Source organism: Hemicordylus capensis, chromosome 3 (genome assembly GCF_027244095.1).
Source record: "Hemicordylus capensis ecotype Gifberg chromosome 3, rHemCap1.1.pri, whole genome shotgun sequence".
Taxonomy (NCBI): Eukaryota; Metazoa; Chordata; class Lepidosauria; order Squamata; family Cordylidae; genus Hemicordylus; species Hemicordylus capensis.
The window spans coordinates 182,337,365-182,481,543 of NC_069659.1; the positions used below are offsets into that span (position 1 = coordinate 182,337,365).

Here is a 144,179-nt window from a genome sequence, read left to right on the forward strand (position 1 = left end):
CCTTCTCATTGTCTCATTCTTCAGTTCACAAGTCCCATTGGTTCCAGAAAATACTGAAACTGAGCTTTAGTTAAAAGTTTTCATGCGTATGAGGCTCTCCACACGAGCAGTGTGGAGAGTCTTACTGGGCTCTGTGCCCACTCTCTCTGCAGATGAACAGTTGTTCATTACTGGGCAGCCAGATTGGCTGCCCACATGACAACAGAGCTGGTAGGGGCTACAGGGATCAGGGGCCACCCAGCCCTCGGAAGTCCCAGGATGCCCCATGTGAGTGTGCGGGACATCCCCAGGAGATCTCTGAGACCGGGATGCTTGTTTTAGAGTTGCCACCATGGTGACTCATGAATGGGGAAACAGGATTAGTGGAGCACCCTCCCCACTAACCCCATTTAAGGGGAAGGCTACTTGGGCAGGCTAGCCACCAGAGAACCACCGGGTCATCTGTGAGCTTGGTAGTTCTCACAATGGGGAAAAATTGGGCTGGGTTCTTTTAGCCCAGTTTCCCACCATTGTGAGAATAGCCTTTGTGTCTGCTACCATCTCCTCTGATCCCCAATATGTCATGTGGATAATTGTGTTCTCTTACAAGTTCCTTACAAAGTGGTACTTAGTGTCAATATGTTTGTTTCTTTGTTAGTCTTGTTACTTTTCGAGAGAAGGATGTAGCTCTGGCTATCCTCATATATCATTAGTTGGCCTTGTTTCATCTATTTCTATGTCCAGAAGGAGTTTCTGTAAGCATACTACTTCTTGGCAAGCCTGTACTGCAAATATATTTTCTACCCCCATTGAAGAGAGGGCAAGAATAGACTGTTTCTTACTCATCCATGAAATCACGTCTCCCCCATCCAGCAATACATGTTGGAGTTCCAGTGCATCAGCCTTTTGCACCAACTATCCTAATGACCACTAGGGGCATTGGGAGTAGAGATAGTGAGTAAGAGTCTCCCTAGCTGTTCGACCTGTCTCTACTCCTGACATGACTCTTCAGGTATTTCTTGTTGAGAGTCAAAATTCCTTCCTTTAGGTCTTTCCGATCCAAAGGTGTACTTCACCAATAAATACTTAGTATTTTATTCTCCAAGAATCTCCATGTGTCTTCTCTAAATAGCTGCAACAATGAAACTCTGCATTCTGCTCTGTAACTGGAATGGGTAGCTTCTTTAAGTGCTCTGCTAATTAACAGGGGGGGAATTACAACCCCCAAAGATACATCCCCACTGGTTGGTTTTCTATCTTCCTCTTCTTCAACCCAGCAAGTATCCATGTAACCTATCAACCTAGATTCTTTACTAGCTAGTCGTAGTATTTTAATTTGATGTGCCTTTTAGATATTTTCCAATCTTTTTAAGTGCAGTCCAGTCTTTGATGGTGAGTTCACTCTTATGCACAATATCCCAACTGCTGCTGCAATGTCCCATAGTGAAACAGTTGATATATACAACAGTTTCCCAATTCCCCCTCTGTATTTGTCATTATATTCTAGTGGTTCACTGCATTATTTCTCCTTTTAAAAAATCACTTCTATTGGGGTGTTTACTTTATTTGCTTCTGTCAAGCCAAAACACTCTACTAAGTCCACAATTGTTTGTTTTAGATTCAAGGTAAAACTTCCATCTTTTTGTCTTTTTATTTGCATTCCAAGATAATAGGAAATCTCTCCCAGATCTTTAATTTCCAATTATTTTTTTAAACTCTTCACTAATTCATCATGATCTCTCTTATCTTGATGGCACACTATTAGGTCATTCACAAACATGAGGGTGTATGTCCACCTTCCATCTCTGAACCTTATATACAAGCAGGGACCAGCTTTTTCTTGCTTGAATCCTTCTCTTAGAAGTAGTTGATTTAATTTTGAATCCCATGCTCTGGCAGCTTGTTTTCACACATATATACTTTCTGGATGTTTACAGAACAGTGCTTCTTTTTCTGGTTCTTCAAAGCCTGGTGATTGTTTTTTATATATGTCCTCTTTAATGTCACCATATAGAAATGCCATCTTAACATCCAGATGATGTACTTCCATTCTTCTTGATGCAGCAATTGTAATTAGCAGTCTAATATTTGACCACAGGTGCAAATGTTTCCTCATATCCTCTCCATATTTTCGTGCATATCCTTTGGCAACCAGTCTTACTTTATATCGCTCGATATCTCCTTCTGTATTACGTTTGGTTGTACAAATGTAACAAACCACTTGCATCCCTTTGCTTTCCAGCCTTCAGGTAGCTCTACAAGAGTCCATGTTTTGTTCTTAGGGAGTGATCCACTCTCCTCCTTTGCTGCTTGCAGCCATTTGTCTGTTTCTGAATCAGGCATTCTTTCAATGTTATACCAGTTTGTAGGTACCAGTATTTCTTCTTTTCTGGCTGCCAAAGATAATCTTTTAGGTGGGGCCTGTTTATTATGTCAACTTGAGCGTCTCACTTCTGGTTCCATCTCAGTCTCCCCATCTCGATTATATCTCTCAACAGCATCATAGCGTATTATTTCTTCCTCATTTTGTTGTTGTGGTTGCTGGTTAACCTCCTCACATTTTGGAAAGATATAGCCACAGTTAGATATTTCATTGGTATTTGGCCTTGGTCTCATCAAAATATGTAACACTTATCAGTTTAACAGTTTCTGAGATAGGGTCAAGTATTCTGTAGCTTTTGCTACCCAGTTCATAACCTATGAATATTCCTTCACTTCTGCAATTTAATTTTCCTCTTTGTTCTTTAGGAACATATGCATATGCCTCACATCTGAACACTCTAATATGTTTTAAGTTAGGTTTTGCGCCATTCCACAGCTCAAAATGTATTACTCCTTTAGTTTTAGTGGGTAGTCTTTCCTGTAAATAAGTTGTAGTTATCACAGTTTCTCCCCAGTATTTATTTTCCAGACCTGAATGAAGGAGCATATTTCTAGACATTTCAATCTGGGTTCTGTTCTTTTTCTCCACCACCCCATTTGCTGTGGAGTATAGAATTGTTTTCTCATGCTTATTAATTAAAAATATATTTATACCCTGCCCCACCAGTACACTACTACTCAGGGTGGCTTATAACACCAACAAAAGAAATACAATGTAAAGTATAAGATTAATAAAGTTAAAGAAGTTAAAAGACCAGACTAAACCCACATTTAAAATTACTAATTTTACAAGTTTTAAAATAAAAGTTATTAATAGAAATCTAAATTCCTTGTTCCTTTAGGTATTGCTCAATTCTTTCCCAGGATATTCCCCACCATTATTGGTGCACAAAGTATTAGGTACTTGTTGCCTATTCTACTCTACTCTACTCTACTCTACTCTACTCATTACATTTTTATACTGCCCTATCCAAAGGCTCTGGACAGTGCACAACAACAAAGCAAAAAACTAACAAACACTTTTTTAAAACAATCAACTTAAAACAAATTTTAAAACAGTTTAAAACCATTTAAAAACAGTTAAAAACATTCAATAACAATTTAAAAACCTTGGAAGGCCAGACAAAACCAATACATTTTAAGGGTTCTCTTAAAGGCCAACAAAGATCCCAAACCACAGATTTCTGCCAGGAGTGCATTCCACAGTTCAGGAGCAGCTGCAGAGAAGGCCCGGTTCTGAGTTGCCACCAGACATGCCGGTGGTAACTGGAGATGGACCTCTCCAGATGACCATAACATGCGGTGGGGATCACACAGAAGAAGGTGCTCTCAAGTAAGCCAAACCTAAGCCATTAAGGGCTTTATAGGTAATAACCAGCGCTTTGTATTTTGCCCAGAAACATATTGGCAGCCAGTGCAACTGTTTAAGTACAGGCATAATATGATCTCTCCAGGTTACCCCAGAGACCCATCTGGCTGCTGCATTTTGGACTAACAGAAGTTTCTGAACTACATACAAGGCAGCCCCACATAGAGAGCATTGCAATAGTCAAGCCTGTAGGTTACCAGCTGATGTGCCACTGTTTTGAGATTGTTCTCTTCAAGGAATAGACACAGCTGTCAAATCAACCTAAGCTGATGGAAGGAGCTCCTGCGATACCAGGGTGAGGCCTGGATCCAAGAGCACTCCAAAGCTGTGTACCTGTTCTTTCTGGGGGAATGTAAACCCATCCAGCACAGGAAGATCTAACTCATCCTTTCAAATGCTGATCCTCCACAATGAGCACCTATGTCTTGCTTGGATTCAGCTTCAATTTGTTATCCCTCATCCAACCCATTACTGCCTGTAGGCAAGCATTTAAAGGATGAATTTCATTTGCTGATGATGATGATGACAACGACATAATCAACAACAAGAATAAATATATTTGGGTGTCATCAGCATACTGATAACACCCTGCACCAAATATCCTGATGATCTCACCCAACAGTTTCATTTATATATTAAAAAGCACTGGTGAAAGAATGGAGCCATGAAGGACTCCATATAATAGCTCCTGTTTTGAAGAGCAACAGTCACCAAGCTCCACTAATCTGGAATCTACCTGAGAGATAGGAGCAGAACCACTGCAAAGTAGTGCCTCCTATCGCGAACTCCTCCAGGCTATCCATAAGGATACCATGGTCGATAGTATTGAATGTTGCCAAGATCCAGCAGAGTCACACTCCCTCTGTCGATTTTCCTGGTACAGGTCATCTATCAGGCTGTCTCAACCCCATAGGCAGCTCTAAAACAAGTTTGAAATTGGTCTAGATAATCAGTTTCCTCCAAAACTGCCTGGAGTGGGTTAGCCACCACTCTCTTGATCACTTTGCCCAACCATGGGAGACTGGAGACTGGCCTATAACTATCCATTGCTAAGGCTTTTTAAGAAGCAGTCTAACCCAAGAACTCCAACTCTCAGTATTCTCCAAAATACTCTCCCTCTTTGAATCTTTTATTGCACAACTGCAGCATAAGAGAAACTTGGGTGTTCATTGTTCTTTGTTGAAAGATCTCCTTTAAGTTTCCTCTCGTTTATTTTGCTGTAATTTTATCTTCTATATTATAAATTAACTTATCATTTACAGTCAGTGATATATGTTTCATGGCTTGTTTGTGCACAGAATCCCATTCTTGTTGTTTCCTTTCATTCTCCATTGGTCTCTTTTCCTCCAGAACATAAGATACTCCTATTGTATTTAGCAACATCTTGACTCTGAAAATGGTTGTCATTTTCTGTCATTTGTATTGTTTGTATCATTCAGCAGTTCAATAGTAGGATGCTTCCTTACAGATTCAAAAGTAGACATCTTGTTCACCTCCCTTGCCTATAAAACTCCTCGCCTCTGAGATTGTTACACACACACACACACGCACGCACACACACACACACCTGGGTCCATAACCCAGTATTGCAGAGTGCTTCCTGGATTTATAAGGATTTACAAGGAATTAAACAAGAGGCTTAAGTTTAGTTGCAGAAACAACACCTTAATAATTTATTATTTCTTAACACTAACTAACAAGATGGCAGTCATTTCTGCAAGAGGGAGAGAGCAGAACCAACTGAACTGATGAAACAACCAATCAACAGAACTAAAGACTGACTCCACCACAAGGAGCCAACATTAGGGGTGTGCAATTCGGATTTTTGGTGTTTTGATTCAGATACAAACTGAAACACCCCCAATTCATTTTGGATCTGAATCAGGCCCTTCCGAATCACCCCCGATTCGATTCGGATCTGAATTAATCCAAATCCAAATCCAAATTTATTCAGATTTAAAAATGGGTCCTGGGGCCAAAAGAGTGGGGTGGGGTGGTAGTGCCTAATGGGTTGAAGCTACCACCCAAATTGCAGAGGGATTGGCAAGAGGGCTGATTTTTGGTGAATTTTTGAAATTTTAGTGTCTTTGGTGCAGATTGGGGGCATAACGTGGGATATGGGCCAAAAGAGTGGGATGGAGTGGTAGTGCCTAATGGGAGGAGGCTACCACCCCAATTTGAGAGTGATTGGGCAAAGGGCTGATTTTTGGTGAATTGTTGAAGTTTACGCATCTTTAAGGTTTTTCCCCATTAGGTATAATGGAGGGTGTATCGCTTCACGTCAGGGGGAAAGGGGTGGCCTAAAGCAGTGTGGGGTTGGTGGTAGTGCAAGGTGGGGCAAGGAAGCTACCTGAATTTTTTCAAAGGATTTGGGCAGAGGGCTGATTTTTGGTGAATTGTTGAAGTTTACGCGTCTCTAAGGTTTTCCCTCATACGGTATAATGGAGCTTTCAGCAGCCCCATAAGTGCACTTGGGGGGTGCTGGGGTGGCCCAGAGCCAGTGGTGGTGTAATGCACATAGGGTGCCAACCACCCCCATGGGTTTCTAACCCATGGGGTACAGGGTTCTGTTGTTTCTGAGGTGTTCTGAGTGTAGATTCTATGATAGCAAATGAGAGTGGATTCATGGTGTCTCATTAAAAATCTCATTTGCTTTCATAGAATCCACACTCAGAACACCTCAGAAACAACAGAACCCTGTACGCCATGGGTTAGAAACCTAAGGGGGTGGTTGGCACCCTATGTGCAATACACCACCACTCACTCTGGGCCACCCCAGCACCCCCCAAGTGCAGTTATGGGGCTGCTGAAACCTCCATTACACCTTATGAGGAAAAATCTTAAAGACATGTAAATTTCAACAATTCACCAAAAATCAGCCCAATCCCTCTGAAATTGGGGTAGTAGACTCCACCCATTAGGAGCTACCACCCCACCCCCCTCTTCTGCCCCCAATCCCACGTTATGCCTCAAATCTGCCACAAAGACCCCAAAACTTCAACAATTCACCAAAAACCAGCCCTTTGCCCAATCCCTCTGCAATTGGGAAGATAAACTCCAACCATTAGGTGCTACCACCCCACCCCACTCTTTTGGCCCAGATCCCACGTTATGCCCCCAATCTGCCCAAAAGACACTAAATCTTCAAAAATTCACAGCCCTCTGCCCAATCCCTCTGCAATTGGGGTGGTTGCCTCCACCCATTAGGTGCTACCACCCCACCCCACTATTTTGCCCCTGGGACCCGAAATTCAAGTAGACATCACATCAGACCTTTTTGCATTGAAGTCAATGGGAGGCAAAAAGGCGGGGAATTCAAATAGACGTCATTGCTCAAAATGGAGGGGGAAGAAGAAGGCATTTATTGGCCACAAAATGGAGGGCCGAAACAACAGATATTTCAGAGCCAAAACTGGGGTGATTCGTTTCAGCTCCGAAAAATTTCGGAGGGCTAGAAGGGTGATTCGGTTTGGATCAGAATCACCTGAAATTGGCTGTTTCGGGTACAGATTGTTCTTTACCCGAAACATTTCGCACATCCCTAGCCAACATAGATAGATACATACAGAGATAAGCATGCCTTTGGCAAGAAGAGGGACAATGCTTAGTTACACATTAAAATCCCAACACAAAGCCAACTATGCAAGTGTTGAATTGCATCAATCCTGTTTTGTGGAGGATGAAGCCTACCACCGCACATTGATTGTATGAACCAGAACTCTGTAATGGGCATGCTTGTTTGTCCCACCTCTGATTCATTTGATCCAGTTTTGTCAATACTTCATTAAATGTTTCTGAGTCATGATTGTTTTATTAAGGTATTGCTTCAGTCAGATATAACCAGTAATTGGCTGCAGAAGTAGATTTATTACAAAAATTAATATTTGGAAGTCTGGTACATTTCAGCCTCTTAAATGGGAGCAATAATTTAAATGAGTATTGACAAGAAGGGATCAACCCAACAATCAGAACAAATGCCAACATCCAGATTAACAATGAGCTGGAAGAAGAGTGTCTGCTCTTAGGCAAAAGCAGAGGGGTGATTATCAGAGGTTCTTCTCTCCCCTGAAGCAAACTGTGCCTCTTGAAAATATGTTCCTCCCCTCTTGGACATATTTTCAGCAGGTATGTGGGGAGGCCCAGCCACCTAATAGTGGAGTGGGGAAATGAATTGATTAGCAAGCCAGAGGTGGCAATGGTTGGTAACCCACTCCTGCATTCTACCAAAGAAAACCACAGGGCTCTGTAGTTGCCAGGAGTCGACACGGACTTGACGGCACAACTTTACTTCACTAGTTCAATATAGTAAAATATTTTGGGGACATAATCACTGAGCAACCATTCCTCCATTGATCACATCTCTCCCTGCCCCCAGTGAATTGGAGCTTTCCCCCTCATGGCTTCTAAACATAAGATAAGTAACATTGGATCATATTCTGCCAAAGACAACCACAGGGCTTTGTGGTCACCAGGAGTTGACACCGACTTGATGGCACACTTTACTTTATGTGGGGAGGCTTCAGAGAGTCAATGAAAATCACCTCTCCTCTCTTGTAAGACAGCAAATCCTTTTCAACTGGTGTGTCAATAATCTGGATGTTGGCCAATCCTTTTAACTCAATCCCAAGACAGACAGTTCTGCGAAGAACATCATAGTAGAACATCATAGAACATCAATGCTCTCCCAGCTGGCATCTGCTGCTCAGTGTCCATCACAGTTTTTAGAAAAGAAGTTACAATGTGGCTCTTCACCCAGGCTTTTATATGTGAGAAATTTTTATATGAGAGAACTGTTGCTGCTTGATGGGTTCTCTGTGTTACTGTTTTATATAGGGTTTTTTAAACTTTTAAAATAGAGAAATCTTATAATTGTACTTAATATTTGTACTTTTAATTTGTATCTTAACTGTGCATTGTTTTAATTATACTGTAAACTGCTTTGGGGTTAACTATATATTTATTTCTCCTAGGCATACCCGTCGCTAATCCCATGCATGGCAGTTCTCGTGAGAGTTTGCGAGCAGCTACAGGTTAGGATTAGCAATGGGGATGGGGGGGGGATAGGGATGCCGGCCGGTGGTGGAGGAGATGGCACCACTGGAGGAGGTGGCAGCTGCGGCAGCGGCGGGTGGCTCAGCCACTGGGAGGAGAAGGTGGTGGTGGGCTCACCCGTCCCAGGCAGCGGGAGCAGGAGGTGATGGCAGGCTGGGCTGGCCTTTGGGAGGAGAAGGTGGTGGCTGTCTGAACCAGCCTGGCCAGCAGGAGTTGACAGCTGCTACCAGAAGTGAACGGGTGGGCAGGCAAAGGTTGCGGTCTGGCTTTCAGGCTGGCCCACCAGCCAGAAAGTGCAGGGTGGGGGTGAGAAGTGGGCGGGGTGAGAGGAAGCAGGCCGCCTAGCCGGCCTGACAGAAAGCATTGGGGGGTGAGAAGCATGCTGAGGGGGAAGAAAAAGCAGTGGTGGGTGGCCCAGCTAATTTTAATAAAAAGCAGTATAGAAAATAAATAGTTATTTCAAGTGACTTGTGGATCCCTCCAAGACACCCACTTGTTACCCTATATAAAGATCTATTTATTGCTCAAAGCACACTGGATTCCCAGATATTGGCTGAAATTTAGTCAAATGCTGCACTTGCACGCTAACATCTGCTAGCTCAAGGATGTCACATTAGGCAGGTGCAGGTGCAGCCAACCAATAGCCTCATGCTGTGTGTGTGTGTGTGTATGTAAAGGCCTCGTGCATGCCTTTACAGTCACGGGGCACAGCCTGATTGACTGGGCCTCCACAAGGTGTGGGGCAAAGCAGCCGTTGCCAACTGCCCACGCTCCAGAGACATTAGTCTTACTTGGTTTGGTTCAAATTAGATAGGTGGTTCACAAGTTAGCACACTTGCTCCTCAAATATTCACACATCCTCCTTCTGGAACTGGGATGGATGACTTCATCACAATACGTCACAGAGGTGTCCTATGGGTTCCTGCAACTGTACCAAATTTGGTTCAAATCAGTCCAGGCATTGCAAAGTTGACAGAGGGACACACACACACACACACACACACACACACACACACACACGTATGGGTGATCTCATAAGCTTACTTTTCTTAATTCAGTGTTCAGTGATCCAGTGTTACTTATCTTATGTTTAGAAGCCATGAGGGGGGAAGCTCCAATTCATTGGGGGCAGGGAGGGATGTGATCAATGGAGGAAAGGTTACTCAGTGATTACATCCCAAAAATATTTTACTATATTGAACTAGTAAAGTAAAGTTGTGCCATCAAGTCAGTGTCGACTCCTGGTTTTCTTTGGTAGAATACAGGAGGAGTTTACCATTGCCATCTCCCACACAGTACGAGATCATGCTTTTCAGCATCTTCCTATATCAATACAGGTGTTTCCCATGGTCTGGGAAACATACTAGCGGGGATTCAAACTAGCAACCTCTTGCTCCCTAGGCAATTTACTTCTCCGCTGCACCATTAGGTGGCTATATCGAACTACTAGTACTGTAGTGAAAATTATACAGAAAGGTACATGAGTACCTTTACAAATCAAGAAAGCTTATTGCTATGTGCATTTAGAAAACACGTTTCATGATTTCTCAGATATTTTTATTAGCTAGCTAGATGGGATCTAGGAATGCCGGAAAGACATTGAAATTTTTCCTTATCCAAACATGTCTAAAATGAGATTCAGTTCCAGGCAATCCTCAAACTCAACTTTTCAGCCTGATGAAAACAAAAATTTTCATGAATCTCCTATGAATTCTGCATGGCATTTTAACCTGACAGCAGCCTGGTGGAGTAGGCCAAAAGAAGAAATAATGAGTGACTTGTTCATGAGGCTCATGAGTCACAACCGAGTGCAGTTTTGAACCGTGTGTGTGTGTTCAGGACTATCCTCTGTGCTTCATTCGTCATTGTAAACCCTAAGATTAATTTTTAAAATTAAAATTAAACACTGCCCTATTCCTGCACTTGCACTCTTCCCGAGGATCTTTTCTATACAAATCTCTCCTGTGAACAAACTCTTCTCTTCTCTACTTCGCACTACCCTGCCATTCCCATGTCCCCAAACTCTCAACTTCCATTATAATTACTCAATTGCTTTCAGAATCCCACTAAAGCCAAAGTCATTCCTCCTCTGCAGCCAGGACAGCAAGAAGACAATTCAAAAGGTGCTGACAAAACAAGCAGCAATTCAGATATCTCTGTAACCATGCAGCCCTTCTTTAGGTGCATTAATATAATCATTTCTTGTGCCTGAAATGGAAATAAATAAGAGACAACTGAAAGATGGCTGTCCGTTCTACTCTTGGAAAACCTTTCAATGTAAAGCCCAAAGCATTTTCTGCTATCACTCTCTTCATAATATTCGGAGGCTAGTGTTGTAGAACAGGAAGGAAATGAATGCTTTTTTTCCAATCTCTAGTTGCCTGGAGACTGGATCCCAAAAGTACAAGATGTCTCTCCTGTTCAAATTGAAACTCTAGGTGCATTGCTCATCTGTCATTTCTAGTTCATACATTTGTTGTGTGAATACCATTTCTCTTGTGCAGCTCCTCTTCTTTCCCAGCTTATAAACTGAATGTAGTGCTGCTGCGTGAACTATCAAAGGGTGGTTAAGTAACCCAGTTTATCATGCCAAAGTCAATGTTGCATATAAGTCACAAATAGGCTTTTTTTTATTCAATACCCAGTAGAAAAATGAAAAACAAAATAAATGACTGCTGATGTCAAATTGAAAGACAAATACAGTGCAGTTGCTAAAGTAGAAAACAATATATAACGTGCCAGATGGTTGGTTTTTACTCCTACTACATTCTTTAAATAAAAGAAAAAAGCCACATTCAGAATTCCCTGTGTTCTAACTTCACTGATTCGCTACATGGTTCACAACTCCATGACGACAGCATGCTTGGATTTCAGCTGGTTCAGTCATACCACATGACTAACTAAAACATTCTGTTGTTCAATGTGTAAAAAAAGTGTAAGGTGTAAGAATGATGTGGACATCACCCTTTCCCTGTTGAAACAGAGGAGCCTGATGCCTCTTCTTAAAAGACCACAGGCTCATTCAGACACTGACTGGCAGGCTTAGTTGGGGAACAACCTATCCAATAGACCTATTTAATCAAAACTATTGGATCCATCAGAGAGAAGGCTGTACCCGTCAATGCAAAAACCTCTTCATTTTTATTGTATTTAATAAACGTATATCCCCTATATCTTCAGGATCAAATGCAACGTGGCTAACCATAATAGAATAGCAAATGACAGAAAAACATTTCCTAAAAAATACAAAATGTTTCAGCAAAGCAATATCTCCCCTATCCAATAAACAGCACAACAAATATATTATTATTATTATTATTATTATTATTATTATTATTATTATTATTATTAATTCAATTTCTCTACCGCCCTTCCAAAAATGGCTCAGGGCAGTTTACACAGAGAAATAATAAATAAATAAGATGGATCCCTGTCCCCAAAGGGCTCACAATCTAAAAGAAACATAAGATAGACACCAGCAACAGTCACTGGAGGTACTGTGCTGGGGGTGGATAGGGCCAGCACAGAAATCAAAGCCTTAACAAACACAGCAAAACAGTGTTTTGTTTTGTTTTACGACAGAATAAATCCTCAGCAGCTGCAGGAGATGAGGATATGCAGGACTCCCTAAAAAGGGCATTTAATGTGGTTGGTGCCACCATTGAAAAGTCCATGTTCCTTATGGCTGCTTTTTAGTTGGCAATGGAACACAGAACAGAACCTCAAATGTTGTGTGCACATATGAGAGGAGGAAGCTTTAAAAGTAACTACATGCACCAACTGAGCCCAGAAATGAACAGGTAACCCATGCACATTGAGCAACACTGGAGTAATGTGCTCCAACCCATCAGACCTGGATAACAATCTCACAGAGGAATTTTGTATCAGTGGAAATTTCTAGACACTTTTAAAGGATGTAGACCACCTAGCTTTCTTGAAAACAATGTCTATTTTGTAGAGTGTGGGTCACATCTTTGTACTGTTTATTTGCATGCTGTACAGTCTCAGTTTTTCCACATGTAACAAACACATGCACATTTTTACATGTGCCCAGCAACATTTTAAAAACAAGCCCAGTACCACACAATTAATATTCTTTCCTGGATTTCTTTGTGACAATGCTCAGTGTAGAGGGAGGAATAATATTTCCATATTATGTAGAATTTGTTCTTTAGAGGAGGATTTTGATAACGGAGAGAATCTGCTTTCATTAGTTTCTCTCAAAGCATGTCCCATTAAATTAATTAACTTTGTATCTGAAATTGCAAGCATCAGGCTATTCTGTGGCCATTATCCCACAGCTGGGATCCTTGTAAAGCTACTTTTACTGTTGGCATTCCTGGATTGTCAAGGTGTGATGAGCAAAGAGAACCACAAGAAGTGAATCACAGTGTCACAAATGAATAAATTTCCTTTCCTGGTTGTTAACTTTGACAAATGGCATTCAACAAGGAGAAATAAATTAAGCCAACTTATTTACTGATAATGGCACTGGGGACTGTATAAGCCAGAGAAGATGAGATGTGGTAGGAGCCTTGGCATTACGAATTAGAAGTTTCTTCTGGATTAAGAAACTGAAATATTTGTGTATCTGGAGTTTGGAAGGAGAATCAGGAATCCTGTTTCTTTCAAGAAGAAGGTATTGATGTCCGGATGTACTTCATGTTATCTCCCACCCTACCCCCGAAACTGAGATGTGGCTACAAGGAGCAACTGCTGTCTCTACTCACTGGCCTTTGCTCACTTTTGGGTGGGGCAAAGGTGATTTCCCTCACTGGGCAATGCTACAGGAGAGAGGAGAGCTGGTCTTGTGGTAGCAAGCATGACTTGTCCCCTTAGCTAAGCAGGGTCTGCCCTGGTTGCATATGAATAGGAGACTAGAAGTGTGAGTGCTGTAAGATATCCCCCTCAGAGGATGGAGCCGCTCTGGGAGGAGCAGAAAGTTCCAAGTTCCCTCCCTGGCTTCTCCAAGATAGGACTGAGAAAGATTCCTGTCTGCAACCTTGGAGAAGCTGCTGCCAGTCTGTGAAGACAATACTGAGCTAGATAGACCAATGATCTGACTCAGTATATGGCAGCTCCCTATGTTCCTACCACAAGACAGAGGGGGAAAGCAAGCAGAGGCGGTCACAGTGGAGAGTCCTATCCCATCTCAGCCTCCCCTCACTAATTGGTTCCATTGTCTATTAATGAAGTGTAAAATCTCATTGGCTCTTTTTCCAGCTGCATCACATTGCTGGTTCATGGCTTCACACTGCATGATACTGCTGCCATCCTGAGCTCCTCTTCACATGTGCTACTGCCAAGCCAGGAACTCCCCATCCTACACCTATACATCTGAAGGTTTGTCTGTCTGTCTGTCTGTCTATCTCTCCAGTATTCCCATACAGCCTTTCATTAAAAATCTCAAGGCAGTTCACACAAAAGTTAAAACAGGACTTTAAAAAATACATAATTAATAGAATATAAAAATACAGATCTGATTAAAAGATTAAAAAAACAAGCAAAATATAACCATAGAAGAAACAAAGCAGCAGCCATAGAAAAAATCATATAAAAGCCTGGGTAAGGAGCCAAGATTTCACAGGCTTTCTAAAAACTGTGATGGAGACTGAGGAGTGGGTGACCACTGGGAGAGCATTCCAGAGCCTGGGGGCAACAACTGAGTAGGCCCTGACCCACGTGCACAACAGCCAAGCCTCTCTTATTGTCTGCACCCAGACCAGAGCCCTCCCAGACAACCTTGTCAAGCGGGCAGCAACCCTCGGGAACAGGTGGTCCCTCAGGTATCCAGGGCTCAAACTTTTAAGGGCTTTAAAGGTAAAAACCAGCACCTTAAATTGGACCCGGAAACAAATTGGCAGACACTGCAGCTCTTTCAAGATGGGTGTGATGTGATCCCAGCAGGCAGCTCCAGATAAAATCCTAGATGCCACATTTTGCACTAGCTGCAGTTTCTGAATATTCTTCAAGGGCAACTCCATATAGAGTATGTTACAGTGGCCCATGACGTGACTAAGGCGTGGGTAATTGTGGCCAGATCTACCTTCTCCACCCCCAAAGCATTCTCCTCATTCTTTCCTCTTCGTCTGCAGTCCCATCTTGGTCTGCATTGTACTTCTTGGTCATGCCAGTGTCACAGAATGTTGGAAACTGGCCTTTTCTATATAGATAATATAGGACTCACATAAAATGTTCATACTTCTTAGCAGCAGTTGTTCAGATAGCCTTGTACAATAATTAACCTTCCCTATGTCTCTTAATGTGGCCCTCAGCTTATGAGACAGGACTCCACAAAAGCTCCAGTTCCCCACAAAATTTGATTGACTGTTTTGTTACAAGCTAAAATAATTGGGCTACAATCCAACACAAAGGCTGCTAAAAATCTTATTGAAATTAACAGGAGCTAAACAGCCTCACCATAGCAGAATTGTGTTCTTTGAAACTAGAGTGTGCATGGAATAAGACATGCTCTTTCAAATAAGGTCCCAGCTTTTATTATATTGTCTGAGCAGTGGTCCATCATGGTGCCCTGTCCAAGCATCCACATAATCATGTGGAAATGGAATATCTGAACAAGCCTCTAGTTCAGGGCTGCTCAGATTCGATCCTCCTGCAGATGTTGGCCTACAACTCCCACAATCCCTGGCTACTGGTCATTGTGGTGGAGGATTATGGGAGTTCTAGTCCGGGGAAATGCTTGACTAACAAGCAGAAGGTTGCCAGTTCGAATCCCCACTGGGGCTATATTGGGCAGCAGCGATATAGGAAGATGCTGAATGGCATCATCTCATACTGTGCGGGAGGAGGCAATGGTAAACCCCTCCTGTATTCTACCAAAAGAAAACCACAGGGCTCTGCAGGCTCCAGGAGTCAAAATCGACTTGATGGCACACTTTATGTTAGTCCAAAAACAGCGGGGGGGGGGCTAAGTTGAGCAGGCCTGCTCTAACTGAATGGATTAAATGCTAACCACATGATTAGTGGCCCATTTGGACTTTCTAACCACACATGATCATGGGGGCAGGGACAGTGTGCTGAGTAGGTGGGGCTAGAGCAGCATGTCCCCTTCCTCATGTGATGGGGAAGATCTGATGGTGTGATCTGAACCAAACTTTTTACTTTTAATATATTTTGCATATGCTTGTAAATTGATGTGCAAGCAGAATCTTGTCACAGAACCTCTTTTGTTACTCAATGGGCAGCATCCAGTCTTACATTACCTTTGCATAAGTATGTTTCACTTGCATAACATTTTTTTCTGACCCCCCCCCCTTGCTTTCAACAGTTTATGACACCAAGGGCTGGGGGATCTTCAGGGACATACACCATTGATAACAGAGGGAAGGAGAATCAGAAGAAATTGTTTTGTGAGTGAAACATTCTTACTTAAGGCTATTAGCTTGTATGTTGCTCAGTGCATTTAGTGATTATAAAAAGTATGAAATTGACCAGTTTCTAATAAAAAGATATAGAGAGTGCTGGAACCATGCAGGAGCATGAATTACAGCTTCTCATATCTCCCTTTTAGGCAGAATTGCAATGGAAGGCGGGGGAAAGGGTCCTTCATTCTCAGAGTAATTAGTTCCATAAATTTCTGTATGTATTCTATAAAGAAATGGAGGTAATTACACTGTGAAATTTCATTTTCCTAAAGGAACCCTTTTAATTTATAGGCACATATTATATTTATTTCAGCTGGTTTCCATGTTCTCTGCCTGTATATCACTATTTGGGAAAAATCTATGTAAACAAAGTTCTACATATAGCACCAAGCATATATTTACTTAGATGGGTTAAAATCTATTTGGTCATAGTATATGTTTTCCTTTTTATATGGCCTAGACATTCTAGAGTCATTAGAAATTACTATTGGATTCCCTAAGAGAGAGGCACAATGTTTTACTTTCATAACTCCAGGAGATTTTTGTTATATACCCAAGCCATTAAACTTTCTGTAAAGCATTACAAATAAGATGGCAGCCAGGATATCATATAAAACACTGTGTGACAATTGCTAACAGCACTTCATCAAACCTTTCATCACTGAGCTTTATAGAAGCTAGATAATAAAATTTGTTTCACAATTTATTTTTATATACAGACACATAAGCCCAAAATATACATAATGCTAAACCATAGTTTAGTGATATGTGGACTAGCCTAAGGCAGCCATGGTCTCACACAATCTTCCTCTCATGAGAGTAGAAGTGTGAAAGCTTTCACTTTCACCTTAAAACAAACCACAGTTCTGTGTTGGCTAGGAACTCAGGGAACTGTGGTTTATTATCTGTGGTTTATTATCAGTGGCTGTTTTAACTCTAGTTAGTTAACAAACCACAGCTCTCCAAGGTTTTTGCACAATGGGGAACTATGTTTTGTCTCAAGAAAGTGGAAGCTTTCATGCTCTTCCCTTCTGATGTAAAAGAAGAGGAGGAGAGCATGTGAGTTCATTACTCCTTTAGGCTTGTTCATGTAAAGATAAACCAGCATTACACTTAAGCCATTCACATGCAAAGGCAAAATTGGGCTAAGAAAGCCCAGCCTGCTTTTGCCTGCCTGTGTGTACAGCCAGGCTCAGGCCAGATCCGGTGGCACCTTGGCAGAAAAGCCTCTGGAGCCACCCTCTAAAAGGAGGCTAGGAGAGTGGGCACTCTCCTAACCCTCTTTCTGTGATTGTCTGCCAGCCATGGCTGCTTACAGGGATCCTGGCCAGCTCCAAGGGAGGGGAGGGGGAATCACTATAATGCACCTCATACTCGCACAGTCCATTATGGGAGTTCCGGTGGGAAGGGCAATGTGGGATGAAACGTAACAGCACCCCGACCCTCCAACCTACTGGCAGCAACCAGTAATCGTCTGGGTGGGCACTCCGCCCTCTGAAGAGGGAGCTCTCAGTTGTCTGCGGGGAGGTAAGCTTTTAAAGCAGGGATTCTCAAACTCGGGCCCTCAGGTGTTATTGGACTGCAGCTCCCATAATTCCCAGCCTCAGTGGCCTTTGGTTGGGGATTATGGGAGTTGAAGTCCAATAACACCTGAGGACCCAAGTTTGAGAATCACTGTTTTAAAGGCTTCCTCCCCACTAACCCTCTTGCCCTTTCTCACTGCTCATGAGAAAGGGCTCACTGAATCAGGCCACAGTAAACAAAAATCTACCAGCTGCTGCTCTAAGAAAACCTATAATAAATGTCTGGGTTCAAAATCCTTAATCCGGGAAGATTTATATATAAAACAAAAACTCAGATTCAGGACGGTTAGATTGCAGAGGCTCTGTTCTGACATTACAGCAAAACACAGTTAGACTGGCTTGGTATGGTGGTATGGTGTTGCTGTCCTGTTGAAATTGAACTTGTTAGTCCTGAATCTCAGCTTCTATTGTATATATTGATCTACTAGCAATAAGAATTTTAAGGCCATGTCTTATAGGCTTTCTCAGAGCTTCATGGGTAGGGCTGTGCATTGCATTGGGCCAATAACTGGAACCAATGTGATGAAAGCTGTATTGGACATTTTTTCACTAGATATGGTCCAATGAAAATATTGTATGATACAATGATACAATACAATATAGTATCATATTTTATTAAGTGGTATCAGTGGGGTGGAGCTTACCTTAATCAGACTAGCAGGCTCTCCCAGCTTCAAGCCAGAAAGCTGCTGCCTCCCTGGCAGTGGCAGCAGTGGTTCAAAATGCCACCCCACAATGCACCAGGGAAGTCACAATATTGTGTCCTTTCCTCAGGATGTTACTGGGGAGAGGGAATGACTGCACCCTGTAATTATGCTATGTTGCAGACACATTCGCACATAACATGAAACCAGATTTGAAGGGACCTCTAGTTGAAATTCTGATTGTCCGAATGTGTGCAACCACAGTTCAGACTGAAAATATATCCACAGTTTCCCTCCACAGACTCTGATTTGTACCTTCGGTTTGTAGTAAGCTTAGCTGTCTTTAACTCCAGTTTTGCCGTGCCATCTGGATGCAGCACTGCAATCTCACTCGTTCCAGTGTTGAGGAAGGAAGCTCCTCCCTCTCACTGGCTGTCACTGGCAGTGTGGACTGCCTTCATGAAAGAAGGAAGCCCATAAAATCAGTCCCCTCCTCCTTCTGTAGTCTCACTGACTGCAGGCTCCCTGCTTTCAGTTTCATCCAAAATGGGAAAAGATAGCAGGAGGGGAGGAAGTAGGGATGTGTGAACTGTTTGACGGGCGTTCAGTTCTGCGTCAAACCGGTTCGGTTCAATGATTCCAGGGTCGACCAAAAACACACACCCTCCCGTTTGGGTTTTTTTTTAACCTTTAGTCCCTTCGGGGGGCTTCCTCTAGGCCACAAGGGGTGGGGTCAGCAAAGGTTCCCCCTCCCCCCCCACTGGCCTCACTCATCACCACCGTGGCCTGTTCGGGCATGGTGGCCATTTTGTCCACCACTGCACATGCGCAAATGGCACATGCTCAAATGGTGGACAAAATGGCCACCATGCCAAAACAGGCCAGAAAAAGCGGTCAAACAGGCTGTGGCAGTGATGAGTGAGGCCAGCGCGGGAAGGGAATCTTCGCGGACACACACACACACACAGCCTAGAGGAAGCCCCCCAAAGGGGCTAACGGTTAACAAAAAATTAGAAAAAAAATGCATATCCCCCCGGACCGGACCAAACCGGGGGGGTGGGTTCTAAGGGGTGCTAGACCGAACTGGTTCAGTCAGGTTTGAGTCCAGTCTGAGTCCAATCTGGACTCAAACCGAACTGGGCCAGCTGGTTCCATGCACATCCCTAGGGGGGAGTAGAACCCCACGTTACATGTGAATGCTGTCTCTACTTCTTTCACTTTCTTTTGAACGTTTCAGCTGAGGAAAAACCCACGCACTCACTTCAAATTTTTATTTATGTGGAATTCAGTAATAACCTCAGGCAGTTGAGAATACCTTGAGAATTTCATTCCATCCCATTTAATTTAACATGTATATGCCACTCTTCCTCCAAGGAGTCCAGAGTGGTATTCATGTTTATGTTTATCTCACAACCACCCTGTGATGTAGGCTAGGCTGAGAGATAAGTAACTGGCCCAGAGTCATCCAGTGAATTTCATGACTGACTGAGGATTTGAACTTGGTTCTCCTAAAAACTTTGTTGGCTTCCCTCAAAATTTCACAGATATTGTGACTGGGAAGGAGCTTCCCAACTAGCTTCCTTCCCACAAATAATAAAACATGAAGAAAGATCTATATTTTCAATAGAATTTAATAATCCTTGTCAAGCCCTTTTCTTTCCCATGATCAAAACAAAAACATGCAAGGTGCATTATGAAGCTTTAAAACTAAAAGCCCCACACAGTGAGCCTATGAGCAAATAAAGCATGCGTGAAGAGAAGATATACAGGGCCTTTATATTGAAAATCTGCAACATTGAAGGCATGGCAGCAAACAGAACCAGCTGAAATTCAAATAGGCAGATGGGTTATCTTTTTCATAGAAATGCTCAGCTTGGTGCTGGAAAAACAGAAGTGAAAATGAGATTCTGCCTGTGGCTTTTACTCATACTTAGCTGCAGTCCTTTCTGAGAAATCAGAAGCCCAGTTCAATGACCACTGCAGAGCTGTGCTGGCATCAGCTACTCTGTATGCCAGCTGCACATCTTTAGGATTAGGGTGGAAATTCTCCTTCACAAAACTGAATCAGAGGATGAAACTAACATTTTTAAAGGTTACTAAACAATACAGACTCCTGTTGATGTCCTATCCATGGTGGGGAGAGGCAGCAAAAGTAAGAACATGCCTTGCATCCCTAACCACATGGTAACATATTGTTCAAATGCAGCTTATATGTAGAAAATCCAGTATGCATCAGTCCATTTTGTCCAGATAAAATATGGAAATCAGCTCACAATCAGAGCCTTCGCAAATTGGATTTTACTGTGTAGCAACAACATTGAAATGTCCATGTGGATGGACAGGTAGGCTTGGTATGAGGAAGTAAGGTGCCCTCTTCCTTCTGCTCCCCAACCATGCATATCATAAAATCTAGGTCAGTGTATTTTAAAAGTAAAGGTAGAAACAGTTTAGAAACAGTGCTCAATAAATAAGTACGCTGACCTTTTGTACCCACGTTGTACTGTATTCAAGAAATGAAGACCACCTTCCATCAGAATATATTGCCTATATTTCTTTCTGTACACCAAATGCTCCCATAATTGCTTTTTTCTCCCATAATTGCTTTTTTCTCAGACTGCGCCCCTGGTGGAGCAGTGGTAAAACTGCCGCCCTGTAACCAGAAGGTTACATGTTCGATCCTGACCAGGGGCTCAAGGTTGACTCAGCCTTCCATCCTTCCGAGGTCGGTAAAATGAGTACCCAGAATGTTGGGGGCAATATGCTAAATCATTGTAAACCGCTTACAGAGCTCCGGCTATAGAGCGGTATATAAATGTAAGTGCTATTGCTATTGCTATATATGTACGTGCCTTCATATTTCTGCATTTGATTATGGTAAACTGGATGACTAACCAGGGATGTTGCTAGGTACTTAAAAGATCTGGCCCCTGGCCCCAAGGGCAGCTCCAGAGGGGGAGGCAAGAGGGCAAATAACCCCTCAGACAAGTAGTTTACTCCCCTACCTGCCCTCCATTTTCTTTTAACATTTTATATCCCACTCTTCCTCCAAGGAGCCTAGAGAGGTGTACTACATACCTACGTTTCTCCTCACAACAACCCTGTGGAGTAGTTTAGGCTGAGAGAGAAGTGACTGGTCCAGAGTCACCCAGCAAGTCTCATGGCTGAATGGGGATTTGAACTTGGGTCTCCCCGGTCTTAGTCCAGCACTCTAACCACTACACCACACTGCTTCAGAGATGTAACGCGTAGGACAGAGGTCGCCTACCCATACCTTCTGTGCCTGACCCCCATCAAAAGAATTTCTGGCACCACCACTACTAGGTCACAGTCCCCTTTTGATAATTAAACCTGAACATGTCCCTCTCCCCCAAGAATAGTTAGGTGTGTTTTTTAAAGTCTCTAATACTATAAAATAGCATCTATGAAGGTGGAAGCACCAGAGAGCTAGATGAGGCTAGCAGCTCTTGGGAGAATAATATTAATAACGAGGCAAATTGGGGAGTTTTGCTCATCATTACTATCAAAGAAGACTGCACGAATTAATGGAGGATATTATCAACAGCTACTGTATTTGCCAGGGAACCTTCCAGTCCAGAGGTGTTATACTTCTGAATAGCAGATCCTGGGGCAAGTAATTGGCTGGTCTTTTCCGGCCCTGATTTCAAACTATGAAATCTGTCCGAGCATGGTTGGAAACTCGGGACCTGTGAGCTGCCTCAATCTGAATCACAGTTTGAATTGAACCGGCCTGGTTCGGGCCACCTGAGTTCAAGCCAGACTGGCCCTGGTTCTAAGAACTGGTTGACAGGCTAGTTTGCAGGAGCCTGGCAGGGGGCTTGGAGGAGCCCCTGTCACGACTGCCTCATCCCATGTCTCTCCACCACCTCTGCTGCCTCTGCCACCTCCACACTGGCCTTCTAAAAGTACAGAGTACCCTTTCCCTCATTTCTTGCCCTCCTGGAATTTAGGATAGGGAATCTCCCCCTTACTTGTATACCCCCATACCGGCCTGGCCCAGCTCAATGGCTGAACCAGACTAGACCCGGTTCAGCTGAAATCGCAATTGGACTGGACCTGGTCAGTTTGAATCCGATCTGGATTCGAGCTGAACCGGCCATACCGGTTTTGTGCACACCGGATGCTAGAAAAGGATGGGAAAAGGATGCTAGATTAGATAGATCTTTGACCTGTTCTAGGAAGGTGTTTTGTTGTTTTTTGCTCTTATGTTCAGTCAGGCAGTCTTGTGGATATATTGCTGCAGAGGCTGCTGTTACAGCATGGCTGAACCCTCAGGAAAAAGAGCCAGAAGCCTCAGGGAACAAGTTGAAGAAAGTGGTCTTTTCATTGCCCAGCCTGGGAAAAGCCCCAGGAGCCTTCATTTACTGGTGTTAAAGGGGCTGCTAGGAGCAAAGTAAAGGGCAGGCAGTGAAAGAGCTGATACTGAGAAAAATGGTCACACTGCTTTGCCCGTGAGAATAGAAGAACTCTGGAAATGGAAAATATTAATTGAATGGCAGAGAGAAGTAAGCTTGTTATCAGTGTGCCATTGTTTGTTAACAAATCTTGTGAAATGCTAGCTCTTGAAAAACCTATAGCCTTAGGGCAGAGAAGCCTCCCTGGATGTTCTAACATCCCCATAGTTTTAAAAAGCCTTTGTGTGTGTGTTTGGCCAAGGACAAACCTGTGAGAGTATTGACTGAAGAGTTTCCAAATAGCTCCATTGCTTTGAGGATTCAGTTCAAATGTATTTGCTTCAGCCGTAAGCCATAACAAGTTTGTGTAAGTTTTCCTGATAATTAACATTTGAAGGTAACCAGATAAAAAGTATATAATGAATATGAGCAAACCAATGAATTCACATCCCATTTAAAAAAAACATTTATCCAAATAGCAATCCAGCACATGGTGAGTGTTCATAACATTTTGTCTTGGTTTGGCTAGGGCTGATGCTAAAGTAACCTCTTTCTTCTGGCTGACCTTCTTAATATTTGCAACTAAATAATCTGCATATGCAACTGAAGCATATGCTCTCCCTGGGCCAATTGCAATTGGGCAAACAAATGAACAAATATTTATTTAAGAGAATGTCTTCCTCATTATGACCCCCACCGCCCATTGAGGTTGTCTGGAGAGGTCCATCTCCAGTTGCCGCTAGCTTGGCTGCTGCCCCAAGACTGTGGAATGTGTTCCCTACTGAAATGTGATCCTCTCCATCTCTGACCATTTTTTAAAAGCACTTGAAAACCCACCTCTTCCACCAAGCTTTTTCAGCTTTTTGAATTTTTGTTTTAATCTGTTTTTAATTTTTAGATTGCCTAAATTGTTTAAAGGTTTTTGTGTATGTCTTAACTTGTTTTATAGCAATAGCAATAGCACTTACATTTATATACCGCTCTATAGCCAGAGCTCTCTAATAGCAATAGCAATAGCACTTACATTTATATACCGCTCTATAGCCGGAGCTCTCTAAGCGGTTTACAATGATTTTTAGCATATTGCCCCCAACATTCTGGGTACTCATTTTACCGACCTCGGAAGGATGGAAGGCTGAGTCAACCTTGATCCCCTGGTCAGGATCGAACTTGTAACCTTCTGGTTACAGGGCGACAGTTTTACCACGGCGCCACCAGGGGCTTAAATAGTCTCATCAGCTCAATTCAGAAGTGTGTCATGAATTCCAAGCATTTTGGGGGAAATGAGAAGTAGAGAGAAGCAGAATTTCCCTAATACAGACCTATGAGGATGGCACTTCTGAGCATGATTGGTAGAAACAATCACAAGCATTCCCAGTACAGAGTCAGTCAGTCTTGGCTGGAAGTAACTGGGACTGGTTTGACTCACCACAGCAACATTAGCAATTGCTGCATGGCAGTTGGGCAGTGGGGCCTCCTCAGAGGAGAGGACAGGAAAGATCACATGAATGCAGTGAGACTATTTCGTGTATGTCACTCTTGACTTTTGTCATTTGACATTGTGGGCACATTGACTGACATCCTGACTACAGCTGCATGCCATGTATGATGTGCCTGTGCAGTGGGAGACTTCTACTGACTTAGCTATGGTGAATGTTTAAGAGGAGTGAATTTCACAGCTCTCCCCTTCCTCAGAAGTGTCCTGTACTATCTGAAAATATATTACAGAGGGTCATGCAGCATTAAGGGTCATATCTTTGGGTGGTACAGGGCACTTCTGGGGGAAGGAGAGATTGGTGAAATTGCCCCCACCCACCCATACACACCAGTGATATAGTAGCTGGGAAGCCTTCCACAGTACACATGCTTCTTCCATAGTATACATGCAACATTAGTCAAGATGTCAGCCATTATCTTTACTATAGGAATATGCATTTGTGTTGTGTTTAGGATATGAGCCAGCCAAAGTTAGACACTTAAAGTACCATTGATCTCCATGGGAGAGGTTTGAGCATTTGTTTAATTTTTCCATTCCAAACAATGGGACTTAAAAGTGTTTAAAAGTGCTTTTGGCTAACCCAGGGATTCCCAACCTGTGGTACTCCAGATGTTGCTGAACTACAACTCCCATCACCTCCACCCACAATAAATTGTAGCTGTGGATGATGGGAGTTATAGTTCAGGAACATCCGTAGTATCACAGGTTGGGAAATCCTGGGCTAGAATATCATTTTAGATTGCTATTTTTAAATTATCAACAAAAACAACAACAAAACAAACAACTTTATTTGTTAGCTGCCCCATAACAAATTGTTCTCTGGGTGGCTCATAACATAGGATTAAGCATACAATCAAAAGACAGGATTAAAACATACAAATCACAACGAACCAGAAAAAGAATGCAAAATACAGTACAAAATAATTTAATAACTTCTTTTAAAAGTCAGTTTAAAAAAATCAATACTAGAAGGCCTGAGTGAACAGAAAGGTCTTTACCCAGCTTATAAAGAACAAAGTGATAATGCCAGGTGAACCACATGGTGGAGGCTGTTCCATAAACAGGGTGCAATCACTAAAAAGGCCCTCTCCATAGTCGGGATGTGCACGGAACTGGTGGGTCTGCAGAAGGGCCTTAAAAGCAGCCAGGAGTGGGGGCTGAATGAATCTGGTGGGGGGGAGTGTTCCAAAGAAGAGGGGTTGCCACAGAGAGTGTGTGTGTGTGTGTGTGTGTGTGTGTGTGTGTGTGTGTGTGTATATATATATATATATGCAAAAACAACCAACCCCAGACTGAACCAAACTGGGGTGGTGGTGGTTCGGGAGGTGGCAAAACCAAACATGCCCAGTCCAATTCGAGTCCAGTCTGTACTTGAACCAAACCAGGCAACCTGGTCTTGTACACACCCCTAAAAAAGGTGCTCCAAACTTTCTTTGTCCAGGAGTGTCTGGAGCAGGTCAGCCACTACATGCTCAAGCACCTTGCCCAGGAAGAGAATATTGGCCACAGACCTATAATTGTATATATCCTCTGGGTCTAGACTGGATTTCTTTAGGAGTGGTCAAATAATAGCTTCCTTCAATGGAACTGGGACCCCTCTTGCTCTCAATGAAGCATTTAGTACCCGCTGGACCCAGAAAAAAATTCCCTCCCTGCTAGATTCAATAAGCCATGAGAGGCAAGGGTCAAGCATTCATGGTCAGCAGAACTCAGCTAAACACCTTGTCCACATCCTCAGGCACCAATTATTGAAACACCTCCAGCAAAACTAGACCAGGTGTTACTCTGGACACCTCTCCCAATGACACTGCATCAACTGTAGAATCCAATTCATGACAAATGTGAGTGCCTTTACCCTAAAAGTGCTGTGCAAATGTGTCACAGTGTGCTACTAGGGGTTCCTATGCATCTTGCCTGGGGACAGATTGCAAGCGGCCTCACACCAACTGAAAAAGCCCTGCTGGATGTCATTGAGAGAATGCAATGGTGAATGGGGGGGGGGGGATTATCTGTTCCATCACTACCACAGAATCGGCTCAATAGTGAGGTCTAACCTGTGTTTGCTCAGACTCATCCCAAGTTTTCCTCTACTTATGTCCCTGTTGTCTCTCAGCTTGCTTCATCACCTTTAGTTTAGATGTTTACCTAGGCACTGCACTGACTCTGCTTTGTGGAGAGGGCACCTGGGAGCGATCATGTCAATCGCCCGGGTCATCTCTCCATTCCAGAGAGCAACTCGACAGGAGCGCCTGCCATACCAGTTGGAAAATGCCCCAGAGCCCTCAGGAATCCATCAGAGTCCATCAGTTTCCAGGCGCTGTGAGCACTGTAATAGGTTCCCCACCCTCACAGAGAGGTGTAGCTGCTGAGATTCTAAACCTCAGAAAGAAGTGATCTGACCATGACAAGGACATAGATGACATAACCCCCACTTTCAAATCACCATCCTTCTGACCAGCTGAAAAAAATCCAGATTCAGAATGAGCCCCAATTCATGTGTTGGGCCAACTACATGTTGGGACAGCCTCATGGTCGTCATGGCAACCATGAAGTCCTAAGCAGCCCCAGACAAGGCAGCTTCAGCATGGATGTTGAAGTCACCCAGAACAATCATACTGGGAGTCCTCAACACCAAATTCGAGACCAGCTCTGTGAACTCAGACGGGGAGACAGCTGGGCATCGGGGTGGGTGGCACACCAACAGAATCCCCACTCTGTCCCGAGAGCCTAACACCAGGTATATAAACACTCTGAACTGGCATTCACTTAGACAGGGGGCCTAGAGAGGAAACTAGAGCTTTTATAAATTAAAGCAAACCCTCCCCTCCCCAGCCCTCCAGCCTATGCCGATGCTGCCCTAAATACCCAGGTGGACCCAGTTGGGAAAGACTAATCTCTCCCAGCTCGCCCACCCAGGATTCTAATACAAACCAGGTCAGCCCCTTCCTCCACAATTAGATTCTGGATGATAGAGATTTTATTCTGGACTGACCCGGCCTTTTAAATTAATGTGTTGATGGTTGTGTGATTCACTTTAAGGACCCCCTTTTTAACTTGTGATGGCCCAAAAGTGGGATAGAACTGTAATTAATGAAGACATTAATAACAAAATGTGTGGAACTTTCATTTATTTCTGCAGTTGTTCAGCCTTTCCACACCTTGGCATCACACATTTGAGATACTTAACGTGCGATTTTTGCAGGGCAGATCCTGAGCATCGCTGCACATTGCATGTGTATTATTGGCTGCAGCTGGCTTAACGGTGCATCATATTCCTCCATGTTACAGCACAGAGAGGAGCACAGTGTAGATTGGCACTGCATGCACAACTGGCTTAATGGTGCCATATCTTGCGTGCTCAGTCACTGCTTCTTGAAATATCCAACAATAATATTTTCCAACATGCTGCCTCTTTGAGACTCTTTCTGAAATAGTGACTATGTGGTTTTGGCATCAGAAGCACAGTTATGTGTGGCATCCAACTGTGACTTTCTGATAAAAGAAAAAATCATAGCCACATACGGTGATGAAAATATGGAGTTTTAATTCTTTCTCTCCACCTGTATTTTGCTTATTCATTCTGGTTTTGGCTATGTATATGGTGTTGTGAAAGCACTTTTCTAAAGCCCTTTGCAAAATAATTGCCGTTTGAATTAATCTCGAACTGCTACTATCAGGATTTATAAAAACATGCACATAAAAAAGCTTGCAGATTAATTAAACTATTTACCTACTGCAGGAACACAGCTTTCCAGTCTTATGCATGCACACACACACTCATCAGTTGAAAGTTAAGATCGGCAAAGTCTCTCAGGCAACAGCTGCAATTTACATTGTGAGACCCCATTGTGAATGTTGATAACCATCAACTGTTCTAGCAAAATGCCCAAGTAATGGAGAGAGCGGTTAACATTTCAAGATTTCCCATGAAAATACGATTCATCAGGGACCCAATCGACTGGCGGTTGTTTTTTAATTACAAGCTTAAGCAACAGTACATCCTATTTTACAGTCCATCAAATGGCCACGTTTAGAAGCAGCAAGAACCTACACTTGGCACCTGTTCAGATTCACATGTATTTGAACTGCTTGTATGCCCTCATTGTTCCTGACCTGTCAGTTACTCACAGTCTGGTAACCGCACAGTTGAAGGCTGATTTAATGTTCTGAGACTGAGCATGAAGGCTAGGATATGCACTCTCTCCCTGCAAAAGATGCCATATTGACAGTTGTACCCAAATGGATGTTGTCTGTCAACAGAAGCAGCCAAATGGCAAAGTCAAGTTCTGTGTACCATAGCGATGCCAACGTGCCACCATCCTCATTTCTGGAGATTTATTTATACAGTGGTCCCTCTACTTACGAAATTAATCCGTTCCGAATGCACATTTGTAAGTCGAAAAATTCGTAAGTCGAAAAGCGGTTTCCCATAGGAATGCATTGGGAACGGATTAATGCGTTCCGGAGCCTAGAAAAAAGACCCAGACCCCCAGTAAGGCTTGCAAACTGCACAGGAACATTTCTTTTCAAGAATAAACAGGCAGTAAACAGGCAGGCAAGTCAAGGAAACCACATGTAAAATTCGTAAGTCGAGGAAACCCCATCTAAAAATTTGTAAGTCGAGGAAACCCCATCTAAAAATTTGTAAGTCGAGGAAACCCCATCTAAAAATTTGTAAGTCGAAAAAACCGCATCTAAAACCGGATCTAAAACTGCCGTTTGTAACTTGAAAAATACTTATGTCGAGTAGTTTGTAAGTCGAGGGACCACTGTATATTATTTATTTAGTACATTTATATAGTACCCCATGCAAAAAGGTCCCTGGGTGGTTCACAATATAAAACCATTAAAACTTTAACATAATTAAAACAATTTAAAATACAATATAAACCTCTAAAAGAGATAGCTGTTTGATGTGGAGTAATAATTCTCGCTTAAGCTGCCAATAACAGAACCAATTGTCAGGGAGAGGGAAGTTGCATCAATGTGGGCAGCTCAGCCCTCCTGACAAAAAGTAACCATATCCCTGCCACTGCTTATGTACAAAAACTCTAACACTTCTTACTTATGAAGGACAGTCCCTCAGAACATAGGAACATAGGAGGCTGCCCTCTACTGACTGAGTCAGACCCTTGGTCTATCGAGCTCAGTATTGTCTTCACAGACTGGCAGCAGCTTCTCCAAGGTCGCAGGCAGGAATCTCTCTCAGCCCTATCTTGGAGATGCCAAAGAGGGAACTTGGAACCAACCTTCTGCTCTTCCCAGAGTGGCTCCATTCCCTAAGGGCAACGTCTTACAATGCTCACATGTAGAGGTTATTCTCATGATGGACAGAAACCGGGCTAAGGGAGCCCAGCCCAGTTTCCCTCCATCGTGAGAACCACTGGGCAAGCCTGGTGGTTCCATGGTGACTAGCCTGCCTAAGAACCACTCCTCTAAAACGAGGTTAGAACCCGGGATGTTTTACTGATCATGTGCGGCTGTGCTGTGACTCTGTGCCATGGCAACACACAAGTAGACCCCCAACCAGGAGGCTACAACAAGCCTCCCAGCTTCAGGGGTCTCTCCAGAATGCCCCATGCACTCACACGGGGCATTCTGGGACTTCCGGCAGTTTGGTGGCCCCTGATCCCCGCCGCCCCTCCATGACACTCCGTAAAGCTTAAAGAACTGTCTCTAGACCTCTTGCTTGGCTGAATTCTCCCCAAACGGTCTTTGCTCTGCTAATGGGAGTTGAACTGCCATTTTCCCCTTACACTAACAACAGTGCATACATAGTACTAGTCCTGACTCCTTGTACTTCCAAAGCTCTTCCCCGCCCCCACGGCTCTTGTACAAAAGTGTGACTATTTCCAACATGCTAACCATGAAGCACTATGTTGCAAAGGAAACATGTCCTTGAGGAACAGGGATGGTGGGGAGACAAGCACAAATAGTTGTGCTTTTGCACAAGAGTGCCCACACTTTGGAGGTTCAGGGACTCGTGCTGTTTGTGCACTGTCCTTAGAAGCTGTAGGGGAAGAATGGCAGTTTGGTCCCCAAATAGCAGAGCAAAACCAGTTTGGTGAGAAAGCAGCAAAGCAAAAGGTCTTGAGATAGTTCTTTAGTATTGAAGAATTACAAGGATTTGTTTAGACGTTACAAAAGGATAGGACAGCTGAGCTTAAGGCTGAAAAGGGAGAGAGACTAAATCAACAGTCATCTATGGAGAGACAAAATGGAAACTAACACTAGAACAGGGATTCTCAAACTTGGGTCCTCAGGTGTTATTGGACTTCAACTCCCATAATCCCCAGCCTCAGTGGCCTTTGGTTGGGGATTATGGGAGTTGAAGTCCAATAACACCTGAGGACCCAAGTTTGAGAATCACTGCACTAGAAGAACAAAGAGGGGAGGAGTCCAGCACTTTTATCCATGACCCTGCCCCCCAGTGGTCACTATGAGACATTGCAGCTGAGAGCTGATGCTGCCAAGGTCCTAGCTCCAACATGCTTCAGGCATGCTCAGAAGCATGCTCAGGGTGTCAGCATTATTCAGAGTGTCAGCCACTGTTATATCCCAACATAGGAAGCTGCCTTATACAGAGTCAGTATCTCCATATTGTACAGAGTCCATCTATCTCCATATTGTCTACACAGACTAGAAGTAGTTCTCCAAGGTTGTTTTTTTTTGCGGGGGCGGGGAGTCTTTCCCACCCCAACATGTAGATGTCAGGGACAGGGAACCTTCAGTGTGCAAAGCAGATGCTTTACTTGTATATAACACTCACTTATGAAAAATCCGTGAGTTGGCCAGAAGCAGTAGCAAGGAGATGCAGGGAAATATCCCACAGGCCCCCTCAATGGCACCCCTGAATGAGAGATGTTTCCCACAAACTGGTAATATACTAGATACTTGGGTGCATGTACCTAGGAGAGGTGATCTGGTCTTATGGTAGCAAGCATGACTTGTTCCTTTAGCTAAGCAGTGTCTGCCCAGGTTACATATGAATGGGAGACTTGATGTGTGAGCACTGTAAGATATTCCCCTTAGGGGATGGAGCCACTCTGGGAAGAGCAGAAGGTTCCAAGTTCCCTCCCTTGCATCTCCAAGATAGGGCTGAGAGAGATTCCTGCCTGCAGCCTTGGAGAAGCCACTGCCAGTCTGGGTAGACAATACTGAGCTATATGGACCTATGGTCTGACTCAGTATATGGCAGCTTCCTGTGTTCCTATCTACTGTATTGAACATAAGAATGTAAGAACAGCCCTGCTGGATCAAGCCCAAGGCCCATTTAGTCCAGCATTCTGTTTCACACAGTGGCCCACCATATGCCGCTGGAAGCCTACAGGCAGGCAGGAGTTGAGGTCATGCCTGCTCTCCTGCTGTTACTCCCCTGCAACTGGTATTCAGAGGCATACTGCCTCTGATGCTGGAGGTGGCCTATAGCCCTCCAACTAGTAGCTGTTGATAGACCTCTCCTCCATGAAGTTATCCAAACCCCTTTTAAAGCCATCAAGGTTGTTGGCTGTCACCACATTTTGTGGGAGAGAATTCCACACATTTATTATGTGTTGTATGAAAAAGTACTTCATTTTGTTGGTAGGGATGTGCAAACCAGCTGGAGGTCGAGCCAGTTCAATGTCAAACCAGTTCAGTTCGACGGTCCAGGGTTGAACCGCACCGCACTCTGTTCGGTACAACCTTGGTCCGAACACCCCCCGAATGTTCTGGAGGTTCATGAATGTTTTACAGTGAAAAAATTGTTTAACTCCCCCCCCCCCAATATACTCCTTTCCAGGGAGTTGCTGGAGGTGGCGGTTGGTGGGGGTTGTACATGGAGGTTCCCCTCCCCCCTCCGCCGGCTTTACTTTGCTTTTTGGCCACTTTTTGGCCGCTGTTTGGCCGCTTTTCAGCCTTCTCCAGGTGGCGCAGTGGCCATTTTTGAGGCCACGTGCCGGTGTGATTGCTAAAGCCAGCAGTGGGAGGGAAAACCTCCATGGACACACACACACACACGGCCACCTCCAGCAACTTCCCGGTAGGGAGTAGGGTGGAAAAAAATTTTCACTGTGAAACATTGGGGAACCTCCCCCAAACTGAACGGCGGTGTGTGTTTGTGTGTGTTTTACTGGGGTGCTGGACTGAACTGGCCCGGTCAGCTTTGAGTCCGGTCCAGACCTGAACCAAACTGGGCCAGCCAGTTCCATGCACATCCCTATTTGTTGGTCCTAAGTTTCCTGACAATCAGTTTCATGGGATGACTCCTGGTTCTTGTGTTATGTATGTGAGAGAGAATTTTCTCTCTATCCTTGTTCTCCACACCATGCATGATCTTATAGAAATCTATCATGTCTCCCCGCAGTCATCTTTTTTATAAACTAAAAAGCCCCAGGTGTTGTAGCCTTGCCTCATAATGAAGGTGCTTTGGGCCCCTGATCATCTTGGTTGCTGTCTTCTGCACCTTTTCCAGTTCTACAATGTCCTTTTTTAGATGTGGTGACCAGAATTGTATGCAGTACTCCAGGTGTGGCCACACCATCATTTTGTATAAGGGCATTAGAATATTAGCCTTTTTATTATCAATCCCCTTCCTAATGATCTCTAGAATGGAACTGGCCTTGTTCACAGCTGCCACAAATTGATTCGACACTTTCAATGAGCTGTCCACCCAAACCCCAGATCCCTCTCCTGGTCAGTAACCGACAGCTCAGATCCCATCCGTGTATATTTGAAGTTGGAGTTTTTCATCCCAATGTGCATTACTTTGTACTTTCCAACACTGAACTGCATTTGCCATTTTGTCACCCACTCAGCCAGTTTGGAGAGATCCTTTTGGAGCTACTCACAATCTGTTTTGGATTTCACAACCCAAAAGAGTTTGGTATTATCTGCAAATTTGGCCACCTTGCTGCTTACCCCAACTTCTAGATCATTTATGTATAGATTAAAAAGCACCGGTCTGAGTACAGATCCCTGGGGGACCCCACTTCTTACTTCTCTGCATTGTGAAAACTTTCCATTTATACCTAACCTCTCTTTCCTGCCTTTCAACCAGTTAGCAAACCACACATTTACTTGTCCCCTTATCCCATGACTGCTAAGTTTTCTCAGGAGTCTTTGATGAGGCAATTTGTTGAAGGCTTTTTGAAAGTCCAGGTATACTATGTCAACTGGATCACCTTTATCCACACACTTGTTGACTAGTGTATTGTTTTAAGCATAGGTCAAAGGTCAAATGATTGGAACACCTGTCAACAGTCAGGCATCATTGTCCTTGCATACCTGTCTATTACCTGCGAAAACTGGCATAGGGCCTAATTAGGGCCAAACTAGACATGACATAAATCACATCACTGGCCCAGATGTGCTTGCTTCTGATTCTGCAAATAGCGCATGCGATGGGACAGGTCATGATGAGAACTGCAGCAGGAGGCAGGGGGCCTTAAACACAAACCCTTGCCAAAGCTCTACTCTGGATCTACACATGCGTGCACACGCACACATGTACAGGATAAAAGGCCTAGGACAAAAAATCAAGATGAACCCCTAACCTCCCCACTTCCCCACTTTCTTCTTCAGAGAGATGGGAGGGGGAGTGAAGAACATCTTGGTGAGCTTCCTCTCCCCCAGTACCCAGAGTTAGTTGTTCAGTTATAGCTATGCCCCTACACACACAGACAGACACACTTTGCCTTGGAGGCAGGGGGGAGCTTCCATTGGCTCCACTAAACTGCATAAGTTTCCTTCGTTACTATATTAAGACTAAACAATTGTGTACAGAGCTTAATCTCTCCCCCCCCCACACACAAACTTTTATATGCATCTAGCCAGAGAAAGAGGTCTATAGAACACGGAAGGTTGCTTACCGTATTGTGAGTGTTGCTTTGTCCTAATAAGGGTGTTATTTTATTGCATGTCAACAGTGTTCACAGTTCTGTCACCAGTAATTGGGGCATACTGGAGGGAAAAAAAGAAAAGGGTTAGGTAATAGAAATGTTACCCATTGTTTCCACAGTGTGTTGTGGTGTGACATAATAGACTCTACTGAACACAGGGACAGAGACATCGCTTCTTGCAGCCAGCATTGCTGTTTGTTCTTAACTGACACACCAAGGGGGGAAATGATAGAGGAAATGAATCTGGCCAGGTCATACACTTTCCTGATACTATACTTCATTTAAGAGTAACACAGCCCTTGCCCACTGGAGGCCTCAGATGGAAGTTAGAGAAGGCTAAAAATAAATAAGCGGCAGCATAAATAATTTATGCCAAGCGAGGCAGGAACACAATTAAGGTGACATTACCTTTTCTCGAGCCAGAAGGCATCTTTCTGCACAAGGTAAACAGAGAGGCTGGTGAATTTGTCCACCGACTAAACTCACACACTCACTCATAAATATTTGCAGAAGGGTTCACATGGTCGCTTGCACTCCTATTATGTTGATAGCCCGAGAAGGAAATTGCCACGACGCTCACTGTACAATAATTCAGAGGCACGACGGCTTCCTAATCATGAAATCTGCTATTTTTATAGATACAGGGCTTGTCTTCCTTTCCCTTCTGAATCCTTATGTAGGAAGAGAATGACTTTGCTTGGACCTTTCTCATATTTATGATGATCTGTGTCCTCTCAAATTAATTAACACAATAAATTTTAAAATTCTCGTTAATTTTTTTATTGCCTTCAAGCATCCCTCTACACCTGCACTGACCTTCCAGAAGCAGGAAGGAAGAAATGAAATAGATGAGCACTTTTCAATGTATGCCACTCCAGCCGGGGTTTTGGAGCCTCTCAGGTGCTCCTTCAGGTCTGTTTTAAGCTGGGGACGCTAGTCTGTCTTAAACCTTTACAGTTTTATATATGTGGTGAACAGTTTTTGTTCATGCACATCCTACAAGAATCAGTGAAGGGAAGATTTATTTAATGCAGCATGAACCATACTTCTCAAAAAAATGAGCAGCTAAGGAAATGTTATCTGGGCTTTTGGGGCTAATAGGCATCCCCTCTGTAGGAAGCCAAGGAAAACACATATCGTTTCTTGCCAATCAAATTTGCACTCTGTTGTCCCTGGATTTCACCTTAAGTTGAAATCAAGTGAATGCAAAGGAGCTTACACAGGCAAAAGTAAGCTCTAGCCATTTTATTATTATTACTTTTTTACACAGTCAGACAGGTGTTATTGACTGGTTTGTTTTATCAAGACATCGAGTCCTTCCCAAGGACCTGGGATGCCAGAATTTTATTGTCAATTGTTATAGATATCGTCGCAGAATATAGGCTGTTCCCAGTAAAGCTGCTTTTTGTAATTGGCTGATGGTGATTTCTGTGACCCCTATGGTGCTGAGGTGCTCTTCAAGGTCTTTTGGAACTGCACCCAGGGCGCCAATTACCACTGGGATTATTTGGGTCTTTTTCTGTCACAGCCTTTCAATTTCAATTTGTAGATCATTGTATTTTGTGATTTTTTCTATTTCTTTTTCTTCTATTCTGCTATCCATTGGTATTGCTATGTCGATTATTTTAACTTGTTTTTCTTTCTTCTCAACTACAGTTATATCTGGTGTATTGTGTGGCAGATGTTTGTCTGTTTGTAGTCGGAAGTCCCATAATATTTTTACATCTTCATTTTCTTCAACTTTTTCAATCGTATGGTCCCACCAATTTTTGGCTACAGGTAGCTTGTATTTTTTGCAGATGTTCCAGTGTATCATCCCTGCTACCTTGTAATTCCTTTGTCTGTAGTCTGTGCGATCTTTTTACAACAGCTGATTAGGTGGTCCACTGTTTCATCTGCTTCTTTACAAAGGTGGCACTTGCTGTTTGTGGTGGATTTTCTGACTTTTGCTCTTATTGCATTTGTTCTTAGTGCCTGTTCTTGCGCAGCCAGTATTAAACCCTCTGTTTCTTTCTTCAAGTAACCATTCTTAAGCCATTGCTAGGTCTTAGTGATGTCTGATTTTCCACTTATATTGTGCAAATATTGACCATGCAGGGGCTTATTTTTCCATTTTTCTGTTCGGTTCTTGATTTATTCTTTCTTGTAGGCCTGCTTTCTTTCATTGGTGTTGAATAGTTTCGCGTTCTTGACCATTTGAAGTGCATCTTCTTCACTGTCCTTGATATATTCTTCAAGGCCTCTTTTCTCCTCCTCTACTGTTTGATGGACTTGCAGCGTTCTTCTTCCACCTGAGCTGCGAGGGAGGTATAGCCTATCAACATCACCGCGGGGGTGCAGAGCATGATTGATGGTCATGATTTTCCTGGTCTTACGATCTAGCGTCTCTAGCTCCTCCTGGGTCCAGTCTATTATTCCTGCAATGTATCTGATAACAGGTATAGCCCAGGTGTTTATGGCTTGTATGATGTTCCCGCCATTGAGTTTGGACTTGAGGATTTTTCTGACTCTCCTGATGTATTCACTTCCAATTTTTCTTTTAACTTCAGTGTGTGCGATGTTATTAGCCTGGAGAATGCCCAAGTATTTGTAAGGTTCTTTCTCTTCCAGGTTCTTGATCTTGCTTCCATTGGGCAGTTCTATTCCTTCTGTTTTTGTTATTTTTCCTCTGTTCATTATTAATGCAGCACACTTGTCTAGTCCAAACTCCATTGCTATATCGCTACTGAATATACGGACAGTGTTTAGCAGTGATACGATTTCTGACTGGGACTTTCCATACAGCTTCAGATCATCCATGTACAGCAGATGGTTGATTTTTCTGGATGTTTTAGATGTTTGGTATAAGAGGCCTGTTTTGTTTAGTATTTGTGAAAGCGGGGTCATGGCAATTACAAACAACAGAGGGGATAGTGAGTCCCCTTGGAAAATGCCTCTTCTAATGCTAACCTGTCCAAGTGTCTCGCCATTGATTGTTAACTGTGTACTCCACATGCTCTGGGTTTTTTTTATGAATATCTGAATGTTTTTGCTGACACCAGTTGTTTCTAAACATTTTAGTATCCATGTGTGAGGCAATGAATCGAAGGCTTTCTTGTAGTCAATCCATGCAACACTTAGATTGGTTTTTCTTCTCTTGCAATTTTCTAAAATCATTTTGTCAATCAGCAGCTGGTCTTTTGTGCCTCTGCTGTTTGGGCAATTTCCTTTCTGTTCAACTGGAACCTGTTTGTTAGTTAATAAGTGTTGCATCACTTCATCTGCTATTATTCCAGTTAATAATTTGAACATGGTTGGCAGATAGGTTATCGGTCTATAATTACTTGGAACTGCACCTTTTTCTGGGTCTTTCATTATGAGATGAGTTTTCCCAGTTGTTAGCCATTGTTCAATATCACCGCCTTGCAAAATGTGATTGAACTGTTTTGATAGTTGTTTATGAAGGCTTGTTAGGTGTTTAAGCCAAAAGCCATGCAGTTCATCGTCGCCTGGAGCAGTCCAATTTTTAATTTTCTTTGCTCTCTCACTTATTAATTCTGGTGTTGTTATTAGATCTTGCATTTGTTGGTTACATTTTTCGACCTCTTTCATCCAGCCTGCTTTTTTATTATAATCTATTGGATTGTCCCATAATTTCCCCCAGAATTGCACTGTTTCTTCCTTATTTGGTGTTTCTGGGTTTCTTGCAGTTTCTCCTTCTATGCTTTGGTAGAAACGTCTCTGATTCGACTGGAATTGGAGGTTCTGCCTGTGTTGTGTAATTCTGGCTTCATATCTGCTCATCTTCTTTGACACTGCTGTTATTTGCTGCTTTATTATTTCCAGGACTTCTCTAATTTTCCTTGAATCTAGGTGGTATTTTTGGATCAGGTACTGTTTTCTGTTTTCATTCTTCAGCTTCATGTCTTTCATATCTCTGAAATTACTAGCATCTGATCTAAGCCTGGAGATTTTATTTTCTAATCGAATCTTCCATTTAGGTGATGTACTGCTTCCTTTTTTGACAGGTCCACTGATCTTATATCCGAGCTCTTGTGTTGTTATTTTTGCTGCACTGTACATTAGTTGGTTTGTTTCTTGCAAATTCTTGGTTTTTATTTCTGCAAGTGCAGCATTGACATCTTTTAATATCTGAGCAAGGGTTTTTTTTGGCAACTGTTTTTAGAGCTGGAAGTTGAACCCTGGTGGTTGTTTGGTTCATGTGCTCAGTTATTTTTTGCTTTAGTTCTTGTTGCTTTTCTGTTAAGCGACATTTGGCTTTTTGAGGTGAAGGCAAAGGAGAGGTCACCTGGTTTTGATTTTGAAACAGTTCAGCAACAGTGGCATCCTCTATTTCCAACACCTCCTCCACCTGCGCCTGAGCAACTGCTTCAGTTGGTGGTAATTCTTCTTCCATATCTTGAGCCTGTGTTGCTCTTTGCAGTTCTTCCAGCTCAACTCCTGTGAATACTTTATTTCTTATTATGAATCTTCTCTGGTCTGCTAGCCTTTGTTCTGTTATTTCTGTATCTGGATGCTTCTCTTTCCAGATATGGTACATTCTTTTTAAATAACCTCTTCTAGTTGGACTAGACTTGTAATAGCAGATGATTATTTCCTTGGTGGCATTTTTCGTATATATTTTTTGGTTAAGCGACATTTCTTCCAGTAACTTTGCTGTCTTCAGCCCTGGTTGATCAACTGAAGATCCTGTTGCCCACTTGCCACCAGATGTCCCGGGACTCCAGCACCTGGCACGGTCCTTGTTGACCCGGGCGACGACCGATCCGGTATAGATTTATTAAAGTTATGTCTCACCATATTGTTGTTGTTGTTGTTATTTGCTATATATGCTCTTTATTTCTAACAGTCCAAGTTTTTCAGCAGATGTTCAATGTTCCCTTTTGGAATAACTAATGGCCATGATGCAGATGGTTGCCTTCTTTCTTGTTGTAGTGTAAGATTTAAATGGCTATGTCTGGTGTCTGGTATCATGATGGCAAGCATGCTGGGTGGGTCAGAATGTTGGTAGGCCTGCTGTAGGTGAAATTTACAAGGGCCCACTTCAGATCTTGTCTTGAGACAATTCAATTAATTCCCATGTGTATCTGGGAGTGCTCTTCGTCTTGTGCATGCAACACATAGCCCAGTATTTATTCAGTAATAGCAGTAGTCATTTGCAGTAGCAATAGTCGTATCAGCAGCAGCACTATTAGAAATAGAACTACTTATGAATGACTAGTACATAAAAATTTACCAGTGCTATGCAAAGAATAAAATAGACAATTTCCTGCCAGAAGAGCTTAAATATGATAGACACATATTTAATTTAATGTGAGACCTGTGAAGCTGGAGACCCACTAACCTGAATACAGCCCACTAGAGTATGAATAAACCTTTTGTTTTTGCTGCCTGCCTGGGATTGCAAAAAGAAAGATGTTCCTAACATGTGACCACATGAAAGTGAGTGGACTTTCTAGCCGAGTATTGTCTCCTCTGACTGGCATTGAGTCGCAAAGGTCTCAGGAGATAGTTTTTCCTGGACCTGCTACCTGAGATTCATATACTTGGAGACCTTCTGCAGGCCAAGTTTGTGTTCCACCAGTGCCACAGAGCTATGGGCCATTCTGAAATGGGCAGGCTACAATCATAGTTGGTGGGCTGTGTTCAGTAGGTCATAAGTATACAAGCTCAAACATTAGGAAATACTGAAATAACCTCATTTGAGTTAATGGAGAAAAAGAAAGCATGGTGAGCTTCATTTTATCCTTAAACCGGAAAATAGAAATGCAAAAATAGCACCCTCTCCATGCTCTGTTTTAAAAGTAGCACTGTCTTTGTAAGTGTTACCGACAATACTTTAAAAATCACAAAACACCTTTGTTTGCTTTTCGGTTGATACGGGCAACTGAATCTGAGGTTCAATTTCAGTCAATACTATCTTTATTGTGGGGTATCTGTTTTTCTATTTTAGATATTAGAGATCTTTTAATTCCATCAGCATTTTGAAGAAGAAACCCCCCCACAAAGTTATCCATATAAATTGCAGGGGAATTTCCCTCTGCTGAATATTCACAACTTTTATTTCCCGCAGATAGTTTACGGTGGTGAATATTTCACTAACCACAAGACTCTGGAAGCAGTTAACTCTATCCAGGGATCTGAATAATTCAAAATTCTTGATATCCATTTGCTAACCTATAGGGGCTTAGCTAAGTGAAGTATATATTAAAGCAATGTTTCAGTTAACAACTGTCTTTTTTCTCAACTAAAGCTTTAAATACTTTGCATTGCAACTTTGGAAGAAGACATTTCAGGTGCATTAAAAAGATGCTGTTAGATTACACCAAAAGAAGCCTAAAATCCCTGAGGTCCTGGGAAAGAAAACAAGGAGGTTCTAAACAAGTTAAGATTAATTGACTAGGTCCTCCCCCTCAAAAGGCCCAATTGATTTTTGACCCATCAAGTACTGGTGAAATACTGTCAATTGGACCTCTCAGAAAATTATAGGCCTGTCTCCTGCCTCCCATGGTTGGGCAGTTTTGGTTTTTTTGCAAGGATGTGCAGAACCAGTTCTACTCAAACCTGGTTTGATTTGAACCTCAGCCAGTTTGACCAGTTTGAACCTGAACCAGACTAGCCCCCGCCATAAGGGTGTTGGTCAGAGTTGGAACCAAACTGATTCAAACTTGAATGGAACTGTTTCAGAACTGGTTCAGTAGTTCGAGGGGAATGCTTGTGAAGGGGAATCCAGTGAAGATTTCCCATTAGAAGCAATGGGGAATCCAGCATTTAAAATAATTCTAATAGTAGCTGGCGGGGGGGTGGGGGTGGCGAGAGGGCACTTTACCACCAGTGTTGGTGGAAGCAGCAACAGTGGTTTCTCTAAACTCTGGACTGGGTTTGGGGCTCCCAGCAGCATGGCCCTGTTCTGGCCTCTGCACATGTCACCTCCGGTGGTAAGGTGCCCTCTTGCCTCCCCCCACCCAGCCACCATTAGAATTGTTTTAAAGGCAGAGGCCCCCTTTGCTTGTCAAGGGGAATCCTCACCAGATTCTCCTTTATAAGCATACCTTTTGAACTGAATTGAACCGGTTCCATACCAGTTTGACTCAGAACTGGCTTGCGGACCAGCAATCCTATATAAATTCAGCTTGAATTTGAAATGAACCACCAGAATCAGCTCTGTGCACACCCCTAGTTGACTTAGAGGGTGCTGGCCTCTCAGCTCCAGGCAGTCTTGGAGAAGACAGACAGTCTGGACCAATTCAAACCAGCTTCTGGGTAGGCTATGAGGTGGAGACTGCCTTGTTGGCCAGATGGATGATCTCCATTTGGGAATCAGCAGAGGGTGTGTGACTCTGTTGGTTCTTCTGGATCTCTTCATGGCTTTCAATACCATCAAACTTGGTATGCTTTTGGGGTGCCTGAGAAAGCTGGGACTGGGAGCCACACAGTAGTTCTGCTCCTACCTCTCAGGCAGATTTCAGATGGTGTTGCTTGGAGATTGTTATCCTTTAAAGCAATGTGTTTTGTATGGAGTCCTACAGGGCTCTGTACTGTGTCCAATGCTTTGTAACATCTATATGAAATCACTGGACGAGATCAGCAGATTTGGTGCAGGAAGCTATCAGTACACTGATGACACCCAAATCTATTGAAAAATCTATTTTTCCATATCAGCTTCAAGAAGAGATGGCATCGCTTCCCTAAATGCCTGTTTGGGAGGTGATAATGGGCTCGGTGAGAGATAACACACTGGGGCTGAATACAAGTAAGATAGAGGTACTCATTGTGGGGGATCAGAACTCAATTTAAATTTATGTGTTATGGATGGGGTTACACTCCCCCAAAAGAGAAAGGTACATAGTTTGAGAGTACTCCTGGATCTAAATCCCTCTTTGGTGATTCAGGTTGAGGAAATGGCCAGGAGTACTTTATAATCAGCTTCAACTGATATGCGACTACATCAGTTTCTGGTTTTTAAATGGCTTTAAAACAGTAGTGCATATGTTGGTAGACTTCAGGCTTGACTACTGAAATGCACTTTAAGTTGGGCTGCCTTTGTACATAGTCCAGAAACTATAATTGGTGCAGAAAGCAGCAGCCAGGTTGGTTTCTGGGGCAACCTGAAGAGACCATATTACTTACATAGGAACATAGGAAGCTGCCATATACTGAGTCAGATCCTTGGTCCACCTAGCTCAGTGGAGCTCTTCTCAAGATCGGTAAGAAGAGCTCCAGGGCGGTCTGCGGGAAAGATGGGTTTCACCTACCTTCCCCTTACTACCTTACTACTACCTTCCCCTACTCTTACTGTACTGTTTCTATTGCAGTTTCTTTTGAAGTTTCTGAAGTGACGTGTAGTTTTGTGTGTGGTTTTGTTGTATTGAGTGGCCATTGGCTGTAATAAACTACTACTACTACTACTACTACCTACCTACCTACCTTCCCCACAGACGATCCTCATTCCTTCCCTGGGCGGGAGGATTGCCCATCCAGATGAATGGCGGCTTCCCCTGCAGCTCTGGGAGCTGGGGAGCCGGGACACACTGCTGTGTGTTGACTCACCACCGGAGCTCCAATAATGCACAGCATGAGTGCATGGTGATTATTGAGATCCAAATCGCCTTGAGTATGCCAACTGTGGCGGCAAGCAGCCACAGATCACACACGATTGAAAAAATGAGGTTAGGGAGTACTCGCTCTCTTAACCTCATTTTAAAAGGAGGATACTTTGGTGGGTTTGCCACCTTGTAGCTGCCAGGATCGGGCCCAATCCCAGCGATTCACACACATGCAAAACCGGCTGGGCTCTCTTTGCCCAGTTTTACATGCACATGTGAATAGCCTCAGTACTGTCTACCCAGACTGGCAGTGGCTTCTCTAAGATTGCAGGCAGGAGTTTCTCTCAGCCCTATCTGGAGATGCCAGGGAGGAAACCTGGAACCTTCTGCATGCAAGCATGCAGGTGCTCTTCCCAGAGTGGCTCCATCCCCTAAACGTCTTACAGTGCTCATGTACGCCATTTCCCATTCATATACAAACAGGGTGGACCCTGCTTAGCAAAGGGGATACGGTAAGTCATATTTGCTACCATACCTTTAAGAAAGCTCTCAAGATGCACCTGTTTTTTTTCCAGGCTTTTAGTTGAATTTCCTGTATATTGATTTAATCATTTTACCTTTTAAGATTTGTTTTATTTGTTTGAATTGTTGGTTGCTTTTCGATATTTTAATTTTAAATAAACTGTCTAGAGTGGTTTTATTAGGCAGCTGATAAATCAAATAAATAAATACATACATACATACATGCATACATACATACATACATAATTTAGTATTTAATGTATTACTTCATTAGCTAAGTAGTGACCCAGAAGAATTAAGCTCAATTCAAGTGACCACTCTTCTAAAAGAATCCCATCATGGATGCCCCATCTCCTTAAAGCAAACGCAGTTAACCCAGTCCTGGTGGTCCTGACTCAAGGGCACTTGTGACGTTTGCTACTGGCATGACTGATTATGAGTGTTTCTTCTATATGCTGGGATGTGGAGAAAGGGACACCCACTTCTGCCATTTCTTTTTGACATTCCAGTGATGCACAAGAAAAGCTAGGCTAAAACTTACATAAAGAGGTTCTTGACTTCAAGGAATATGTGGTCAAATTTGAGCATGGTCAGAAATAACAGACTGGTCACTTTTGGCCAGTGGGCAATATTTGGGTATTCAGATGACGGCAGAAGGTGTTGGGAGCATTTGATTTGTCCTTCCTGCAGCCATAAACTACATATGAAGTCCTGTCCATACATATACAACAAGCACATGGGGAGTAGGGGTGTGCACGAATCAGCCCAGATTTGTTGTGTGTCAGAATCTGTCCCTCCGAATCACCCTAGATTTGATTTGGATTTGATTTGATTTGGATTGATTCAGACCACTTATAAAGCTCCTGGGGCACCAAATTTGGGTGTTTGGTAGGTCTCCATGGGTGCAACCTACCACCCAGATGTCAAGGCAGTGGAGCACTTGGTTGATTTTTAGTTATTTGTTTAGGTTGGGTTTTTTAAAAAAATACTGATTTTGTATGTTTCTGCCATAGGAAATCATGGAGATTTGAAGTTGCCCTATCCTAACCCTAACATGGATCCCCAGCTTTAATTTATATATATTTTTTAAAAAATTAAAAAGCTAAGCTCTACCCTTGTAGATGTGGAGTTATGGAGCAGAATGTGCAGTCACGATTTTCCAAGTGTTTGGATTCTTTGGTGTATAATAACATTTCTTCATAATGAATCCCTATGAGGATTCATTGCACACCTTCATTTCTTCTGTTCATTTTGACTGTTATTGGACAGTGGCAACTGTCAACTGCCATATGCCAAATACACACACACACACACACACACACACACACACACACCTGCAAGGCAGTGGGGTACTCAGTTTATTTTTTTTTTAGGAATATTGAATATTTAAATTATTTGGTGTCTTCATTACACACCTTCATTTCTTCTGTTCATTTTGACCCCACTGCTTTGCAGTTGGGGGTGGGGAATTAGTGGCATCCCATGTGTCAACGACCCCCCAACCCTCAAGCCACTGGGTACTCAGTTTATATTTTAGGAATTTTAGAGGTGTTTAGATTCTTTGGTGTGTAATGAATCCTCATAGGGATTCATTATGAGTAAAGAACACAATGAAGAATCTAAACACTTGGGGGGGGGGGATCCTAGAACATAAACTAAGTAGCACCCAACTGCCTTGCGGGTGGGGATGTGTGTAGTTGACACAGTTGGCTCTGTCCAAAGACAGTCATAATGAATAGAAGAAATGAAGGTGTGTAATGAATCTTCATAGGGATTCATTATGAGGAAAAGTTATTATACACCAAAGAATCCAAACACTTGAAAAACAGTGACCACACATTTTGCTCCATAACTCCACTTCTACAAGGGCTAGAGCTTAGCTTTTTTTTTTTTTTTTTTTAATGAAAGCTGGGAATCTGGGGGAAATGATAGGCAGAAACCAAATCGCCAAATGATTCAAATCAAATCTCCAAGTAAATTGAATCGAATTCGGCATGATTCAATTTGGACCCAAATCTAGCCAGTGGCCCACAGGGGTGATTTGATCTGTCTCCAAATCACCCAAATCAGCTAGATTCGGGTACAAATCAATTTGTACCCAAATAGAGTCACACATCCCTAATGGGAAGTTTTATGTCTTAATACTAATGAATAATTTAGTTGCCCATTTTGGCCTTCAGAGAAGGTTATACTATGCTTTTAAATGTCTTACATGTGTTTTGTGTTTTGTTTTTTGTTTAACCCCATTTTTCTTCCAAAGAGCTCACAGTAGCACATGTGCCCCCACCCTCATTATTATCACAAAAACCCTGTGAGGTTGAGAAAGATTAAAATTTCCTATTACAGGCTAGAATTAGACTGCACCCCTTGGACTTTCTTTTGCTCTGTTTTCAGTTTTCGTTTTAGTTGTGTTCCCTATGTAGCCATCATACAAGGTCACCCTACAAGGTCACCCATTCAGCCACATCAAACTTTGTGGCTGAATGGCAAATGAGTGCTGCAGCAACATTCCTGTTATTTGTGTAGCATCTGATGTGCAACTTACAACTTTACTATATTTGTAAGCAGTCCATCTTCCATTTTGTTGTATTACAAGTCACAGCAAACCGTGTTTTGGAAATGGCAATTTTTCCAAAGTGCAGGGATTGTTTTTAATGAAAGGCGGTATATAAATTTAACAATAAACAAACAAACAAACAAACAAATTGAGGGAGGCTGCGGCCCAGTACAGACATTCAGCAAAATTAGTTACTGAAGCTTTCCTTGAACTGTATCTTCTCTGGTACAGTTTGAATATCCCCCCACAAGAAAAGAAAATCCTTGAATATAGAAAAACTTGCTACGCTTGCCAAGAAGAAAGCTAGGCTGACCTTTCCCCCACAACATGCTTATTTTCCACCTGACAGGACAGTCCCACCCACCCCCATGGGAGGTCATTCAAACATCCAGCTGCCTTCTATCCTAAAGCTTCTTAACCTAAAATAATGCAATCCTGCTGAGTCTGCTGATAGTATAAACTGGCTGACATACTGTGCAATGTTAGAAAGATGGTGTAACATCATGGTTTGCCAAAGCACAAAAATTGTGCAAATGCAATTGCACGATAGTGCACTCAATATTTTTCAGTGAGTGAACTTTCACACAAGAATATGTGCAATTTTTGTGTTTGGGCCACAGTGATTTTGTTCAGTTGTGCTAATGCAACATTACACTGTCATTTTAGTGTGGTGCAAAATAAGAACATAAGAACAGCTCTGCTGGATCAGGCCCATGGCCCATCTAGTCCAGCATCCTGTTTCACACAGTGGCCCACCAGATGCCCCTGGGAAGCCCAAAGGCAAGATCTGAGGGCACGCCCTCTCTCCTGCTGTTACTCCCCTACAACTGGTATTTAGAGGCATCCTCTGAGACTGGAGGTGGCCTATACCCATCAGACTAGTAGCCAGTGATAGACCTGTCCTCCATGAATTTATCTAAACCCCTCCAGGTTGGTGACTGTCAACACATCTTGTGGCAGAGAATTACAGAGGTTAATTATATGCTGTGTGAAAAACTACTTCCTTTTGTCAGTCCTAAGCTTCTTGGCAGTCAGTTTCATGGAATGACTCCTGGTTCTAATGTTATGTGAGAAGGACAAAATTCCTCCCTCCCTCCCTTTCTTTCTTTCTTTCTTTCTTTCTTTCTTTCTTTCTTTCTTTCTGTCATATTTTATACTGCTTGATATGTACATCTCTAGGTAGTGTGTACATCTCTAGGTGGTCTTTCAACTTTATCAACACCATGCATGATTTTATAGACCTCTATCATGTCTCCCCTCAGTCATCTTGTTTTCTAAACTAAAAAGCCCTAGGTGTTGTAGCCTTGCCTCATAATGAAGGTGCTCTAGGCACCTGATCATCTTGGTTGCCCTCCTCTGCACCTTTTCCAGTTCTACAATGTCCTTCCTAAGGTATGGTTCTGGGTATATAGTCACTCCCCCTTTATCCTCACAACAACCTTGTGAGGTATGCTAGGCTGAGTAACTTTGACTCACCCAAAGTCATCCAGCAAATATTGGAACCATGGCAGGAATTTGAACCCAGATCATTGTGCCAAGACCCCAGCCCAAAAAAGACACAGACACAGATTTGTTTGGGTAAAGGGCCACGACTTTAATTAGCTAATGCAAAGCATAGCGGACTGACAACCAAATAGGTGATTAATCACCCAAAATTAACAGTGCGGGTCTGCTAAGGTCGGGTTAGGATTCCATCATCCTTTCCCAAACCTTTAAGGGCAACACACCTTGGCTCAGGCAAGAAGCAGGTACAACCTACCTTCCGCCTTCAAGGCCAACCCCCTCTCCTGAGGGGGCCTGAATACTTCTAGGTCTTCACCAGTCCCGGACCGTGCAGCCCAAGGGCCGGTGAATTCCTGAAGCTGGTGTCATGGTGAATCAATCTCCCTGGGCCGCACAAACCACAAGGGAGTGATTGACCAATCGACCTGTTAACTATTCAAAGGTGCTCACCAAAGATTAATTCCTAAAATTACTCCCCAACCCGCACTGTTCCTGCCACACAGGGAGGTTAGCCTAGCTTGACCTTCCTGCCCCATACTCTTCCAAAAGTTCAACAAGCCTATTCTTGATATTGCGCAGATAGAGGTCACACCCCTCCTCGGAGAGGTGCACCCCATCCGGGCGATATAGCTGCGGGAAACGGGTGGAGAGCCCAGGCTGGCGCAGCACCGCTCCACCGGCCACCACTAGCTTACCAATGGCGGCTGAAGCCTTACAGCATGCCCTTTCAATGCTTCTAATGTTCTGGACCCCGCGCCACGCCCGCCGCTGTATCCAATTGGCCCACACAATGCGCACATCAGGTAACCAACCCCTCAGCACCTGCAAATCTGAAGAGCCCTGTTGAACCAAGGAAATGCCAGTCCACTTGTCCAGATTGTTCTCTCCCAGATGTATGATAATAACATCAGGCCCGGGGGACCTACCTAAATAATCCCACACTGCTGGGAGCAACTGGCTCCACAGCATACCCCGCATACCCTTCCAATAAACAGTCGCACATTTGGCCAAACCCAGCTGGGTGCCCCAAGGGGAGGTGCTGGCCCTCTTGAACGCCCAGAAGACCAACAAATGGCCGCAAATGAGGATACGTATAGGAGCCGCCGCTCCGCCAGCACCTGCCGGGAAAATAAACAAGTAACTATTAGCGCCTCGGGTCTGCGCCTAACGCACATAGCGCCGCACCACCAAGGATTTCCAATGCCCAATACTCATCACAACCTCCTCCTGCAACCCCAGCCGACTGGCGGTGGTCGCCGCCCTAATCCGAAAAGAATGGAGCATGAATCCAGAGATGGGTACCCTGGCAGATGCCAGGGCCCTGCGTAGCATAGTTAAAAACTGGAATTGAGTCAGTGGATCCCCATTGTCGTGAACAAACAAACAGCCTCCCCCTTGGGGGCCCATGTCCACATAGCGCCTCAGCACTGCCACAGGACAGATGTGGGGAGCACTGGGGACTGCCAGGCGAACCACCTGCCCCTTCCCCCTTTGGTCCGTCTTTGACCTGCGAAGGAACAATCACGCTTCTCCTTCGACGAGAGACAGATCGGAAGACTGCAGGCAGCAGTCCTGAAGGGAGCGGCCACTCCTAGGTAACAGCTCCCCTGGCTGAAAGGCCCCAAAGAAAGCAACCAAGATGGCCGACTGAAAAAGAGTGACTTCCCACGAAGATCTGCAACACATAGGCAATTCTTCAAGCAACGATTGAATCAGGTCTAAAGTGAGGGGGCGCCTATCATCCCTCACCTGCGGGACCCCCCCAGGCCCACCCTTCCAGCATTCTCTGCACCCTAGGATCGCCCAAGCAGTCCGCCACCCCACGCTCTTGGGCAGCGAAAGACAATGCTGCCACATATCCAGTTAAGGTGGACACAGCACACCCTTCCCCCCGCAACTGAACCAAGAACTGCAGAAGGTGGTTACTTGGCACCGGCCAAGTCTCCTCCAACCCCTCACCCTTCTGAAAGTGAGAGAAGGTGGCTATCTTGGAAGAATAGCTTGCCCGTGTGCTGGGCGCCAGTGAGGCCGCTATAGCCTGCTGAGCCTCTACCTGCCAAGTTGCCACAACGCGGCTAGCATGGGTTCCGGGTGAAGTGCTGCTTTGGGCGCTAACTCCCTGAACCTGTCCACCTAAAAGTGAGACAGGGCATCAGTGATATCATTCTGTAATCCCGGGACATGACGTGCCACAAACAGAATGTTCACCCGGAGGCACTGCAACACAAACGCGCGCAGTAGCCCCATAATCCGTGGGGAGCAAGAAGTCTGTGAGTTAATAACCGGGACCACCACCTGGTTGTCGCACCAAAAGCGGACCGTGGAGTTAGAAAACTCCTGAGCCCACAGGTGCACTGCCACGACGATGGGGAAAAATTCCAGGAAAGTTAAGTCCCTGGTCATCCTGCTAGATACCCAGTGTGCAGGCCAGCGGGCAGCACACCAATGACCCCAAAAGTACACTCCAAAACCAACACCCCCGGCGGTGTCAGAGTGCACCTGGAGCTCAGGTTCCAGAAGCTGAACTCCCCTCCAAAAGGACACACCGTTGAACTCTAACAGGAACGCCTCCCACGTGGCCATATCAGCCCTGACCCCCTCAGGAATTCTAACACAATGGTGTGGTGCCCGCAATCCAAAGGCATCGGAGGAAGGCCCTGCCGGGTGCCACTGCCCTGCAGGCAAAGTTAAGGTGGCCCACCACTACCTGAAGCTCCCACAGGGTGGCCTTGCGGGCCTGCCCCAGGGCACTCACTAAGTCCGAAAGAATACTCAGCTTCCCCGGGGGCAGTCTAGAACAGCCGGCCACGGTATCCAATTCGATACTGAGGAAGGAAAGCCAGGTCACCAGTCCCTCGGTCTTCTCAACGGCTAAGGGAACCCCCAAGTCCCGGGCCAGTGCAATAAAGCAACCCAGCAAATGCTGGCATTCCATAGAATTAGCCCGTTCTGAGAAAAGAAAATCGTCTAAATAATGTGCCGTAAAGGCCAGGCCCGCCCTGCACCGCAATGCCCACTCAAGGAACGTGCTAAAAGCCTCGAAGGCCGCACATGAGATAGAACATCCCATTGGCAAAGCGCGATCAAAATAGAATTTGCCTTCAAACGCAAAGCCCAGCAAATCAAAATCTGCTGGGTGAACCTGGAGGAGGCGTCCGGGATCCCGGGAACAGAGGGCATCCGGGATCCCATCATTGACTGAGGATCCCCGAGGGTGCGACAAATGGTGTATCAAACGAAACTCCCCTGGGGCCTTTTTGGGCACCACACCCAAAGGGGAAACCCACAATTCAGAAAAGGGGGGATGGTCATAATGTCCAGCCACCCTACCTGCTGCTACTTCCTTATTGATCTTCCTGAGGACCACAGCCTCCATCCCCAGCACAGACTTAAGATTGCTGGACATGGTGGGTACCTGACGGGATGTGGAGGGGATCCTAAACCCTTCCTTAAAGTCTGCCAACAAGTAGTCGGCGGCAGCCCTATCTGGATAATCCTCCAACATGTGCTCCAGCACGTCAAGCCTGATTGGGCTGGGCCCCTTCACCCGAAGGGGGTGGGGGAGGCCCCCCTTTCTTGCCACCCCCAGGCCTGAATCTAGGTCCCGGCCCTGAGGTGCGGGCTCTGGGGCAAGCAGAGCTTAGGTGTTTTGCCCCACAGAGACCACAAGCGTGTCTGAACCGACAAGCCGGTCGTGTGTACCACCACCCCATTATTGTACTCCCAACAGACCATGTGGGGTTGAACCCACTGCTGGCCTGCTGCCAGAGCCATAGGCCCGCCATGCGGCCTTGATAGCAGATGGCCACTATCAGACCTATCACCCTCAACTGGCTGAGATGGTGACATAATTACGAGCCAAAGCTCCTGTAAAGGTGTATCCCAGGGCAAGGAGGGGTCCAAGGCAGCCCGCATTCTAAAACTCTCATCATAACGAACCCACGCTGTGCCAGCAAAATCTGATATGGCCCTGTGGATTATGTCCATATACTTGAGAAGGGCAGGCCCTTTAGCTGGCTGCGATTGTACAACTACCCCCATGTAGATAGTGAAACCTGAAAGCCAATTATTCCAGGTCTTCTCCACGGGCTTTCTCTTCGTGGCCTCGTGCTCCTTGCACGATTCTCCCTCCTTGTGCTTCACTTCTGGTTCGCGGAATAAAAGGCTGAAAATATCTACATATTCACCCTTCAAGATTTTTTCCCTCGTAGTGGAGAGTAGATGATCCCCTAAAGGGAGCCCAACCGCACCATATGGGGCGTGTTGGGTAGAAGGCAAGATGCCCATAGGGTAAAAACCCACCCCACCCATCTGGCCTGATAGAGTACTGGCTGTTCCAGCAGCACCCACGGACGGTAACGCCGCGGATGGCCTATGCCCCAACCATACCTGCTCCGCCACCCCCTGCGACCCTGCTACAATACCAGGAAAACCCTGTGTGTAACCCAAGCCCTGTGTGTGATCCGCACCCCAGTGTTGAGTGTAAGGTGGCCACCATGGGCTTCCCCATCTGCCCATGGCAGGTATCGGCCAGGGAACCATTGGCCACTGGCCAGTACCGCTTGGTGGTGTAGGTGGAACAAACTCACCTGGGACCACGGGCACAGACGGGTCCTCTGGGCTGGGACCAGCCGGCATGCAGGTGCAGGATCGACAGGAGCCGCCAGCTCCGGAACTCCAGGAACAGGCACAGGGATAACCGGGTCTGGAACTCCAGGAGGGGGCACAGGGACAACCGGAGCTTCAGGAACAACCGGGCCAGCAGGAACGATACCTTGCTCTAGCATAGTCAACCTATCGGAAAGAGATCTCAGTAACTGTGTCCTGGCTGCCACCCTCTTGCGCTTGGGCGCTGGTTTTGGCACACCAGAAGGCCCAGCCTCCTTGTCAGGAGGAGGGACCGCCCTGGCTTTCTTGAGGGCCTTCAGCCTCTGCACCAGGCCCCTAATTAGCACCATCTCCTGATCCTCCTCCTCATCGGAAGAAGGGGGATGCAGGCCGCTTAGGCGGCTTCACAGGCCTCCCCCCCATCTTGCCCTTCGACTTCCCAGGCATCCTGAAGAAGGCCCCAAACCAAGCAGGCCCTGCACAGGCGGGCCGAAAAGGCAAACGGGAGGGGGGTTTGTGGCCTAGGCTGCAAGAAAACAGGCCCCCAAACAATGGACGAAGGAGAGGGAAAATCGGAGGGGGGGGTTGATTATCCACTAGGCGCAGGCCCACCACCCAGCTCCAGGCAAAGCCCCGACTCAAAGGCCTTACAGCCCCCCAGCACAGCCCCTATCCGGGCCCCAGCACAACCCCTATCTGGGCCCAAGGCTCCACCCAGCTGCAACCACTGCCCTCTCCCCAAACCGAACCGGGCCTGTCATCGCGATGCAGGCTGGGTGGCCTAGGCTGGGCTCACTCCCGGTCAAGGCTGGACTCCGCCGCGGCCGCTCCAATGGCCTGTTGCCCCCAAACTGTCGCTGCCGCCACTGAAAAAAGCCCTGAGGGACCACCTGGCTCCGAAGAGTAGGCCGACGCTATAGCGCCCCGAGGATGCCGCTGCATGACGCTGGTTTGTTGTTGTTTTTGTCCTAATCAGAAACATATAGATGTGCAGATGTGATTTAAAACTATCATTGATATCATTGATATCATTGAACAAAAAGAGCAAAGCTGTGGATGGGAAAATGGAGGGTGTGTGTGTGGAGATGCATCCATTCATCTCCAGTCTGAGGTATAGTTTTTCCTATGAGGAACAATGTACTTGGTAGACAAATGTGATGAATAGAAGCAGAGTGCCTGGATGGACACTGCCTAATTCCATCATGGACTTTATTGATTTCAGGACTTTGCCATCTGATTCATAAACCTAAAAGCTGTCATTAAATGGTAAAGAATAGAGCTCCGGATGCCAAAGATTACTTTCCTTTTAGAAACTGTGGGTTAATCAATGTCTTACATACCTTATAGAAGACATGCTCATTCCACAATTCAGCCTCTGAGTGAACTGGATATCATTTTCACTTTTTCTGCATGAACAAGATGAAAGCCACTAGACATTCAGTGTATCACCCCACCGTAATTGCATCTATTGCTAGTACTGCTTCTTTGTTAGTCCTCTTGGTACCATTTATGCAGCTATGCTCTGTATTAGTACATAATTCCTTCTCAATATTCAGAGAAAGTGATGGAAGCTGCTGGCTATGTAGTCAGTGTGTCGAGACTTCGCAACTAAATAGCAGCCTAAGGAGTTGCAGTGAAATGCTTACCCAAAATAAAATTGTGAGTATCTTGGGAGGTGTCTGAATGGAACAGGCCTCTCTAAGGGGAACCTCAAGTGTTTTGCATCCTCTCAGTCTAACAGTGTTTCATTTCATCTGGCATCTAAAATTCAGGGGTCTAACGCCTAACCAATCATTGCAGTGTATAACCAAATGGGGTGTTTTTCTACTGCCTCATGCTTAACGTTTGCAAATTACTTCACTCTTTGCTATATTTATGGTTGATACCTCTTTCTAGACCTCTTAGACTCAGTAGAGTTTGTAAGTGACAGACTATATTTCATATCTAATCTTTCAAATCTTTCTCCTCCTGTTGCTGTAAACTGAATCATTAAAAAAAAACCAACCCAAGAATTAGCTTGTATCCTTGGATGATAGATTGGATGATAGACTGGATGAATGATTGTGCCAGTGTTGATAGGATGAGGCTTTTCTTTTATGGGATGGGTGGAAACATTACAGTTGTTCCCCATGGTATAATCACGTGGATTTAAAATGTAGAATAAAGATGAAAATGTAGACTTCCTCTTTGAAAATATACATTGAAACAAATGAAAAGGATTTCTCATATGTGCCTTTTCTTTTCATCAGATGCAGATGCAAATACTTCCATAGCAGAATTAAAAAGAAGTTAGTTGTGAGTGACTAATGCGACAATTCTATGCACAGTTCCCTGGAAGTAAATCCCATTGAATTCAGTGAGGCTTATTGCTAAGTGAATACACATAGGATTTTACTTCAGGTTCTAGAACTTCAGGTTCTCTTACTTTTCTATAATAGCCAAATCCCAAGTTTCCTTAGCTAAGTCCAAAACATTTGAATAGAACTGGGCTGTGAGCTCTGGACTGAGTCTAGGAGCACTGATTACAACTGAAAAGCAAGGGAAATGAAGAACCTAATGCTCCTAGTGCCCCTCGGGTGAATCCTTTGTGCAGGGGCATAGCGAAGTTCCTGGGGGCCAGAGGACAAAGGGTAGCCACAGGGCCTCCATTGTGTGTACTTTGTGTGCATGTGCCCCAGCACCCCAAGCCATGCCCCCTGTGTCTGATGTCAGATGCAAGGAGGTGGGCAACTTAACCCACCCAAGCCTTCCCCTCCTCATTTGCCCATTGAGCAGCAGTGCCGGCTCAACGGTATGGAGCAGAATTGGGCACGGGGCCACCAGGGGTTGCAGTCCTCCTCCAGGTGTAGCAGCAGATCAGGTCCGGGCAGCCTTCCTCTGAATGATCCTGCATGGCTACAGCAGCCTCTCTCTATCTCTCTTCCCTTCTTGGCTTGGCTGTCTGCCCCATCCCTCTTGGAAGCAGCAGCTCAGCAGGCAGAAGGAAGCACTGCAGCAGGCTGCTTAGCTCACAGCTCGCCCAGGCAAGCTGGAGAAGAGAGTGACTCATGAGTGCAAAGGGGGACTGGCCTTGGCCTGTGGGTCAAGGGACATTTGTCCCCCCTTGTCCAATCAATGCTACACCTATGCTGTTGTGTTAAGAGGTAGTGGAAATCAAATTGCCATCATATGAAAGAGAATATAAAATATCAAATGTATGAGGTTTGGCACTCAACATGCTTCATTGGGCTGAAGACTGAGGGGTTGGAGCATGCATGTAGTTTTTGTACAGCTAAAGCTGCCCACCCTGGGTACAACATGGTCTGGAAATAGCTTTGCCATCTAAGATAGGGTTGTCCAAGTTTTCCTAAACGCTGCAAATCGGGCGTAGCGACCATTAAGCAATGGGAGGAAATTGTCTTTAAGCCTGGAGGATCTGCCCCCCCCCAGCCTCCCCTCCCCCTCGGCCAGGGAGCCCCCTTGCTCTCTCCTGTACCCAGCTAGCAAGCAAAGTGCTCTATGGCTGGAAGCTGAGGCACAGTCCTCTCCTCTCCACAGCCAGCGTATCCAGCCAGTGTTTCAATGAAATGCTTGCTGGGGAGGTATGGACTCTCCCCCCAGGCATTGGCCCCTCCCCTGTACCTGACATCAGATTCAAGGGGTGGGGCCAGTTCCAAGAACCGGGCTGTTGCAGCCCGAGCAGACTCTCATTTCCCCTGTCAGCAGTTGGTGGAATTGCTGAAAGGAAGCTTCTTTTCAGGGAAAGGAGTTCCTTTTCAGTATTTCCACCAACCGCTGAAAGGGAAAATGAAACTCTGCCAGGGCTGTGACAGCATGATATTGGCACTGCCCACCCCCCAGCATCTGAACTCAGATGCAGAGGGCATGGTTTGGGGCAACACCCAGGGGGCACAGGAGTCGCCAGTCAGACGTGGCCCCCTGGCCCCCACCAAACTCCCTATGCCCGCCCCTGTTGCAAATAGATTCTAGATAGAATGTACTAGACGGAACAATCTCACATTTCTGATCCTTCTATAGAATGAAAGAGATCAAAATCAGACTCTTGTTAGGACTGCTACCCTTGAAATGAACCAAAGTGTTTTCTTTCTGACCTTGATTTTTTGATACAGGCAATTGGCATGCATAGCTTACTCTTGACCATTAAAAATTCAGCATCAAACTTGATACAAATGAAGCCGGTTGAATTTCTGGCTTTAGAATGTCTGGAGGACTGGTTCCTATAAAGAAAGATGAGTTAGAGCATGGAAGGAACAAATATGAATTGTAGATTTTGGTGGTTTCCCAAGAGAAAGGCTGTGTCCAAAATGTGTCTCAAAATAACATTTCTTGGCATAAGGTTGCCATGTCATAAATTTTGTGTGGAATAAAAAGTGAGAAAGCCCAAAACTTAGATCCCTAGGGTGTTGTGTGTGTGTGTGTGTGTGTGCGTGAGACAGGCTTCAACAGTCCTGCACAGACAGTTCTCAGAATCTGAAGCATCATCATGGCTGCCATGACAGCTTAAAGGGTCATCCATTTTATGTTTTTATTGGAAACATATATCACCTTAATTTTTCCATTCTGACTGGAGTAGCAAATATGAAATTTGCAATTACATGTTCAAATAATTTTAAGCGCAAGTAATCTTATTTTATTCAATTTGCTCAAAATAGGAAAGCACACTCCTGATGGTATGTATAGAGAGGAGGAGCCACACAGATATTTCCTCAAAGTTAGTCCAAAGTGAGAGAAAAGGTGCCAGGCTTTGTCATCAGATCAGTGAGACAGTAGGACTACTGTCTCACATGATTATCAAAATGAAGTTTGGAGAAATGCTGCCCAGGTTTGGAGGCTTGTGAGAACCCACAAAAATCCTTCCAACTTAGCTCGCTCAAATGTGGATAGCCAAGCTTCTCTACCTTGTTCCTTACCAAGGTAGGAGGAAAAGGGAGCTCCTCTACCTCAATGTATCATCATCATCATCATCATCATCATGTGGGCCCATTTCTAGACTTGGAAAAGAGTATTCTCCTGCATTATTTAGAATAGGAGATAGTATTTCATAGAATTATTCTACCCATTCTATTAAATGCTTTGGAAAATATTATTTTACAAGTCTACCCTTTCTCCTTTTGTAGCTGTTCTTGGCAGTGAGTGGCCATCTTTGTGATAGAGCACTGTAGCTACAGGAGCTCACATCTTGTGAATGTGCCACTCTGCAAAGCACACTCTATGATATTTGGTTTCCAATGCCTTCAGTAGGGCTGGTCTCGCCTCCTGCCCCTTTATGGCCAATCAGGGCAGCTAAAGATGTAATGAGGGTTCATCTACTGGTAGCACAATGCATACTGGGTTAACTTTTAGGACTCTTGGAGCACCCACCTCCTGCTTTCTAACATGGAGACACCAGCTGCCTGCATCATCTGGGTACAGAGTTTGCAAAGCCAAACAGAGAGTCTGCTCGTCTTTGGGAAATAGAGTAGGATATCTTTTCCCCAACAAACCACCCCCAGATGCTCATGTGAAAACACTCAGCATGTTTATAACTCTTGGGAAAGGAATAATGAGGCATGGGAAAGCAATGTTTCAACCATGTTCTTCCCCCTTCAGCTGGAGATATTAGCAATATGGTCCACAAGAACTGTGCTTTTTAGAAGCATATTATATGCAGGTTAGGGATACAGACATTTGTCAATATGTGGGGATGGTGATGATGGTGAGTCCAAAAGTTATCCTCACGTGCATTGTGGGGTGGGGGGAATGATTGTGTCTAACATAATATTATCCTGCTTAACAGAACACTTTCTTAAGCCCTAATTAATACGTTATTACAGGGGAGTGCAAGTCCCTTCTGCAAATATTCTTCCTATACCACTCTGGAAACACAGACTGAGAACTGAGCAGCATTTCTGTAAGTCAGAACGACAGCTTTGCCACTGTCTACATGGTTCCCCTTTGTAGTCTCTATTGGAGCAGAGTACAAAAGGAAACCTAGAGGAAACCATTTACACAAAATGGTAGCTGTGCATGAATTAAGTCCAATACTGAGCAGGTGGAAGGTGACCTTGAATGTCCCAAGAAGCCTCAAGAAGTGGATATAGGATATTGGAGAGGAGAGCTGGTCTCGGAGAGGAGAGCTGGTCTTGTGGTAGCAAGCATGACTTGTCCCCATAGCTAAGCAAGGTCTGCCCTGGTTGCATATGAATGGGAGACTTGATGTGTGAGCACTGCAAGATATTCCCCTTGGGGGATGAAGCTGCTCTGGGAAGAGCAGAAGGTTTCAAGTTCCCTCCCTGGCTACTCCAAGATAGGGCTGAGAGAGATTCCTGCCTGCAACCTTGGAGAAGCCACCGCCAGTCTGTGAAGACAATACTGAGCTAGATAGACCAATGGTCTGACTCAGTATATGGCAGTTTCCTATGTTCCTATGTTCCTATGAGTGTTCAGCTCTATCCTTCTCCTCTTTTTCAACTTCAACCGTAATATCTGATTGACATGGCTGAGATGTGCAAACTTCTAGTGTATGTACAGTTTGAACATCTCCCCCAAGAAAGTTCTCTTTAGCTGAAGTGCAACAAGCATAAGAGGGAGGTGCATGCAGTTTTCAGTGCTTCTTGGCTTAAAACCCAGCAAGAGTCCTCTTATAATGTTGATCAGCCAACAAAGACTGAAGAAAGTCAGAGTAAGACACTTGCACGTCAGATGCACAGCACATCTATGTCTTTACCTTGAAGGTGATTTCCAGCCAGTGCAGCCTTGGCATGTAATGCACACCTTTCTACAAGTGGACTGTCCATCATATCAGTATTCAGATTTAAGAACTGTGAATATACCATGATTTGCAATGTTTTAAAGTGTGCCTAAAAGTGAGACATAAAGAAGGTTTCCAGTGAGGCCCATCCTTCATTGTGTGGCTCTGAGGTATACTCCACACAATGGCTGACAACTAGATTAATGCTGCACTAGTGCAAACATGTTGTACTAGTGCAGGATATTGTGCTAGCTCATTCAAGAGCTTACATCCCTGACCAGTGTTGTGCTGATGTAATCTGTGGTGCACCTCCTTCTGTGAAACCTCTTCCTCCCATCTGTATATGTTGCAGGGAATAATGCAAAGCTATCCACTCTGCTTATTGCCTGATGAGACCACAAGAGATTGTGCAGCTGCTCAGCTATGTGACCTTCTTGTGTGGGTGCATCTTCATTTCACTAGCACAGTGGTTGTCTGGATGCCCACCAGTCTCATTCTGACTGTCTGGTTCCCTTGGAAGAGCAATAGCAACATTAAAACTGTCAGTTCAGTGAGGAAAGATTCATGCTGAATCTTGATGACAGTAAGAAAGATGATACCGGGAACTGGAATTTGTTACTCATTTCCCAGTTTAATTGTTCTAAAGTCGAAAATAATTCCACAGTCTGTAATATTTCATAGGATGAAGGAAATAAAGCTCAATTTTCTTATTCCACATTCCTATTCAATGGGCCCTCCAAGGACTGGTAACTTGTAAAATGAGTATGATGTTACTCTGAAATGATCCATTAATTTTCTCTTATTCTAAAGGGATGCTTTTTTAAATTAAGGAAATATACTTTAGGAAGGAATTTAGATGAGTTCAATTACGTTTGTAGGAGCAGGTGGTACAATACTTCCTAAAGATGCCAAGGTTAATCAGGGCAAACAAAAAGTCCCTTTTTATTCAGGGGGACTTACTTCCAGGTAAACATTCATAGGACTGAATTTCCCATTGACAGCTGAAATTGACATAGAATAAATGGACCCAAATATATGATATTGTTTGGGTCACCCTATTTTAATCATTCTTTTCCATGGAGAAAATGTTCTATAGTTTGAATATACTTACTTAATGCTGCCTGTTTTGCTATAAGACCTAAACATGTCTTCTTTGTAAAGATATATTTTGCTAGCATTGATACATTTTGTATGGAATCAAATAATGAGGAAGAAAAGACTATCACTTGTAATTTGATTCAAAACTTTGTAGAATGTGGAGTGCTGTCAATAATTATGGAAAGAACTAGGGCTGTGCAAAACCAGATATTGTTTTCTATGAACTTTTTTGTCAGTGATAAAAACCACCCCTTCTTTCAGGGAATGGAATTAAATGGGTTAAAGTCTTCATAATGCTACATAGTATTGGTTGCATAGTATTATATAATACTTGCTGCCATACTATGGGCTACAATAATATGTCACCCATCAGATGTGGCTATGTGATAAGATCGTTGAGGACAAACAAGGCTAATTCAGAGTAGGGCTGGTTTGGTTTGAAGGCTCAACCTCGGATCAAACTGGGTCCAATTCGGTCCAAGGTCAAGGTGAACCAATTAGGCAATTTGGGGCCTGGTTCAAGGGGGCAGGGGGCTTCTCTAAGTGATATATTAGTCAGTAAAATTGAAGTCTTACTCCCAGTGGCAGCTGCAGCAGCCACAGGGGGGTGCAGTGGTTTCTTCTACCCCCGCTGGGCTCCCCCCAAATCTCCTGGGCCTGTTTTGGACCATTTTAGTCCTCGCACATGCATAGCGGCCTTGTTTTATACCTCTATGCATGTGCACAGGCCCAAAATATGGCCACCACGCATGCACAGAGGGCCAAAACAGGCCCAAAATAGGCCGAACCAGGTCCAAGAGACTTCTGGGTAGGCTGGTAGGGGTAGCAGGAGCCACCACAGCTCCCCTGCAGCCACCATGTTGAAGTAGTTCAACTTTACTGACTAATATATCACTTAGGGTAGCCTCCCACCCCCTCGAACTGCACTCGAACCAGCTCAACTTAGAGCCAGGCCAGGCCCCCATCCAGAGGGGTGCAAAACTGAACTGGTCTGGTCCAGTTCAAATCTGGTTTGGATTTGAACTGAACTGGAAAAACCAGTTTTGTGTACATCCCTAATTCAGAGTGAGGACAATGCTTCCTGAATCGCACTAGCCTTCCAGTGAATCATTTTCATTTGCCTTCAGTGACATTCTATAGTCAAATCTGATTAGCTCTGTGACATCATCATACTCAATAAGGATCCTGATATAGCTGAAATCACAAGAAGGAGAAGAAGTTCTCAAATGGCACTGAAGTAGTAGCTCAGAGGGGAATCAATGTTTTTGAACAGCCAATAACTGGAAAAAAAGAGATAAATTTAAGGAAGTTGCAGGGGAACATGTTGTGCCACTCCCAAAAGCACTGCTTCCCCCCTAAATAATTACATGGGCAAACAATCAGTGCAGTCCTAAAAGAACTGATGGCATCTGAACCACTGGGAAAGTTATTGGTGTATTAGGGCCAAAGAAATGACCTGTGTTTAAGATATGGATTCTCCACATATATTGAATGGGGTGTGTGTGTATATTAACATGTCTTTCTGAAGTGGTCAACATTCTTAACATCAGAGAGCTGCTGCCTATCAAAGCTACTGATGTTTGGCTTTGAACATTTCCTAACTGTATACTTTAACTTTGCACCAAATGCCAGATTTTCCCCCAGTTAAATGCATTCATATAATAATGCTGTGATCTTAAACCATGCACGGTGCCATATGTGTAAGTCGGCTGCATTAAAACAAAAGAAGCTTACTTCCATGTATGTGCATTTAGGATTGTAGTGTTAATCTATTTAATAGCATTAAAATCTTAACATAAAGTTTGGGGGGGGGTTAAGAGGGGAAAGTAAACAAGCAAGAGATTAATAGCAGATCTGGAGAAGTTCCGTAATTTGTGTTTTTAAACAACCATCCTTTTGGTAATGGAAAGAAATGTCTACATAGGAGAATTAGCTACAAGAATATTGCCTAAAGCTTTGAAATTATGAGGAGCACTTTGACAAAATACCAAAGAATTAATCATTAGTCACACTTTTATCTGGGGGTTTACAATATCATTTTCTCTAATTATCCCTGATGTTTCACTATCATGTTAAGAGGCATTTTCAAATGAAAGAATTTGAAGAGACAAGCTCTTTTCAGACTGTGTCTCAAGTGGCTGGCAAAGCGCATTAGAAGGAGTAAACAAAACTTGGTATTCTTGGCATTTTGAGATGAAAGAGGCCTAGGACTGAGCTGGCATCCAAATGCCCTTGAGAAGGTGGTCCTGCCAGTTTGGCATTGTGAGAAGGCTCGCATTGTTTGGGTTGTATGCACCCCACATCATGCATGAATAACAAGTGCTTTGGAATTCCAGCTTTGTGCATCTCACCATTTGTATGATATTGTGATGCATAACTAAAGGCGTCTCTGAAGGCAATTTATACAGAAGTCACAAAAGTCAATAGGTTTCACTGCACTTATCAAGTTACAGCTAGCCACTGGTGTCAGTGCAGATAAAAAGAAAACTAGCATGGGGGTGGAGGGGAGCAAAGTAGAAACAGTTGGCAATTCTTTGTTCTTGGATTTAAAGACAAACAAATAAAAGGATCAGCCCGAACAACAAATGAGCGGAGCTGGGGGAAGTATCTTCCCTGGGAAATCAACAGGACTAGCACCATTTTCAAAGACTGGTACGGTTGCAATGGCACACTAAATCGGAATGGAGGGCAACATTTGACTTCCCATGTTCAAGACATTTCTCCTCAAAAGAGGATATACAATAATTTTCAAAAGAGTTTTTAATATGTGCAACATTCCTCACCTGAAGACACAGACACCTGGCTTAATTCTGCATGGTTCCCGCTCAGGCCTATTTTCACTGGCTGACATAAGACTAACTGTGCATATGTGCTGTTACTAACAGTGCACATGCAGTGCTAGACCTTGAGCTTGTCTCCAGGCTTCTGAGGGTCAGAGAAGTGCTTCCACTGCAGCAGAGACCATCTGGAAGATGTCTTACTATACATGTTGTACTTTACCTTTCTGAGAGGGAACTAGGGCCTGGGCTGCCATTTTCAGCTGCAGTCCCATGCTTCCTAAAATGTGTATTTCTGTCTCCAGTGGTGTTGGTTTGACATTTACAAGTATAAGTGTCTTTCAGCTACTTTTCCTTTTCATTCAGATGGTGATCACCAACTCTCCCCATAGAGAATAGGTCCAGAGCTTTTCTCTGTATGTTAGGCTTGTTCATGAGACACAGAGGTGCAAAAGGATAAAAGGATGTGTCCGGTGAGGCTGGCTGCCCTTACCTCCGAGGATGGAGTGGTGAGAGGGCCCAAGGCAACAGGGACGGGTGGCGGCTGGGGAGGGAAGAAGGAAAGAGGGACTCAACTCCACTGGAGGAGGAGCAGAGCCCTGATAAGACCGAAGGGGAAGTGTGTGAGGATCACACATCAGCAGCATGCCTCCTGAAGGGAGGGGGTCTGAGCAGGAGGACGGAGGAGGGGGAGAGGCATTGGCAACAGCTGTAAGGGATAATCAATTACAGGTAATAAAGAGGGGCGTTGGCCCCGTTATTGGGGGCAGGCAATTCGTAGCCTGTGAGGAGGCATATAAGGAGCTGGCCGGGGATGAGAAGGAGGCTGGTGGAGTGTGTCAGGAGAGGGGCAGACACAAGGAACAAGCAGCCTGGGACAGAGGAAGGCAAAGGGTGATTTCAATCCCCTCCATGTCCCTGCTCTGAGGCTGGTGCCGATAAGCCTAGCCAGGCTGGGAAGAGGAGACAGGGACATGTAGTTGGACAGGGTGCTACATGTAACCGATATCATCATGAATAGTGCACACACACCACACAGAGAGAAGTCAGGGGAGAGAGGTAGGGGTGTGTACAAAATTGCCTGGCCTGGTTCGGTTTGAGTGCGAACTGGACCTGAACTGGACCAGGCCAGTTTGGCTCCCCCCCCCCCATCAACTCCCCCACCCCCATTTGGTTCAGTTTGGGGGGTTCGTTGAAGCTTTTTTAAAAAATTAAAATAACATTAAATTCTGTTCCCTTTTTAACCCCTCCAGGGGGCTTGTCCCCCACCGGCCTTCCTTTATGCAAACATTGCCTGGTTTGCGTGGCCTTTGGCCCTTTCTGGGCCTATTGCCTAATGTCAATTAGGGACTAATGTCATTGCCAAACATTATAGTAGTCTGTGCCTAATGCAGAATGGACTCAGGGAGAGGTCAGCATCCATACTTCAAACCCCACTTGGTTCCATGATTTCATGGAATTACTATACTGTGCCATGCTCTGGAACTGGCTATGTGGGAGAGGAAAACAATATCTATACCTCCCACCGTAAATAGTTATATGAAACTAGTTATATAGGTGGAACAGCTCTTCTGTGTGTGCAAGGAATTTACTATGTGTAGAAGAGAATGAATGAACAAGTCTTTAGAACAGGGCTGCTCAACGTCGGCCCTCTTGCAGATGTTGGCCTACAACTCCCATAATTCCTGGCTATTGGCCACTGTGGCTGGGGATTATGGGAGCTGTAGTCCAAAAACAGCTGGGGGGCCTAACTTGAGAGGCCTGCTTTAGAATGACAACTCCCCCCACCCCTAGCCAGGCTCTTGTGCCTTTAAAAGCTGTGTGACATGCAGAAGTTCATTAGATAAAACTTCCTATACCACAACAGTTTCATGCTGGAATATCCAACAATTGGATTTCTACTTCTTATGCACTTGTTAAAGGCACAGGAGCCAGGTCACTACAAGGTGAGACCCCCACTTGTCTCTTGTTTTCTTTTTGCAGTATGCCAGCAATCTCACTGTCCTTTTTCAACCCCTAAGGGGAAAGAAACTAAACTTTTTATGCCTGGGTAATTTCTGATTGAACGCCATGGCTTCAGTGCAATTATTCACATGAGTGAAGTTAATAGTATTGCTCCCATGACTAAAAGCTACTCATGGACTTAAGCATTTACCTTCTGTCTTAGCAACTGGTTCAGATCTTACATTACTAGCACAAATGCTTTCTTTTCACTGGCAAAAAAATGTTGTACACCTGCAGCTGCCAGTGGCTTTAAGATGGGTGGTGAGTATTCTGGGAAGGGGACCCCATTTTTTTCTGCTCTGAGAAATAGGCCAGGAACATGCACACTGCAGCAGCAAACTGTATGGAAGTGGAAAAAACAAATAATGTATAGTATACATTATAAATAATGTATAGTTATAGAAAAAATAGGGCAAATTATATTATTATTTATTATTATTATTTTGCATTTATATCCCGCTCTTCCTCCAAGGAGCCCAGAGCGGTGTACTACATACTTAAGTTCCTCCTCACAACAACCCTGTGAAGTAGTTTAGGCTGAGAGAGAAGTGACTGGCCCAAAGTCACCCAGCTAGTATCATGGCTGAATGGGGATTTGAACTTGGGTCTCCCCGGTCCTAGTCCAGCACTCTAACCTCTACATCACACTGACTCCCATTGACAAGGGGATATACAACAAGCAAATAGAGATCTGCTTACAGGTAAATGTTTGTCTGAATTTTCCTCTCTTGATGTTCTTCTTCATAGTACAGCTTTAGCATGCCACACTTTCTCTGGCTGTCTATGGTATCTGAACCTTCTGTATTCCCTCACATGAATATAGTAAACCAGTCCTCTGAGATGGGCAGATGCACTACATCCAGAGCGAAGGGCTGGACTACCCACCGATCCCAACTGGTAGACCAGCTCTTCTGGTTTTTTTTTTTGGGGGGGGGGGGTTGGGGGGGGAGATTAAAAGTACATGAGTCTGAGGCAGGAAGAAGCATGAAGTCCAGAGTGGAGGGCTGGTCTACCCACTCACCCCAATTGGTAGACCAGCTCTCCCCAGAAAAAAGTTCCATTTTGAAGACTGTTTTCCTCTTCTTCAGCAAAAAAGGCCTCAAAATGGCATTGTAATCACCCAATCGAATCAGGTCAAATTGCGGGTGATTCACTTTGACTCTGAATCAGGCCCTCTATTTTCAGGGTGATCCGATTCAAGGTCAAATCTGCAAATTGCCCCTGATTCAACCCAAATCTATTCAACCATGAATAAAATTGCACACCCCTTGTAGAAACCCACCAAATCAGAAGAGGGAGTCTCACAAATTGTTGCAATGCACAGATGGGCGAAGGAGCAGATTGCCTTCAGTCCTTAGGTCTCAGCCTCCTGGCTCCTGATTCTGACCCTATGGCTGGATGAGTGCCTTCCTCTTCCTCTTTCACAGTCACTCAGTTGCTGCCCTTTTGCTTATCTCCTTAGCTCCTATCCAGACATAGTTAGCCTACTTTCCTTAAGGAAAGTAAGCTGATGAGATCACCAGGCTCTGTGTGTGTGTGTGTGTGTGTGTGTGTCCCTATCAACTTCACAATGCCTGGACCATTATGAACCAAATTGGGTACAGTTGTAGGGACACATAGGGACACCTCTACAGCGTAATTTGTGATGAAGTCATCCACTCTGATTCAAGATGACACACATAAATGTTTGAGGCACAAGTGAGCTACCTTGTAAACTGCCTAACCAATTTGAATCAAATTTGCTACAGCTGTAGAGATACTTAGCGATGCCTCTATGGCATAGTTTATAATGATGTAATGCACCCCAGTTTAAGATGGCAGATGTGTGAACATTTGAGGTGCAAATGAGCTAACCTATGGACCGTCTAACCAATTTGAACCATATTTGGTAGGGATGTGCAAAAAATTTCAGGCACAGAATGATCTGTGCCCAAAACGAGCAATTTCGGGTGATTCGGGGCCGAACCGAATCACCCCTGATGTCCCCCGATATTTTTCAGGGCCGAGCCGAATCACTCGAATTTCGGGGCTGAAAAATTCGGATGATTCGGCTCATGGCCGATTTAGGGGGATTTTTTGAAGTTTTAGTGACTTTGGGGCAGTTCGGGGGCATAGCATGGGATCTGGGCAAAAGGAGTGGGGTGGGGTGGTAGTACCTAATGGGTGCAGGCTACCACCCCAATTTCAGGGGGGTTGGGCAAAGGGGTGATTTTTGGGGAATTTCTGAAGTTTTCATGTCTTTGGGGCAGAAAGTGGGGCCTAGGGCAGAAGAGTGGGGTGAGGTGGTAGTGCCTAATGGGTGGAGGCTACCACCCCAATTTCAGGGGAATTGGACAAAGGGCTGATTTTTTGAGAATTTTTGAATTTTTGGTGACTTTGGGGCAGTTTGGGGGCCGAAAGTGGATCTGCCCCAAAAGAGTGGGGTGGGGTGGTAGTGCCTAATGGGTGGAGGCTACCACCCCAATTTCAGGGGGATTGGGCAGAGGGCTGATTTTTTGGGAATATTTGAAGTTTTGGTGACTTTGGGGCAGATTGGGGGCAGAAAGTGGATCTGCCCCAAAGGAGTGGGGTGGGCTGGTAGATAGTGCCTAATGGGTGGAGGCTACCACCCATCCCCAATTTGAGAGTGATTGGGCAGAGGGGTGAATTTTGTTGAATTTCTGAGGTTTGTCTTCATAAGGTGAAGTGTGCTAAATTGATTACTTCCTCATATTCATAGTAATAGAGAGTGTGAAAAAGTGAAAGTGGGGTCATGAGAGTTGTTTAATTGAAAAAAATCTCATTTGCTATGATAGAATGAGAATTCACACCTCAGAAAAAAATCACACATTATGTTCAATGCATGTACACTTCCTATCTGTGCCCTGCATTTTATGGGATCTGTACCCCAATTCACTTTTGAAATGAACACATGTACAGTCATTTACATGAAAATATCAACAAGTTTTTGTATGCAGCTCTATGCAATGTGTACAATGTAATGTTAGAAGGGGGCTAGAGAGAGACTCGTTCCTAAGGCAATCCTCAGGACCAAAGAGTATAACTCACTCACAGGAACAAAGAGTACAGCTCACTCCCAGGCCAACAGAGGGTTACACACACACACAGCATTACACATTAGGGATGTGCACAGATTGATTTTTTTTTTTAAAAAAAAATTGATTTGTACCAGAATTGAATCACCCCCAATTTGTTTTGGGTCCGAATCTGGCCAACTAGCACAGGGCAATTTGTTTTGTCCACATATCTCCCAAAGCAGGTAAATTCAGGTACATCATTTTGTACCCAAATCGATTCACACAGACAGCAACTGCAGGCAGTTATTCTCTCAGCAGCAGGAAGCAGGTTGGGAGAAAAAAATCTCTTTTCCTCAATCAGGAAAGCAGGAACAAAGGCAGAGAATCCACTCCAGGCAGCAGGAAAGCAAGGCAAGGCAAGGCAAGGCAAAGGTCCTCTGGCTGGCGCTCTCTCTCTCTCTCTCTCTCTCGCTCTCTCTCTCTCTCTCTCTCTCTCTCTTCTTCCACAAGGCAGAAAGGCAGGTGGCTGGCTGGCTGGCTGGCTGCCTCCTTAAATACATTTGAAAATCCCTCCTTCATACTCTCCCCACCCTTCTCCCTTCTTTGACCCTTCCCCTAACCAACGTGGGGTCAGTGACCCCTAGCAAAACAAGATTTGAATGGAAACAAGCCAATCTGGAACAAGGGGGGAATCACCAGCCAATCGTTGAACACTGTAAGTCACCAATCTGAAGCTTGGGAGGGTGGAATTATTATTTTTTTTAAATCCTGACACAAAATGGAGACTGCAAGAAAAATTGCCACAAAATGGAGGTCTGAATCTATGCATTTTTCAGGTCCGAAATCTGGGCAATTCGTTTTGGACCCAAATCTGGCCAGCTAGAACAGGGGTGATTTGTTTTGTCCACAAATCACCCCAAACAGTTAGATTTGGGTACAAATTGTTTTGTACCCGAATTGATTTGCACATCCCTATTACACATACACCCATTTGTGGGTGCTGAGGGATGGGAAGGGAAGAATAGAATGTTGAACCCTCTTCTTATCCTTCTTCATGTATTGGATGAACCTTCCCAGTTGTGCCCGTAATTCACATGTTGTGTTTGAATAACTAGTAATTTGGAGGGCCTGATCACCCTGCTTTAGCTCACTCTGCTAAATGTCACTTAAATTACTGCAAACTGAGAGTCTAATTTTTTGAGTAATTAACAGTAAATCTGCCTGCAAGATACAACATAATTATTGAAGGCTATGCACTAAAAACATAATTTAGATGTGTGTCTTTTCTCAAAAGCCTTTCACTTCCTAACTTGTTAAAGCCTTTATACATCTTTGCCCTATAACTCAATTACTTGCATGCACTTGTGAAGCTGTTGACCTTAAAGGGATAGACTAAAACCTTCCCTCAAGATCCCTTTATGGCAGCTTTAAGTACAAGAAGCAGGCAAGTGTAATCATGAAATGAAAATTATTTTCTCCAAGTAAATGTATATGTTTATGCTTGTCATAATTGTACCACTCTGAATGCACAGCAGAGTGAGAAGTGATTGTAAATTAATAAATCAGAAGACATCATAAATCCTTCCCGCACACACACCAAAAGTCTTCAAAACTAAATTTTAATTGCTTTCTTTTGTTTCTAGATAATTAACATTGATACCTGTTGGGTGTCTTCACTCATTCCATGAGAAATAAACCAAGTATCATATGGAACCAATGTTAATAATGATCAAAATGTCAGGTACACTGAGAATGGTGTTTCTATTTGGAGAAGGCAAATGTGGTAGCAATCTTGGAATACAGATAAGTAAAGCAATCCTGGGAGATCCAATTTAATATTATCTTGGAGTCAGATAATATGCATTGGGGAAACAATCTGAAAAGACCTATGAAGCTGATAGAAGCACAAGCAATAACTTGCATACTTCTGTATCTGACTAAAGCTTTAGAAGTGGCATGTATTCTTGCGGGTTAGAGAATGGTCCTAGTTATTGGTGCTAGGAAGCCACATACAGGAGCTTTCCCAGACAGCAGGCTTACTATGAGGCTTTAATGTGAGTTCGGGGCATATCAGATACTATGATGCAAAAAGTGGCAGGCTCCAATATGCAGGGAAAACCCTGAACTGTATATGAACTGCCCTCTATGTTGCACAGACTTCAGGGTAAATCTGACCAATATGAGAAGCACACCCTCCATTCTGGTGGAGATGTAAACTAAAAAAAACACCCATCTGGGGATGCTCCACCCATCTGGGCATGCTCCAGCTCGTGTTTCCAGAGTAAGCATACTCTGCACTGCTTACTTCAATGGTGGGGGAATCTGCTTTGCCTGTCATGCGCCTGGTTCACTTTGAGGTGGGAAACCTTTGTCTGGGCTGTACCAGTTCAGACTTCAAACTGAGGCTTAGACAACTTGACTGCTCCTCTACACACACACACCGCAATGAACATGCCATATGGTTCATCTGGACCCCATAGGCATTGGTTTCATAATGTGTACAAATTTAATGCAATTTTTCATCCATTAAATAATGAATGGACATGCATATCAGAAACAAACTTTTAACAATCTGGTCCAAAATCCACTGAGCTGTGCTTTCCCCTTTTCTTTATACTTCCCGAAAGCTTATCTTCTAACAGCAGTGACTGTATAGGGGCAGGTGGGGCACTCTTCAGGCCTGATATTTCTTGAGCTAGTAAAGATTAGTAATACAGGAGGAAAACATTAATACCAAAGAAAATGTTTCCAGCACATAAAATCCTGAGAAATGTCGCTTGCCAAGTCCTCTGGGCCTCTCTTCCAATAGAGATTAAGATGAATTCTGCATACCAAATGTTTTCTGGTCTGCAATGCATCAGTTCTGTGACTGCTTCCTCACAAAAACACAGATGTATTTAAAATATTGTTTGAACATGATAAATTTATCTTCTAATGACTTTACCTTTAGCTTCCCCATCTAAAAAAGAAACACTAGAATTCATGAAGTACCAGTCTCGTTGTATAAACCTGAGCATGGCCACACCAGGAGCTTTCCCAGACAGCAGCCTTTACCACAGGTTTTCTATGAAGCTTTACTGTGAGTTTGAAGTTGCCCCAAAAACCTGATGCGAAAAGTTGATTTTTTCCCCCCAGATATAAATCGGGCTACACTCTAACTAACGTGTAAGGAAAAACCCAAATTGAGTGTGACGTGCTCCCCGTTAGCTTTCAGGGACTTTGGGGTCAATTCAGCTGATATGTGAATGCACACCTCCATTCTGGAGGAGATGCAAACTAAAAGCCTGTTGTGAAAAACTTCCATGGTCTTCAGGGCAGTGGGGAAAGAACCCATGTCCAATTCTCCTTCTTAGTCATTAAACTAACCAGGTGACCATGTGCCAATCCCATGCTCAGATTAATCAAAAATCAAATTGATTAATAAAAAAGACATTATTCTTACTTCCATACCTTAAAACAAACTGCCCTTTTCAGAGAAGGCATGACTCTACCTCCCCTGCTGAGAGACACTAATTCTTGGTACTAAGCTGGTAATTGCCTGGTAATTGATTTGCAAAAGGTGCAGCTTAACTTTGCATTTGCAAATGAGGCTACAGCATGCGAATCATTGGGAGAACAGAATGATTTGAAGTCTAGCAGGGTATTCTTGGAATTTCCCACCTCATATATTTGCCATGAGAATCTTTCAAGAATACTTGGTGGCATATTCGTCCCAAGTCTAGTTAGATATGAGCCATCATGAAGGAAGGAAGGACAATTGTCCAGTTAGAGTGTTTAACACTTAGGAGGACATTCCACAGTGGACATCTTTCCAACAGCAGACTTGAATTGATGTGAAATCTATTCGAATCATATCTAAAGGGAAACAAAATCTCTTTACCTGGCAAGTTGGATGCTTCATAATTATATCCAGCAGATACGACATTTAAAAAATTGAACTTTGGAAGAGGAATGCCAGCATTGCCATACATCTCTGCTAGTAGTGAGTATTTCAGTAGGAGAGAATTATTGTCTGCACCAAGGAGAAAACTCAAGGCTAGGTGAAGAAGCCCAGAAGGCAAAGATTAAAACAAACAAACAAGAAAAAGCATTTCATCTTGCCTCCATCACTCCAGGGGTGCCCAATTTATCCCCTCTGCAATAAAACTCTTTTTGGCTAAATTATGAACACAGCTCTTACATGGAGCTCAACTTGGCATGTACTCTGACTTCTCTAAGGTAGAAGCTGTGCAACCTAAGTTCCTGACGAACATTTTTCAGGTTCCCCAGTGTGTGCCCAGTGCTGTCCTTCATCTGGGATTGCTTAACGTAGAGGCCAGAGCATGGATTAATATCTTCAAATTCTGGCTGAAGCTGGTTTTCCACCCTGCAGGTCTAGCTCCACTTGTGCTAAAGTGGATCTATCACTCCAGGTGGAAAAGAGAGCTGGACAAAATGTATCATTATGGTTTCTCCCCTTTTGCAGTGATAACAGTGATAATAAATAATATGTAACAACAACAACAACAACAACTCAGGTATGAAAATGCCAGGGTCAAACAAAGAAGATATGATATGGAGTGTCAAATTGATCAGGGCCCGATTCCTGTCAGTGTCCATTTGGGCAAGCATGTTCTGAGTTTCAACCCTGCCAGATACCTAAACCAGATAACTGTGCCAAAATACCACAGAGTTCTGACACAGGCACGATGCAATGCCTTGCAAACAGCAGTCCTGAAAGGCACTACTATTAGGCAAGGGGAGGCGGCTGCCTGGGGCCCCCCACACCTTGAGGGGCCCCCCAGAGGCAAGTCACATGACTATATATTGTGAAGTGTGTGTGTGTGTGTGTGTGTGTGTGTGTGTGTGTGTGTGTGTGTGTATCAGCAAGGGGCCCATTTTAAAATTTTGTCTCTGGGCCCACTCCAGCCTTGTTACGCCCCTGAAGGGAGATACCAAATAATCCCCTACAAAGAATGTAATTGTCTCTGCCAATCGGGAGATATTGAAACAATGGCTCATGTGCTCCTTTATTGTCAATTCTACTGAGATATACGGTGTAAACATATAACCCCTTTTATTAGCTGCCATCCAGGTTGTACAGATTCTTTTTATCTTGATTATCTTTTAAGTGATCAGAATGACCTGAGAACTTATAATATGGCTAGATTCTGTTTAATTCATTAAGAATCAGGAGTTCATCAGCCAGTAAAGAATCATGAGAATCAGCCAGTAAAATTCGCCAGGAGTTCATTAAGAATGATTGTTAACTGACCTTTATGCTTAACTATTGTATCATAACCCTGTAGGTTAAGTAGGTTTTTTGTTGGGCTTCTGTTTGTAAACTGTGCTGGTCTGTGACCGTAATAAAGGAATTGATTAATTGATATTGCCTCCATTGAGCTTTAGCTCATGAACTACCTTTATTCAAAAGCAAAGGTGCTCTCCAGAACACATACTGATTGCATGAAAGTCACAGATTAAAATCTTGTTGCCACTCAACATGTATAATAAAAGGAATTGGAGCAAATGTACACTTAAAACAAATCATCTATTTTGCAAGTGATTCTTTTTGAATATGTGTTTGCTGGGGGTCAGCATCTACATAATTTTGCTACATGTTATGTTTTTTGTGAAGTCTGGCAGAACACAAGAGCTAAAAGCAATGAAGTTGTAGACTAATAACTGTTATTTACAAATTCATAGTGCTTTGATAACACAGTACATTAGACCTCTGGAATGTGGCGATGCTTGCTGACATTGCATGAAATATTTAAAGACAGAAAAACATGTCCTCTGGAATCCAAGTTTCTAGACAAAGAAATTACAGTTGATCTTAACTGTACAAAGCACATATATTTTATATTACTGTTGTATTAAAATTTCAATAAAGTTATACAGTCAGAAATGACAAGGCCCCTGGGATCCTACACCCTCCAAAGCCCCCTATACAACATACCTGAGTATGAAGAAGGGAGGGGGAGTGGAGAATAAATTATATATATATATATATACACACACACACACACACACACACACACACACACACACACACACACACACACAGCCACCAAAATCCGAACCAGGGATATAATAAATTTTGATTATAAGTTTTGACACTAAATACTATGTTGTCTAACATAGTACTTAGAGTCAAAATTTATAATCAAAATCTATTACAATCATTGTTTGAATCAAATGCAGCCATCAATAGTATCACATACGGTTATGAACGGACCGATTTTTGAGGTTTGGTTCAAATTTGGAACAAATTTGAACTGGAGCATCGGTTCATAAATTGCTTTGGATGAACCGGCCTGCTGGTCCGGTCAATTGAACTGGCTCAAAACGGTTTAATCTGGTCAATGGTCCGAGGGGCTGTTCTTGTAAAGGGGAATCCAGTGAGGATTCCCTTTACAAGCAAAGGGGAATTTTGCCTTGAAAGGGCATCTAAGGGCAGCTGGGGGAGGTGGTGGCGAAAGGGCACCTTTTTAAAAAACACCATGGCACTCCCCCCGCAGCAGCCTGGCAGTGCATTTCAGTCTCAATGGATGTGCAGAGGCCAGAACCACACCACTGGGCTGCTGTGGGGAGGACCGGGGTTTTGAGCAGTGGCAGTGGTAACTGCATTGAGTAAGCACAACTTTTAAAGGTGCCCTCTTGGTTCATTGCAGACCGATTCAATGTTGAACGGTTCATGCACACCCCTAGTTCCACATCATAGTCAATGAAGAAGACCCTCCAGATATGTCAAGCATTCTGAGCTTGTCCATTTTTGAAACATAATATTATTTCTAGCAGCCAAAATGATCAAATTGTTCATTCAGTCATCAATATCCAAGACTGTAACTGTTTCTCAAGACAGGAGCTGTAGCCTTTTAGGTGTAAATAAAGACCCCTTTATTAGTCCCAAGTATTATTTGACCCAGGTATTAATAAAGACCCCTCTCCACATTGTCTCTGACCCTCTGAGAGATCAGACTGACGGGAAAGAAGCTAAGGATGGCCAAGGCATGAGGTTCAATTGAAGCACACATTTAATTATTGTGGCTACTTCATTTCAAAATGGGCAAATCACCCTGCAATAAATGAATCAAGTTTGCCCCGGGTCACCACCTCTCCAACATGCATAAGAAGTTGTTATTCCCAATGACCTGAATCTTACTGAAGCCCAATATAATATTCTTCGCAGCAGCTAAGCTTTTAGTAACATTATTTCGATGTATTTTCATTAGTGTTCAAAGCACTACACATGTATTACCTTAGTACAGAACAGGAGAGAGGTAACCTGGGGCCCAGGGCAAAACAAAGATCAAAAACACACCCCTGCAACTGTTGCCAGTTCTGGAGCTGTTTTTTCCCTCTGCCTCTGGTTTTTCTCCACCCCTGGTTTTGCAGAGGGGTTGCAAAACCAGAGAGAGCATGACAGACCCCAGAAAATCTATTTAATAAAGGTGAGATAAACATGCACACTATGGTGCTGTGTTGCCTTTAGAAAACAGCTCCTATGCTCTACTCAAACAAGGAAGTAATATAGAAAGTACATATACATATACTGTACATATACATACATGACTAGCCCTATCCAGACTTGCACAGCCCTCCTGGGTAGGGCTGGTCATGTGAAATGCTGGGATCAGTCCTAATCCCAGCACTCTCCAGCTGCCAGAGGGCCACCAGTTCCAAAACTTCAGTAGATAACATAATCCTGCATTTTTCATCAATAGCAGCCCATGAGCCCTTTGTTTTTCTCTTTCCCCAAATAATGCAATCTGTTCTTCCCTGCCCAATGGACACACCATGGATGGCAAAAATGTGATAATCAGGATAATCAGAAAGGATAAAATGGCACTGGTAGTCATTTTGAGGTTACTTGAATCACAATATTCTATTCTGCACTGCAGATTGTGGGGCAGTGATCGATATCCACATAGATCATCTCATCAGACATAATGCTACCTGAAGAGCACAATAGGAAGTTAGGCATTAATTACATCTTTGGTGGGACCAGTGACTTATTTGAAAAGATGTTGTGCAAAAACTATGACATATATTTTATTCAGCAGCAACATCAAAAGTAACAAGGTTGCCTGGGATTTAGATGTAAGATAAAAGATGCCTCTTTAAATAAATAATATTGTAGACAACAATTTTATAAATGTGTCATCTTTCTATGTCTCTATAATAACATTCCAAATGACTATGAGTGCTTTTTTTTCTTTCAAAGTTCTCTTACACCAGATTGGGCTCGAAAGGTAATATCAGAAAACAGAACGGGAGCATAACAGACTGTGTCTTGAGACCCATAGACTTTTCCCCTGCAAGAGAAGTGGTCCAGATGTATAGGAGGACCATGCTGCATTTGAAACTGCTATTTCTCAATGTAGGAACATAGGAAGCTGCCATATACTGAGTCAGACCATTGGTTGATCTAGCTCAGGATTGTCTTCACAAATGGGCAGCAGCTTCTCCAAAGTTGCAGACAGGAATCTCTCTCAGCCCTCTCTTGGAGAAGCCAGGGAGGTAACTTGGACCCTTCTGTTCTGTAAAGCCAGCATGAAGTAACTGATTGGCAGCTGCAGGGGGTTTAGCCTGGCGCTGGGGTGGGGGGCAGAATTATTTAGTGGATAGAACATTAGGTTTGGACACTGAAAACCTGGGTTGCTGGAGGCCTCTGGTTGACCACTGTGGGAAACAGGATGCTAGTCTAGATGGAACCTCCATCTAAGCCAGCAAGTTCTTATGAGTGCTCTGAGCCCTAATAGCTAAATGGAGCCTCCAAGTAACCTCTGATTACCAGATACTGGGAAGAGTTGCCTTCATCTCCTGCTTCAGGCCTTCTTGGAGGCACCTACTATAAGAAACACAATGCTTGGCTAAGCTTGATGGATCTTTGGTCTGATCCAGTAGGGCTCTTCTGATGTTCTTAGCCAGCTTTATTCAGGGATTGGTTTCAGTCCACTCTGCCTTAGTATGGCATCCCATGCTAAGCCCCCATTTCACTGTGGCAATACAGGATTTCCTGGAATGTTGATTTCCTGGATCTTGATGCACAAATTTCCTGGATCTTGATGCACATCATCAGCTGTATCTAATCTCTCCCTTTTGTAGACAATGTCCCAACCGAGTCTCCATTTGAGGAGCAATATATGTTGAAGCAATTGCAAAGTAGGATAAATAGGGATCATACCTATGCCAAAGGAATCATTTTTGCAAATTTGAACTATTGAGGCCACACTAGCTTCTCTCCCTGTTCTTAGTGCTAGTTTCCACATGCATGTTCAACGCTTAATGACTGGAATATTTTTTAGTGCAATCAGTTCACACATTCAATAGTGAGTAATAAAGCACAGATTCATTGTTACAGTCCAGGCCTGATTTATATACTAAATCTGCTTATTAGCTAGCATACCAAATTAGGCCTGGCTCATAGTGTCACCAAGTGACCAAGTTCTTTTATATGATGACCATGTAGGATCTGGGCGCAAGGAAGAAAGGAGATCAAACCAATCCTCAAAGATTCAATGGGCTTTATTGAGTATAAAAGAGTAACAACATAATCTAACAGAAAGCAGAACACTCTATCAATATTACTAACAGCATTTAAACAGAGCATCCTAGCCAGCACCAATATTCACCCAGTGTTCCTAACTACATATGTGTGTGCATTAAATCTTCCTAGAGCCTAATATATTTCAGATACAGATGGAAAAGGGGAAAAGGAAAGCTGAGGGCTGGCATGGTTTGGGGAGATTAGTAGAGGAAAGGTGGGGGGGAGGAGAAGGAGGCAGGAGAAGTGGAAGGGATGAGGGGATTCCAGGCTTGTAGGAGCAGCATATTTACCAGGATCAGAGAATTGAGAGCGGAGATCTTTTCAGTTGAAGGAGCCAGGCCTTTGGCAGGAGACAGGAGCCTTTTTTGCAGTCTGCTCAGGGCACGGCTGAGAGCCAGAGCACCATGGCTGGGGAAGTCTTGACTTCTCACTCCGCAGTAGAAGTCACAGACAGCTCCTGTCCATGCACAGAGTTCCTGCTTCTGCCCTGCGGCTTAGCAGCAAACTCTGGGATCTTTGTGTGAGCAAGATTGCCCGTAGGCATAATTCTGATTGTAGGAGATAGTTCCTGTCCATGGACAGAGTTCCTGCCTCTAGCCCCACGGCTTAGCAGCAAACTCTGGCATTGCTGTGAGCAAATCTTGCTGTAGGCACAAGATTGCTAATCTGCCATGCCCAGAGACTCCTTCTTATAGTGGTTCCATCCTTTGATGTCCATTTGAGGCTTCTGGATCACAAAAGGCGTTTATTCCTGCTATCCTCTGAATATTGTCTTTTAATTACCAAAAAACTCTCAGGATATTTGGTCAGTTCAGAGAGATCTCAATCTCATCTTCTGTTAGCTGCTATCTTGAGGAGGGGACATAGACCAAAGTAAATCTGCATCTCTGAGCAAATGGGCCCCCAGATGTGCTAGCCTGGTCCCAAAAGGTGTTAAAAGTCATGAGTCAGTGGGAGAGTTCTATTTGTGTGAGACAGCAATTACATTATTTCTTCTGTACCTCTATCTCGTGTGTAATTGTAACAAGAGAATATTTAAAGTAACAAAGGAAGGGGTTACATGTGTGAGACGTCCAATACATTTGGCTAGGGAAGAAGCATCAGTGAGGTAAGAATTAAAGTCTACAGGCATTTTCTTTGTATCCATTTAGCTATGTTGAATCTCTATGGAGAGCAATTGAGTTAATCACTGACAAGGATTAACACTGGCTTCTTGCAACAGGAAGGGGGGATCAGCCTGAGTCACATTTTTAGCATATGAGTAGCTCAGGCCAAGCCTTTGTGCTTACCCATTTCACAAAACAATGCTGGATTGCCTCCTCTCTTCACAGAGCAGGGAGAGCAGTATACCAGTTCACCTTGAGTTCAGGAGTTAATTCATTTCTTAATATAAAATGAAATCAGACACAGGCCTATATTTCACATACTTCTGAGTTGGTACCTCTGGTTCTGATATGTTGCTGTGGACCGTCTATAACATCATGAAGAAGATCACTTGATTACTACAACTTCACATTATGTTGTGTATGTGTGAACGAACTATTATGGATATAATACTACAGACAGAAATTTCATAGCCTCTCACATCAGCTCAGATGCAAAGCTTTTCAACAAATGCAGTTCACACATTCAGTTCATATCTCCAATGAAAACATTGGCCTTCTGCACAGCTTGAGGTCCAGTGCAAATCGCATCGAGTTGCGTGAACCAGTGACTCCATGCTGGGCTACACATGTGGTCCCCCTATTCCTGCTTGAAATAGAGTGGCCACATTCATGCAATCACACAGGAGGCCCTATTTACCAGAAACTAAAGAGCAAAGGGAGTTACAAAAGGCAATGGCTTCACCCTTCACTCCTTCTGAAATTTTCTCCCCTGGGTGGTGGCGGTGTTGCACGCAAATGCCAGGGCTGGCGGCAGCAGCAGCAGCAGCAGCAGCACACAAACAGCCAGGGGGGAGCAGATGGGCAGCCTGCAGGTGGGCCACCCAAAGAAACAAATTAAAATAACCACTGATAAAATAAAATGAAAGGATGAAAGGATAGGGCAAAATCACACTTTAAAACACACACAGCCCAAAGCAGAAAAACATGGCAGAGAGAAAAAAACCTGCCCCTCTCTCTTAAAAAAAAAAAAAAAATTACTGAGGGAGAGTCTAGGAGACACACAGGGTTCAAAAAAATAAAATGCAGGCCCTAGGGAGGGAGGGAGCACTAGGGCCTGGGCCTTTGGCCCTGTAAGGACCGCCCGCCCCCCCGCCAGATTTGGCTGGATGCTTCTGTGTGAGCAGTGTGCTTCAAAAGGTTTTTTTTTTTTAAAGAAAGAAGAAGCATCTGCTCCAATTACAAAAACAAGCAGCAAAAAATCAAAAATCAGAAAAACTAAACCAAACCAGGCCAAAGGCACAACAGGCAGGCCAAAAGCACAACCTGTACAAACAGAGGGGGCAAGGCTGGGGACACAGTCAACCCAGAAAATAAGGCAGTCAGGGGAAAAGTGTTAACATCCTAAAAAAAACTGGGCCAGAGGCCTCAGGCCACTGGTGCCTAAAATGCTAAACCCTGCTAACTGGGCAAAGAGGCACCTTTTACTGTGGTGATTCTCTTTATTTAGCAGGGGGAGAGTAACTGGCCCTATCTACCCCCAGCACAGTACCTCCAGTGACTGTTGCTGGTGTCACTCTTATGTTTCGTTTTAGAATGTGAGCCCTTTGGGGACAGGGAGCCATCTTATTTATTTATTATTTCTCTTTGTAAACCACCCTGAGCTATTTTTGGAAGGGCGGTATAGAAATAAAAATAAAATAAAATAAAATAAAATAAAATAAAATAAAATAAAATTCTGGCATTCCAGGTCCTTGGGAAGAACTCGATGTCTGGATAAAACAAACCAGTCAATAACACCTGTCTGACTGTGTAAACAAGAAATAATAATAAATAATGGAGGCTAGAACCTTCAAACCTGTTCGAACCAGTTTGAATAAAACCAGGTTCAGGTCAAGATCGAGCCAGTATTGCCAATTCAATGGCCTGTATGGTTCAAATTAGAACTTTTGAACCAAACCAGTTCTAATTCACACCTGTTTGCACACCCCTAATGTGTACATCTTTCCCCCTCTCTCTTTCAGGGTTCCATTACAAAATCTACATGCAAGGTACATTGTTTTAGGCTTGAATTTAATCATTTTAATTTAGAAGATAATTCCATATGTAATACCCTATTTTGCATTTGTAAAATCTGAATTACCTTGATGAAGAATTGGGTTCTCCATAGCACCAATTTTGGCCTTTTGGAGTAATGAATAAAATTGCTTCCAAATTTCACCTGATGTGAAATTAGAGGCAAAATTGGAAGGTCCTGGTCAGTTAAAATGTCTGCAAAAATTTCACGGTAATATTACTTGGTATATATACAATAGGGATGTGCGGTTCGGTCCGGATCCGGACCGGTTCATCCCGAACCGGTCCGGATCCGGCGGCTCGATCCCGGACCGAATCGGGCCCTTCCGGGACCGAGCCGGACCGAATTCGAGCCGGTTCGGTACCGAACCGGCTTGGGTTTCCCGAACCGGTTCGGGAGTGAAATTGAGTCTCTGAGTGTCTCTTTAAAGTTCCAAGTGTGTCCTCCATTTTGTGTCTCCTTCCCGAAACTTTTGCTCCTCCTTGCATCCATTTTGTGATGCTATTTCCAGGCATTGTATTGGCTGCGCTATTGATCCTTGATTGGCCAGAATGAGTCCTTTGGTCTGGTAGGCTGCTTGGCTGTTGCACTGTTGAGAGCTGGCACCCTGTTGGCCGTGGGGGGAGTGCAAAGGTGGGGGCTCCCAAAGGAGGGAATTTCAAACCTATATAAACCCAAGCCTCTTCTCTGGAAACTTCTCTTGGCTGCAGTTGTGGGATCATCTCTGAGACCTGCTTGCCCTTTGCTGGCTGCTCTGGTGTCTCTGTGAGTCCTGACTGTGTCCTGTGTCTCTCTGTGTGTGCTCTGTCTAATCCTTTGTCCACCTGCCCTTTGTGACTCTCTGTGTGTCTCCTCTCTCTGTCTGTCTCTTGTCTGTATACTGTGTGTTACTTCACTTTACTTTCTTCTTAATTTCCCCCAATTTTCCCTGTTCCTTGTCTGTCTGCTTTTCTCCCCCCCTCCCCCCCTTTCCCTTCTCATCCTTTGGGCCTACCCTCCCCCTCCCCCACTCCCACCCACTGCATCCTCATTGCTTTAAAACTTCTTCCATTAATTATTGCTCTTTGTCCTGCCTTGTTTTTGTCCAACTTTTTGATTTTCACATTGCATTCCATTGGTTTCATTTATATATTGCTTGCTGGTTTTGCTTAAATTGTACCATTTTGTTTGTTTCTGCTGCTGCCCTGCGAGTTGGTTCCCTGAATCCCTCCCCCCCACCCCCAGAGGATTCTGTTGTTGTTTCTTGTTGTCCCATATAATCAGTTTTGGTTCCCTGCTCCCAACTTGCCCCTCCAAGTCCAACCACACCCCACCCCAACCCCACCCCATCCAGCCTTCTCCCAAGTTTGCTGCTGCCAAACAGAGTCCAGTTTTCTTTGCTTGCAGTTCCACTTATTCATTTGCTATTATTAATTTGCAGCAATTGTGGTTTCATTGTCTCTGTTCACTTAGTGGCCCCCCTCAGAGTCTGTGTTTGGTTCCCCCTCCCCACCCCCCCCACCCCCAAGTTTTTTCTGCTGGTTAGAGTCTTTCTTTTCATTGTTTTTTTTAAAAACTTCTGGCTTGTGTTCTCTTGATATATATTGCTTTATATATTTTGCTCCCCTCCTCCTCCTCCTCCCCCCCCTGCCTGCCCCCCCCACCCTCCCTCCTCCCAGACCCTAGCCCAGGCCCAGCTCCTCCCCCAACCACCCCATCCAGCCTAATCGCTGCTGCTGCCCGAGTTGTTCCAGTTTCTCCTTTGCTGTTTGTTGTTGCCCCCTCCCCTTCCCCCCAACACCCCTCTGCCACACACTAGCCCCCAACCACACACACCCTCTCTGCTCCCCCAACCGCAACCCTTTTTTCTCCTTGCCCCTGACTCTCTCCACTTACCCCAGGCCCCCTGCCACACACTAGCCCCCAACCACACACACCCTCTCTGCTCCCCCCACCCCACCTCTTTTTCTCCTTGCCCCTGACTCTCTCCACTTACCCCAGGCCCCCTACCACACACTAGCCCCCAACCACACACACCCTCTCTGCTCCCCCCACCCCACCTCTTTTTTCTCCTTGCCCCCGACTCTCTCCACTTACCCCAGGCCCCCTGCCACACACTAGCCCCCAACCACACACACCCTCTTTGCTCCCCCCACCCCACCTCTTTTTCTCCTTGCCCCTGACTCTCTCCACTTACCCCAGGCCCCCTGCCACACACTAGCCCCCAACCACACACACCCTCTCTGCTCCCCCCACCCCACCTCTTTTTCTCCTTGCCCCTGACTCTCTCCACTTACCCCAGGCCCCCTGCCACACACTAGCCCCCAACCACACACACCCTCTCTGCTCCCCCCACCCCACCTCTTTTTCTCCTTGCCCCTGACTCTCTCCACTTACCCCAGGCCCCCTGCCACACACTAGCCCCCATCCATACACATCCTCTCTGCTCCCCCCACCTCTTTGGACCGCTGCTACTGCTGTGTCCTCCCCCCACACCTGAATCCCCCCTCCCTGCTGCGCTGCGCTCCTCCTCTCTCCTCTTTCTCTCCATCATCTCTCTTTCTCCTCTCTCTCTCTTTCTTTTCTCTCTCTCTCCTCTCTTTCTCTTTGTCCCTGCCCCCCTCTCTTTTCTCTCTCTCTTAGTCTTTTCTCTCTCTGCTCCCCTTCACTTTCCACCTCCTCTCCCACAGCTGCAGCCGCACACAGTAGCCTACCCACCTGGCGGCTGCCATCGGTTTTTTTTTTCTTTTTATAGTTTTTGGTTGATTTTGTCTCTGCTTGGGGGTGAGTTGAGCGACACAAATAGTGTTGTCTCCTCACTTCTGCCCCTCCATCGTTGTTGAACTACCCCGGTTGCCTGTGTGCCTCGTGCGGCCGCCCTGCTGTGTCCCAGCCCAGGGTGGCTGGCTGGCGGCGGCGAATCCGTGACCAGCAGTGAGCGGCAGGAGAAGGACCGGAAGAAGAGGGGTTAGTTCGTGTGCGATTGTGCACCTTTTGTTGCCCCTTTCTCTCCCTAGCTGGTGGTTTTAAATAGGGACACCCCTATTCTGAAATGCATTTGGGTGTGGGGAGGAGGGAGGGAACCTTGGAGAGGAGATGTACTGTTGTAACTTGAGTCTTCATGCCCATGCACAATAAAGAAATTGCTGCTGTGTGTTGCGTTGCATTGCATGCGTCTTGCAGGTGGTTTTTGAACAGGTGCCTTCCAGAGTGCTTCCTTGCCTCTGGGGCAGTCTGAGTGGGGTCCAGGGTTCTGATGCTGCCACTACATGCTGGGCCCATGCCATGCCAGAGTGCTTCCTTGCCTCTGGGGCAGTCTGAGTGGGGTCCTGGGTTCTGATGCTGCCACTACATGCTGGGCCCATGCCATGCCAGAGTGCTTCCTTGCCTCTGGGGCAGTCTGAGTGGGGTCCTGGGTTCTGATGCTGCCACTACATGCTGGGCCCATGCCATGCCAGAGTGCTTCCTTGCCTCTGGGGCAGTCTGAGTGGGGTCCTGGGTTCTGATGCTGCCACTACATGCTGGGCCCATGCCATGCCAGAGTGCTTCCTTGCCTCTGGGGCAGTCTGAGTGGGGTCCAGGGTTCTGATGCTGCCACTACATGCTGGGCCCATGCCATGCCAGAGTGCTTCCTTGCCTCTGGGGCAGTCTGAGTGGGGTCCTGGTTTCTGATGCTGCCACTACATGCTGGGCCCATGCCATGCCAGAGTGCTTCCTTGCCTCTGGGGCAGTCTGAGTGGGGTCCTGGGTTCTGATGCTGCCACTACATGCTGGGCCCATGCCATGCCAGAGTGCTTCCTTGCCTCTGGGGCAGTCTGAGTGGGGTCCTGGCTGGGCTCTGATGCTGCCACTACATGCTGGGCCAATACACACGTATGATGATGATCATGATGTTCAATCCATGAGGCTGCCATCAAGTGTTTGCTGCTGCTTGCTTGCCATGGCATTGGGCAGGCAGAGTCACAGAGTGGGTGGGTTCAACCTCTGTGTTGGTGTGACTGGGTTCTGGTTTTGGTTGTGTGCAATTTAGAGTCACTAAATAGGCTGCATTGAGTTTGATGCTCCCCCCACAGGAGCATTACTTGAGAACCACCCCCCAGAACCCACACTTTGTGTTCCAGTTCACTAAATAAGGCTTTCCTCCTTTGATCTGCAGGTTCCCAAGCATTGACTGCATCCCTCCCCCACCCCCGGTAGGTGCTGTGCCCTCCCCCCATCCACTCTCCCCCCCCAAAAAAGTTAAAAACTTGCCACCCACACCACAACTACTCCACCCAACTGCCCGTGCCACCCTCCCACACCAGGGTTCCACCCTTTAACCCCCTATTTTTCTAAAAAAAAAACCCTCCCAGACCCATCTCCCCAATTGGCTTGGTGGTTGACTCCCAAATTCAAAAAGGACACCCTCCCCCTCACTTCGATTGGCTTTCCCCCCCCCATATCAAAAAGTCTTCCTTTCCCCCCAATTGGCTTCCTTTTTTGAAAACAAACTTCCCCCCCGCCGCCTCCAAATCAGCTGCCTTTTTTTTGGCCCCTAAGCCCCTCCAAATTATTTTTTTGACCCTGTCTGGCCTTCCTCCTAAAGTCTCCCTCCTTCTGACCTAGCAGCATGTCTGAGCGCCGTGTGGCGGGCAGGGCTCGCTCAAGGCTGGCAGGCAGAGGTGGGAGAGGCCAGGTGCGGGGTGCGCCTGCGGCACGGGGAGGGAGAGGACGCGGGGAGCCTGAGGACACCCCAGTTCTCCCCATTGGAGAATTCTTTGCTCCGGCCCCATCTTTGGTGCGCAGGATTCAGTTCCCCACGCCTGCTGCCGCCAATCGCGGCAGAGGCAGAGGCACCGTTAGGGCTGTGGCGGGTCCCTCCTCGCCGGCGGCACCAGGTGCTGCTGAGCTACCACCAGTTGTTGAGGTGGAGGAGACTGTGGAGTTGGAAGAGCAGGTAGAGGGCGGTGAGGACCGTGCGGCTGGCAGCGATGCAGCCAGGTTCTCCCTCCCTCTGGGGCCCCTTCCCCCTATCCTTTCGCCGCTCAGTGGGGCCCCCCCTCGTGAAGCCCGACACTCTGGTGGGGAGCGGTCTGGCGAGGTGGTGGAGGAGAGGCCTGCCTCTCCGATGCCAGTTCAGCCGGGCCCTTCCTCCGCTGTGGAGGGCGGAAGGGGCGGGTTGGGTGGCAGCAGTGGGCAGGCAGCGGCGGCTGCCCCCCCCTAGGACTGCAGCCACCCTGCGAGAAACGGCCTAGGACGGCGCCCAGGGCGCAGGAGGCCAAGGGCAGTGGTGCATGGGTGCATTTTGAGGTCCCTCAAGATGACCCATTCCACGCCCGCTGTGTCCACTGCAGGATGCTTGTCAGCCGTGGAAGGGACCCTGCGCACCTGGGTACGACGCCTATGTGGAGACACCTAGAGCGTCACCACCCAGGTCTCAGGGGACAGGCTGGCAGCGCTAGTGCGCCTTGTGCATCTGCCACTAGGGCGGGCAGCGGCAGTGTGCCAGCCAGCAGGCAGGCTACACTGCCCGTCCAGCGGTGGACGCAGTCCTCGGGCAGCCAGCGTATTGTTCGCGTGGACCATCATCACCTCACCCGCCTCATAGGGGAGATGATTTCCACCGATGACCAGCCGTTTCAGGTGGTCGAGAACAACGGCTTCCACCGGATTCTCCAATACCTGGCTCCCGAATATGTCATCCCCTCAAGGACCACGTTCAGCCGGAACGTGGTCCCCTCCCTGTACCACCGGTGCAGGGAGCTCGTGTCGGCCGAGCTGCATGCAGCTCCGGCCGGGACAAGCGTGCATTTCACGACTGACCTCTGGACCAGTGTCAGTGGGATGCACGCTTCTTTCCTGGCCCTCACTGCCCACTGGTGGGGACCGGAGAGTGAGGGGACCTCCGCGGGCGATGCTTCCGGGTCCGGCGCGGCTCCCGCTGCACTACGGCACAGGTGGGCCGTCCTGCACGTGGAGACGATGGACACGAGGCACACCGCGGAGGAGGTGGCAGCCGTACTCGACCGCCAGATAGAGGAGTGGATTGGCGGGTGTCCACACCTCTCCCGCGGCTTCATTGTCACCGACAATGGAGCCAACGTTACCGCCGCTGTCGAGACAGTCATGGACTGTGTGAACATACGGTGTATGGCACACACGCTCCATCTGACCGTCAGGGACGCCCTTGGCCTTAAGGAGCTGAAGGCGTCCCAGGAGAAGGGGGCCCGCCCCATCCCAGCTGCTGTTGCTGCCACGGCCACACTTGTGGATAAGTCCCGCAAGCTGGCCGCCCACTTCCACCGCAGCGAGAAGTCCAGGAGACTGCTTCGCCAGAAGCAGGATGACCTTGGCCTTCCTCGCCATCTCATCCCTACGGATGTGGAGACGTGGTGGAACTCCATCTTCCTCCTGTTCCAGCGCCTGTTGGAGCAGGAGAGAGCCCTTGTCGCCCTGGCGAGGGACGAGTCCTTGGATGTCTGCGACTTCTCGAACGCAGAGTGGAAGCAGATGTCCGAGGCGGTGTCGGCACTCGAGCCCTTCCAGCTTGCCACGAAGGGCTTGTGTGGCGACACCACTCCCTTGAGCCAGGCGCTGCCCACAGCTGTTGGTCTCGAGAAGCTGATGGGTGGACTCCATATCTCTCTGACCACGACAGAGGGTCGTGCTCTGGCTGGGAGGCTGAGGTCTGGGGTTGACAAGCGGCTCGTTGATGTGCTGGGAGACAGGGAGGAGTATGTCCTCGCTTGTCTCTGTCACCCAGCCCTCAAGGGCAATGCCGTGAGTGCCGACGACTTGCCCAGGTGGAAGGGCATCCTGGCCGAGAAGGTTAGGGAGGAGGAGGCCGCTAGGGCCCGCAGAGACCAGGGTGTTGGTAGTGGTGCGGGGGCAGCCCTCGCGGCCCAACCCGCACCCAGCAGCAGCATGGGCGGCCAGCCGGCGTCAGCTTCCCCTTCCCCTCCCTCTTCCCAGTCCAGCAGCACGGCATCCCAGGCGGCGCCATCGCAGCAGCCATTTGCTACCGACTCGAGATCCGCCCACTGGTTTCAGCGGTTCTGCTATGGCGCCATGCCTGGTATGCAGGAGGCTCGACCTGCCAGGCCCCCCACCAGTGCTGAGCAATGTGTTGCGCAGTACTTGGAGGAGCCTGTGGAGGGAGACGGCGTGGACTGCGCACAGTTCTGGGCGAGCCGCCGCCAAGTCTGGCCGGACCTGGCGGTGGTGGCTGTGCGCCTCCTCTCCTGCCCCCCAACCAGTGTCCAGAGCGAGCGGGTGTTTTCACGTGCCGGGGACGTGGTGACACCCTCCCGCTCCCGCTTGGACCCTGGTCTGGTGGAGCAGCTGGTCTTCCTTAAGGTGAACCTCCCCCTGTTGGGCTACCCCAAGCTGGAGTTTGAGCCGGGCGAGTGATTACCGTGGGTTGCCCATGGTTGGTCACCTGCCTGGCTCGACCTCTGTGCTTATCCCTACCCTCCCCCCTTCCACCTCTAGCTGAGCTGACGTGACAGATGCTGAGCCGTGCCAGCCAGTCGCAGCGTGTAGTGTGCCCACACAGAGATGCAGTTGTAGTAGTAGTTGTAGTGCTGCGACTGGCCAGATGTTTACAATGCCCATGCCCACCTAAAAAGAAACCCAATGCTGACCAGCACAGGCCCTTTATCTATCCACCTGTCAGCATTTGGGGACCTGGCGTGGGCACGGCACACCCCCCCAAAGTAGCACAGCCCACGGAGTACTAGACTTAGCGGCAGCGGTGGGTATACGTTCTAAAATGCAGTGTAGATATGTAAATACTGTATGTAAATAAACATGTAAATAATTTTTTCTTTAAAAACCCCATGTCAAAATCAAGCCTCAAAATTATGCAAAAGAAAGAAAAAAAGGTGACAGAGGGAGAACAAAATGATGAATGCCAAATGAATTGATTTTATTGAAAATGTTACCAGAAATCATGTGTGGGGGGCTTGGTTTACATGGAGAAAATGATTGGGTGATTTTTTCAAATGAAACGAATGAATTATTATCATCTTATGTTCATCTTGATTGTGGTCACTGTTGATGTTGGCTGATGGCAAAAAACCCAAAACCATCAGAATAGCAATGAACTGGCTGCCAACACAACATATTGATCGATAACTGTGCAGGGGGGGAATTGGGTCTGTGTGTGTGTGTGTGTGGTGCAGGCTCAGTCTGTCTCTTCCTGTTGTGTGTCTGTCTGTCTGTCTGTGTGAATGGATGCCTAGCACTGTCTCTGTGTGTGGATGCTTTCTGTGTGTAGTGTGGTGTGTGTCTGTCTACATGTTTTTTTTCCTCCCCCCCATGCCTCCCTCCATGCTTCCCCTCTCATCCTCTCCCCTTCCAGCCCACCACCTTCCATCCTCCCTCCCTTCCAGCCCACCACCGCCTCACCTGCCCCCAACCCCGGTCTGGCAGATGATGAGAGTCTGGTCTCTCCCACCGAAGCACACACGTGAGCACGTGTGTGCACAAATATGTGGCTGACCAACTCTGAGCCGGACCCTCCCCCCTTCAATCCCCTCTACATCCCTCTCCCCCTCCCCTTTCCTCCCCCCTGCCTCCCTGCCTCCCTGCCTCCCTGCCTCCCTCCTTGCCTCCCTCCCCCCTCCTAGCTAGCAGCGCACACATACACACACAAAACACCTGTGGTGGCAAACACCACCAGCACACATGCACTCACACTGGTGCCACCACCTCTGCCTTGGGCCTCTGTGTCCTTGAGCAGATATGTGGTGGTGGACCAGAGAAGCATTTCTTTCCAGCAAGGCAAAAGGCATGCACTCACTGCACACACACACACACACACACACACACACACACACACACAGAGGTGAAAAGACGAGAAGAGGCAACTTCTAGAACCAGCAGCAGCAGGTGAGTGTCGTGTAATTGTGTTGCTTCCCAAGGCCACTGCCCATGCTCAATGCTCAGTCTGCTGAAACTAAAGAACTAGCTACAATCACCCTTCCTCACACGCAGCTCAGCTCAGCTCAGCTGCACAGCACACTGACTAACTAGACACTACAGCTGGTGGTAGAAAAAACAGAAGTCTAGATTCTAGAAGATGTCCTGGTGGATTTTAAACTTTCAAATCTGTGCTAGGATTGCCTCGCCTCCTCCTCCTCCTCCTCCTGCCTGTAATTGTGCCCTCTCCCCTTGCAGTTGCGCCGTCGTGATGGGTTGGTGATGTGCGTGCGCCGTCTACTTAGCTCTCTCCTCCTCATGTTGGCTGGGCTTGCCAGGCACTGGCTGGCAGCAGCTGTTGGCTGTGTGCTAGGCTCAGGCTGTGGCACGCGTGACTGGACTGGGAATGTTATTGTAGCGGCAACACTGGTTGTGGTGGTAGCAGTAGTAGCTGTTGCTGTTGCTGGGCTGGTGGCTGCTGGCCTGTGCTGACTCTGCGCACTTGGTCTGGTCTGGTAATTTGGATGCAGATGTAGGGTGTGTGTGCATCATCCATGGGGAGCAGCAGAGCAGAGCAGAGCAGGTTGGCTGGCTTCTCTCTGTCGGGCCTAGTCAGTGGCAGGCACTGAGTGAGGCGGTGGTTTTTTTGGGCGTCACATCACCCATCATGCAGAGCGGCAGGTCTGCTGCTCTGCTGCTCCGCCTCCTGCTTCTTCTCTGTGTGTGCTGCTCTTGTGCTTAGTGTGCTGCTCCGCTGCTGCTGCTGTGCTGGCAGGCAGCACAGCAGTGGCCTTTTTGTTAGATCAGAGAGTGGGTGTTGTCTCTCTGAGTGTCCTCCTCTTACTTGCTTGGATAGGAGTGGTGGTAGTAGGTAGGCATTAAGATGGACTGACTAGGTGTTACGTGTTAGGGCGCCCAGAGAGAGGCGCCAAAAAGATGGGGTGGCAATTGTTGGGTTGCTCCTAGTATTATTGGTGAATTTTTGAAGAAAATTTTTTTTCCATTGGCTAGAATGGGGGTTCGGGGCTGCCCCAGACCTGCCTCTGTGGGGTGGCAGCACCGCCAAAGTGGGTCCGGGGCCATGGCAAAAATGCCCTCAGTCCCTCCCAGCAATCCCCGTAGAGATAGGAGTGATGTTTCTGTTGTTTTTCTGAGGTGTTCTGAGTGAGTGTGGATTCTGTGATATCAAATGAGAGTGGATTCATGGTGTCTCATTGGAAATCTCATTAGCTATCATAGAATCTACACTCAGAACACCTCAGAAAAACAACAGAACCATCACTCCTATCTCTACGGGGATTGCAGGGAGGGACTGAGGGCATTTTTGCCATGGCCCCGGACCCACTTTGGGGGTGCTGCCACCCCACAGAGGCGGGTCTGGGGCAGCCCCAAACCCCCATTCTAGCCAATGGAAAAAAAATTTTCTTCAAAAATTCACCAATAATACTAGGAGCAACCAATTGCCTTGGGATTTTTGGGGTGGAGGACACCCATGGGTGGCTACCACCCACCCCAGCTTTTTTGCCCCTAAGGGCTCCACATTGTGAGTTATGGGCAAGAATTAATTTTTAAAAAAAAAATTGTAAAAAATCAGAGGAAGGTCCAATCGACTTGAAATTTGGGTGGCAGGTAGAACACAATGTCCCCTTCAAAACCAGCCACTTTTTGTGATCCGAACCGGTTCGGTTCGGATCCGAACCGGTTCAAAACCGAACCGGACCGGGGGGGTGGTCCGGCAAAACCAAAACCGAACCTCCCCAGTCTGGTCCGGACCCGGTTCGGACCCGAACCGAACCGGGAGAACTGGTTTTATGCACATCCCTAATATACAAGGTAATATTCAATGTAATATTATTTATATTCAGTTCGTACACTTTCTAAGTATGTTTTGCATGCAACCAAATCGTTTGTGTTTACAAAACTAACCCAAGTTCCCATGGAAAGAAAGAGTCAAGATCTCTTATGTGGCAACCACCAAATCAACAGCTAGAAATGTGTGGAAACCCCACCCCAAAATAAATTCCTCTCATCCTATTGAAGATCTTTTTGCTTCTCTCACAATTACTTAGATGCTTTCTAAGTAATTGGAGGAGGAACTCCATGTCTGATTTAGAAAGAACTTGGTGGCAGCATAAGGATGGGTAGAAACTCTCAGAGAAACTCTCCTGGCCTTACCAAAATGCTTTTTGTACCTTCAAAGCTCTGAGCTTTAGCAGGGATCCCCAAATTTATCTAAAAATACAGAAAATCAAATGGCAAATCATATGCCAAATCAAACCTCTAAGACCACTGCAGGCCTTATAAACTGCATTCCTAATTTCCTATTTCATACCCAACATCTAAACACTTTGACCAGAAGCCTTTACAGATATGTCTTCCAGCTCTTGGAGTTTTTGGCCAGAGAAGCCACTTTGAATTAGACACACAGCATTAGGGAAGCAGCTCCTCCCCTCTGTAGTCTGAGTTTTCTTTTTTGTAGGTTCACACAAAGCTTGCTTCCATGTTTTGCTTGTGGCCAATGGCTTTCTAGAGGAGGCGGGATGCCATGCTTCCCTTTTTTCCAAGGGTTTAGTACTGTAATTAAAACACCCTCTGTGATCTGGAGCCCCTTGTTTATGTGGAATTAGTTGTGTGGTTTCAGTGAATTTCTGTGTGGCTGCTTTTAACAATATATGTGTGACTGAGGCCCTGGTGGCCCAGACTTGTAAGTTCACAACCTTGCATGTGAGTGCCGAGTAGCAACAAAATTGCCATGTTAATTCTCAGGGGAAGTATTTGCCTACTACAATATTTTTCAGCTGAAACAGAAATGGTGGAATTGTATTCAGTATCGTTGCTGTTAATAGCAAATGGTTAAAAATTGTGACTAATACTATCAGTTCCCTCTCCAAAGCCTTGAATGGCAAAAGCCACTGCTTTCTGATCAGTATTTTTCTGATAAACGTTCATTTCTTATTACATTATGTGCACTTTAATGACTTTGTAAAGATTCAGTTTCATGGTATAATGAATTATAAATTGAGAAACATGTCACGGCCAAGTACTATAAAAGTAGTTGCTCATTGATTTATTAACAAAGTAGTTTTCTTCTTCATGCTATGTACAAATAGCTTTACTGTCACTGCCATGAAATGCATTTGGGGAATTGAAAAAGATTCTAAACAGCAACACATCTATGCCAATTTGCCTAACATACAAGCGCCTTTGCAGTATAAGAAAAAGAATGTTAAGACAAGCAAGGGCTCTATGAATTAATAACTAAATGATGTTTAGGTTCTCACAGATAAGGCACACCTGGATTCTGCCAAAACCAAAGATGGATACTCTTTACTTTAGAACAATTGTTCTATTTATTCATTTAGATTTTATAAATGCCACTTTTTCTAAGCTCAATGCAATTAGTGAAAAAAATAATTAAACCAAAGATATGATCAAATAAGCAAACAATGTGAGAGATGAGGAATAAATCCACTTGCTTGCCTAGCACTTAGCCTGCCAAGGTAAAAGCTAATCCAAAGAAATATTCCCTATAGGCCTTCCTGGAAGAAAACCAAGAGATGGACCTTTACGCTTTGAGGAGAAGATCATTACATAGACTCAGGGGAATTATTACAAAACTAGCTTAACCCAGGCAGAGCATCAGCACGCTAGTACTTGACTGCTCCCTTCACTCCCTGCCACAGCCCCCCTCACCTTAGAGATCTCTCCACCCTCACCTGAGCCGCACTCCTGCTCCTCCTCCTCCATTCCATTGCTTCCACACCCTCACCCCTCTTGGTCATTCCTCCATCCCTTTCCTCCATCTTCCTCACCCCTCTTGGTTGTGGCTGCAGCATTGCTGGCACCTATTGGCCAAGCTGCAGCCTCCTATCCCCTAAGACCTCCCCACCCCCACAGGAGCAGCAGGAGCAGCAGTTGACCAGGCCCTTCCTTGCTGCCACCATCGCTATGGCTGCTCATTCCCCTCAGGCTACTGACAGGCCTCCCCGCTTCCCGCTTGCTTGCCTGCCTGCCTCCCTCCTCCAATGGCCTTGGTAGCCCCAAACAGCAGCAGTGGTTGACTGGGCCCTCCCTTGATGGGAGAGGTCAGGCAAACACTAAACGAATGCAAACAAACTGCAAGCAAATGCAGTTACAAAGATGTTGTTCCTTAAATCTTAGTATGAATTTTTCTTTGAAATGTCTGCATTCTCAAATAACTGACGTTTGCTGATAAATCAATTTATGTCTGACCTCCAAATGGTTGCCTTCTTTGCAGACATGCTTCAGTTGCAAGGTATGTTATGCCACCATGGGAGGCTTCATGACCGGAGGATGTTAATTAGCCTTTCAGCCTTTTATCTTGAATTGGAATTGTTAGTTATTCAGCCCATTTGTATGTTAGACACTATATCAGTAATGGTAGGTGTAGTATACGCCTTTGGATTAAAAAACACTTCTGCCTTCTTACAAGTCCTGCCACAAGTTCCCCATTCAAAATCATTATGCTCTGGCTTACTTGCTTGTTAGTGTAATATTTCAAGATGCATCAAAGACCCTTTCTGAATAACACTTTCAGAAACATTGTAAAATTGCCACTAGGAATACCTGACAGTGGTTATATCTGAGGCACACTATATATATCTCTGTCTCACACATAAATCTGATATCATCATTTCTGTATTTGGATGTGCACCTGAGGCTCCATTTATATCAGCCAGAATGAAGCAAATTAGTCTGAGGTTAGTGTTTGCAACTGTATATATTTTCTGTTACACAAATGAGACACGACTCTTACGTTATTCTGATATGATTGCCATTCCCCCACAGTTTCATCCCACTCTGCCTCGATAAAGCTAGAAATCACGTGAGAATGTCTAGATTATGCAGAAATAATTAAGCTAAAGTTAGAGGCTAAGTCGGGTGGGGCGGGGTGGGGATGGAGCTGTTCAAATTCTAATTTGAGCTATCTTCATATCCTCCATTGCTCCCATAACAGTCCATTCTTTCCATACCACCAGAAGGCTGTGTGGCCGCTCCCCAACACTTCTCTCTCCTTGCTCACCAATTTCCCCAACTCTTTGTCTCAGTTCTGCTGACTTCACTCACTCTTTCTTCGGGTCTCTGTTTTTCCACTCTACTTAGTCATCTTAACCTCTGGCTCTCTTCCCACTAAGCTTCTGAGCATTTCCTACTGTCCTGGAGTCGACTCCATGCTAACTGAGCCATAGGCTAGGATGAGTCCTGGCCTGTGGGAGTACAGGAGAGTTGCAACAATGCTTGGTTGCTATGGCAACAAGGCTGATAACATGCACAGTCACTTGACTAGGGGAGAGTCGGGGACACATTCTCTACCCTAGCAAAACCTGGAGATCTCATGAGTAGAGTCGGGCAAAAATTCCTGGACCTATTCAGGTTTGGTCCACTTCAACCCCCTTCAAGTCCCTTTGGTCTGAAGTGAAGTGCCACCTGGTGGAAGCAGAAGTTGGATCAAAGTGAAACAAACTGGACTGAACCCCTCAGCTCCTCAAAGATTCACTTTGGCCTCCCCACTCCCTTCCAAAAGTTACTCACTAGGACCCATAGGGAACAGGATAAAGCCTCTATTTTTCCTCTCTGCTCCCGCCTTGATGGAGCAAGCAGTCATCTTCTGTGGCCTTTTAAAATTCTGTGTTTCTTTTCCTTTTCCAGTGGAGTCCTGAGGAAAGCATGGGGGATTTGGAATGTTTTTGTAGTGGTGGAAGGGGGGTGAAGTGAAGTTTCAAAGGGTTCTGCTTGAAGCAAAGCAAGCCCCTTTGAAGTGGGACCAAAGAGGGCTGAGGCAAATAAAAGACCACTTGGGAACTTCAAAGTGGTCCCTGAATTGAATTAGGTCTGTTTTGCACAGGCCTACTCAGGAGATCTCGGAGAAGCATGTAGGGCAGGTGGGGCCTATGGAGCTACATTAAATGGGAGTACACAATAGACTAAGGAGGATTTTCCCCAGTGCTCAGCTGACAGTCTGAGTTCTAAGCCCACAAAGCGGAGAGGGCTGTAATGGGTTCTGTTTGACTCTCGATTGTCAAATGGCTTTGTGGAATTGTACACCCATGTTGCAGTTTGTCCCTTAAAAATGCTGGTCTAGCGCTTTCCCCATTTCTTGCCAATTGCATATTGTATATAGGCTCTATATATGGTATTTTCTCAGCTTCCCTTTCTAGCTGACTTTTCCTTTCCTCAGTTCACTTTCTACCTTGCCTTCCTTTCTACAGGCCTCTGACTTCTTCTCTTTCTCATCTCACTACTGACACTGTGCCTCTTCCTACCTCTCTCTGCCCACTTTGCACTAGTTTCCCCTCTCTGTCTTTTCTTCCTATGCTATTTTCCATTGCTCCACCTCTCTGGTTTGCCCATTTCCCTGTCTTTCCCCCCACCCTCAGCAACATTCTAGTTCTGGTGCATTCATTTCATAGAAGCATGATAACGCTTACATAGTTATGTGACACCCATCAGTCTTCAGATTCTACCATTATAAGCCTGGAATGTTATAAATGTAAAAACAGTCCAAAATTTGACATGGAGCCCCTTCTCACAATCTGTGAGTAGGGTTTGAAGGGACAAGGGGAGGAAGCCTTGAAAAACTTATCTGCAGATGATCCTCTCCTCGTTGCTAAGTGGGCAGATTGCTCACCAGACGATTGCTGACGAGTGCACATACGGGGGAGCGGATAACAATATTTGCTGATCTCTCCTGCCTCCATAAGTGCTTTGCCTTCCAGAAATATATACTTCAGGGTTTGCAGCCCACAGGGATATATTCCTGGAAGGCAAGGAGCACTTAGAGGGGCAGGATTAATGAAAATTGCTCTCCCCTCCACCGCCCATGCACTTTGCTGCTCAGAAAGACTCTGGCTGAGCAGCCTCTCCTTGTAAGGGCACAGCTCCTGCTCATCCTTGGAATGCTGCTCTGTACATCAGCTAGTTCATCTCTCAAACATTCTAGTCATCTCTCCAGTTCTCTAATATCTAGTCCTCAAACCTTAACCCTGATAGATTGAGTGTGTAGAAGGAGGAAAGCCAAGAGTGCAGATGAAAGTTGCAACCTATCATGGACTTTCCATTTTCATAATATTATTATAATACATCTATAATGTATTTTGAAAGATAGTCTTCAGGATGGATAAAAATTGATGGGTTTTAAAAAAAAATCTGTGCATGGATTTTAAAAAAATCTAATTACTACATTTCCAATTTCATATAAAAATAACATGGATAAAATTCAATTTCATCCCAAACATACTACACCAACACTAACAGTCTCAGAAAAAGAAATTAATGACTATTGCACATATTGGATCACTTACCAAACGTGGGCATTCATTTATCTCATAATAATGGCTCTAGTCTGCCCAGATGAGACCTAGTTTTAAGGACAGCTTTAGTGTTGTGATCACTTGTCAGTGACATCTGAAGCTAAAACAAAATTAAGACTTTTTTTATTTTTAAGGATCACCTAGGCAACTCAGGAGGCTGCTGCAATTGCAAATGTGAAACATTTATGGAACATTTAAGACTGTTTAATAAAATAGGTGCTATTTTGTTTGTGTGTGTTATTTACTTCCTTCCATTCCTAATGTACTGTTGCAACTGTACTGTAATGTATTGTCCGCTGCTTGACACAGGCAATGGTAAAGGTATCCATTAAATAAACCAGATATTATGTACTATTCCCTAAATTAATAAAAAATCAAGTTATCTAAAAATATTACACAAACTATATGCTCCTAGATATTGCTCTAGTAAATGCTCTATCATTGTAAATTAACATGTTTTAGTGTTTAAATTTGCACAGTTCTTTAAGAAAATATGTAAAGAAGTGCCAGTAGGAAACTTGATCGGAATCAATGATTTTTAAATCAATTTTCTCCTCGTGATTTAAATCAGGGATTTAATTCAGTCCACTGAATAGCAGAGAAGTTCATATATACATCATGCACATCATGATGTGCTGTCATGAACGAGAAAAGAAAATAATGGCTGATGCTAAGTTAGCATGTGAATTGGTCCTCATTCAGCACTGTATTTTTAAAAAAATCTTATTAATATTATCAATCTTTTTAAAAAAGACTATCTACATTATAGATATTGCCCACTCTCTCCTCTTTCATTTCAACACTCTTGAAAAACCATGCTTAGTTATACTTTATTAGTAAGCCAGGCGATCCAAGTGTTGCTTACATCAAAGAAAATGACTAATTCAATCAGAGTTATGAGAGCCTCAGAAGTGGCAAATCCATAACACTAAAAGGCTCATAACATTGAAGTTCAGTGGGATCAAAAGAATTCTTGAAGAATTTGAATCTCAAAACAGCAAATCATGTCTTTGATTGTTACCCTAAATTACTTGTCAATCTTTACTTGCCTTTTATTTTTGCACAGAAAATCTCAGTATGGCAATACAGTTATGGTGTGATTTTTGCCCCATTGAAGATAGTGGCATCTATATGCCCCAGAAATGCATCACTTTGAAATGGACTGGTAATTTACTGTTGAGGTGTGGTCATAGTCATTTTAGCAAGAGTCATAAGAAGCTTGACTCTGTCACCTAATATAGACTGTAAAAACTGTTACATAGTGCTGCATAGTGTCTGCTCTGTTGTTTTATATTCAAGGTAGTGATAACTGTCACAAAATTCTCTCCACTTTTTAACACAGACATATGGAATGGAAACTTTATTTCGGTCATTGGCCAGACAAAAATATACAGCACAATAGATAAGTAGTAACCTCCAACAATCATGATTCTGCAAGTACTTTCTTACAATACACCATTTACAATATAACAATATATAATACAATCAACACTCATGGTTTGACCAATTGCTTCCTTACACAGCTTGCAATATAGCAAAATTTTGCCACCTCGGTGGAAACAATAATATCACTGTTGGACAACAGGAGAGACACATAAAAGGACAATGGCCTACCTAGGAATCTTGACAAAATAGGTGACAAAAGTGCTAGCCTAATATCTCTATAAAATAAACAGTGAAGCAACATATGATCTCAATTGTCTCAAAGGCTCCCGATTGACACAGGCATAACTGTTGGGCAAAGAGAATACCAAGATAGCGACCCTCTAGCAGAGCTCAGGGCAGCGCATTCAAGTCTGTCAAGGTAAATGCCCTTCTCGATTTTGCAAGAGCAAGCTCATATAAATATTTAGCTGGTCTATGAGGGTGAGCTGGTCTATGAGGGTTTACTAAGAAAGGTAAATGTTTGACTCGGGCCATGTCTTCCTGAGTCACTAAGTCCCAAATCTGCTGCCTAATCATCTCCTTGGCTTTTAAGATCCCTAAGGAGACCAACATGGGGATATTTAGCTCATAACTTCCTAATTTCCTCTCAACTTCCTCTTTCCATGCAGATGCAAAGTTGTCCTTCAGGACCAGAGGTGTTAGGCCTGATTGACTGAGATTTAATTTCAAGTAATAAGAGATCTTTGCAACCCAAACAAGTGCTTCAACTGGTACTAACCCCAGTTCCAGCCTTAATGCTGTGTTGAGCATCCCTCTTGGCATCCCAAGGATTGTTCTAATAAATTTGGTTTGTACCAACTCTAGGGGGCAGAAATCCTTATAATTGCTCAGCTGGGCTCCATATAGTAGTTGGGGTAAAAATTTCCCTTTGAAGACTTGAAGTGCAGCGGCGACGTAACCACCTCTCTTCCTGAAAAAGAATCTAATGAGCGTCACTGCACTCTGTTGTGCCTCTTGTGCGACATAAGAGTACATGTGCTCTCCAGTAACCATTAAATTGGAAAACCATGCCCAAATACTTATAGAGCTTGACTTGTTCTATATCTTGGCCATACACAGACATATACCAAGTGATAAGACGATGTGCCATTGCTCACTGGAGCCCACTTTGAGTTGTGGCACCTTTGTTCCACCCTGTCTTAATAAAGCATGAAGCTGGAGGGGATCACTGCTTGGATGAGAGACTTGTGAAGTGGGGTGTCAGAGCCAAACAGATTGCTCACCAGGTTCCCCATTCAGCATTGCAAGGCATCCCTCCTTCCTGCCCTGGGGAACAGTGTGGATTTCAGCTGGTCACCTTTTTGACAGCTTTTGTCTTTTGTCTGATTGGCTGGTGATGGGGAGTCTTTTTTACTATCTCATACTATTCCCCATAATTACTTGTGATTACCTTGATCACAACAGCAGGTACCATGCAGATCTGATAATAGCTTAACAGTGAGCACCCTGAGGCATGTGTTTGGCATAATGAGGAGTTGTAACCATACCCTAGAGGCTTAGCAGCTCAGGGAATTACAACTGGGAATCTTCTTAGGGATAAATGAAAAATTCCATGGGGTGGAGCTGATGCTTCTGGTTGTTATTTTGACCCCTTTGGGTCAAGGCAATTTGCCAGTGTGCCATTGCTCACTGGAGCCCACTTTCAGTTGTGGCATCTTTGTTCCACCATGCCTTAATAAAATATGTCACCAAGTGTGTGCAAAAGTGACATTTCTCTGCAGACAGTAAGCCCATGTTGTTGGAGTTTTGTTAAGACTTCTGACAGTTGGCATCATGCTCCTCAATGGTTTTGCCATATACTAAAATGGCATACTGAAAGTAAGTGATGTCCAAAAACTGCATGCATCATTCTTCAAAATACTAAAGCTGCAGAGGCTAATCCAAAGGGCAATCTTTTGAACTGAAAAATACCTCTGGGGCAATGAAGGCTGTGCATTTGTGATAACTTTTTAGCAGAGGAATGTGATGATTGGCCAAAGACAAGTCCAAATTTGTGGACACTGAGGCTTCTTTCAGAGTAAGCAGCATTTCATTGATATTAGGTAATAGATGACAATCCACTGCCACGTGGGAGTTCACATCTCTTAAATCCATGCACATTCAAAGTATATAATTTGATTTCCATACAAGAACAATGAGAAAGACCCATTCTGATGAATCAACAGGCTTTATGATGTCAGCATGCTGTAGTCTTGAAAACTCCTCTTTAAGTGGTTGGCACAATGCTATGGGTATATTCCTCAATATTTATTTATTTATTTTTGGTACAATTATTACATTTGCCTTCATCTGAATGTTATATTTGAAATGTATGGCAATGCCAGGAGTATCATCCAAAACATCCAAGAAACCAGCAATCATGTCTGCATATGGATTCTGCATCACCTGTATATAATATGGGTTCATTGCTATTTGGGTCTAACACTGTCTGTAGATCTTTCTGATGTTTCCATTGAGACTACGTTTTGTGATACTTATGCTTTCCCTTCTGCAGTACATCCTTTGTATTACAGGACAGCAGTGATGTATCCATTTATGGCAATGGGAAAGCTCCATATCCCCATGGGTGGATGCCTGAAGGCTACAGGTGCAGATCTGATGTAATAAGTAGTTTCTTGTAAAGTAGATGGGAAATTATAGTGTAAGGAGAACCAGAATCGGCTTTCACCTGCACTTAATGGGGATTACGTTTTACTTTATAATGTGGAGAAGCAGGCTTTATGAGTCTGTCACACTTAAAACACTGCCAGGAAGTGCACAGCAGACTTGCAAACCTTAGAAAGGTTTCCTTTTCTTGCACCTCTTGCAAGTGACCTTCCACTCAGAACAGTGAGCAGAATCAACTTTGTGTCTCCAAATTGGTAGCATTGGTAACTCTACTTTTCCTATGCAGCCCTTTTCCAGGGCAGTGCCATATGAGAAGGTTGGGTTTGGAAGGATTTAGACTGAACAGCCTGGATTTCAGGAGGTTGGTTTTGGGGTACTAAAGAGAGTGATTTGGCAGAGTGAAGAGCATTTCCCACCCTCCCAGCCATCTCTATAACTTCATCCATGGTAAGTTTCCTTTCTAGTAGCAGTTTTAACAATCTGATCCCTGATCATTGTTAATGGAACTATTCTGGAATGCTGGCGTAATGTCCCAAGACTACTTTGGGGCTTGTGTGGGGAATTAGCAAGGCTAAAGTGAATAGTCCTATTACAGTATCAATTTGTGCAAAACTTTGGTCTGGAAACAAATGTTTGAGATAGGAATATGGTACAATCAGATTTATTTAAGGATTATTGGGGTACAGGAAATGAAAAAGATTGATAAAGGCAAATAGGCAAATACATGCCTTCAGGCCAAACACGGGTCACATCTCTTGGTTGCAGGGGATGGCATCCATGGTTAATAAAAGAATTCATGCTGTATGATTCAGTCATGGGTGTGTGCAGTCTTGAAAGACAATGCCGTGAACTGGTTTGAAAAACCTGTATGGGATGGAGTGAATGGGCAAGCTAAAATCTTATCTTGTGGGTCAGGAAGACCTTCTAGGTGTGAAAACTGGAATGCTTTTCACATTAATGAGCCTCTTCCCTAATTCAAGCCAGTCCATTAATGCTGTGATAGTGGAGAGGGAGTGATGCAGCCTTATCTAAGCTCCTCTTGAGGTGATTAGTTCAACTAATCCTTTGTGCCACCAAGAAGAGTTTTTGCTATGCTCTTGAGAAATAGCCCTTCTACTTAACTCATGTCTTAGCTAGCATCCTTTCAGTCACATAGGAACATAGAAACATAGGAAGCTGCCATATACTGAGTCAGACCATTGGTCTATCTAGCTCAGTATTGTCTTCACAGACTGGCAGCGGCTTCTCCAAGACTGCAGGCAGGAATCTCTCTCAGCCCTATCTTGGAGAAGCCAGGGAGGGAACTTGAAACCTTCTTCTCTTCCCAGAGCGGCTTCATCCCCTGAGGGGAATATCTTGCAGTGCTCACACATCAAGTCTCCCATTCATATGCAACCAGGGCAGACCCTGCTTAGCTATGGGGACAAGTCATGCTTGCGACCACAAGACCAGCTCTCCTCACATGCCATACCTTACCTGGGGTAAAGTCCCCCCATGCTGCTTGTGCTAAGCAACTAACTGAGAGTTTGCCAAATATGGGAATGTAGACAGCTCGCGATCCCAAATCCAGGTAGTCAAGATGGAGACTGCAAGTCTGCAGTTCCAAGTCATATAAAAAGGTGCTGGTGCTGCTTGTAGCCCCTGAACAGGCTGTTTTCATAACATCATTTTTTCAGTAAAGTTGGCAAACTCACAGCTTACATTTAAGTCACACAATGCTGTGACACAGCAATCAATATATTCACTAGGTGGTTGGGATCGAGAATAGAACTTGTGGCGTTCAGCAATCACATTCAAAGTAGGGTTGAAGTTATCATCTAAGGCTTGAAGAGCAGCTTCATAAGGTTTAGCATGCCCTTCCAAGTTGGTAGGAAATGGAAAATTAGTATATATTCTTTGGCCTTCAGGGCCCAGGCAGTGAAACAAAATAGTCAGTCTTCTGCTATATTTAGTTCTGCTGGAGTAAAATCAGGGGTCTGTATAACGAGGAGGTAATTGTAGAAATAGACCCTCTATTGTTGCCAGGGAAGTTCTCCTGGGATGGACAAGAAAAAAGGTGGTGGAGGGATTTCAGCCATGCTATAGTGGGCATCCATTGAACAACAAAGCCCACGACTCATAAGGAAGAAATACCTTCAGGAGTTGGGCAGGTCAGGAAGCTGGAGAAACAATCAGCAGCAGTAATAGTAGAAAGCAGTTTAGCAGCATAGGCCCAGTATTGCAATGAAATGAAGATGCAGGAACATTCATTCACATGCTTTGCAGGCTCACATGAATAGCTGGGTCAAGTTCTCATTGCCAAATGTTTTAAAACTGCTTCCCTCATAAATACAAATCTTATGTGGATGTAGCTAAGACTTTATTCCAGAAACAACTCCATTTTCTCCATTTCCTTTCCCTCCCTTATCTTTCTAACTCCACCCTCACCCACCCACCCGCACACCTACACTCTCTACACTACAGGATCCTCACTGGGACAAACTTCCAAACAACAAACACAAAAGATGACTAGATAGAATACAACAATTCCCCAGTTGTTCTCTGCTGTTCTGTATCCATGAGTCTCTGTCACCCAAATTCTGATCTCATTCCTAGAACAAAAATCGCTCACACTTCTATAATCTCAACTTCACAGTTTCCATAGAAGTACCTCTAGCAATTTCTCAGACCAACTAAGGACACAACCATAAGCACTAACTAGGAAGTAAATCCCATTGAACTCAAGAAGCCACTAGGGATGTGCATGGAACTGGTTCAGAAGCCCTTTATGGCCTCGACATGCCTTGTGTGCATGTGTGCACACACATGTGTGCACATGTGTGTGCGACACGTGTGCGTGTGTGCGTCAGGGACTTCCAGCCATATCCGACCCATGGGGGCAATGTGGTGGCAGGGAGGTATGCTGCTGCCCCGGTTAGCTGTCTTACTGAAGGACGCCAGCGGGGGAAAAGCAGTGGGAGGGGTAAGTGCACCCTCCCCTGATCTTAAAGCGGCACCCCTGCCACCTTCACGCCACCCCACCTTAGTTCCATGCACATCCCTAGAAGCCACAGGGAATGAAGCTGTTGTAGATACATGTGCATTGATTTCGAGTCCCACTGTACTCAGTGGAACCAAGAATCAATTCACATTTATGAGCAACAGTGTGGATGCTACCTCTCTGTGACTTTTTATCAATTTACTATACTAACATGGGTGGGGCCAATGCCAGTCAATATTTGCATGGCAAGATTAAAAGACAGGGCCATGTATAAGCCACATAGTTTCCCAGGTGGCTTACAACCCATTTAAAATAACAATAAATAGTCTGAATACTATTTAAAGTACAACCACTAAACAGAATATAACAAAAGCCAAGCAGAGAAGCACAGGGGGGAAAAACAAAGCAACAGGAAGTTTCCCTACAGATGTGTGGCAATGTATGAATTTTCTCTTACCTGGGGGTCAAGATGTTTAGAATTGGGCTGAGCCTGTAACAATTCTTACTCAAACTTCGTCCTCACATGTTCCTCTATGCTAAGGTTCACTGGTTAAAAATCCCCCCTTACAATCTGATTCAGCTAGCGGCTTGATATGTGACTTGCAATAGTAGTCTGAATTGCTATTTGATGAATTGGGCGGGCCATATTTTTGAGTTCCTGATGTTAATATTATTTTACATCTAAATATTTGAAATGCTACTGCTTTGTCTCTTACTGAGTATTTCAAAAGTACTTTAGTATTCAAATGTACATTTAAGTATTGTGGTGGAAGGAATTCAGACTTACACTTTTCCTGTCCCCTCTTTTTCATCTGGTATCTCCTTTTTCTTCTTATTTCTCTCTTTTCTTCTTCTAAATCGCTGTTTCAGTGGTCAGAAGGCAGTTGCAGACCTGGTGCACAGCAGTCACAAAATACAAATCACATGATAACGGTTCTTCACATTAATGTATGTCTATGTATAATGGGAGGTGAGATGGGATTTCAATCAAATGGTTCTGTTACTTTTTCTGTAAAATATTCTGTTATAATGACAGGAAGTTAGCTCTTCAGAATTATGATCAACTTCTCTCTTGCCAAAAGGAAAAAAGAAAAGAAAAAAATTAAAAAAGCACCTCAGCTCCTGGAAACTTTCTACCACTTATCTATGTTTGTCATCGCTCCTACCAGAGCCAGAGTAGGGGAGTTCACCAGGGTGAATCTTTGACTGTAAGGGATTCACAGTAGGCTGCCACCATCCACTTTATTTTGTCCTGGGAAAACTCTCCATATAAGATTTCTGAGGTGGGGGTAAAGTGGCAAAACAATCCCTAGAAGGGCTGAGGAGTCCTAGACCTCCAAAGGCATGTGACTAAGGCAGACCCAAAATGAAGAGTAGCACACTTCACCAACAAGGGTTTATTATAACATTTTACACATAAAGGTGTGCAATAAGAACAATTGTCTTTTCATAGAGCAGATTGCAAGAGAGAAAGAGAAAAGTTTTCACTAACCAGGCGATTCAGATACAAGCAACACAATGAGGTTATTCTCATGACCACAGGAAAGAGGGCTAAGGGAGCCCAGCCCACTTTCCTATGATTGTGAGAACCGCCGGGAGCTGTGTGGCTCCCACTGGTTAGCCTGCTTAAGTCCCTCCACCCCAATGAGGTTTTACTGCTTTAAACCTTATTTTACTGATTGTGTGTGGCTGCGGTACAGCTCCGCGCCACAGTGACAAACAAGTGGACCCCTGACTAGGAGGCTACAAACAGCCTCCCAGCTTTGGGGGTCTCCCCAGAATGCCCTGCACACTTGCGTGGGGCATCCTGGGACTTCTGGGGGCTGGGCGGCCCATGATCCCCGCCACCCCTACCAGCTCCATGACGGAGCCAGTAGTCGTATGGATGGCTGATCTGGCTGCCCAGAGACAGTTCCCTGCTCATCTGCAGGGAGAGCAGGCTAAGCTCTCCCCACAGAACCCGGTAAGGCTCTCCATACTGCTTGCGTGGAGAGTCTCAATAAAGGGAAGTAACTTCCCTCATGCGTCTAACTGAACTGGTCCCTATCATATTACTCAAAGGCAGGGGACTTCTAGCTGTCTCCGTCCTCCAGACTGTGGCCTTCCCATTTCCCCAGAAGCTCCTCACACAGCTGCTTCCTCATGGAATTATTGAGACAGAGCAACCAAACAGAGACAGTCTCTTCTTCTGAGTCTCTTCTTCTGCTGGTGGCTGTGAATGTAGTTCCTGCCCAGCCCTCTGGATTGGTCCTTCTGTTCTGATTTTCCTTGGCTTTCCCCCTTATTAGGAAAGGCCCACCCTCCCAGCAGTTGCTCTGAGGGCTAGTCCTCCCTCAAATCCTTCCCATCACTACACATCCCTACATAAAATGAGACCCGGGGAGTGAAGGGTTTTCAGGACCTGCGCTGAGTTAGGAGGAGTAGAACAGGTTCAGTATGGTGTGGTTTTAACTTTAAATAGCCCAACCTTTACTAACTGTTCCACAACACTGCAATGCTTTAGGGCAACAGTAAAATATACCCTCAACAAGCCAAATGTTCTATATCAGTTAAGCAGTAAACATGTGCCTTTTATCAGCAGGTATAGTGGAATTGTCTCTTAGGGTTCATCCTCAAAAGGTACTCTGGGCAGTGCATCTGCAACAATGTTAGTTATTTCCTCAAATGCATCCCACCTCAAAATCAAACTCTTGAGGCATCAAGCTCCAGTGCACAAATGCCATCTTTTTGCATTGGGTTTCTTGCAGCCATTGAAGCACAGCATGGTCTGTGTGTAGTTTGAACCTCTGCCCCCGTATGTGATGGTGTAACTTCTTGAGGACGTAGATAATGACATAGTTCACTCTGGTTGCCGACACACTCAGCTATCTCTCCTTGCTCAGGAACAATGGAATACAGTGGTCGGCAACCAAAAGGCTGGCACATGTAGTAAGTGTGGTACCACGTCCTGCGGTAAGGGTGGCATGGCTAGGACTGGCCTTCCAGCAAGCACTCTGAGCCCACATTCTTCTCTCCACTCTCACTGTTTTGGGAGTTTTGCTGGTAGTTGCATGAAGGGTCTCTGCGCTGCAGGTATTGTCCGTACTGGTTATGTTCTTCTGCATATTTACTGCCTTGCATTAGAACACCACCAGGACTGTAATGTTGGCAGCCTCCGCTCGGTTTCCTCCTTCAATCATGGTGAACTCCACAGTCTCTCCATCTCCAACACTGCAATGGTACTTCCTGGAGTTATTTTTCTTTATAGCTTCCCATCGGACAAACACATCTTCCTTTCTATCATTCCTGCTGATGAAACCATAGCTCTTCCTTATGTTAATTCATTTCGCTGTCCCCCAAACCTTCATTGCTTTCTCCTTATGGGGTTGGGAGGAAGCATCTGTTTGCTGACTGTAGGTGGCTTTCAGCCAGCAATCTAATCCCACTTGTGCAAGATCCTTCTCACCTGGTTGTAGTGTGTCCCAGACATGCGAGGCCAAGTCATTGCCAATCAACATAGCAACAGGACATTGCAAATTACAAACTCCAATTGCAAACTCCAATTTCTCCCCCCAGTCCCCAATCTGGATAGACAACTGTACTAAGGGCATCCCCTTTTTCACATGGGCCCCTTCAGCATATATTATAGGTACATTGGACAAGGGATGGTTCTTAAGAAAGGCCCTGTGAACCACAGAGATGTCAGCACCTGAGTCCCTGAAGGCCACAATTGACTGGCCATTGACAATTACTGGAACTCTCCTTCCCAGGGGAATAATGTCCTCATTAAACTAGGGTGTACATAGTAGATGCAGGCCACTGCTTGGGGACTGTCCTCTTTAAGATGCCCCCCTCCGCATCTGAAACATCAAGGGGGAGGTGTATCTGCAGGGTGGCCTCCAGGTAGGGGAAGCTCCTCCGGTTTGGACGCAGTGAGGAGTACAGAGGCCTCTGACCCTACCTGGGCTGGTTGTTGCTCATCCCAATACACAAAGGGTTTGGGAGAGTCTCTTGGGTGTATGTTCAGGATAGACTTGGAACTCAGCTTGGTCTCAGCGAACCATTCAGCCAATTCCCCTGCTTCCATCATGGTCTAAGGAGCTTGATTGAATAGCTGTTCATAGAGGGAGCCTGGAAGTTGCATAAGGAACTACTCAACTTGTATAAGGTTCACCAAGTTTTCCAAGATCTTTATCCCTGCCCTCTCCATCCACACCTTACTGGTCTACCTTAACTGATGAGAAAAGGCCTAGTATGTCTCACTGAACTTCTTCTGCAGACTCTGGAGCTTCCAGTGGGCATTTTGGGGCATTAATCCCAACTGGGACTTGATGCTGGAAAACATGATAGTTGTCCATTTCTTCCACATTCATCTCAGCAGTCATGATCAACAGTGTCTCCGGTAATAGGTGGTCCCTGGTAAAAAATTACTGTACTTCAGGTATTTTATCACTGATGCATTTTCTTTCAAAAAATTTCAGATATCCATCTACCTCCTCCCCTTGCTTGTATTCAGGGAACTTTTTTTTGTACTAGTGTGGCTGGGGCAGTTGGTTGTGGAATAATCCCTTTATTAATCCATGCCATCTCAGGCTCCTGGGCTAACTCAAATTTCCTCTGCTTCACCACTAGTCTTTCTCTTTCCATGTCCATTCTTTTGAGTTCCACTTGGAAAATCCAACATTCTGAATTTTTCTTCTAGAAATTTTTATATTGGCAGACCCTGCTTAGCAAAGGGGACAATTCATCCCTGCTACCACAAGAGCAGCTCTCCTTCCTGATAAGCAGACACCTTTTCATTCTCGTAGCTATCCCAAAAATGTTAGATTTACTAAAAGAAGTGACATGCCTTTTAACACTGGGGTAAATGGTTGTCAACATTACCCCTTGCAGCCCTAGTGCAGGTCTTGCAGCCTGACTCTTGAAGATGGAGCTGTCTCTTTGCCAGAGCCAGAAGTGCTTGCATCCATCTCCTGCTGGCCATTAAGCTTTTCTATAACTTTTCTATAACTTTTCCAAAATGTGTTTTGGGATCTCCCTCAATAGGTGTACATATTTCCTTATCACAAAGCTGTAAGAGACACCTGCATTCAATGCCTCATTCAGACATATTTGGATCACTGACACTCTTTTTACCATCAGGGCCAACTGCTGCCCTGAAAGTAGAAGAGTGTCCTGTGTTTACTGTGCAGTGATAAGGACAAGAAATATCCCAATCTTCAGAGATTTACCCCACTAACTGGGCAAAGAGGCACCTTTTAATGTGGTGATTCTCTTTATTTAGCAGGGGGAGAGTAACTGGCCCTATCTACCCCCAGCACAGTACCTCCAGTGACTGTTGCTGGTGTCTATCATGTTTCTTTTTATATTGTGAGCCCTTTGGGGACAGGGATCCATCTTATTTATTTATTATTTCTCTATGCAAACCGATTTGGAACCTTTTGTTGAAAAGTGGTATATAAATTGTTGTTGTTGTTGTTAGTGGTCTTCTTCCTCTGAGGAAATGTAGATTTTTTCGTAGCCGGATGTGCAGAAAGCAGTCCTTGTCATCCATTACATGAAAAATCAGGAGTTGCACTTGATTTTTGAAACATCTTCGCAATAGAAAACACTGACTTTCTTTAGCAGTTGGACTGCACACCCTCACTGCTGGAGTTGGTGTTCAAGACACAAACCAATCATTTGTTCAACTCTCTTCTCATTGAAGTATGACAGAACTGTACCAACCCCATAGGGCGATGCCTCACAGAACAGGTCAGATTTTTCCTGGCATAATGTGCTAACAGATAGAATGAGTTTAACAGCTTTGGAACAGTGCTGACAGATTTCTTCCCCTTACCTGAATGAGGCTCCAGTTCCTGTTTACACTTTTGTATGGCAGACCATGGGCATTAAAGCAGTTGGCTTCAAAAATCATCACTGGTTTCTTGAAAAATGATAGATGCCACCGAAATTTCACCTAAAACAAAACTTGAAGTGAAACTCAGGGAGTACATAGAATTTCAAGGGAAGGCAGAACTACTTTAGTAAGACTAGCATATTTTCTAAGCAGAGTTTTGTTCATGTTTATTTAAAGTATACCTGTTTCCTTGAAGGTGTGTTATGCTGAATAATTGGGGGAAACCAAATGAAATGTATTTCAGGCAAATGGAAATTTCCCCCAGTGGTGATAGATAGGGAAAATTGCTTATTTAGTCTTGAAATTTGTTTTGCTTGAGGTTTCCCTAATTTTAAATCCTTAAGTTACATGGGACAGAAACCCTTGTTTCTATTTGTTTTACCAGTTTACCATGTGGTTACATGTACATGTGATAACTTACCACTTTGCAAATTGTCATTGAATTCACTGTCTTTCGAATATCAATATAGACTCCTGGTTCCCATACCACTGTTAGAAGAACAGAATGATCCCACGTATATTCAAACTAAACATTATTGCTTAGATCAAAGGCAAGGAGGGAGAGAAAGATATATTGCCTTTGTGAAACATGAAGTTGAGATAAGGGATGGTGTTGGGTTTATTGACTACCATATTTGGCTCCACTTAATCCTCAGTCATGGGCAACTAGTTGCAGGTATAGGCCTGGCTCAAGCCCCTCTAAGTGACTGTGGTGCCTGGTGAGCAGCTGTCCTCACACTCACACGCCCCCCACTGATCTGCCACCCAGTATCCTCCCAGTCTCCTACCTCTCCTTGTGACATGCAAAGTGCACCGTGCCGCTAATTATCCAGCTGACCTCCTTTGCCCTCTGATCTTCTTCATGTCTCCTCACCAACCTCCTCATGCACCACCAATTTCCCCACTACCTCTGCTGCTCATCAGCAGGCCAGTTGTTTGCAAATAGCAACTATTGACACCAGATTCAGATTTGTATCACATGTATATGAAAAGATGCATTCAGTGTGAACTCCTGAAGTGCAGTGTGATCCTGCCAACCACTGTCCTATGGATGAGGATTTACATCTGGAAATCCATCAGGATCTAGATTGCCTAAGACACTTTTAAACCTGCTGTCCCACATGGCTTCTTTAACTATATCAGATAAGTCTGTGTGAATGTCTGAAAACCCAGAGAGAACCTGTGAGTACTGGCAATCAACTAAATGTGATTGTTAAAAATACTGGTCTGTTTCTGGTCATTCATGAAATTCATATGGGTGGGTCAACATTCCGAAACTGAGCAGGTGTGTGTGTGTGTGTGTGTGTGTGTGTGTGTGTGTGTGTGTGTGTGTGTGTGTTAGGGGTGTGCACAAAACCGGCTGGCCTGGTTTGGTTCGAGTCTGAACTGGACTCAAACCAGACTGGGCCAGTTCAGTTCTGTACCCCCTTGAACTCCCGTTTCAATTTGGTTTGAAAATTGAATCGCAATCTTATATATATATATATATATATATATATATATATATATATATATATATAATTTTACTCACCCCCTCTGCAGGGGCTTCTTCAAGGCCATGGTGTGGGGTTGTCTCCAAAGTTCCCCCTTCCCCCTGCCAGACTCTGTTATGGTAAAAATTACCGAACCTGCCCTGCATGGTGGCGGCCATTTTGGAGGCTGCCACACATACCCAATGGCCGCATAGCTATCACATTTCTTTAACATTCATGCAGTTTGCATTAACATATCATACTGCCTAAAGAATAATATGTACCCCACTATGGTGGAATTCCAGTGCCAGCACTGGAACTGAAAAAAGTACAGGATGCAGGCAACTCACTACAGAAAATAAAATGCTGCTTCCAGGATTTCACTAAAAGAAAGATAATAATATCTTAAGATCTTATGCACAAAGCTGACATAAAATGAAATACTGAACAAAATCCAAAATACACAAGTAAAAGAAAAAGACCAAAGGCTATACACCTCAAAACATTTGTTTAGTTAGGTATTTTCAGTTTGCCTAAACAAGTGCAAACGTTTTCTTGATTTCACTTTTATTAACTGTAGGTGCAACAAAAAGAAAATTGAAACACAACAAATTGTGAGGCAGAAAATTAGAAAAAATGCAAGTTTGGCAAATCTTTTAAAAAGTACTTCAACTTGAGACATTTTTGCAATATAGCATTAAAGCTTGCATTGTCATTTACCTTTTATTAGAATAACACACAAGGATTCATTTTAGCTACTAAGTTATGCCATCACAAAGCTGGAGGTTATGGCAAGACTCCCCTTGTCTGTGCTTCTACCAGGGAGTTGATGAATCTGCTGAGACAGAATGCATCTTTACCCACTCAACACTTTCATATTCCCCTTGGTGAACCAGTGGTGCAGGTCATGTGGACTGGTGGAACTTAGCAATGGGCTGGAGCATCTTGCAGTGTGAACTATGTGACTCACATGTACTGAGACAGTACATCAGGGCCTCTAAGGAAAAAAGGTGTGTGTGATGCTCTAGAGATGTGCAACACTCTGCCTTCAAGAAAAGTTGTCTTACTGGAATTCTTCTGGTTTCCAAGACATATTAAAATTGTCCACATGTTTCATCTTAGGGACCACACCAACATTCACTTCAAACTGTGAATTTGAACTGTGACTGGCAACTCCCCAGTCTACTCTTTATCTCTGAAGATGGTAATATATTATCATTTTGAGATAACCCTTCTGTTGCCTACTTCATTGCTTAACATGCTTGCTCTCATTTAAAGATATCCTCACCCCAAGGAGCTGTCCTCCCTGCTGGTGCTACAGTATGTCTTGGGCTCATTATAAGAAAGAAGCACTAGGAATTGTGATGGCAACACAGTGTAAATGCTAATTGAGAAGGAAATTTTGTATCCCTTCAATCATTTATATTGCCCCTCTAAAGTATACCCCCCCTCAAAGAGTCTGGTCATTATCCCCGGGGCATTAAGAGACATTCAGAAAAGCTCACTCTGCTTTGAAATGAATTGTAAGACTACTAATGTTCCTGTGGATTCAGTTACAACTATATAAATCTCTCCAAGTAATTAGAACAGTGACCTAAGGACTTAGCAAGCCATTTGGAGAAGAACAGCAGCTCCTTAACATTTGACTGCAAAAAAGGTCCATGAAAATAGATACTCCACTCAGAATCTAAATTGCCCATTAGGAAATCACATAGGATATTTTATATGCACAGCCATTTGTAATGAATGCATATGTTCCTGCTCTTGGCGATTATTTCTAGCATAATATGACACTATACAATATACCTCTCCCCTAATTGCACCCTGCAAAATGCACACTGTGCTGAAAGCTAATCAATCAGGTTAGGACTTACCTTTGGATTCAGTATACTTATTGTTTCTTTAACAAACAGTTTCCAGCTATTACAACTTAGTGAAATTCACTTTCCCATGTAAGTGCTTAGAAATGTCTGAACAAAGCGGTAGACGGACAGTGAGAAAAGAAGCAGAACATGAAACTGTATGTTTAATATATGTTTTATATCAAACATGAAAAATCTGCAGGCAAAATTCAGTTTTCAGTTCTGCTTGCTTGCTGTGTTGTAAATATGGGCTTTCCATGGAAAATCTTTCTACCTATCTTTTTGATGGTTCAGTCTGCACTGCTGTTATTTCAATATTGCCAATTGTCCAAATTGTTCAGTCATTTAAAATTCCTCAGTGTTTTCATGCAAGTGGGGTTCACTTGTAGTGACAAAGGAACTTACACTGGATAATAGATTTTGTTGTCTTGAGACTGTATAAACTGTCATTCTTATACAGAAGCATTTCACTTGCAAGAACAAAGATGGAGTGAAAAAGTTAAAATGCATCCAGAATACAAATGTTATGGTTCTTATGCATGTTTATGTCGCTTGGTGGCAGGGGTGGGGATTGTAGACAAGCACAATTCCCACCTCGGAAGGATGGTGCAGAAAGATGTTGGGTGATGTTAGTGAGGAAAATCAGTGTAATTAATAATTTCCAAAACAGGGAAACAGATGCAGTAGCTGTATTTAAAAAATTCTGAAACACAAAACATCTATCTATCTATCTATCTATCCATCAAGCAATCAATCATATTTTTATACTGCCTGATATGTACCTCTCTAGGCTGTGCGTACATCTCTAAGAGATGAAATATAATCAAGAAAATTATGTTTTATCAATAATCTGATCTCTATTGTTTCTGGTTTGTTTAAATATAAAATATTTTGGGAAGTGGGTTGGTTTATATTGGAAAGTAAAATGATCTATTGATCATATGGACTATATGGCATGTGTGTGTGTTTCTTTTTCCTCTTTAGATATATAATTTTTGTTATATATTTGGCAATAATTTCAAAGTCATAAGTCTGAAGTATGTATAACATGTATAGTTTAGTTCTTTGTAATTGTTTTGGATATTTTAAACATATTTAGAAGAAGTTTATTTATACTTACCTTTGTTAAATTTATATTTAATTTTAAAAGGGTGGGGGGAAAGGTAGAAAAAAGTAGTTTAGGGTGAAAAGAAAAAGTTTACATAAATCTGTGAATAATGAATACTTTCTGTAAGGATATTAAAATACCATAAGAATGTAGATGGTTGACATTAAAAGACTGAAATGATTATCAGAATGATAATATGACTTAAATATATTTGATTATTTGGGGGGAAGGTACATAATAGAATACCCACAAAAATATTTAGACTAGGATTCAGAAGTGATGGAGCTTCAGTCCATCACACCCCTCACACCCCCCACTTTATTGCAGTAGTAAATCAACTTGGTGATTAAACTCTAGGGTCACATCCCAATACAGAATTTGATACACTTCATTCCATCAAATAAATACACAGCTTTCATTCTATGCAAACTTATCTAGGAATAAGTGATATTTAACTCAGAATGTCTTACTTCTGAATAAACATTGTTTGTTTGTTTATTTATTGAAATATGTCATTTCAAATTGACATGCTCAAAGTGCTTAATAGAAACAATCTAAAATGATGAAACTTAAAACAGAATACAACCAAACACATATATACAGTAATCTGCCACAGGGAGGGGTTGACTTAAAACAGGTCTGAAGGAACCAGACATTGGGAAGGTTGTGTGAATCTATCAATTAAATCCTACAGTAGGGAGCAGCTGAGGAACAGAATGTTGAAGGTGTCAGCTGAAAGAAAACACTGAGGGAAATGGAGGGCTGGGAGAAAGGAAAGAGATTTGGCCTAACAGTTTATATTCTGGGCCCGTTCAGACATAACGTGAAACCTCAGCTAGGTGAACTTATGGTTAATCTGTGAACCCGGGAATCATTCTGCAGATGGCCATCCAGCCACAGTTCCACAACTTCTGGCTTCTGGGCAGAGGGACCCCTCTCTTTTCCTGGTCTGCCGAGGATACATCCCAGCAAGTTCCATACTGCTTCTGTCACCAGACTGTGGGCAAGGCATCAAGACATCAGAAGAGCTGCAGCCATTGGCAGTGTGATCATGCCTTTTTGACCTCAATTGCCCTTCCTCGGCAGGGAAAAGGCATTTTAACCCTTTCCTCACACCATTTGCATCACTGCCTTTGAAAAAGCCCTGCAGCCATACAGTCTTGCACAAGCAAAATTACTGGTACCAGGGAATGGGGAGGGGCACTAGTTTTCTGTTACTCTGGGAAGGGATCATGATAACTTCTTAGGAGGGAATATGGATCTGAGGATAGGGAGAGGATCCTGGGGTATGGTCCATGTGACAAAGGATGCTCTTGGATGCAAAGATCCAGGCCAGGAAGTCCCGATGTTGGTTTGCCAGCTGGGGATTAGCCCTCTCATGAGAGGGCCAGTCCACTGGGGAGAACCAGAGGCTCCATGGACTTTGGGTCTCCATTGGACTGCACTCCCATGAGGTAGGCCATCCAACCATAGGGGCCCCCACTGAAGTGGGGCTCCCGCTATCTCTAATTCATAATAGACCTCATACTTCCCGCTCCACTCAACCCTTCCAGACTTCCAAGCAGTTTGGTATGCCCCATGTGTCCAAGCAGTTTCAGGTGGGTAGAGTTGTGAAAGACTGGGGATGGATCCCATGTCCACAGCCAGATGGGGTGGGCTGGGACTAGTGTTGTGGCATATGTAAATTGGCTATTGTGGGACATCCTGGGGCAGGGCACCCATTGATTTCAGTGATCCCTGGCAAGAAAGGTGTCCATGAGGGGCAAAAAGAGAGAGAGAGAGAGAGAGAAAGATGGGATATGTGTTGTGGGGATACCAGACTATCAGAGGGGGTGCTTGGACTCCTGCTTTGCGACAGGTGCTGGGATTGGGAAAGGTGTTGCTGGGGTACACTTTCCCAGGGCTTGCATACATCTAGCAATTGGGCCGGGTAGCAACAGCCCTCCAGCCCACATGCATGTCTTTATGGCTAGGCACTCTCATGAGAGAGCGGTCCTTGGGAGAAGTATCTATTGCATTTGTTGTCATCACACTGGGCTCCCAAGCTCATCCTTGTTTCCCTTTAGATGATTCCACTAATTAGTTATGGCCAAGACTGCATGTTGGCACCCCATACTGGGTGCCCTTCCCTTACAAACTGGTATAAAAATAGAACAGAACCACTTCAAAAATCTAGGAGCTATCTTTTATCCCAAACTTTGGGTTATCTAGTTGATAACCCTTTGCCAGTGTGTGCATGGTACTACACCAATCTGAGGTACCTCCAAGCTGGTGGACCAAGGCTGAACATCTGGATATGCACACATATATGTGCAGAGTTGAGGGCACCCTTCTATGCAATTGGAGGGATCAGCACTGTCCATGGGAACCTTACAAATACAGACACTGTCCAGGCATCCCAGGAAATCAATGCCCTGCTGCCTAACCAAACAGCACATGCAACACCTTTGAAAGGATGCCTTGCTGGACAGCCACACTAGATCAGGTGTGTTATTAATGAAAGGGTTCCTTGTGAATGTGCTGCTTCCCCTTCCCCTGCTGGAAGCTGTCAAAACCTACATGACAGGCAACATGTCAAGGTGTGCTTTGCAGGTTCCTCAAGAAATCCAATCACATGAACAGAATCAGACACCAGATTTGTGGGGCTACGTGTTGTCTCTTTCTTTATCTGACTGGACAACAGAAAGGTTTCCATGGCTGGGGTTTCAATGGGTTTATGTACAAGATTTTCTGCAGGGTCAACACATTGGTATTTCTGCCAAGCTACGTGGTATCACTCCCCTGGCATGTGTGTTGCCTGCTGGGAAATAACCAAGTTGCTCAGTTCCTGGTGTCACAGGGGCTTCATGAGTTTGTGAATATATCTCTGCAGTCCTGAATTGCTGGAGACCTCTCTTGCTGTGGATGTCTTGTCATCCCCCCGCCCTTTTTTGAGGATGAACCAGGGGGGAACATAAGAGGCAGTAGATAGTGGGCTTTCTCTAATGTGGTTCCTTTTAAATGGATGAGTGCTAGTGATCTGTCACCCCTGTTGCCAGGCAATGGCAGGAGGAGTGTGGAGACGGTGGAGGGTGGAGCAACAGCTCAGAGAGGTGGCCAGAGAGAAGCATAGCTGGCATAGATGTATTTCTGGGCTGGTCTAAGCTCCTCCAAGATTGGGAGGAGTCACAGCACAAAACCCAGCTTACAGCAGCAGCAGAATTCAGATGAAACAATGGCCCTTTGGAACCTGATGTTTCAGTGGCAAAACTCACTAAAAACTGAAAGTTCAAATGCAGGTTTGGGGGGTTGGAAACTGATCCATGGTTGGGTGGTGAAACAGAGGAGTCTCGCATTTGGATGACCAGATCTTCTGGCACATTTGCCTCCAGTTTGGCATGACATCCTTAGGCGGCCAAAAGAATTCTGGAGGGGTGTCAGGAATCCATCCTGATGCCCCTCTCAAGTCCAAAGAGATTATTTGTTTTTATATTGTTTTATAACAATGTGGTCTCCAGGTTCTGGGAATGTATTCAGTTTGTACTTTCTTTCACTGCCACCATCTGATCACTCATTATCCTGCTCTCAGTACTCAACATCTTGGTTATGTAGCCTTGCAAGCACAGGATAGGCATATATGTTCAGTGTACAAATGAAACAAAACTTGCAGTGTAGAACAAAAACAAGAATAAGTTCATTAGTTACAACTGATTGGAATAAAGATCTCTGCAAGGCAGGGCACATAAACTTCTCTAAAAAGTTGTTAAGTACGTCAGCTGTTTAACTCCCTCTGAGTGGTTTTTCCTTCTTGATAAAAGGTACCATTTAGGGAGGTGATATAACTGGGTCAGAGGTAAATAAAACTTGGTTTGCTGACTTAGTGAACCAACTCATACCTTCCTTTCTTTCACCAGGAGGTTTCACTTCTGGGCACCTTCACATTCAAGGTTTCTTTCTCATGCTTAATACTCCCCACGTTTAGAGCACTGCCCCAGTGTACTGCTTGTTCCACAGTCTCCACACCTTCACCAATCAAGTCCCACACAAACCGCTGGACAATCTCTCTGCTACGCTCTGTCTACCTGCTCTCTCCTAACCTTCAGGTCCAACACTCCTACTCCAACACCAATTGTCTTCTCCTAACCAACTGTCCTTATTTAAATCTCTCCCCCATGAACATTCCATGCCTGGTTATTATGGCAATACACACTCACTCTCCAGCTCCTATATGTATGTTCCATCACGGGGGGGGGGGGGGTAGAGGTGTGTGTGTGTATTGACATTTTTAAACATCCCTTCTAGGGATGTGCACGAAGTTTCTTGGGCACTGGCAGGGGTAGTCCTTTAAGGGTGGGGGAGGGTGCACTCACCCCTCCCGCCGCATATCCCCCACCGGCGCTCCATTACTTTTAAGCCCCTCGGGGTGGCAGCATTCCTCCCTGCTGCCCCGTTTTCATCATTGGCCAGAAGTGGCAGGAAGAAGCAAGCATGCACGCGTGCGTTGCATGCATGTGTTGCATGTGCGCACATGCCTGTCCGCCATGCGGGCATGTCCATCATGTGACGGGCGCACATGCGCTTGCTTCTTCCGGCCACTGACGAAAATGGGGCAGCAGGGAGGAACGCAGCTGCCCTGAGGGGTTTAAAAGTAATGGTGTGCTGGCAGGGGATATGCAGCAGGAGGGGTAAGTGCAACCTCCCCCACCCTTAAAGGACTCCCCCCGCCGGTACCAAAGCACTGAAACGGCCCCCGGAGCCTAAACATTTCTGAGGTCTTCATAATGGCCTCTGAAACGTTTTGGGCACAAACCTAATCCCTTCCTACATTATACAGGGATGTTTAAGGAGAAAAGGAAGGGGAAAGCATTTTTTCCAGCCACAAATTTTCATCTAGTGCTATACAGCAGAGCACAAGGGAAACAAAGGACAGAAGAAAGTAAGTGGGGAGGGAGGGAGGGAGAGGGAGTTCTTTGTCCATTCCCCCTTTCTCTACTCCACCGTATCCAGTGAGACCTACCTCACTGTATTACTGCAAGGCTCCTGGTGCAAGCTCTGAGCATTACTCCTCCCCTTAAGAATGGGGGACACACTGCAGCATTTTGTTGCAGATCATCACTTGTTTTCCCCCCACTTCAATATTGGTCAAGCAAGGGAGGAAAATATAGGGATGATGGAGGTGGGGTTGAAAAATAGTTTGCAGATTGACACAGTGGGGTGGCTGCAATCAAAATCAATAAAAATCCCACACATGAGAATATAAGTAGGTTGGCTATTTAGCACATTCAATCTTTTCTAAAAGCAGTATTTGTTGGCCACATAACATAAAACATAACACAAAACCGTGCATGTTGGAAACGTCTTGGCATGAGGGATAGAAGAGAAATCACAAAAATGGATTAGAATGATCACCTCAAATGAAATTCCATAGAAATTTGGAAATGCTTGCTTAGGCAAAATGCACAAGGAATTTCCAGGGAGGAAAGGCAGTTTCTGTGAGCAAAATTGTTTTTGGTGTGTTTGTTCATACTGGCATATTTATTATTTATTTATTTAACTTGTATATATATATATATAATTTAACTTGTATACTTGTATATAAAAACAATTAAAACAAATATAAAAGGTTAAAACAGTTTAACAATTTTAAAACAGCATAAAATTAAAACCTACAAATTTAAAAAGCTGAAAAAGCTTGGGTGAAGAGTTGGGTCTTCAGACATTTTTTAAAAATAGCCAGAGATGGGGAGGATCGTATCTCAGCAAGGAGCGCATTCCACAATCTCAGGGCAGCAATCGAGAAGGCCCGTCCCCATGTGAACACCAGAGAAGCTGGCGGTAACTGGAGATGGACCTCCTCAAGTGACCTCAGTGGGCGGTGGGGCACATAACAAAGAAGACGCTCTCTTAAATACCCAGGGCCTAAGCTGTTTAGGGCTTTATAAGTAATAACTAGCACTTTGTATTCTGCCCAGAAACCTATTGGCAGCCAGTGTAGCTCAATCAACAAGGGAGTAATGTGGTCTCTCTGAGATGACCCGGAGACCAACCTGGCTGCCTCATTCTGAACCAACTGAAGTTTCCAGACTATGTACAAAGGCAGCCGCACGTAGAGTACATTACAGAAGTCCAATCAGGAGGTTACCAAGAAATGTACCACTGTTTTGAGGTCATTGATCTTGAGAAACGGGCGCAGCTGGCGTATCAGCTGAAGCTGATAGAAAGCACCCCTGGCCACCGCCTCAACCTGAGAAATCAGGGAGAGGAGTGGATCCAGAAGTACTCCCAGACTGCAGACCTGCTCCTTTTGGGGAAGTGTGACCCCATCTAGAACAGGAAGATCAAAATCGTCTCTGGAATTCTGACCCCGCACAATAAGTACCTTCGTCTTATCTGGATTCAGCTTCAATTTATTCTCCCTCATTCAGCCCATTACTGCCTCCAGGCAGGCATTCAGGGAAGATATGCCATCTCCTGAAGAAGTTGACATGGAGAAATAGATCTGGGTGTCATCAGCATACATCTCGTTCCAAATCTCCTGATGATCTCTCCCAGCAGCTTCATGTAGATGTTGAAAAGCATTGGAGAGAGTATGGAGCCTTGAGGGATACCATATTTATGCTCAGATTTTAGTAATAGCAATAGCAATAGCACTTACATTTATATACCGCTCTATAGCTGGAAGCTCTAAGAGGTTTACAATGATTTAGCATATTGCCCCCCAACATTCTGGGTACTCATTTTACTGACCTCGGAAGGATGGAAGGCTGAGTCAACCTTGAGCCCCTGGTCAGGATTGAACTTGCAACCTTCTGGTTACAGGGCAGCAGTTTTACCACTGCGCCACCAGGGGCTCTATCAGATTTTGAAGAGCAACAGCCTCCAATTGACACCATCTGGAATCTGTCTGAGAGGTAGGAGCGAAACCACTGTAAAACAGTGCTTCCCATCCTCAACACCCTCAGACGTTCCAGAAGGATACTATGGTCGATAGTATCGAAAGCCGCCGAGAGATCCAAAAGGACCAACAGAGTCACACTTCCTCTGTCAATTCCCAACTGGAGAGCATCCATCAGGCCGACCAAGGCAGACTCCACCCCATAGCCCGCCCAGAAGCCAGTTTGAAATGGGTCTAGATAATCTGTTTCCTCCAAGACTGCTTCCAGCTGAGAGGCCACCACCCTCTCAATTACCTTGCCCAGCCATGGGAGGTTGGAGACAGGCCTATATTTGCTCAACTATGAGGGATCTAATGTAGGCTTCTTTAAAAGAGGTCTAATGATTGCCTCCTTGAGACAAGGAGGCATCCTGCCCTCCCTTAGAGAAACATTTATTATTTTCACCAGGCCTCCTACAACAGCCTCCCTGCTAGATAGAACAAGCCATGTTGGACAAGGGTCAAGAGAACAAGTGGTAAGCCTCACTGCTCCAAGCAGCTTGTCCAAATCCTCAGGAGTCAAAAAAATGACACTGATCTAGTCCAACCACATAAGAGGAGTTGTCAGACACCTCCAATTCAGACATTAAATTAATTGTGGAGTCTCCATCAAAGTCGGCCCGAATCTGAGAGATTTTATCTGCGGAAAATTCTTTAAACACATCACAGCGGATAACTGATGACCCCAAATCCTGGTTCAAGGGAGGGGGGGCAGATACTAGTCCCCTCACAACCCTGAACAACAGCACCGAACATGAGTTTGCAGAAGCAATATGGGCAGAAAAAACCGCTTCTTTGCCGCACGTATCTCCTGAGCATAGATCTTTAAATGTACTCTATGACATAATGTCTCAGATTCAAGTTGAGTCTTTCTCCACTTGTGCTCCAGTCTCCTACCTTGCCGCTTCAGCCCCCGTAGATCTTCCGTATACAAAGGGGCCAGTTTTGAAGCAGGTCCGAGGGGACACTTAGGAGCAATCATGTCTACTGCCCTGGTGAGCAAGTTGTTCCAATTCTCACCCAGGCCATCAACAGGATCACCAGCAGAACCAACATTAAATCCCTCCAAGGCTTCTTGGAGTCTTACCGGATCCAATAACCTCTTCAGGCAGACCATTTTAATAGGCCCCTCGCCCCTGCGGAGGTGGGAAGTGGCTTAAGCAGATGGTGGTCCATCCATGACAACGGGGAGATCATAGGAGTCCCCACCCACAGAACACCACCCTGATCAGAGTAAAAGACCAGATCAAGTGTGTGACCTGTAATATGCGTTGGTCCAGAGACCACTTGGGATAGGCCCATAGTTGTCATGGCCACTATGAACTCCTGAGCTGCCCCGGACAAATTGGTCCCGAAATGAACATTGAAGTCCCCCAGCACCAAAAGTCTGGGAGACTCCAATGCAAGTTCCGCAACCAAGTCCGTGAGCTCAGTAAGGGATTCCGTTGGGAAGTGGGGTGATCGGTACACCAACAGAAGTCCCAATCTATCCTTAGTCCCCAAACTCAAGTACACACATTCAATATTGTCCAATACCCTAACAGGGACCCTGATGTTATCCTTATAGACCACAGCCACTCCACCTCCCTCCGCACATCCCCTCATCCGCTCCTCTACAGAGTATCCTGGAGGGAGAAGCTGGGACCAGACTGGGCCACTAGCCTCCTCCAACCAAGTCTCGGTAATACACACCAGGTCGGCCCCTTCATCCATAATCAAATCATGGATGAGTTCTGATTTATTTTGGACTGACCTGGCATTACAGAGGAGCAGGGTAAGGCTATGTGGGTTGTTGGCAGTGTTCCCCGAGATCAAAGAGCTATGTAGTTGAAGAATCACATAGGGCTGGTTCACAATGGTGATGGCAATGATCATACACATAGTTTGTGCTCCCTGAGGTCAAAGAGCTAGCAGGACAGCCAGAAGGGGAGACAGCTATTAAGTTTATGACTACCCTTCCCCTGGAACGGCCTGCTGACCTGCCAACGTTACTTCTTCTTTTCCCCACCACCACTGGAATAACTGCCCCAGATTCAATGAAGGCGCTCCCTAATATTTCCATATTTCTAATTTATCTTCAAGTTTTGCCTAATGTGAAATTTCAAAGTGCATTTGCAGATTTTTGCTTGGGCAACATCCAGAGAATGCCAAGATAAATAGCAAGGAACAAAATAAAGATTAAATGTTACAAACAAAAACACACATACCAAAAACCCCTCAGATAGGGTCTACACAGGGTGGGTTCACACGATCAATGCCAAGCCTGGAAGCTTAGTGAGCATGTTGTGCAAACCCTCCAAGCAGCGGTACCCACTCACTCCCTTAAGATTCTACTGACTTTCTTGCCCCAACTTCAAATCTTGGTTCCAAGTGGTCAGAGAAAGTGGATAGAAAGTGGAGCTGAGTGAATGGGTCAAGAACTGCTGGCTTGCAGATTTGCACATCATGTCCACCAGGAGTTCATGCTCACTGGGAACCCTTGGTTCCCAGCTCCCAGACCTGGCAGTAATCAAGTGAACCCAGGACAATCATATTAAACTGATCTTCATAGGAACCACTGTTTTAGAAAATAGTCGTTGATGGGGAGAAGCAATTGCCTTTCTATTGGAATTTCATTTGAAACTTATCCAGCTTCAAGAAGTAACTACATCGAAAGAACTTATTAGAATAAGGCACTGAGCCAGGCTCTTTGCTATTTTTCAGGTTCTCTCTGAATTTTACAACATTTTAAAAAATCGAAACAGCAGCTTAACAGGAGTTGAAATCTGTCTGCCCACTCAACACTTGGAGGACAATTAATAATAATGCCACAGTTTGAGAACTGACACAGCAAGCTTAATAAATTATTGGATCAGCAGTATAGTGGAAAATAACCCCACCATGTTCATCAAGTTTCCCCTTAGCATCACAAATGGTGTCAAACAAATAAATTACTAGTTCTAATACTGAATCAAATCAAAATTATATACTAAATTGATTGGGACATCTTGTGAAGGATGGAGCAAAGAGCTTTCGTAAGCAGAAAAACATTTTGCAGTAAAGAGCATCATGACTGCACAATTTGAATGCAACTTGCTTAAACCCCCAGAGTGGGTCTACCATTGAAAGAAACAGAGAATGAATATTAACAATGAAACTAACAAAATCCTTTTCCTACCCTGGAGTACAGTATCACAGTGAGTGAGGTTGCAGCCAGCCTCCTATGGCAGTGGGATACATCCAGCATGCCATCCAGGGTCAAACAATCAGTGGGGAGTGGAGCAGCTATTTTATAAGCTGGCCTCACCCCATCCTCTGCAGTTCAGTGTTAATTAGGCACATAGCCACCCGTTTCTCAGAGGGATTAGCTAGATTCTTCTGGGTCAAGAAAGAATTTTTTATCCTTACCTGATTGGCTTAGGGTGGGTATTTTTTGCCTACTTCTCACTGAGTGGCTTTAGGGCAATGTTCACATTCATGGAGGTGCTTATTAGTATAGTCCCTGGTCACACAACTTATTTATGTTTAAGAACTGCTGTTCAGTGATGGCACTGTTGGTGTAAAAGGGGATTTCTATGTAACAGCCCCTCAGGGTTTTGTGGCCTGGGGGTATCTGGTAGAGATGTGCATGAATCCTTTTTTGTGATTCGATTTGAGCTCGTAGTCCTGGTTGGAAAGGTGACACACTTCCAAACCACACCTTGTCAGGGCCTAGATGGCTGCCTCTTGCTCCTGCAGGCATCGGAGCAAGAGAAAGGTGGAGTTCCACCAGGTCGGAACATCCTGTGGGATGCAGCAGGGACGTCTCACCTGGCCACAGCCTCAGAATGGCCAGTCCCACACAGCCAGATTCAGGATTCAGCTGAGTTCAAGCTGCCTCTCTTTGAGCATGCACCTACCCTTTTTGCTCTGGTGGAAAAAAGCTGCTATCTTGCGACATCTCTCCACAAGAGCAGCCATGGCAGCAGCAGTAGGGCACCCAGTGCCTGCAGCAGGGGTGTCTCACCTGGCCACAGCCTCAGAAGGCCCAGTCCCACACAACCAGGTTCAGAGTGTGCACCGCACAATGGATGGACACAAACTGACCCTGCTCAGCTGCCTCATTTATGTTGGCAGCATTGTTGGTGACCACAAACCCTTGGCAAAGGTTTGGCTGCCTGGAAAGCCATCCCACCCCCCACCTCATCTGCTCTGTGGTCAGTGTCCAGCACCTGTACATGAAGCACCACTGACATGTCCTTTACTGCATGTTGTACTGCATGGGAAGGGCTGACCAGGCAACCAGCAGCAGATGTGCCCTCGCTCTCCTACCACCACCAGTATGCCTCGAGAGACAGGAAAGCAGTGTGCCTCCCACTGGGACTGATCTGCAGCGAAGTGCACGCTGGTGTCAGGTGCTGCTGTGAGTAGCAGCCCTGACACACCCTTCCTGCACATCCAGTACAGGGAGAGTACCACCTGCCTGCTGAATGTGGGGCATGAGGGGATGTTGTGATTGGGGGCAAACAATCAGAGCAGCTGGCAGAAGCTGGCATTTTCCACCACTTGGATTGGCTGGTCATCCAAAGTGAACACCTCCCCAATGGCAGGGGTAATGAGATGAGGCTCTGGAAGATGCCTCATCTCATGCCCACTGACTGCATGCCCACTGACTGCACCCACTGTGCAGGCAATTTCCCCTTCTTGGAAGAAGGAAGCCTTGCTGCTAGCCAAGGACACAACAGGCCTATTGCTGCCAGAAGGAGCACAGACTCCCGGGTGATGCTGTTGCAGGTGATGCAGCAGCCCCACAATCATAAGATGCTTGGTGTCCTTACCCCTGCTGGCCTGTGTCCCACAGTGGATGCAGGCAGCATGATGTCGGTCACTATCATTCTGGAACCATTTTGGTGATAGTGGTACTGGGGCTGCTGGTTCATTCTGGGGTTGAAAACCTTCATCCTGAGAAGGCCCAGGACGCAGAGGTAGTTCATGCTCCTCCTCAGTCTAAGCTGCGGGAGGGGGACAAAATTCCAACAGGGATTCGGGAGGATGAAGAGAGTGATCTGGCTGGGCTAGCAGCCAATGACACCTGCACCACCTCCTCCACTGCCAGGGGAGGACCCTACCCCATTCTGTCTCAGCTACTGCAGGTGGCTGCACTGCAGGACCAAGCTCCTCTGGAAAGGAGAGCCTGCACATGATGACATCAGGGGACAACTCAGGGAGTAGGCCACTCTCACCATCACTCATCATAACCAGCAGCATCACCCCTCCCTCTGCTTGCCACTCTGCTCCTGGCTCTGCTTCGCACCCTCTTGGACATCTTGGGTTTTTTTAAAAAATTAAGCCCTAACTTAATTTGGCGGGGTGGTGGGGAGAGAAAAAACACTTTCAAGGGGATGTGGGGCTGGGGGTGGTCTATTTATGCTCTCTGCTATCTATAGCACTGTGTTGCACACACAGAAGCTAGAGAAATTAAATCCCCCAAATAAAGAAGCCGACTTGAGAGGCATCTAACTCATGAGAGTTCTAATTCATAATAAGTTGTATGGTAGAAGACACCTCAAGCTCTTTGTACCATAGAATACTGAGAGGGGATTTAGATCATTGAGCATTCTGGCTCACATACTGCACAGTGAGCTGCTTGTCTAAGCAACAGGCAAGCTCACTGCTTCTGAGCCCCTTTAAAACCTCCTGGTAGAGCTTGTGAAGGCAGGAGGCTCTGTGGCTACTAAAGGGTGTGTGATTGCACTCCCACTGCTACTCCCTTTGGGAATGATGAGAGTAGGAACCAAAGTGCTGAGAGCAGGAGCCAAAGTAGCACATACTAGGGATGTGCACGGAACCAATCTGGGTGATTCAACTGAAGTCCAAACCAGACTCGAGAAGAGCTGCTGCCCAGTCTATGCCCCAGTTCTGCTGAACTGGCTGGCAGTTCGGTTTGTGTCTAGAACCAGGGTTGAATCAGGTCAAACTGGTTCGACCCTGGTTCTAGTGTTTGTCCAGGGGAATCTGAGAAGAATTCCCCTTTGCAAGCACTAGAGAAACCCTATGGGGTTTTAAAAGGGCAGGTGGGGGCAGGGTGGGTGGTTACCCTCCTCGCCTCAGTGATAGAGCTGCTCTTCACGGGCCACTGCAGGCTTGTGACAGGCTGGCAGTGACTCACCAGCACTTACCCCAATCAACTCGGACAAGTGGGGGCCTGATTTGGGCCTCTGTGGCAAGTGTGGAGGTCATTAGAGTGACAACCACCGTGGCCCCAAACAGGCCCCTGCAGGCCCAAGATGATAGGGGGGCCACCGGTGGGGCCTATCAGAGTACCCACCATCCCACTGCTGCGGCAGGCAAGGTAACCTCCCATCCCCTGCCCACCCTTTTAAAACCCTGTAGGGTTCCCTGGTGCTTCTCCCAGGATCCTTACTGGATTCCCCTTACAAACACTAGAACTGGTCGAACCAGGCCCACCCGGTTCAATCTAAACCAGGCCTGGTTCAGGTCAAGCCCAGACCAGCCCCCCTTTTTGGAGGGTAGTCTGCTTCAAGCTCAAAACGGCTGTACAGGGCTGGCGTTCAACTCGAACTCTGGTTTGAGTCAAACCGGTTTGCACACTCCTAGTAGTCACAGACCGCTTAGTAGTCACAGAGCCTCCCCCTCTTTGCAAGCTGCCCCAGCAAGGTTTAAAGGGGCTTAGAAGCAGTGAGCTTGTCTGTCGCTTAGACAGGAGGCTCACTGTGCAGTATGTGAGGCACTAATCCATACTGAACAGAACCAGATGTCTCCCACAGGACATGATCATCTCATATGTTCAATAACCAACCTTTTGAGAGAGAGCCAGTGCGGTGTAGTGGTTAGAGTGCTGGACTAGGACCGGGGAGACGCGAGTTCAAATCCCCATTCAGCCATGAGACTAGCTGGGTGACTCTGGGCCAGTCACTTCTCTCTCAGCCTAACGTGCTTCACAGAGTTGTTGTGAGGAGGAGAAACTCAAGTATGTAGTACACCGCTCTGGGCTCCTTGGAGGAAGAGCAGGATATAAATGTAATAATAATAATAATAATAATAAAATAATAACAAAAAAGGGCATAGGAGGTGATCCCCATTAAACTTGCTGGAGCCTGATTCTCCCTCCTTGCTGGCCCTCCCACTCATAGATTCAGCAGTCTTTCTCCAGTACCAGGACTGCATGTGCGGACCACTGATGCTCAGAAAATGAGTAGCCTGTGTATACAGCTCTAGGGAGGAGTGTGAGGGCTGGATTGGCCTGTGAGAGGTGCACGCAGGCAGGGGAGTAGCAAGCCCCATGGTGGCCTGTGTTCCTCCCCATCACCCTCCCACAACTTGCATGTGAGGTGTGCCACCCCCAGCCTTGCTTTGCTGCTGTCTGCCTCCTTCCTCATCGTCTTCCTCCTCTCACCACCACCACCACTGCCTCCTTCCCTCTCTCGACACCAAGGCCATTAAGCTGCTTGGCTATTGCAGTCCATGTGAGGTGTCCTTCTCATAACATAAAGTAAAGTGTGTCGTCAAGTTGATTTTTACTCCTGGTGTCCACAGAGCCCTGTAGTTTTCTTTGGTAGAATACAGGAGGGGTTTACCATTGCCTCCTGCAGCGCAGTATGAGATGATGTCTTCAAGCATCTTCCTATATTGCTGCTGCCTGATATAGGTGTTTCCCGTGGTCTGGGAAACATACCAGCGAGGATTCGAACCGGCAACCTTCTGCTTGTTAGTCAAGCAAAGAAATCTCCTATCCCCTCACTCGCTACTCTAAGAACTCCCAGCAGGCTCTTGGAGTGGCCAGTGAGGGGACATGAAGCCTTTTTGCTGGCACAAGAGGAAATCTCACATCCTCTCCCCTCAGTCGCCACTCTACGAGCCTGCCAGGAGTTCCTGACAGGCTCTTAGGATGGGAGTTTTCCTCACTAGCATGAGAAAGGAGGAAGGAGGTGGCAGCGGTGGCAGCAGAGGCAGCTGCGATAGCAAAGAGGACCTGTGGAGGCCAGGCAGGCAGGTTTCCGGGAGGCAGTGGAGGCTCCTTAGGGCATGGCAGCCCATATTCACAGGACACATGTGGACACTGGCAGCTATTCCCCTGCATGCAGGCCCCTCTGTTTCAAGTTTTGCTCATGGTGAAGCCCTGCATGGACACTAACTGTGTGTGGCCTGCATAACAGAGGGTGGTTCATGCCCCAGATTTGCAATTACTACATTTATTTGTATGATCACTATAAGTCTTTTTTTTTTAATGGAGACCAAGCTCATTAGCATATGGTAAAACCTTAAAATCTAGAAATCTCAGAAGGTCTTAGAGTTCATGCCAGGTGTTATTCTGCTGCAGGTTTTTAAAGTTTACATGTTGAAATACCACCCACTCACCCACCTTTTTTTTTTTTTGGCATTGAGCCCTTGAAGTTTGTTAATTTTATTTTTCAAAGTATGCCTCAACTTTAATTTTAAGATAGCTTGCATCTAGCTGTTGCTATTTTTTTTTTTTTACTCCTACTATTTAATGTTATTTTGAAATCAGTTAGCTGGGTTGCTATTTATAGAGAGCTGTTTTTAAATGTTCACTGCTAAATCATTGATAATTGGATTTTAGTGTGAACTCTCAATCTGGATGCTAATAATTGAACTCGTAGCCATGGCGATGGTTCAGCTTTCCCCTCTGTTTTCAAGCATTTAATCTCCTGATGTGAAAAGGCACCTCTATTTTCCCTAAGGCAGTTATTCAGTGTTGTTTGTGTCATGAAGCACCGTTCCTTAACTTTTTTTATGGTCCATGACGATAATTCAATCAGCCAATCAAAATTTGTGGAGTTTTATATAAAATCATAGTAATAGTCCAGAAAGATATCATATGCTGGAAGCTGACATTCACATGCTGGGGTGCACAGAACCCCCACCCACGAGAGCCTGAATGCTGCTGTTTATGTAGGCAAAGGCATTTCACATTTCTGGGAACCACTGGAAAAGTAGTCCAGAGCAGCACCCAGAAATGCTGAAAGCCATGTTAACATTGTCCATGGTGTCCTACAAGAACATAGGAACATAGGAAGCTGCCATATACTGAGTCAGACCATTGGTCCATCTCGCTCAGTATTGTCTACACAGACTGGCAGTGGCTTCTCCAAGGTTGCAGGCAGGAATCTCTCTCAGCCCTATCCTGGAGATGCCAGGGAAGGAACTTGGAGCCTAGATCTCCAGCCCAGCCCAGCTCCATCCCCTAAGGGGAATATCTTACAGTGCTCACACTTCTAGTCTTCCTTTCATATGCAACCAGGGTGGACCCTGCTTAGCTTAAGAGGACAAGTCATGCTTGCTACCACAAGACCAGCTCTCTATCTTCTAGACCAGCTCTCTGTTAGAGGTTGTTGATTTTTACCCACAATAGGTAAAACAGCAGAGCACTAAGGAATCAGCACACACTCCAGTTATAGAGTAGGTAGCAGAGGATGGTTTGGATATTGTAGCTATTTAGAGAAAACACATGGAGATCCTTGTGTGACTAAACACTAAACATTTATTGGTTAATTACACTTAGACAGGAAAGACCTATATCTAATCTAAAGGACTACATAGTGGATAGGTGAGGAGAGAGAGAGAGAGATGTTTCCATCTGCTCTCTAATAATTATTATAAAGTCCGATAGTAGTTGGTGTATCCATACTGCTTCCCTGCATGCTTCACTTGCTGAAACGTACTCCACTTCTGTGGATGATTGCGCAACAAGTGACTGCTTGCGGCTACTCCAAGCTATGGCTCCATCTCCATAGAGGAACAGGTGTCCACTTGTGGACTTGTGGTCCGTTCTGTCCTCGTCCCAGTCTGCATCCACATATCCCACAAGTTTGGGATTGCTGTTTGCTGAGATCTCCAATACATAATGTGCAGTACCTTTCAGGTACCTTCCCAGTCTTTTGACCGCTATCCAGTCCTTGTTCGTTGGCACACTCACTTTTCTGCTCAGGATTCCCACTGCTGAGGCAATGTCTGGCCTTGTCACTGTGGCTATGTACAAGAGTTTTCCAATTGCCTTTCTGTACCGGTTGTTGGCTGGTAAAGCCTGGCTGTCCTCATCTTGCTTCCAGAAATCAGCATCCATTGGCATGCTGACTTCATTGGCATCTATCAGTCCCTGGCATTCTAGGAGATCTTTTATCTTCTGTTTTTGGTTGAGAAGGAATGTTCCGTTCTCTTCTCTTTCTATTTGGATGCCAAGGTAATATGAGATGCTTCAGAGTTCCTTCACCTCTATTTCCTTGTTCAGGTGTTGTACAATTTCATGACTGTCTTGCATTTCCTCATGTGCAAGAATCAAATCATCAATGTAAGTCAGAATGTAAGTCCATCTATTGTCTCTGAGTCTAGAATATAGGCAGGGGTCAGCTTTTCCTTGCGTGAACCCCTCCTTAAGTAGTAATTGATTCAGTTTCTCATTCCATGCTCTGGCTGCCTGCTTTAAGCCATAGATGCTCTTTTGCAGTTTGCACACTAGCCCCTTCTTTCCAGGTTCCTCAAAGCCTGGTGGTTGTTGCATGTAGATGTCTTCCTCGATTTCCCCATGTAGGAAGGCAGTCTTTGTATCCAAGTGTTCAACTTGCATCCCTGTGGCTGCTGCCACGCTGAGCAATGTTCGAATTGACGTGTGTTTCACAACTGGTGCAAAAGTCTCATCATAGTCCTGACCATAGACTTGGGAGTATCCTTTGGCTACTAGTCTGGCTTTGTAGCGCTGTACATCCCCTTCTGCATCCTGCTTGACTTTGAAGACCCATTTGCATCCCAAAGTCTTTCTTCCAGCGGGTAGTTCCACAAGTCTCCAAGTCTCATTTTTGTGCAAGGAGTCAATTTCTTCCATTGCTGCTTTTCTCCAGTTCTCAGCTTCATCAGCTGGCAACCTTTCTATATCTTGCCACGTAGTGGGTTCTTGCATCTCTCCTCCTTTAGCCATGAGTGAGAGTCTGTTAGGAGGAACCCCTTTGTTATGCCTCTGTGAGCGCCTCAGTTCTGGTTCTGGTTGTGCAGCCCCTTCTGAATCTGGCACTGATTCCTCGGGATCGCTGCTTGACTCCAGATCCATTTGAGTCCAATCATATGGCTCTTTATTCATCTGGATTTCTGGGAAAATCTTTGATGCTTCACCTTTATTTGGTCTTTGTCTTTCATCGAAATACACTGCATTGCAGACTTTGACCTTTCCACTTTTTGGATCAAGGATTCTGTATCCTCTAGATTCATAGCCAACAAAAATTCCCAGTTCACATCTGCAATTGAGTTTGGTCCTTTTTGCTTTGGGAATATATGCATAGGCCATTGAACCAAACACTTTGATGTGTCTTAGGGAAGGTTTTCTGTCGTGCCAAAGTTAAAATGGTGTCTTATTTGTTGCCTTGGTTGGCAATCTGTTTTGCAGGTAGTTAGCAGTCATCACTGCTTCACCCCAGAACCTGTCTGCTAGATTGGCATCATGCAGTAGACATTTGGTCATTTCCACTAGAGATCTGTTCTTTCTCTCAGCTACCCCGTTGAGCTGTCCAGTAAATGGAGGGGTAGTCTGGTGAGAGATACCATTTGATTTCATAAATTCTTTCATCTGGTTTGACATATATTCCCCTCCATTGTCTGACCTCAAACACTGGGGCTTCCTTCCAAATTTGTTGTTCACCAGTGCAATATATTCTTTAAATTTCTTAAACACCTGGCTTTTCTCTCTTAGAACATACACATAGCAAAATCGGGAGTAATCATCAATGAAAGTCAGGACATACCTATTTCCACCTGAACTGACCGGTAATGGCCCACAAACATCTGAGTGCACCAGTTCCAAAATGCTCCCGGACTGTACACTTCCCCTTGCCGGAAAGGTTGGCTTGACTCCCTTGTTAAGAATGCAACACTGACATCTGCTGGCCATTTCTGGACATGCCCTTATATTAAATCCCTCAGTTAGTTTCCTCATTTGGGAGTCAGTTTTAAAGTCTAGGCTTCGGTGGCCCAATTTTCTGTGCCATAAGAAATCACAATTTTTGTGTTGGCAACTATTTGCCACCTTTGCTTGTGCAGTAGCACAGTCCACTTCAAAAAGTCCATCATCCCGCATGTGGGCAGTCATGATTAACTCATCACCTTTAGAGATGTAGCATGCTTCATTTTCAAAAATTGCTTTGCACCCCTTCTTGAGTCCATGCTCAATTGAAATCAAGTTGACTTGCATCTCTGGCACAAAAAGTGCATCATTTATCTTAACCTCATAAGCTTCAGTAGCATAGCCACAAAGTATCTTTGCTGTCCCCTTGCCTGCCACACTTATCTTCCTTGAATCTGCTAATGTGACATCCGATTTGTAGCATGTGTTGAGTTCAATGAACAGATTGCGATCACAGATTATATTCTGGGATGCACCTGAGTCCAGGATGAAAGTGTGACCCTGTGTTTGCTCTCCTAAGGTAATGCTGTAGCTCTTGGCATTACTACTGGCCCTTTAAGATAAGCCACCTTGTCTGTGCTTCTCCTTTCTTCTTTGTTTGTCGCTATAACTCATCCCTGTGTTTACTTCATTGCCATGGTGACCAGGTCTGTGCCCTCTGAGTTTCCCACTCTTTGGATATGCTGATGAGTCACTGAGGCTACTTCGCTTGCTAATGCTGGAATTACTTTGCCTGCTGAAATGTGCCAGAGTGCCATCGCTTTCAAATTTCTCCTGCTGCAACTTTATATTAAAATTTCTCAGACTAGACACGACATAATCAACCTTCAGTTCACAGTGAGACAGTTCAAGAGCGACAATTAGGGGTTCAAAACTTTTAGGCAGGGATTGTAGGATTGCCCCAATTAGAATAGTTTCATTCAATTCACATTGGTTACTCTTCAAAAGAGTAACCAGTGTGAATCCATCTTATTTGTTATTTCTCTTTGTAAACCGCCCTGAGCCATTTTTGGAAGGGTGGTATAGAAATTGAATTATCATCATCATCATCAATCATCATCATCATCATCATTATCAGCCTGTTAATTTCTAAGATATTTGCTATGTGGGCTTCAAAGTCTCCCCCTTCCTGCAGTTTGCTTTCACATAGCCTTTTATACAGGAGAAGAGCTGTGTTTGCAGAGACTTGGCCACTTTGCTTTTTCAGTCTGTCCCATGCTTCTGAGGCTAAATCAGTATCCTGCACATAGATCAATAAATCATCGCTTATACTCAAGATTAAAAGGCCATACGTGTGTTGGTCTTTCTTGTCCCACAAGGCTTGAACAGCTTCATCTTGGGCTGGCCCTTTCTCCGTGAGCACTTCAAAGATTCCTTTTGTCATGAAGATCACTTTCATCTTGAGGGCCCAGGTTTCGTAGTTATTGCCATCCAGTTTGGGAAAAGAAGGAGCCATTCCTGAGTAGGCTGTTGTCACAGGATCCATACTGCAGTTTCTAACTAACTCAGCTGCACTTTCAAAAATAGCAATAGCAATAGCAATAGCACTTACATTTATATACCGCTTTATAGCCGGAGCTCTCTAAGCGGTTTACAATGATTTAGCATATTGCCCCCAACATTCTGGGTACTCATTTAACCGACCTCGGAAGGATGGAAGGCTGAGTCAACCTTGAGCCCCTGGTCAGGATCGAACTTGTAACCTTTTGGTTACAGGGCGGCAGTTTTACCACTGCGCCACCAGGGGCTCTTTGAAATGAAAAATGAAAAATGAAATAATGAAATAAAATGAAAAATGAAAAATAAAATAAACTCTGCTTGTGCCTAGAAGCCTGTTACTCCTGCTGGGCCCATAACCCTGTTAGAGGTTGTTGATTTTTACCCACAATAGGTAAAACAGCAGAGCACTAAGGAATCAGCACACACTCCAGTTACAGAGTAGGTAGCAGAGGATGGTTTGGATATTGCAGCTATTTAGAGAAAACACATGGAGATCCTTGTGTGACTAAACACTAAACATTTATTGGTTAATTACACTTAGACAGGAAAGACCTATATCTAATCTAAAGGACTACATAGTGGATAGGTAAGGAGAGAGAGAGATGTTTCCATCTGCTCTCTAGGAGGAAAGGAAGGATTGTGACTCAGCATAGGAAGTGCTGCAGAGACAGTTCAGGTGTCATAGAGTAGGGACAGATAGGGAGACCCTTACTCACTGTGTCTACTCCCAATGCCCCTAGTGGTCATTAGGACAGTTGGTGCAAAAGGTCGATGCACTGGAAGTTCATCTCCAACACTCTCTTCCCTCTGTACAGATGTATGTACAGAAGTATGCACAGAAGTACATACTTGCAGCAACAGTCAGGGTCTCTGTCCTGCTGTGATATTCACCTGGACCCTTCCCTACTGTTCCCCTTCCATCCCAGTTGTTTGTGCCAAATGATGTGGAGTTGGTGGGAAGGACTCAATGAGTGTTGTGACAGTGGATAGGGCAATTTCAGAACCATTCAGACTGGGCCAGACACAAGAGTCGGAGGCATAGCAACCGTTGAGCAGGGGTCTGGAGGGCCCCCAAGCAGAGGTGCCCCTAGGTAATTTTGGAGCCTGAACCTAAAGGCTTTTGGAGCCTCCTCCCCCAATATTTTAAATACATTTTTAACACACCCACACCACCCAGGACAGACTAAAAATGATTTGGGGGACCCTAGGGGGTGTGGAGGCCCTGGAATTCGGCCTGGAAGTCCAGAGGCAAGAGCACCTCTGCTCCCAAGGCTCTCTCTTGCCCTCGGCAAGGTTTCCCCCTTGTTCCCTCCTACACCCAGCTGGCAAGCAATGTGCTTTCTGGCTGGGAGCACAAGGCACACCCCTCTCCTCTCCCCCTGGGCATTGGCCCCTCCTCTGCATCTGACATAAAACACAAGGGTGGGGGGCAGTGCAGAGAACAGGGCTGTCACAGCCCTGGCATAGTTTCATTTCCTCATTTCCTCTGTCAGCGATAGGTGGTTCTGCGGAGGTAGAACAACTTTCCAGGGAAAGGTGCTCCCTTTCAGCTATTCCAACCAGGGAAATGAAACTATGCCAGGACTGTGACAGCCCCATTTTCTGCAGTGGCCCCACCCCCTTGCATATGATATCAGATGCAGGAGGTGTGGCTTGGGCCATGCATGTACTTTGTACATGTGAAAGAATACCCAAGAGGAGGGGGAGCCACCAGTCAAACTTTGTCTCCCCCCCCACCCCACCCCCCACAAAGCTCCCCACGCCCCTGACAAGAGCACTTGGAATACAGTTTGAGCTAACTTAAGGTTGGACTTCTGAAATATGTCCAGACTATAATACTCTTTTTCAGAGTTCATCCTATAAACCAAATTATCCTTACATACAAAAATAATGTAGGGTTGTGGCAATTCAAACTCATAATAAACAATCATTCGAATTGAAGTATTTTGAATCTTCAAGAGCAGGTTCATCTACAGTGCTTCTTTGTGTTATACATTGATGGATACATCTTAGCCGGACGGACCATGTGACAATAGGAGATCCCTCATCATAAACAGTGGAACTTTAGTTGTGAATGGAGAGTAAAGGATTTACATAGCACAGTCCTGAAATGAGATACTTTGTGCCATCCTGAAGTATCTGTCTTTGAAAGGATGAGTGGATATTTCTACAAAAACCCTCATACCTCAAAATGAACAGTGCATATCAGTGAGAATAGTTTTATTTCAAAATTCAGGAAGTGATAAGTAGAATGTGTAACAATGGCAGTGTTCAGATTTTCTGAAAGAATGTTCTTCAGGATTTGGAGCCACACCGTGTTCTTTATCAGGCATGATGAGCAGAACAAAATTACAATAGAGTGAAATTAATGCTGTGCTCTTGTATAAGCAGGTCTGAGGGCTTGCCACTTGGTTCCTCTGAAAGCAGTTGATCACAGAGCAGGCAGCTATGGAATTTAATTACAAAGTGTCTGGGCTTGTCTAAGAGCCAGGCTATATGATACATTAATCATTCTTTTACTAACCCCTGTTAAGTGGGCAAGAGGCACCTTTTAAAGATGGTTTTCATGTCTGGCAGAGGGAGAACAACGGTCTTTATTCATCCCAGCACAACAGTCCCCTCCGTGGCTACTTCTCTTGTGCCCTCCTTTTACGTTGAGAATCCCTTTGAGACAGGGAAATACTAACTGCTTTGAGAACTTTTTCTTGTAAAGCAGCATGTAAAAATTCTTAGTAATATTAATAAAGTAGCCATGTATGTTGGAGATCCAGCTCCTGCATGGCATCGACTCTTAGCACCAGCAACCCTATTGGCCACTAGGGGCATTAAGGGTAGAGACAGCCAGTAAGGGCATTCCCTCTCTGACCATGATTTCTCTACTTTGATTCCCCTTTGTTAGACTGATAGTGTCAGGTTTCATTCTCTCACCTGGAGAGACATACCCTTCTTCCCCTCAATTCCTGTATGTAGCTAGCAATGAGGCATGTAGGTCTCAGTCCATCTCCCTGATGGATTTCCCAGATCAACTACTTTATTTGGAACTTTAACTCCATGTTTCCAGACAATATTAATTAGCAGTGCTCCTTTACTTGTGCACTTCCACTCTAGCTGGGGCAGTTAAGAAATCTCCCCTCCTGAGCACATACATAATTCCAAGGACCCTGGCACATAGGAAGCTGCCTTATACTGAGTCAGAACATTGATCCATCTACTTCAGTATTGTCTACAGTGACCGGAATTGGGTCTCCAAGATTTGAGGCAGGAGTCTTTCCCAGATCCACCTGGAGATGCCAGGGTGTGAATCTTGGGCCTTCTGCATGCAAGTGAGAAAGCAAGCAGGCAAGCAGGAAGGCAGTACTCTTCCATTGAGCTAAGGCCTCGTCCCCTAAGAGGAATATCTTACAGCATTCATAAGTAGTCATCCATCTAAATGCAAACCAAGGTGGACCTTGCTTAGCAAATGGGGACAATTCATGCTCACTAGCTCTCCTCTGATGAAGACATTGGCTGGAAACATTGGCTGTCATCCAGAGTACATCCAGAGCAATGGAGCACTTGCAGAATGAGCAGATTGGTGGTAGAGCAGGAAGTTAGTTTAGTTACACTAAAAAACAGGGATTTGTACAAGAGTACTATTGAATGATTAGTACTCTTGTGCAAAAGATCCCATTGAAGCAAGTGAAGCATCCTGCAGTTGTGCAATTTTTGCACAACCACAAGCCTGCTTGTGGTAGTGTAACACTAGTTTGAAGTGCAGGGTTCAGACTTAGCACAATTATTTTAATTAATTAATTAACTGTTAAATTTGTATACCACCTTTCATTAAAATAATCCCAAGGCAGATCACACAAAAATTAAAAACAAGACTATAAAAATGACACAATTAAAATATTAAGCTAAAATATAAAAACAAATCTGACTAAAAAGATTTAAAAATACAGGCATAAGAACTGTACAAAATGCAAAGACACAGCAGTAGAGACGATCATATAAAAGCCTGAGTAAAAAGCCAAGATTTAACAAAGCTTTCTAAAATTAACTACTGCAGGCCTGCACAACATAAGGCCCAAAAGCTGGAGCTGGCCCACAGGGATATTTGGAGCGGGAAACTGCCTTTCAGTGCCATCCTATGCATGTTTACTCAGAAATGCGTCCCTCAGTTGACCCAGTGAAGCTTACTCCCAAGTAAGCATGACTAGGATTGCAACCTGTTAAGTGACAGTGATTTAGGGAGAGGAGAGAGCATTTATTGGGGCCTGGCATGCATTTTAAGTCCCCTGCTGACTCAGCAGGGATAAGGTCTATTTTCTGGTCAATATTCTTGGTTAAAAATCATGGGTCCCTTAATGGGGGAGATAAACAAGTAACTAAGACTTCTTCAATATTTTTAATAATAATTTTGATGTAATAATTAACGTGCTGAAAATTGATTTTGGACATGGATAGTTCTAGCCCACTGGGGCATTTGAGTTGTTCGCCGCTGAACTAGTGCAATAGTTGTGAACTAACTCACCATCCTCCCACAAGCACTCCATTCATTGCTCTGGATGTCAGCCTGTAAAAGAAACCTGGAAGGGACTAGAGGCAGAGTAAAGCAAGTGTGAGCTTCTAGTTGCCTTTCTCCTTCAGTTGCCTTTCTAAAGCAGTTATTTATCAGCCCATATTTGATCTCTCCTTTAATGGCTAATAGTTCCTAGGAGTTGAGAGGTGGAGATATAAGGACCATTAGCTGCTAATGGAGATAGAAGTGGAGATTGAGGCAGGTGATGAGTGGAGGTAGTGTTAAATGGATGTGGTTAGAGAAAAGGAGTTGGTTAAAATATTTAAAAAAAAATCTGCTAACTTACCACTGATCAGAATATGGTTCACAGAGTGAACCATGGCCACAGATTTCTCTACAAAAGCACACTGCAATGTGCTGAAAACCTGCCCTAATCCACACCCAAAGGAGCTTACAATCCATGTGGCAGTGGGGAAGGCCACAAGGAGAGAAGGAAGGGACAAGCAAAGGTAGCACACAGCAGAGAAATGGGGAGAAGAAAGAATGAGATCCCTCAGTAGGCCCTGTAAAGTTTTCATGTCCAGGAGATATGAAATGACACTACTTGTTGCACCTCCCAACCTGGTTCCTCCACATAGGCATACAGCATGATGATGGCTCCCCCCTGAGGTGAGGTGCCTCAGGGTGTGCCACTGGGTGGCGAGTATAGCCCTCCAGACATCACCCACCTGCCTGAGGTCACCACTCCAGACTCACCTGCTGCCAGCCTTCCTGTGTACGTTTTTCCCCTCACCTAGAACTAACACTGATATCCCATCCCCTCGCCACCTCCGCTTCCTACCTCAGCATCCTAGATGTCACCCCTCTTTCCCTTGTGCCAGACTCACCTTCCAGGCCTGCTCTGCCCCCACAGCACATTGCTGCACATTACTGTTTGTTTGCAGATCCAGCTAGCAGCTTCAGCATTCTCCTGATTGATGCGGCAGTTGCTGCTCCACACACCAGTGCTCTCTTTCGGTCCTGCTGTGTCTCTTTAGCATCAGTTTGGGTGCTGAAGAGACAGTGGGACTCCTTAGCAAAGTTGGTCTAGAGTAGGGGTTCCCTACAATAAATTGTAGCTGGGGATGATGGGAGTTGTAAATCACTGGAGTACCACAAGTACTGAATCTGCAAACAAACAGTAGCATACTGGCAGGCAGAGTGTGCCCTGAAGACGAGGCTGACACAGGAAGCAGCAGCTGAGCCACTGAGGCAGGGGGTGGAGTCAGTGAGGAAGTGGGGCAATAGCAGCATCAGCTCCAGGTGAGGGAGGCAGGTCTGGAGAGGAAGAGGGAGTGGTGTGTTGCCTCTGTTTCAAACAGCAAAAGGTAACGAGCTGGTCCTAGACTTATCCCAGTCACACCCTCTTTCATATGGCAGTGGAAGGAAACACAATAAGCAGCCCCAAACTCCTAGCACTCTAGCCCAGTGAGGTCAGCTGAATGCAGTGAGGCTCCAGAATCAGCTCCTAAAGTGCTCTGGGCTGCACAGGGGAAAACCAACTCATTTACAGAGCTACTGGGCCCTGTGAAAAAGCTGTATGGCCACCACTCAGAGCCTTTGGATAGAGTGGTATTAAAATGTAATTAATAGAAGCAACCATCTTGGGGTGGTGGTGGTGGAATGATAATAACAGATTATCTGGAGAGGAGAGCTGGTCTTGTGGTAGCAAGCATGACTTGTCCCCATAGCTAAGCAGGGTCTGCCCTGGTTGCATCTGAATGGGAGACATGATGTGTGAGCACTGCAAGATATCCCCCTCAGGGGATGAAGCCGCTCTGGGAAGAACAGAAGGTTTCAAGTTCCCTCCCTGGTTTCTCCAAGATAGGGCTGAGAGAGATTCCTGCCTGCAACCTTGGAGAAGCCACTGCCAGTCTGTGAAGACAATACTGAGCTAGATAGACCAATGGTCTGACTCAGTATATGGCAGTTTCCTATGTTCCTATGATAGAGGAAAACTAAGGTTCCTGAATGATCAAAGTCCAAAAATGTCAATGAATTTCCTGCAAACTTTAAGATAACATTAAATCGTTGATTTCCTATGTATTAAAAATTAAGTACATAGATTTTCTGAACGCTTTTTATCAAAATTGGCAACCTCTTGAATACACTGGAAAAATTACAAGCCTCTTTCTCTACTTCTGCCCCAAAGCCAAATCAGAACATACAGCATAGCAGCAGTAAAAGTATGTGGGTGGGGGGGGGGGGGTGGAACCCTGTAATTCATAGCTAGTTAGGGGAAGAAAACCCACTGCTAGGCTTGGATTTGAACCTACATCCCAAATGTCCACTTTTTAAGAGCTGCCCACGTTGATTCTCTGACCCGGTGCCTGAATACCCTTTCTGAAGTTAAGTCTGAAATTTGTACAGAAGGTTCTTTGCATGTCATGGAATGTGCCATGGCAGTATTTCCATCTCAATATGCAATTTGTCTTCTGCCTGCCCTTGATAGAAAGTGTGTCAAGAAACTGCCTCAGGACAATAGCGATAACAGCAAAAAATGTTTAAGTTAATTTATGGAGAGGAGGACAATGAGAATGTTTCCTGAACCGCTTTAAACTTTCTCAAAATAACACTGCAGCAGGGGACTGATAGTTGAGGGCTGTGTTCACTGATTGGTAACCTTGTTGCAATTTTCTGAAGAAAGATGTTCTTCTTCACTGGACCTGTCTCCGCTTTGATTTCCCCCCACCCCTTGCTCAGAGCCAACAGTTATTGTAACATTCTAAAATATTTCTATCATGTACTTCTTTTTTTTGAAATAATTAATTTTTCTTCGCACGACTTGGCTGATAACATGTCATAATGTAAGTTGCCAAGTGCCAAATGACTCTGAGACTCATTCAGGCATTCAGAGCAAGGAAAAAACCATTCATCTAGATAAAATCTTGTCTGACAAGTCAAGCTGAAGGAATCTTGGTATAATTATATAGTGTTAATGAAGGCCATGTGTACAGGCGGTTCTCACTATTAACCTCCGTGTTACTCTATCAAGAGTAATGTGCATCAGTCATTTTAAGTTAAAGCAAATAAGTAGCTTTTAAACAAATATTTTTGCATCAAAGAGGCTGTGTAATAGACTATCATATTATTGTCTTCACTAATATGGCATTGTTCTATCACTATTGACCACACATTCCCAGCTGCTTTTTTAAAAACTCAGGCCTGCATAACCTGTGATCCACTAAGCTGAATGAAACCCACTAGCTGCATCTATAGGACCACCAGAGGCGTAATCAAGTTCATATTTGTTTCCTGCCAGGCACTGCAAAAACAAGGCTTGTCAAGCAACTGGCAGACCACAATACATGGCCGGTGAGCTGTGTCCGGCTTGGTGGGCCACAAACTGTGCATGCTTGTCTAAAATCAACAAGATTGGTAAATTTAATTTTACAATAACTCTTTGATGTGTAATGCAAAACCAAAAACAACCAAAATCCTCATTTTTTTTGGTTATTGTTAATCATGTTCTCTGTACTCAGAACTTTCAAACAACTTAAAATGAGCAGGGTTTTTTTTAAAAAGTAACTAGTGAGATTGATTAGTAGTCCTTACAATGAAACCATTTTTAATCTCAGAATTGTGATCATACTGTAATCTATTTCATTGTTAAGTCTGGGAACAGAGAAACATTTTAATATTTTATTTTTTAGGTTAAACACCACTGACTCAGGATAACATCCTCAATCATGTACTCAGACAATTATGAAGTTACAAGAGAGTTTGAATAATGCATTACACACCAAAAGCCCATTATGTTTACTTTTCTTGTCTGAGATACTTGTTAAGTGCCCTCAAGTTGGATAGAACAAAGGACAGAAAATAAAATGGAATAGGAATAGGAAAAAGTTTAAAGAAAAGTGCCTCTCTCTCTCTCTCTCTCTCACACACACACACACACAGTCACATTCATCCACACTCACACTCAAAAGCCAATCACAGAGATAAAAATTTGGAAGAAGCAGTGTTGAAGGCATACAGGTGAAACTTGAAAAATTAGAATATCGTGCAAAAGTTCATTAATTTCAGTAATGCAAATTAAAAGGTGAAACTGATATATGAGATAGATGCATTATATGCAAAGCGAGATAAGTCAAGCCTTAATTTGTTATAATTGTGATGATCATGGCGTACAGCTCATGAGAACCCCAAATCCACAATCCCGGAAAATTAGAATATTGTGAAAAGGTTCAACAGTCTAGGCTCCAGGTGTCCCACTCCAATCAGCTAATCAATCCATAACACCTGCAAAGGGTTCCTGAGCCTTTAAATGGTCTCTCAGTCTGGTTCATTAGGAATCACAATCATGGGAAAGACTGCTGACTTGACAGATGTGCAGAAAACCATCATTGACACCCTCCATAAGGAGGGAAAGCCTCAAAAGGTAATTGCAAAAGAAGTTGGATGTTCCCAAAGTGCTGTATCAAAGCACATTAATAGAAAGTTATGTGGAAGGGGCAAGTGTGAAAGAAAAAGGTGCACAAGCAGCAGGGATGACCGCAGCCTGGAGAGGATTGTCAGGAAAAGGCCATTCAAAAGTGTTGGGGACTTTCACAAGGAGTGGACTGAGGCTGGAGTTAGTGCATCAAGAGCCACCACACACAGACGGATCCTGGACATGGGCTTCAAATGTCGTATTCCTCTTGTCAAGCCGCTCCTGAACAACAAACAACGTCAGAAGCGTCTTACCTGGGTTCAAGAAAAAAAGAACTGGTCTGTTGCTCAGTGGTCCAAAGTCCTCTTTTCTGATGAGAGCAACTTTTGCATCTCATTTGGAAACCAAGGACCCAGAGTCTGGAGGAAGAATGGAGAGGCACACAATTCAAGATGCTTGAAGTCCAGTGTGAAGTTTCCACAGTCTGTGTTGATTTGGGGAGCCATGTCATCTGCTGGTGTTGGTCCACTGTGCTTCATTAAGTCCAGGGTCAACGCAGCCGTCTATCAGGAGATTTTGGAGCACTTCATGCTTCCTTCCACAGACGAGCTGTATGGGGATGCTGACTTCATTTTCCAGCAGGACTTGGCACCTGTCCACACTGCCAAAAGTACCAAAACCTGGTTCAATGACCATGGGATTACTGTGCTTGATTGGCCAGCAAACTCGCCTGACCTGAACCCCATAGAGAATCTATGGGGCATTGCCAAGAGAAGGATGAGAGACATGAGACCAAACAATGCAGAAAAGCTGAAGGCCGCTATTGAAGCATCCTGGCCTTCCATAATACCTCAGCAGTGCCACAGGCTGATAGCATCCATGCCACGCCGCGTTGAGGCAGTAATTGCTGCAAAAGGGGCCGAAACCAAGTACTGAATACATATGCATGCTTATACTTTTCAGAGGTCCGATATTGTTCTATTTACAATCCTTGTTTTATTGGTTTCATGTAATATTCTCATTTTCTGGGATTGTGGATTTGGGGTTTTCATGAGCTGTACGCCCTGATCATCACAATTATAACAAATTAAGGCTTGACTTATCTCGCTTTGCATGTAATGCCTCTATCTAATATATCAGTTTA

General features: G+C 44.8%; 1 pseudogene; it reads right to left on the reverse strand.

Moving 5' to 3' along the window:
• Nucleotides 1-52,284: 52,284 nt before the first annotated feature.
• Nucleotides 52,285-106,997, reverse strand: LOC128350531 (Y-box-binding protein 1-like; annotated as a pseudogene).
• Nucleotides 106,998-144,179: the final 37,182 nt, after the last annotated feature.